The 144,179-nt window shown below is 44.7% G+C and overlaps 1 protein-coding gene across 1 annotated transcript; it reads right to left on the reverse strand.

The window, feature by feature from the left end:
• Positions 1 to 15,432: 15,432 nt before the first annotated feature.
• On the reverse strand, positions 15,433 to 96,441 carry LOC123450248 (B3 domain-containing protein Os03g0619600-like). Its single transcript, XM_045127596.1, has 10 exons — positions 96,274 to 96,441; positions 95,852 to 96,007; positions 19,562 to 19,817; positions 19,261 to 19,484; positions 18,121 to 18,124; positions 17,552 to 17,647; positions 17,262 to 17,470; positions 16,618 to 16,960; positions 16,294 to 16,562; positions 15,433 to 15,696 (listed from the first exon to the last, which is right to left on the reverse strand). The coding sequence occupies exons 1-10, from the start codon at positions 96,439 to 96,441 to the stop codon at positions 15,442 to 15,444; spliced, it is 1,980 nt and encodes a 659-aa protein (XP_044983531.1). The 3' UTR covers positions 15,433 to 15,441.
• Between the last annotated feature and the right edge of the window lie 47,738 nt (positions 96,442 to 144,179).

Raw genomic sequence — 144,179 nt, forward strand, 5'->3', positions numbered from 1 at the left:
CCAAAGAAGAAGAAGTCAGCAGGGTTTACCAATGACCCAAAAATAATCAGGCACCTAATGCCTCAGTGGTAGGGACACTCGTGAGGCCAAAGCGTCCTCGCGACCTCCCAGATACACCCCCACCGTGACACTCTCACATAATAATGAGCCGAGGCTGTATACACCTAGGGGGCCCCGAGGACACGTAGCGGTCCATCCCACGCCTAGTGGCAGCCCTATGCTCCATGCTAGGGAGAAGACTCAAAGGAATCATACACCTATGCCTCAGGGGTAGGGACACTCGTGAGGCCAAAGCGTCCTCGCGACCTCCTAGATACACCCCATTGTGACACTCTCACGTAATAACGAGTCGAGGCTGTATACGGCCAGGGCCCCCCGAGGACGCAGAGGGTTCCATCCCACGCCTAGTGGCAGCCCTACGCTCCACGCTGGGGAGAACACGGAGGCAATCAACTCAGTCCACCAATGACTACGCCCGCAACTGGCAAGGAAATCAACTCAGTCTGCCAATGACTATGCCTGCAGCTGGCAAGGAAATCAACTCAGTCTGCCAATGACTATGCCCACAGCTGGCAAGGAAATCAACACAGTCCACCAATGACTATGCCCACAACTAGCCAGGAAGTCAATGCAATCCACCTGCAACCACGCCCATGCCCAGCACGGGGGTCAGACAACTGGAGGTACGGAGCCGCTTGTACCTCAAGGGGGACCCCCGTGCATCGTGACTCGGGGGGCCTAACTACGCCGGTAGCCCCTTACCTCTTGGGCCGTCCTGGTTTCTGGTCGGTTCAATGACAGTGGAGGTACGCGCGGGGCGGGCCGTGCCGAGGCAGAGCCTAGTGCGCTCAACAAGCCACTTAAAATACCTCACGGAGAATGCTGGAGTCACGCGTACGTCAAGGGGGACTTTTGAGCATCGCTACTCAGGAGCCTGAACTGCACCCGTAGCCCCTTCTCTCTTGGGCCGCCCAGGCGGTCCAATGGCGGAGGAGGTACGCGCGGGGCTGGCCTTGTCGATCCATAGTGCCAAAGGAGTTCGGGAGTCTCAAATTGTCAGCTTCTTAGGAGGGACATCAGATTCGCTCGCAGGTCAAAGGGGACACCTGAGCATCGCGACTCAGGGGCCTAACTGTGCTTGTAGCCCCTCCCCCTTTGGACCGTCCTCGTTTCTGGTCGGTCCAATCGTGGCGGAGCTACATGCGGGGCGGGCCCTACCGACGCAGAGCGCTTAAAATGTTTTGAAGTTTCAAAATCCTCGCGCGCATTCCCCTCATGAGGGCTGCTAGCACGTCAAGGGGGACGCCTGAGCATCGTGACTCAGGGGCCTAACTGCGCTCGTAGCCCATCCCCCCTTTGGGCTGTCCTGGTTTTCGGTTGGTTCATTGGCGGCAGAGGTACCGGCGTCCCACGAGATCACCCCCGTCAATTTTGACGGCAAGTCATCCATGGGCGAGACAGATTCAATCCATCCTCTTCAAGAAGGACAACTCGAAGGGCTATCATTAGCGATGGACCCCGAGATCCTCGAGAGATTCCATCGACAAATCGCCATCTATATGGCGGGGTCGGCACAGCCTGAGCAAAACCCCGCCGGCAACAACGAAACCGGCGGGACGTCGAAACCCCCAGCACAAACCATGGCGGAGTTAGCGGCGGAGGTCGCCAGCCTTATGGCGACCGCCGTCACGTCCGAGAATCAGGAGTCTATTAACGCCGAGCTAGCAAAGCTGCGGGAGGTGATGGCCAAAGCACAGCGGGACATGGAAGCAGAAACTGCCAGGGTAGAGACGCAGCAGGCTGCAATCGCAGCAGAGACGGAGCGGTTGAACACCGAAGGTTGGCGGCTCGAGAGACAGCAGCACGCGTCCGACGCTGTTCACCAAAGGAGGCAGCACGGGCGTATCCCGGCCGACTTACATCCAACTCGCCTCTTTGACACCCCGCGCACCCCTGGGGCGGGTCCTGGTCGACCTTTACAAACTGTTCCAAGGGGAGGTCCGGCTCAACCACCTAACCCGCGCTGCCTCAACCGATGGATGCCCATGCAACTCGTTTCCAGACGCCACGAGGTCACTTCTCGAATCCCGTCGATAATGTGCTGGCGGCAACCCGCCACTTAGAGTCCCTTTCGATTTACGGAAACTCCCCGGACGAGATAGAGGCCAGAAACGCCATCGAGATGCTAAAGACGGTCGTGGTTCAGCACACGCAGTATTCTCATAGCCTCGATCAGTTGCACTCCACGCCTCAGGCGAGCCACACGAGAAGTCTCCACGAGGACTTACCCGCAGTAACCAGCGGGCCACGGCGATTCTCTTAAAATAACCCGTCGGGGATGGCCGATACACGAGCCCAAGACATCATAGACGCGGCGCGAGCTACGCATCAGATAGAAACAGCAGCCGCGGCGGGTCAGGTCTATCCGGCTTTCACCTCGACACCTCCCGCACCCCTGGATGCTGGAGGCAAGCACATCGGAATATCGTGTCTTGCACCGGTTTTGCGCAATGAGCGGACGCCAAAGGACTTCAAAGGGGCCCGGAAGGTCCCTAATTACTCGCCGGATCTCGAACCGGGGTCATGGATCGAGACTTACGAACTCGTGATGGACATGCTCGATGTAAATGAGGCGGTTTGCGCCAAGTATTTCACCATGATGCTCGAAGGGACGGCGCGTCAGTGGTTGAAAAACTTACCGCCTAACTCCATCAACACCTGGGCAGAGCTAAAAGAGCGCTTCATCAAGAATTTCAAAGGGACTTGCAAACGCCCGATGACCATCGTCGACCTGCAGCACTGCGTTCAGCGGCCGGATGAGTCGGCCCATCATTGGACTCGACGAGTCGTGGAGGTTATTCATTCAACAGAAGGCATCTCGGCGGCTCAGGCAGTGTTGATCATGGAGAAGAACTGCCATTACGAACCTCTGGTACTAAAACTAGGGCGACTTAAGCGGAAAGTACAGGACATGGGCGAATTAATGGACACCCTCACTAGGTATGCTGAGTCAGATGACACCAAGGATCCTGGGGAGGACGACAACAAAATTAGTACCGCCAAGAAGGGCGAGTTACGAAAGGGCCCCTCTCAGTTTCAGAGTCGGGGCAACCACCACCACGGTGGGCACGGCAAAAGGAGACAATAGGAAGGTCCTACGGATTTTGTCGCTAATACTAATACGAGCAATGAAAACCCGTGCCAGAAGAAGGGGGGCTTCAGCGGGAACAAACCATGAAATTATCACGAGATGCTCAAAGGCCCTTGCCCGCAGCATGCCACGGCGGAGGGACCGGCGACTCACTCTTGGGAGGGTTGCTACGTGATGCAGGAATTCCGGGATGAGGCGCTCAGAAAGGTCAGGGCAGTGACCAAGGCCAGCGACAGGAGCAACCCAGCGCGTCCGAGTCACGCCAGATCCGATTCGGCGGTTTCCCTAACCCGGTACCATAGGCCGGGTCGCAGCCCAACACTGGACAATACCAAGTTCACAACCAGCAGTACAACCCGCCAGGAGTGTTTCAGCAACCACCCCCACAAGGGGATCTCCAACGACACGAAGATCGTGGTGGCTTTCAGAATAACCCTAAGTAACTGAACAGCGGGCAATACCACGTGTTCACCACCAGCACGTGCAAGCGGGATCAGAAGGTGAAACATAGAACCTTCAGCGTGGTCGAGCCGGCGCTCCCTCGATACCTTCACTGGTCCGAACAACCCATAACCTGGAGCAGGGAGGACCACCCGCCCCGAGTAGATAACCTTGGCGACTTGGCTTTGGTCGTAGCTCCCCAAGTCGGGGGTTACACTCTTTCCAAAGTACTCATGGACGGAGGCAGTAGAATTAACATCTTATATTTTGATACCTTCCGACGGATGAATCTCTTGGAGAAAGACTTGATGCCATCATCCATGTTCTTCCATGGTATCGTACCCTATAAGTCGGCATATCTAATTGGGCGGATTAAACTTAACGTGGCCTTTGGCACGGAGTCCAACTACAGGAGCGAGTCTCTCATGTTCGAGGTGGTCAAGATCGAGAGCCCCTACCATGCGCTATTTGGAAGGCACGCGTACGCCCGATTCATGGCCCACCCATGTTATGTTTATCTCAAACTCAAGATGCCCGACCCTAAGGGACCTATCACCATCAGCGGAGACACGAAGATAGCTCAAAAATGTGAAGAAGGAGACGCAGCTTACGCCGAATCGGCTTGCGCGGCTGAAGAGCTCAAGTTTCACCAAGCTAATGTCGACCCGGCAGACATGACGCCTCTCAAAAATCCAACCGTCGACTCTGATCCGCCCCTCAAGTTTAAATCGACGGACGATACCAAGGTCCTAGACTTCGCGCCTGGCGACTCCACCAAGCAGTTCACTATTGGGGCGGGTCTGGATCCCAAATAGGAAAGAACGCTGATCGAATTCATCCGTGAGAATCGTGACATCTTCGCATGGAAACCTTCTGATATGCCAGGTGTACCGAGAGAATTCGCTCAGCACCATCTTAATACTGACCCCAAAGTTAAGCCAGTTTGGCAGTACCTTCGCAGGTTTAATGAAGAGCGTCGTAAGGCGATCGGAGAGGAAGTCGCCCGGCTTTTGGCCACCGGGTTTATCATCGAGGTTTTCCATCCTGAATGGTTGAATAACCCGGTCCTAGTGCTAAAAAAGAATGGCACTTTCCGTATGTGCATCGACTACACTGACCTCAATAGAGCATGTCCGAAGGTTCCCTTCGCCCTTCCCCGCATTGATCAAATTTTTGATTCGACGGCGGGTTGTGAGCATCTGTGTTTCCTGGATGCGTACTCAGGATACCACCAGATCAAGATGGCGGTGGCGGATCAGGAGAAGACATCCTTTATAACCCCTTTTGGAGCTTTCTGCTACGTCTCTATGCCGTTCGGACTCAAGAGTGCGGGGGCGACTTATCAGCGGTGCATCCAAAATTGTTTGCACAACCAGATCGGTCGTAATGTCCACGCTTATGTGGACGACATCGTTATCAGATATCAACAGAAGGAGTCACTCTTGGGGGATCTCAAGGAAACTTTTGAGAATCTACGCGTCTACCAGATGAGGCTTGATACGTCTCCAATGTATCTATAATTTTTTATGGTTCCGTGCTATTATCTTGTCAAACTTTAGATGTGTTGTATGCCTTTTATATCTTTTTTGGGACTAACTTATTAACTTAGTGCCAAGTGCCAGTTCCTGTTTTTTCCGTGTTTTTGACCCTTTTCAGAGGAGGATTTTAAACGGTGTCCAAACGGAATAAAACTTCCGAAAAGATTTTTTTTTCGGAACAGAAGATACGCACGAGACTTGAGAACCAAGGCATGGGCCACCAGGGGACCCCACAAGCCCCCTAGGCGCGACCAGGGGGGCCCGCGCCTAGCAGGCTTGTGGGCCCCCCGTGGCTGGTCTGCCCTACCTCTTCCGCCTATAAATTCAGAAAAATTCCAAAACTGCGAGAGAGATCCATGAAAATACTTTTCCGCGGCCGCAAGCTTCTCTCTCCACAAGATCCCATCTGGGGCACATTCTCGTGCCATGTCGGAGGGGGGATTCGGATACGGAGGGCTTCTTCATCAACACCATGACCTCTCCGTTGATGCGTGAATAGTTCACCATAGACCTTCGGGTCCATACCTAGTAGCTAGATGGCTTCTTCTCTCTCTTGGATCTTCAATACAAAGTTCTCCATGATCTTCATGGAGATCTATCTGATGTAATCTTCTTGGCGGTGTGTTTGTCGAGATCCGATGAATTGTGGATTTATGATCAGATTATCTATGGATCTTATTTGAGTTTCTTCTAGTCTCTTATATGCGTGGTTTCATATCCTTGTAATTCTCTTCGAGTTATGGGTTTTGTTTGGCCAACTTGATCTATGATTCTTGCAATGGGATAAGTGCTTGGTTTTGGGTTCATATCGTGAGGTGACCTCACCCAGTGACAGAAGGGGTAGCGAGGCACGTATCGTGTGTTGCCATCAAGGGTAAAAAGATGGGGTTTTCATCATTGGTTTGAGTTTATCCCTCTACATCATTTCATCTTTCTTAAGGCGTTACTCTGTTCGTCATGAACTCAGTACACTAGATACATGCTGGATAGCGGTCGATGTGTGGAGTAATAGTAGTAGATGCAGAAAGTATCGGTCTACATGTCTCGGACGTGATGCATATATGTATGATCATTGCGAGTGCCACCCTAGGCAAAGGGAGCCAATGGGTCCCACAGCCAATGTTGAGCGACATGTGTGCCGATATGTACCATCGACAAAGAGAACCACTATGCCGGGAGTTATGCTCGGCAACCACCTGACAGCGGAGTCTGTAGTTTACCGAGAGCCACGGTCGACAAACCTTATATCTTTTGTTGAGACACCATTGCTCTCTGTAAAGATATCACGTGCTATTGGTTGGTACGTTTTCCCGAGAGGTCTCTTGGTAAAGGTTGATTCCTGCTCCAGTTCGAGAGTATTTACCAAGGGACCTCGAGAGTGTTTACCGAGAGCCCTCTTTGTATAGGTTGTATCTTGCTCCAGTTCAAGAGTTTTTATCGAGAGCCTTCTTGGTAAAGGTTGTATCCTGCTCCAGTTCAAGAGTAACCGAGAGCCCTCTTCGGGAAGTTTTTTCCAACAGTTTTTTTTGTTTTTTTTGTTTCATCCTTGCAGAAAAATATATACAACAACAGTACATAGTGCATCCCAAGCAATAATTCTCAAGAACATCCCACATAAAAGCAATAGTGCATAAAAGGTGCAATAGTTGTCAAGCACATTCGACTACCAAAAGTTAGCAAGTCTCAAGAACACACAAGATGCAATACTTCTCAAGCACACATAAGGAAGAGTTTCAAACACAACATAACATGAAGTTCACGCGGTTTTGGAGATCGCAGTGGAAACATCAATATCAAAAGGCAACATTTTGTTTGCTTCCCTAACTCCACCAACTTGAAGTAGACCTTCTAGAACATTGTTCGACCCTTGTGATGGATTGAGTTGTAAGAATTTTGAGACAATAAGATGAATGCATATGGTAATGCCGAAACTGGTGATGGAAATAGTTCCAACAAAACTCACAATGTTCCACTCTGGCTTCACTAGCATCTCTGGCACTGGTTTGACTTGCATGGAATAAAGATTGTCCATCATATGTTGTAAAGACTTCACTAGATCATCTTGTCTGTTCACCTTAGCCCGTTCTTTATCTTGTTCTTTCTCGATGTCATTCAGTCGGGTCTACAAGATGGCAATGAGAATGTCATTCATGTTTAAATGCAAACATGCGGGACCATGAAGGATCAACGAAGAAGCACTCACCTGAATTTCCTCAGTATTGGCCACGGTATGTGGTACGTGACGCTCTATGGTAGGAGCAGAGCTAATACTCATAGCATGGAGCATGTTGACTCTCGAAAGAGAAGAGGTTATGACAGAATTGACATGAACCTCCATCCGAGGCCAAACGACACCACGAGAGGATCAGTCTCTTACCCGCATGTCTCGTTTATTTTATTTTTGGTGTAACTCTCCCCAGCTGACCAGGCTACAGAGCTAATCCATTCCATATCTGGGTGGAGAGGGTCCTTGTCCTTTTCATCTTTGGTACGTTTTTTGTTCCACGCCTCAAAATAAGAGATATCCTTGCTGTTGTCTTCTTTCTGCAAAAGAAAGTGATCCAAACAATCAAGGGAATGCTCACAAATGAAAGAGAACATGATGAAAAGAAAACGATGTTGTTTCCTACATGTTTGGAGACGACACCTGGGATGGTGAGCTTTCCTTGACGGTGTCCTAGACAACCCATAAACTTACGCTGATCCGATATTACCTTGTGTTCATGCTACCACCCTGGATCTATCCATCATTTGATGATCTTCTCCCAGCACAGACATTTGTGAGCGCACCACCAAGGATTCACCTATAATAAGTAAACAAATACATCTTTGTAAGGAATCCAATATGCGGTAATGTAGGGAATAAAAAGCATCCATCGTCAGTTGCCTTGAAAAAATTTCCCATGTAAGATGCTTCCCTCGAGCATCCTTTTTGCAAATCTTCTAGTTCAGATAGTCCGCGTAATACTTGATCACTAACTAGACACGCTCCTCATAGTGCATGCCGTGGACTAGTTTATTCACAATATTCTCAACCACCACATTGGCATGATCCTTCTCACCATCTACGCATGTAAAGAAATCCTACAAACATGCACACATGGGAGAAGGATAAAATCACGACTACAACAAATTAAAACCTCTTAATATTGACATTGTGGTGTTTCAACGGACTTACCTAGAAATCATTGTACACTCGCAAGGCCCTGTTATCATGAACCCTATGACGTGTATCAAGGAAATCTGGAGCGAATTTGTAGTGATCCCATGACCAAGCTAGCTTAATGATACCGTTCGAAAAAGTGACCAGCCGAAGATAATTTAACCTACAAAGACCCATCACACTCCTCTCACCAGCTTTTATTAAGCTCCTGCATGAGGAAGAGTGAAGTCATATTATATGTGATGAAATGAAAAACATATAATTTATATGGGATGAGTCCATATAATCACTTACTTATGTCCCACTGGTTTAATCAACACGTTAATATGCACATCTGGACATTTTTGAAGGTTCAAAGGACCACACAACCACACTTTATGTGTCGAAGTATTGCTAATAGTCGAAACGGACGGTTGTGAGCTTCTCACCTTGTGGTTATCTGTCACTTGTGAGGGTCCAACCCCACCCTCAGAAATCTAACGAACAACCAGCCTCCTCTCGGCGAAGTCATCCTCCACCGCGTCCTCCTCAACCTCCTCATCCTCCTCCTTCTCACTAGCCTCCTCCTGAGACTGGAGAACCACTGCATCAGGGGGTCGAGGAGAACAAATAGGTGACCCAATCTTGGATGCTCTACGTAAGGATGCACCTTCTCATCCAACTCCTCCAGTCGTCTCCCCTCCTACGCGTCCATCTCCTTTGTCGACCACCACTCCTCCTCCTCATACTACTCATCCTCTTCATCTCCCTCCTCATCCTACTCGTCCGCCTCCTCCTATTGCATGATTTCCTCATCCGCCTCCTACTCATGTGTCATCTACTCCTCCTCCTCCTCGCCCACTTCCTCAAGTCTCTTTCTCTCCCCCTCGGACAGTTTCCAGACCGAGCACCCACCCGTTGGCCTCGGCTGTCTAGGGCGTTAACCTGCACGGAGAGGGGGTAGGTCATGATGAATACATGCTTCTGAGTGTTATGGCAGGTCCCGTTGTCATGTTTATTACTTTAAAGTGCTTAGAAGTTGAGATTTGAAAAAATCTAGCCCAAAGCATAAGTCACCAAAAGTCATGTCATTTTGAAGCTTTAATTATAAAAAGATATGAAATATCAGACACGAACAGGGAGTGCTAAAGAAAAGCGCAAAAAGAAGGAAAAATGAAGTGGCTCAATAGTTACCGAGCGTCGATATTCGACTCTCGGTAATGTCCATGTTTACCGAGAGTTACTCTCGACCAAATACCTGAAACTAGGTCTTGTTTCTTCTCCATCTATTTCCGTGCTCGGCAATATGTGTTATTATTTTTGTTGTTCTTTTCTTACATTCTTGGCAAACCACCTTCCCACATTATAGTTACACTTTGATTTCTCCTTTGCGTGGTTCTCCCACTATGCACCCATCCGATTGCTTGGGTGGTCTGGTGCGTTGACCCACATCGAGAGGGGGTGGCCATTGTGAATACCTGGTTCTCTATATATGTTATAGCATGCCATCTTGAGATGTCAGGCCAAGTCTAAGCTCGTTCTGTCACAAGATCGCTCATTGTCGGCTTGATCTCGGGGCCGAACATAGCCGGTCCTCGACGTTCCCGCATGTGTGTGCGGTTTTGTGAGCCATCTACGATGTCAATGATGCGTGTTCGGTATTCAAACAACACACCGCCCTTTCATGCATATTAATGGGCCACGCACATGTAGGGGTCCCCCCCCCTCGGGAGATTTCTAGATCGAGCAGCCACCCATTGGCCTCGATGGTCTAGGGAGTTGACCTGCACCGAAAGGGGTAGCCACGGTGAATACCTACTTCTTCGTGTCATGACAAGTCATCATGAGATGCTAGGCCAAGTCTAAGCATGTTCTGTCACAACATAGCCCACCGTCGGATCGATCGCGTGGACGAACGCAACTGATCCTTGATGTTCTCGCTCATGTCTGCAGTTTTGTGAGGCATCTGCAGCATCAAGGATGTGTGTTGGGTAGGCAAATAGAACACCACCCTTTCATGCAAGTGCATGGTCCACACGCATTTAGGGGTGGTCCCCCCCCCCTCCTCAAGCGGTTTTTAGATCGAGCACCACCCATTGGCCTCGGTGTTCTAGGGCATTGACCGACACCTAGAGGGGGTAGGCCATGGTGAATATCTACTTCTTCGTGTTATAGCAGGTCCTCATTGTCATTTTTTACTTAGTGCTTAGAAGTTGAGATTGGAAAAAATACAGCCAAAAACATAAGTTATCAAAACTCATGCCGTTTTGAAGCTTTAGTTATAAAAATATATGAAATACCAGACACAAAAAGGGAGTGACAAATAAAATCACAAAATAAGGAAAACAAAGAAGTGGCACAATAGTTAACGAGTGTCGATATCTGGCTCTCGGTAATGTCCACCTTTACCGAAAGTTACTCTCGACCAAGAACCTAAACCTAGGTATTGTTTCTTCTCCGTCCCTGTCTGTTCTTGGTAATATGTTTTTTTTCTTACATGCCTCGCAAACCACCTTCGAGCATTAAAATTACACTTTGGTTTCTCTTTGCGTGATTCTCCCACCGTGCACCCATCTGGTGGCCCGAGTGGTCTACGACGTTGACCCACACAGAGAGGGGGTAGGCCATGGTGCATACCTACTTCTCCATGTTACGAAAGGTCATCATGAGATGCCAAGCCAAGTCTAAGCCCGTTCGGTCACAGGATTGCCCACTATCGACTCGATCTCGAGTACGAACGCAGCCAGTCCTCGACGTTCTTGCCCGTGTGTGCGATTTTGTGAGGCATATGCGACATCAAGGATGTGTGTTGGGTATTGAAACAATAAACCACCCTTTCATGCATATGCATGGGCCACACGCATGTAGGGGTGGTCCTCCCCCTCCCCTCGAGCGGTTTCCAAATCGAGAACCCACCCATTGGCCTCGACGGTCTAGAGCGTTGACCAGCACCGAGGGGGTAGGCCAGAGTGAATACGTGCTTCTCCATGTTACGGTAGGCCATCATGAGATGTCAAGCCAAGTCTAAGCCCGTTTTGCCAAAGGATCTCCCATTGTCGGCTCGATCTCGTGGACGAACGCAACTGATCCTTGATGTTCCCGCCCGTATGTGCGGTTTTGTGAGGCATATGCGGCGTCAAGGATGTGTGTTGGGTATTCAAATAGCACACCACCCTTTCATGCATGCGCATGGTCCACACGCATGTAGGGGTGGTCTCCCCCCCCCCTCTCGGGCAGTGTCCAGATCGAGCACCACCCGTTGGCCTCGGTGTTCTAGGGCGTTGACCGACATCTAGAGGGGTAGGCCATGGTGAATATTTTCTTCTTCGTGTTACGACAGGTCCCCGTTGTCATGATTTTTTTTTTACTTTAGAGTGCTTAGAAGTTGAGATTGGAAATAATCTAGCCAAAAACATAAGTCATCAAATGTCATGTCGTTTTGAAGCTTTAGTTATAAAAATATACCAACTATTGGACACAAAAAGGAAGTGACAAAGAAAAGCACAAAGAAGGAAAACAAAGAAGTGGGACGATAGTTACTGAGTGTCCATACGTGGCTCTCGGTAATGTTCACCTTTACGAAAGTTACTCTGGACCAAGTACCTAAACCTAGGTCTTAATTATTCTCCTTCTGTGTCCATGCTCGGTAATATGTGTTATTCTTTTTGTTTTTATTTTCTTACATGCCTGGCAAACCACCTTCCCGCATTATAGTTACACTTTGGTTTCTCCTTTGCGTGGTTCTCCCTCCGTGCACCCATCCGATGGCCCGAGCGGTCTACGGCGTTGACCCACACTGTGAAGGGGTAGGCCATGGTGAATACCTACTTATCCGTGTTACGGCAGGTCATCATGAGATGTCACACCAAGTCTAAGCACGTTATGTCATAGGATTGCCCACTGTTGACTCGATCTCACGGACGAATGCAACCGGTCCTCGACATTCTTGCCCGTGTGTGTGATTTTGTGAAGCATGTGTGACGTAAAGGATGTGTGTTGGGTATTCAAACAACACACCACCCTTTCATGCATATGCACGGGCCACACGCATGTAGGGGTGGTGCTCTCCCTCCAGCGGCTTCCACCCACCCGTTGGCCTCGGCGGTCTAGGGCGTTGACTAGCACTGAGAGGGGGTAGACCACGTGAATACCTACTTCTCTGTGTTATCGTAAGTAATCATGAGATGCCACATCAAGTCTAAGCCCGTTTTGCTAAAGGATTTCCCACCGTCGGCTCGATCTCAGGGACGAACATAGTCGATCCTCGATGTTCCCGCCCGTGTGTGCGTGTGCGATTTTCTGAGGCATCTGTGATGTCAAGCATGTGTGTTGGGTATTCAAATAGCACACCACCCTTTCACGCACATGCATGGGCCACACACATGTAGGGGTGGTCCCCCCTCGGCCGGTTTCTAGATGGAGCACCCACCCGCTGGCCTCGGCGGTCTAGGGCGTTGACAAGCACCAAGAGGGGGGTAGGCCACGGTGAATATGTGCTTCCGCGTGTTACGACACATCCTCGTTGTCATATTTTTACTTTAAAGTGCTTAGAAGTTGAGATTTGAAAAAATCTAGCTGAAAACACAAGTCATCAAAAGTCATGGCATTTTGAAGCTTTAGTTATAAAAATATATGAAATATCACACACGACAAGGGAGTGCCAAAGACACAAAATTCTAGACGCAAAATCTAGCCAAAAACATAAGTCATCAAAAGCCACATGCTTTCTTGTAGGAAGCATTTTCTTGCGTGGATGGTGAGAAAGAGAAGGCAACAAAATTCCTCATGAAATCGGCCCAGAAGATACTCTTTGACGTCAAGCACACGTTGCGGTACAAGGCTGTGATCTAGTGTCGGCAGCTTGATGACAAGTGTGAGAAGATGACGAGGAAAACTGTTTGCCAGACGAATTTGGAGGAAGAAGAATACATGTTAGTGGTAAGTGACACCATTGGTTGTTAGTACTTTGAGTCATCCGCCGCTTGTTGGATGCATCAGTCAACGATTCAATTTTGTGTGACTAGATGAGGGTACACTAGAGGAGGGAAGATTGTTGGGAGGCCCTGGTTGACATGTGGTGTGACCCGGCATGGCATGCGCAACAATTGGAGAAGGGTAGTGATCGTGCCAAAATGACAGGCCCAACACATGTCCAGGGGAGCCGGATACTAACCACTCTGAAGTAACACATGATATGTGGAATAAGATGTTAACTTTTTTACACTGTGCATCTTCGTTCATTATGGTTGATGGTTACTTTTGTAGGAGGCAGAGCTTGGTCGCCCAGTCCACATCCTGGAGGCCTGGAAAGAAGGTTACAAGGGGAAGCATGTCACCGAGTTCTGCAACCAATCGGCGCAGGAGAGGTATGGGACCTTCAAAGAGGTCTTACAGGAGGTGCACGGGCAGGACGTCGAACCCACATCCAAGCCACTTAATCCAGAGCTACTCAGCATTGCTGGTGAGAGGAAGGGCCATGACCACCACCTCCTTTGCAACAGGGCGATCGCCACCTCCTCGCATCGCAAGCTCTACGAGATACGCGCATCGAGCACAAGCTCAACTCTATCCATATGGAGTCATCCGACCGCCGCGTCATGTGAGATCACACGTGTCAAGATTAGCATAATAATTTTTCATTTATCCTATACCTTGAAATACCACCCTTGCAACCTATATGACCCTAATGCCATATTACAAGAATTATTGGACCAACGGACTGCTGAAGAGGAGCAAAGGTGGTAGGTTGAGGAGCAAAGCCGCCAGGCTGAGGAGGAGAAAAGAGAGAAGGAGAACGCAGAAATGATCGAAAGGTTCAAGTTGCTCGAGAAAAAACTAGAGGTAGAACATTCTCTAAATTTGGCCACATTCATTATATAGCGACGAACAATGCTCACATGACTCTACTCTTATAGGCTCTTATGCAATCTAAAGACGGTGAAAACGATGCCCCTCCTACTCCTCCTCAAGCTTAACCCGATGGAAATGATGCCCCTCCTCCTTCTCAAGATGGTAGTATGAAGATGTGAACCTCTATGTGAGGTGCATATGTTTTGCAACTAGTGAACTTCCATATATTAACCCTATATATGAATTTGTGAACTTATGCATCATGTGTACTAGTATGAAACATTGGCCTATGTCAACTAGTTTGAGTTATGATTATGTGAACTACTTTAAATTATGCTTATGTGTGTCATTTCTTATGATAACAATTTCTACATTGATGATATAGATAGAAATGCACTCTTCTTGTTTTCAGTTGCAGGGATTCGATATAAACAAATACGCAACAGAAGTAATGGAACACGTTTCCCAGAGCAACACTCGAAAACAGATGCATTCACGAGCGTCACTCTCAAAAAATGGGTCGCCTGAGTACTTTAACTCATATTACACATTCGTACCCGAGGACAACTCTCGGCAAAGGTGTCACCTGAGCACTTTAAGTACAACAAGTGTGCCATGGTTTCCAATAGCAACTCTTGGAAAAGATTCATCTGAGCAATTTATTGATAACTAGGACCAGCGGGACCACATGTCAGGTCTGAATGTTTCTGTGACATGTTTTTAACATGGGAATTGCGCCGACTCTCGGTATAGGTAAGAGAAAGTGACGGAGCCGTCGGTTGCGAACGAACATGTCACATGGCTTCTCTTTGTCGTGTGTGGCCCTCAACATCTGCTTCGTTTTCGTGCATTGTTTGTTCACCGTGAGTAAGTGTCAACGAAGTTAGCTAGTTGTTGTAAAGCCGTGTTTGTCAAGGATGGCTCTCGACATATGTGTTTGCCAAGTTCTGTATACCCTATCGAGTAACGAGTAAAAATTATAGCCGTTGACAGATATGAATAAGGATGTTGGGTAAGTTTAGGAGACGAGTGAGGGTATGGGTGGCTCCATTGTACCCAAACCATGCGGGTGCCATCCCTAGGTGTACCATAGATGTTCCCGATCGAGGCAGCCACTGCAGGCAGGTCGCTGCAGAGATCTCTACATTGCTGTGACCACGGCGAAGCAAGAAACAAGCACCTGCTCTCGTGAGGGCCACATAAACACCACCGAATTTGGGACAAACCGTATCAATAGTTTTTTTTCAGAGTAGAAAACAAACCAAAGAACCCTAAAAGTAGCAACACATAGAGCAGGTTCGACCATTCTCTCTACCAGGTTAGCACTGCTTGCTGGGAATGATATGGACCTTCATGGTAAGCTTCCTCTTGTTCTTCTTCAGTTCAAACAGACAAATATCGCCGATTTGCAGATCGTTGTCATGTACAAATTTGGACCAGCCTCCACTAAGGAAACACCTTTTTCCATTTCGATGCACCACCATTTCGGTGTTCCATATCCGACCCATGCACTGGAGCACATTTTGATTTTTAGGTGGAAGATGTGCGGCAGCAGCATACCGGGAGCCTAATTCCTGCTTTTATTACAAATGTATAAACATATTACAAGTTTATTATAAATGTAAACATATTACAGGTTTATAATAAATGTAAACATATTACAGTGGCATGTTGAATAATTTAACCATCAAAATATTTAGAACAATGTTGATTGAAATTCCTAAGACGTTACACATTACTGTATGCACTGTGCTGTGAGATCGCTGGATCGGTGCAAAAGGTTGCACCATTACTTTTTGACTGTACTTGCCAGAAAAAAAAATTGGCATGAAATTTCTTTTGCACTTACATCATAGAAATGATATATTCTAATAGAAAAAATTGTGAGTCATATCATTTTGTGGTCACAATTTCACAAGGCAAACATCCTGGTTCCCACTTTGAGTTAGTTCAGACCCTGCGAAACAAGGTCCTTACGCCGTTCAGTTTTTGCACTATTCGAAATCCACAACAACAACAAAGCTTTTAGTCCAAAACAAGTTGGGGTAGGCTAGAGATGAAACCCATAAGATCTCGCGACCAACTCATGATTTTGGCACTATTCCAAATCCGACAACAAGAAAATTATATAAACTTGATGCAAAGATTTTTTAAAAGGGTGTTATGCTTACTAGCATGTTGTGCTTAATGGCACTGATGCATCTCTTTTTCATGATTGATACGTAAATGGGAACTTCAGATTGGATGGCTTGCACTTTCGCTTCAACAATGTTCTCCTGAGATGGAGATAGATGGGTCATGGCTGGTAGAATGTAAGGAGGCACAAGACCATTAGACTTCTTTCTTTTTTGAATAAAACCATCAGAGTTATTTCTCTCCAGAGGTTCATGAGAAACCCTATGCACGTTGCTTCCGAGGAAGCATTTTCTCCTGCAAATAACTTTAGATCATAAGAACGAAATAATATAAAATGTATGAAATTGTTTGAGTCTAGCAATGTTTTGTAAGGTACTTTGTATTTGTTTTACCCTCGTCTGAGCCAGCCACTTGAACACCACCAGTTCCATCTCCCGAATGACTTGTTTCTCCACGAAGTAGATGGACTGTAAACTTGGATCTCATCCCACCCTTTTCCGGTATGAAGATGCAGATATCCCCTTCCTGCACATTGTTGTCACAGACAAAGTCTAACCAATGCCCTATAAGCATGCACTCACTTCTATCTTCTGTCATGTAGAATCTGGGATGCCACTTCTTGCTCTTCTTGTCTGGCGCTTCAAGTGTGATAGTCACACTTTCATTTGGAAAGTGTGCAATTGCATGTTCCTCGGGAATGATCTGATTACACAAGAGACAAGTCGTGATGCCATTAATAAATAAACAAGAATCGAAAGCTAAGTAATAGTACATCATAAGAACTCCAAGATACGAGACTTCTTATTTATCTACTCCCTCCGTCCCAAAATAAGTGTCTTAAGCTTAGTACAATTTTGTACTAGAGCTAGTACAAAGTTGAGACAGTTATTTTGGGATGGAGAGAGTATAATATAGTAACAGAAATGGACAGCGTTAGGTGTGACAAACAGGTCGTATTGGAAACACTAAGTTGTCCATTCAATAGACTTTTTTTGTGAGTTACCAGTAGAGGACTAGGTAGTTCAACAGCACGCTGATTCATAACATCAACGTATACAGCAGTCTCGGGTTGAATTCTCTCCTTAAGTGCAATCACTTTCGCATATTGTGCTCCAGATAGACAACTCCCAAGTGACAGCGCATAATTATGTCCTCGAGATGTTTGACGATCATCGGACTTGACAGAATTGTATTCTAAAGGACTTTCTTCTCCTGTAAAACAATTAAAGAAAAAAGACTACATAAGTAATTTAAACTTTTGGCATATATGTGCTTGCAACTTCACAATCTAACCTGATTTCTCAAAGGAAGTGGATTTTGCAGCCTTTTTTGCAGTATTTCGATGATCCCTTGAGCTACCCCTCTGACAGCTAGGATATATTTTTCTTCCTGAAGGTTGTTCGGTATGATCATCAGAGCTGCTTCGTATATCAACTGAATATGAACTTTTTTCTTGAATAGTGCCATCATTTGTGCAAATATCATTTCTTTCGACAGGGGAATGATCAACGCTTGCTTTAGAAAGGTGATGGACTGTCACTTTGAAGTTTCTTACATCACCTTTCGTCATTGGTTGAAAGATGCAGAGATCACCCTCCCCCACATTATTGTCACGGACAAACTCGTGCAAATATAGGTGGTGTCCCTTTTCATCAGGCATGACGCGAAAATTGCACATCCATTCCTTACTCTTCTGATGTAGCTTGAGTGTGATCGTTTGAGTTTTGCTAGGAAAGTGATTGACTGCATAGTCCTTAAGTATTGCCTATAATTAATAATAAAGAGAGAAGAGCAGAAGATGAATATGCGATGCCGCTATAGCATGTAGTATAAAAGAGAAGTATCAAGATGCTCCAACTTACCTCTCTAGAGGTAAGAGGAAGTCTAAATGTGAGCCTTAAATTTATCGATCGATCGGGGTTAGTTTTAGCAAGCTTATAAAGGAAACTAGCCCCTCGGTGATTAAGTGCAACAGAAATAGGAAAGTATCAGCTTCTATATGCTCATACACAACATTTGAACCCTTCATGTGATTGATGCCTTGCAACAAAAAAATACTCCACAAATTTATGATTGGATCACATAATAGAGGCAAAACAAAGTTTAAATATTTTTGGTGAAAATAATCACTAAATAAAGATAAAGAAAATTTGGAATTACATGGTTACATCTTACATGAACGTAAAATATGGAGCACATAAAGAGAAATAATGGTTCAGTATTTCTGCTAGAAATAACAGTTGATTAGAAGCAAATAATTTCGAAGTGTGTCAAAAGAGTAGTTCAGTATTTGCTAAGCTTAGTTCAAAATTTCTGCTCCTGCTAAGATGTTTGCTAAGCTTAATTAAGTTCAGTATTTCTGCTCAAAATCCCTTTTGAACAACTCAAAAGAAAAGATTTAAAAATATTTTACTTATCATGGTCTGTCCATGGGTACATTACTTGGTTTGGCTCTTTCCTTCCATACACATATTTTTTTCCACCAACTTATGCTAATTAATGGGAAGCAATGTTGTGGAAAGACATCATTAACCCTAAGAAGGTCAATTTTATCTCTCACCCTTTACAAGGTAAAATACCAGCCTAGACATTAGATCGAATAAATGGACGATCCAGATTGTCTAGGAGTGTCTTACAGTATCTCAAATTTACCAAATACACCTGATTTTAATTATCAAGACATTGTTAATTCAGCAACGCATATCAGTTTGATGCATAAGTATCTTTGTGAGCGTTGTGAAACTAACTGTTAAGACAACCTTCCCTATCTTTTGTAAGATTTTCTTAAACAATACTCTCTCTGTTCCAAGATATAAGGTTAACTTTGACCAAACTACCATTATTGCAGACATTGGTATTTTTCTCGATATTTAAACATAGAAATTTTCTAAAAAAAGATATAGATAACGATTTGGTATTGCAGACATTGATATTTTTCTCGATAAATTTGGTTAAAAGATAAAATGCAGACGCAAGCAACCCGAACAACTAACTTGACTTACCAGATCAGAGTATAGTTTCACATTGGTCTTCTTCATCCTTACCACAAGCATGGGGATTTTAGGTCGAATTTTCTCATCAATCGCATCTATTTTTGCCTTCTGTGCGGCTGTAAGATCCAACTTCCCTTGTAAGACATAATTCTTCTCTTTTTTGCGATGTAAGACATAATCCTTGGAAGGCATCTGATCATCCGGTTCCACGGGCTCATCAGATGGATTACCTTCTGATGCATGTAAAAGAGTTATAGAAGTAAGAGAAGATAATGCGGTGAAGGTAACTGAAATTTGACAGAGTATTAACCTGGCAATTCCTCAACCAGAGAAGACACTGCGGCGGTCTTTACTTGTTTCCCACAACGCCCCCAGCGATCCCTTGGCCTTGGGCATTCATCTGACCCTTCACTCTCTGACGACTGAATAGGATAATCACCGCCGGAACTGCTTGAACTATCAGCATAAGGCGTGCGTGCTTTCTTATTATTAGAAGCACTTTTTGCCTGCCTGACGAACTTCTTCCTCGAGCAGCGCTCGTGTGGATTTCTCATCTCGGAGCCGTTCTGCGAAATGGCAGGGTTCAGGAAACTTGGAAGCAGATACATGACATCGTCTATCAGTGTTACAAAAACTAACAAACCATACAGGCATCACTCGCCTAGCAACAAGAAATAAATGGATCACGGAGAATCGTCTTCCCAAGAGAATCTAAAGAAGTGTCCTTTCTCGACGGACAAAACATTTCTTTGTTTAGATCAGAATTAGAAAAGACACACAGAAACAGATGAAACAATACTCTCTCCTTCGCATTATCTGAGTTTTCCCAGATTGTAGGGCGTAGAAACAGCCGCTAACAATCCGGGACCGATCAATCGTGTGGCTTTCTGAAAAAGGGGATCGCTAACTGGAATCTGCTAATGGATGTTAGAGAAGATCGTGAAGGGAGTACAGAGGTAAATCAAAGGTAGATCGAAAAGATCTGTGTGCAGATGCGGAAACATAGTACTAGAATAGGTTTATTAGATGGGGCCTGCTACGCATCCACCGGTGGATGTTTACTAAACATCCACCACTTGGAGGGCCGTCTGATCTACACGTAGCCGTCGGATCTGCTCCGGTCAGGCACCCCATAATTCCTGAAACGATGGTTGAGTTGCAGAAACTTTCGCTTTGTTGCAAGAAATAAACTTTGGACCCGTTAATTCCTGAAACAACGGTCGAGTTTCAGAAACAATTTGCTTGTTGCAGGATTTTTTTTCTTCGTTTTTGCGGGAGAATTTTTTGCAACAAGGGTCATGTTTCAAGAAATTTTGCAACAAAGCTCAAGTTGCAGAACCACTACCTAGGCGGCGGGGCGGCCGGCGAGCTCTTGGCGGCGGGGCGGCCGGCGAGCGGCGAGCTCTAGGCGACGGGGCGGCCGGCGAGCTCTTGGCGGCGGGGCGGGGCGACCGGCGAGCTCTTGGCGGCGGGGCGGGGCGGCCGGCGAGCTCTAGCCAGCGGGGCGGCCGGCGAGCTCTTGGCGGCGGGGCGGGGCGGCCGGCGAGCTCTAGCCGACGGGGCGGCCGGCGAGCTCTTGGCGGCGGGGCGGGGCGGCCGGCGAGCTCTGGCCGGCGGGGCGGCCGGCAGGGCGGCCGGCGAGCTCTAGGCGGCGAGGCGGCCGGCGGTGGGGCGGCCGGCGAGCTCTTCCCGTGGAAGCCGTCGTCGCCATGCCTGGGTCCCTCGTTCTGCAACTACTTCCAAGTTGCAGAAACAATGGAGTTGTTTCAGGAAACGGGTCACGGCTCGTCCGCCCGGCCACGTGGCGAACAAAGGAGACGGTGGACGCGAAATCAGGATCCGTCGGTGGGACGACAACGTTTACTTGGAAGTAGTTGCAGAACGAGGGACCCAGGCATGGCGACGACGGCTTCCACGGGAAGAGCTCGCCGGCCGTCCCGCCGCCGGCCGCCCCGCCGCCGGCCGCCTCGCCGCCTAGAGCTCGCCGGCCGCCCCGCCCCGCCGCCAAGAGCTCGCCGGCCGCCCCGCCCCGCCGGCCGCCCCGCCCCGCCGGCCGCCCCGTCGCCTAGAGCTCGCCGCTCGCCGGCCGCCCCGCCGCCTAGGTAGTGGTTCTGCAACTTGAGCTTTGTTGCAATTTTTCTTGAAACATGACCCTTGTTGCAAAAAAATTCTCCCGCAAAAACGAAGAAAAAAATCCTGCAACAAGCAAATTGTTTCTGAAACTCGACCGTTGTTTCAGGAATTAACAGATCCAAAGTTTATTTTCTACAACAAAGCGATTGTTTCTGCAACTCGAACGTCGTTTCAGAAATTAAATCAGGAGCGGATCGGACGGCTATGGACGAGAACGAACGGCTGTGGAGGTGATGGATTTTTAGTAAATATCCATCGGTGGATTGGTAGCAGCTCCCTTATTAGATCACAAGAAATGGAATGAGATGGGCTTTGGAGAAGAACCTTCACTTTGGGCGTGGTGTTGCAGGGAGATGAACCGGTCACGCAGCAACCAGGAAGCAGTGGTAATTTAAGAAGGGAGCTGCTACGGCCCAAAGGTTACCTGCCTTTCTGCTTACAATTTTATTGGATGGAGGCATTTTACAAGGGGCAAGGCTGTGCGTCGGGTGCCGGCCCAATGCTCCGACCGGTTGGATGTGAGCCGCGCACCTGTTGGATCCGAGGAAAAAACGGTTCGCTCCGTGCACCTTCTTCTTCCTCGGTCTGCATCAACATCTTGTTCTCATCGATGGCCACCCTCATCGCTGGTCCCTATCCTCGTCGTCGGTCCCCTTGCCGATCGTCCTCGTCGCCGGTCCTTACCCTCGCCGGACGTACTTGTCGGCGCCTCCACACACGCAACAGCTACGCCCGTGGTTGCAACTCTCAACGGCGACGATTGAAGCAAATGACGCAGTTGGTTGAAGAAAAACGTTGCACCGTGACAATGGTTGCGGCAAACATGGTGGTCGGTTCCAGCAATTCGAAATGTCAGTTGTAGCAAATCTCGAAGTCAGTTCCAATATTATCACGGCTGTCCTGCGTCCAGCCGTCCACTACATGGGTTGACTCTCCTTCGGGGGATGTAGCAAATTTTCATCACCGTAGTAGCAAAAAACTAGCACGGTTGTAGCAAAAATGTTAGCAAACAAAATTCAAGCGGTCGATTGAAGCAAAACAAAAGGACGATTATAGCATATTCGCCTACTGGTTGTAGCATCAGTCATGAGGGGTTGTAACATCTCACTGCCGGGGGGTTGAAGGTGGTGTTGGCACATCCACGGCGACTGTTGCATCACCGTTGGTGGGGGCAGGTATCGAGAGGTGTGGTGTGGGAGACGACAGCAAGCTCGCTGGAGGAGAAACAAGTCAGGAACGGGAAGGGGATCTCCCCCGTGCTGACGGGAAGGGGGTGACTTCATGAGGGCCGAAGGACCAGGTGTGGCAGGGGAGGCTCGTCGGCTTGAAGGAATAGCATGAATCTGACCCAAAAAACGCTCAGCGAGGAGGCGGACAAAAATTGCAATCCGCCATGAATGAGAGCTGCCCTGTTTTTTTTGACAAAATAAAAAAAGAATGAAAAAGAAATATATGCGCACGTGGATGAAGGCGACCAGGCGAAACTTCAGCCGACGCGTTGTTTTCAAGCATTTACCTTTTACAAGGGCCAGCCTTTTTAATTCATGTGCTTGACCAAAATATAAGCTCAGAGAGAGTATTTGGGCAACTCCAAAAGACTATTCGTTCATGTCATCATTTTGAGTGACCTGCCTTGTCCGCGTTTGGGTGTTCATTGAGTCTAACGCGCCGATGCATTTTGTTCGTCCGAATTGTTTAAGGCATATTTTACACCTTTTCTTCATACATATCAAAAACACTGGCTAAATTTCACATAATACATAGTCAAATAAAAATATTACAGTTTTATAATCAAATAAATATCTCATAATTTATGAACCAAATGAGATATAAATTATCAATAATACATTTGAAAGAAAAGAGCTGATACATCTATTGGTTGTCAAGGTGAGCCGACATTATACCTGGCCATACCTCGGGTCGGACCGGGCTTCGGGTCGGGCCTAACAAAGCCGCTCGCAAAAATCCCAGGCCCGAGGCCGGCCCGGCCCAGCCGGCCTGAATTTGAGGCCCGAGCCCGGGCCATCAATGCAAAAGCCCATCAGGCCTCGGGTCAGGCTTCTTCCCTAAATCGCACAAATGCTAAGCCCGGGCCTGGCCCGGCCACTTGGCTCAAAATATAGACCTGGGCTCGGCCCATGGGCAATGTCGGGCCAGGCCGGGCCAACTGGGCTGGGTTTCCCATGGAGTGTTCTAGTCTACATATGCTCAACCAAATCATCTTGCAGTTGAATGCGAGTTGTCCAATCATGCATTTCATGATAAAATTGGATGAATTGTACATAAGGTGTCGCTCCTCCATGCTCAAACCCCTGGTCGAATATTCCATCTTTTCGCTCATCCTCCATGATCAAGTTGTGCATGACCACACAAGTAGTTATCACCTTCCACAATTTCTTAGTGCTCCAAGTTATAGCAGGATAGCGAACAATGTCCATCAAGATTGAAGAACACCAAAAGCACGCTCCACATGCTTCCTAGCACTCTCGTGTGCTTTGGCAAATCTTTGTCTCTTCTCTGCTATCGGGTTGGGGATTGTCTTCACAACAGTGATCCACTAAGGATAGATACCATTTGCTCGATAGTATCCTTTGTTGTAGTCGTGACCATTGATATCAACATTGACCTCTGGGTAGTTGCCTTCTGCAAGCCTTTCGAACATCGGAGAACGCTGAAGCACGTTGATATCATAGTGAGAATTGGACATACCGAAAAAGGAGTGTCAAATCCACAGATCTTGTGAAGCCATGGCCTCAAATATGATAGTGCAGATTTTCACATGGCCCCTATTCTACTCCTGCGAAGCAGACAGACAGTTCTTTCACTCCGAGTGCATACAATGTATTCTACCAAGCATCCCCATAAAGCTCCTATCTGCATTGATCGCCAACAAATGGGTTGTCTCTAAGGCAGTTGGCTCTCTCAAGTACTCCAGATCAAATACTGCTACCACAAGCTGGATTCTAGGCATGTCGACTCACTCATGCGGACATACTCATCAATAAGATCACCAGGTACTCCATATGCAAGCAATCGAATGTTGGGGAACGTTGCATGGGAAACAAAAAATTTCCTACGCACACGAAGACCTATCATGGTGATGTCCATCTACGAGTGGAGATTTGGATCTACGTACCCTTGTAGATCGCACAATAGGAAGCGTTAAGAACGCGGTTGATGTAGTGAAACGTCTTCACGTCCCTCGAACCGTCCCACGAACCGTCCCGCGATCCGTCCCACGAACTGTCCTGTGATCCGTCCCACGATCCGTTCCGATCTAGTGCCGAACAGACGACACCTCCGCGTTCAGCACATGTACAGCTCGATGACGATCTCGGCCTTCTTGATCCATCAAGAGAGACGGAGAAGTAGATGAGTTCTCCGGCAGCGTGATGGTGTGCTGGTGTTGGTGATGAACTATTCCTGCAGGGCTTCGCCCGAGCTCCGCAGAAATCTAATCTAGAGGAAGAACTACGAGATGTAGGTTTGAGTTGCACGTGGCAAAGTTGTCTCAAATCATACCTAAACCTCTAGTATATATAGGAGGAAGGGGGGGGATAGCCTTAAGGCACAAGGCCTCAAGGTGCGCCGGCCAAGGGGGAGGAGTTGGACTGCAACCCCAATTCGGTTTGGTGGGGAAGGAGTCCACTCCTTCCTTCCCACCTCCCTCTTTCCTTTTTCTTTTTCTTTTTCTTTTGGTATTTTCTTATGTGGCGCCATATCCCTCTTGGGCTGACTCCACTAGCCCAATAAGGACTTGTGGCGCCACCCTAGGGCCTTGGGCTCACTCTCGGGTGGGTGGGCCCCTCCCGTGAACTCCCGAAACCCATTCGTCACTCCCAGTACACTGTTGGAATTGCCCGAAATTTTCCGGTGACCAAATGAAACCATCCTATATATCAACCTTCGTTTCTGGACCATTCCAGAAACTCTCTTGACGTCCATGATCTCATCCGGGACTCCAAACAACCTTCGGTCACCAACACATATAACTCAACTATACTAAAACATCATCGAACCTTAAGTGTGCAGACCCTGCGGGTTCGAGAAATATGTAGACATGACCCGAGACACTCCTCGGTCAATATCCAATAGCGGGACCTGGATGCCCATATTGGATCCTACATATTCTACGAAGATCTTATCGGTTGAACCTTTGTGCCAAGGATTCATATAATCTCGTATGTCATTCCCTTTGTCCTTCGGTATGTTACTTGCCCGAGATTTGATCTTTGGCATCCGTATACCTATATCAATCTCGTACCGGCAAGTCTCTTTACTCATTCCGTAATACAAGATCCCGTGACTTACACTTACACTACTGGAATCAGAGAATTTACCATCTGCTGCTTCTTTGCCGTCTGATGCGTGATGGCAAAGACACTCTTTGCCATCAGCTACCCGAAACCTGATAGCAAAGAGCAGGCTGATGGCAAAGAGTGTCTTTGCCATCTGCTGCCTCTTTGTCGTCTGCCAGCTGACGGCAAAGCACATGCAGGCAGACGACAAAGAACCCACCCCACACCGCCCTCTAACCCATAACGGTCCACCCCTTTGCCGTCAGCCTGTTACCCCTTTGCCGTCGGGGGCAGACGGCAAAGCACCCACTAGACCTAACGTCGTCAACCCCCACCCCACCCCCTCTCTCCCCCCGTAACGGCTCACCACAACCGGTGACTCTCTCCCTACACCGCCGCCGGAGCTCGTCCTCCCTCCTCCCTCCTCCCCGTGACCCGCCGCCGGAGCTCGCCCCTCCTCCTCCCTGTGACCCCCTCCTCCACCATCGTGCCCCTGCTCCACCACCGCCCCCTCCTCTCCGTTCCCCTGCTCCACCACCGCCCCGACTCTCTCCCTGCAGCGCCGTCGGAGCTTGTCCTCCCTCCTCCCTCCTCCCCGCGACCCGCCACCGGAGCTCGCCCCTCCTCCTCCCTGCAACCCCCTCCTCCACCATCGTGCCCCTGCTCCACCACCGCCCCCTCCTCTCCGTTCCCCTACTCCACCAGCGCCCCCTCTTCCCTGCGACCCCCTGCTCCACCGCCGCCCCCTCCTCTCTGTGCCCCTGGTCCACCTTACCGCCGGCATTTCCCCCGAGCTCCACCTCGTCGCTGACGTCTCCCCTAGCCACTTGTAAGTCCTCCGGCCCTCCTTTCCTCTCTTTGCCTCTTTGCTAAGGGTAATTTAGTTAAGTTTAGTGACTTAGGTTAATTTAGTTAGGTTATTGTTATTAGGTTCTTGTTGCTATTAGGTTCTTACTTTAAGTTGTTTAGGTTAATTTAGTTAAGTTACTTAGGTTAATTTACTTAGGTTAATTTTTATTAGGTTCTTAGGTTAAGTTACTTAGGTTAATTCATATAAGGTTGCAAATTTTTCTTCAAGTTTCATATAGGCTATTTAAAGAAAAAAAACAGAATTGATTACCACTAGTTCCAAATATTGCGACGAAAAAAGACTCTTGCATTTTGCTTCAAGTTCTATATCGTTCTTCCTATTATATGAGAATTTGAAGTGGACATGTCATATGTGGACATGTGATATTTCGAATTGGGACATGTCATGCCGAAGTTTCCCGTGAAAGAAGAAGAAGAGGAGAGGAGGAGGAGAAAAGGAGAGGAGGAGGAGGAGGAGGAGAGGAGAGGAGGAGGAAGAGGATGAGAAGAAGAAGAAGAGGAGAGGAGGAGGAGGAGGAGAAAAGGAGAGGAGGAGGAGGAGGAGAAGAGGAGAGGAGGAGGAGGAGGAGGAGGAGGAGGAGAAGGAGGAGAAGGCCAAGGACCCTCTAGTCCTTCTCCTCCTCCTCCTTCTTCTTGATTTCTTCTTCTTCTCCTCCTCCTCCTCTTTCTTCTCCTATTTCATATTATCCTTGCTTTAATTACCCCAACAATGACATAGTTAGCCCATTTAGCTCCAAAATACCATAATAAGCTCAAAATGGCATAAGAACCTTGGTTAGCTCATGAATATTATATACTTAGCTTGTTTTCCTCTAAAATGGGATAATTAGCCCATTTAGCTCCAAAAAGACATAATTAGGTAATTTAGCTCCAACAAGAGGAGAAGAGGAGAAGAAATAGGCAAAATGAAAATAAAGAAGAAGAAGAAGAAGAAGAAGAGAAGAAGGAGAAGGAGGAGGAGGAGGAGGAGAAGGCCAAGGACCTTCTAGTCCTTCTCCTCCTCCTTCTCCTCCTTCTTGATTTCTTCTTCTTCTCCTCCTCCTCCTCTTTCTTCTCCTCTTTCATATTATACTTGCTTTAATTAACCCAACAATGACATAATTAGACCATTTAGCTCCAAAATACCATAATAAGCTCAAAATGGCATAAGAACCTTGGTTAGCTCATGAATATTATATACTTAGCTTGTTTTCCTCTAAAATGGGATAATTATCCCATTTAGCTCGAAAAAGACATAATTAGGTAATTTAGCTCTAACAAGAGGAGAAGAGGGGAAGAAATAGGCAAAATGAAAAGAAAGAAGAAGAAGAAGAAGAAGAGAAGAAGCAGGAGGAGGAGGAGGAGGAGGAGGAGGAGAAGGCCAAGGACCTTCTATTCTTTCTCGTCCTTCTCCTCCTTCTTCTTGATTTCTTCTTCTTCTCCTCCTCCTCCTCTTTATTCTCCTCTTTCATATTATCCTTGATTTAATTAACCCAACAATGACATAATTACCCCATTTAGATCCAAAATACCATAATAAGCTCAAAATGGCATAAGAACCTTGGTTAGCTCATGAATATTATAGACTTAGCTTGTTTTCCTATAAAATAGGATAATTAGCCCATTTAGCTCCAAAAAGACATAATTAGGTAATTTAGCTCCAACAAGAGGAGAATAGGAGAAGAAATAGGCAAAATGAAAAGAAAGAAGAAGAAGAACAAGAAGAAGAGAAGAAGGAGAAGGAGGAGGAGGAGGAGGCCAAGGACCTTGTAGTCCTTCTCCTCCTCCTCCTTATCCTCCTTCTTCTTGATTTCTTCTTCTTCTCCTCCTCCTCCTCTTTCTTCTCCTCTTTCCTATTATCCTTGCTTTAATTAACCCAACAATGACATAATTAGCCCACTTAGCTCCAAAATACCATAATAAGCTCAAAATGGCATAAGAACCATGGTTAGCTCATGAATATTATATACTTAACTTGTTTACCTCTAAAATGGGATAATTAGCCCATTTAGCTCCAAAACGACATAATTAGGTAATTTAGCTCCAACAAGAGGAGAAGAGGAGAAGAAATAGGCAAAATGAAAAGAAAGAAGAAGAAGAAGAAGAAGAAGAAGAAGAAGAAGAGAAGGAGAAGGAGGAGGAGGAGGAGGAGAAGGAGAAGGCCAAGGACCTTCTAGTCCTTCTCCTCCTCCTCCTTCTCCCCCTTCTCCTCCTTCTTCTTGATTTCTTCTTCTTCTCCGCCTCCTCCTCTTTATTCTCCTCTTTCATATTATCCTTGCTTTAATTTCCCCAACAATGACATAATTAGCCCATTTAGCTCCAAAATACGATAATAAGCTCAAAATGGCATAAGAACCTTGGTTAGTTCATGAATATTATATACTTAGCTTGTTTTCCTCTAAAATGGGATAATTAACCCATTTAGCTCCAAAAAGACATAATTAGGTAATTTAGCTCCAACAAGAGGAGAAGAGGAGAAGAAATAGGCAAAATAAAAAGATAGAACAAGAAGAAGAAGAAGAAGAGAAGAAGGAGAAGGAGTAGGAGGAGGAGGAGGAGAAGGCCAAGGACCTTCTAGTCCTTCTCCTTCTCCTCCTCCTCCTCCTTCTCCTCCTTCTTCTTGATTTCTTCTTCTTCTCCTCCTCCTATTTCTTCTCCTCTTTCATATTATCCTTGCTTTAATTAACCCAACAATGACATAATTAGCCCATTTAGCTCCAAAATGCCATAATAAGCTCAAAATGGCATAAGAACCTTGGTTAGCTCATGAATATTATATTCTTAGCTTGTTTTCCTATAAAATGGGATAATTAGCCCATATAGCTCCAAAAAGACATAATTAGATAATTTAGCTCCAACAAGAGGAGAAGAGGAGAATAAATAGGAAAAATGAAAAGAAAGAAAGAAGAAGAAGAAGAAGAAGGAGAGAAGAAGTGAAGAAAAATACCTTCTCCTCCTTCTCCTTCTTCTCCTCCTCCTCCTTCTCCTCCTTCTCCTCCTTTTTGATTTCTTCTTCTTCTCCTCCTCCTCCTCTTTGTTCTCCTCTTTCATATTATCCTTGCTTTAATTTCCCCAACAATGACATAATTAGCCCATTTAGCTCCAAAATGCCATAATAACCTCAAAATGGCATAAGAACCTTGGTTAGCTCATGAATATTATATACTTAGCTTGTTTTCCTCTAAAATGACATAATTGGAATATTTGTGTTGATCGGGTGGATTTACATGTGATAGTTGTCTCGTCGCTGTGAGGTCTGTTGTGCGAAGACCTGCCCGTGCGTTGTACGAGCTCCGCCCCTGCATTCGTGGGTTAGTACAAATTTCATCTCCTCCCCGCCCCTTCATTTACTGTGGCTCGGTTTCCGGATGAAACTTTCTAGATTTAGGTAATTCAATTAATTTATCAGTATGCGTGACCAGTATGTGTCTCCCGTTCGAAAGGGCGACATCTATAAATATGCATGTCTTTGCATATTTATAACCGCCATCCTTTCGAATTGTCCAACATTATCCATGGACAACCCGAGTATGTGTAGATTGGGTTCGTTTTCCCGTATGTTTTGCTCTGGATCCGATGCGGAATTTCGTTAGTGCCTCCCCCGTTGTTCTCCGGATGCACATCCTCTCTGTTTATTACGGAGACGTGTATCAGGAGAACAGCGGGGAGGTGCTGCCGAAATTTTGCGTTGGATCCGGAGCAGAGCATGGGAAAACGAACCCAATCTACACATACTCAGGTGGGATTAGGACCTATCTTTACCTATTAGCGTGTAGGTTGCCTGGACGTAATAAAAATGGCGAACCTGATTAACCGATGAATATAAATGCTAAATTATATATAAATATATTTCTTCTGTCTTTAGTAGCTACGCAAGATGAGTGATCATGCGTGGATGTATACCGGTCACCCTAGTCAGAAAGAGATGACGAAAGAATGGTATGTAAAAACAAAGGAATTTGTGAAAGCCACATTCGCAAATGGCCAGGAAAGAAACTATTGCCCCTGTCCTGGATGCGACAACTATAAAAAGAAGAGAGAGGCTGTAATGATTAAACACCTGCAGAGGAGGGGTTTTAAGCCTAATTATACGGTGTGGACATTTCATGGTGAGTCTATACAACGCACAAGAGCTGAGGTGGTCCGTCGTCGCACGGACGAGCATGGTACCGGGATCGAAGACATGGTGCAAGACTTTGATGATGCTCGGGATTCGGAAGATGAGATGGAGAAATCTGCAAAGGCCTTTTATGAAATGTTGGAGTCTTCAAAACGTCCTCTCCATGAGCACACTGAGCTCTGTCAGCTGGATGCAATTGCACAAGTAATGGCTCTCAAGGCTCAGTTCCACTTGGGAAGAGAATGCTACGACGCGATGATGACACTATTTGGACGTTTCCTACCCAAAGGCCATGTCATGCCTGCAAACGTGTACCAGTCGGACAAAATACTTCGTGTACTTAAGATGCCCTATGAGAAGATAGATGCGTGTGAGAAAGGATGTGTCTTATTTAGGAAGGAGTATGCACACTTGGACTATTGTCCCAATTGCGAGTCTTGCAGGTATCTTGTGGTAGACAACGGTATGGGTGAGAAGAGGCAGACCAAAATTGCAGTTACTGTTCTTCGGTATATGCCAATCGTACCAAGACTTCAACGTCTTTTCATGGTCGAAGAGACAGCCAGACAGATGATATGGCACAAATTGGGCAAAAGAACCGAACTAGATGCGGATGGGAATAAGATGATGGTACACACATCGGATGGGGAAGCGTGGAAACATTTCGATGGATTGCATCAGGATAAAGCGGCAGATCTAAGGAATTGTGACAGCCCGATGCCGACGTTCCAGAAGATTCCCCCTTCTTTCCGTTTTCATCGCGTGGGTATTTTCATTTGTCGCATCATCATCGCATCATGCGCATCATCAGCATTGCATCGGCATCTCCGTTGCCGCCAGTTTTCAAAACTTGCATTCGTTAGTAGTTGCCGGTTCTCGTCGTCGTCCGTTCTCAGTCCGACCGCACTCGCACGCGCCCGCGGCACCGTCGAAACCCTGTTTTTAAAGTGCATTTAAAACTTCCTCTGATCGGGTTGAGATTTGACGTGCGGTCTTATTTTAATGTAGCTAGGCCGCCTGTCGAATTTCGTCGCGATCGGAGTTCGTCTGGTACCCGAACGGTCGACCATAGCGGCACCGTATTCGATCTACCGTCGGACGTCTGTCGGTGTTTTAAAAATCCGTGCCGCGCCGCCCGTTCTCCCTCTCGTCTCCGGATATCACCTCTACACGGCCGCGTACCCGTTACCACGTTCGGAATCATCCGAATCCGACCCCGCGGTTGGATCCGGAGCGCGATTCCGGTTAACCGAGCCCCCGTTTGCCTATATATAGCCCCCACGTCATTAATTAGAGAGCCACTCCCTCCTCCACCTCGAAATCCATGCCAACCTAACCCTAACCCACTCTCTCTCCCCTCAGTCTCCTCTCTCCTCCCGCGGGCCCGCCAGGCCCAGATCCGGCCCGTGCGAGGCCCATCCGTCGCGCCGCCGCTCGATCCGGGCCAGCGCCGCCGCCAGCCAGCAGCTCGAGGGGAGGAGCCCCCGAGCCTGCTCGCGCCGAGAGCGAGTGGCGTGCCCACCGCCTCTGGCCAGCCTGCTCGCCGCCGGACAGCCGCCTCCTGCCGTCGCCTCGTTGGGGAACGCCCCGCGCCGGATCCCGCCGCCACAGCAGGTACCCCGGCCGCTGCGTGCGCCGCCGCCCGCCGCCGGCCCGAACTGGTACGGGCTGGGGTCCCTTCGCCCCCCCGCGCCGGCGCCTCGCCGCCGCCCTACGTCGACCGGCAACAGCCCTGCCGCCGCCGCGTACGTCTCGTGCGGATCGGGAGGACGAGGAGCTCCCGTGGTGGCTGCGCCACCAACCGCGTCGCCTGCGTGGGCCAGGTGGCGCCGGCCCACCTCGCCTCGACAGCTCGGCCCACTCCCGCGTCAGGCCGCCTCGCCTCTCCTCCGCCTGGGCCCCGAGCCCCCTGCGCCAGGCCGGCCCAAGTGGCCAGGTGAGCCAGTCCCCCGCCTGAGCCTTTCTTTTTTTATGTAGCGCCCCTGTTCGGCCCAATAGATAGTTAGGTTTATTTTTCCTTTTCTCGGAATTAGTTTTATTCCAGAGAATAGACGTACAATAAATTGCCCGTAGATCTTTATCCGTAAGTCGTATCGAGGCAAGTTATATATGTTTTTCGCATAGTTTTACGCGTAGATTACGTTTGTGCACCTCGCGTATTTGTTCGATTTAGTTTAGCGTGCCAAATGCATTGTTTACCGTGCTATCTATATAGTATAGACGCCGTATTTATTTTTTTCACGCTAGACCGTATTGCCCGGATGCCATTTTAGAAATGCCTACGTTTTAGGAACTACTTTTCCGTGCATTTTAGAGCGGGCACTCGTATTTTTGCGTGTAGGATTTGCCGTTAATTTATTTTCCCGCGTATAGATGGTTATCTCGCATTAATGTGTGGCATTATTTTGTGTTGCAAACCCCACATATTTTATATGTTTCCGGGGTAGAAAAATCCCATGGATTTTGCTGTGCAATTAGTTTTAGCTTTTGAGGAAGTTAGCTCGCGAGATATTTTGCTATGTTGCCTTTTGATTAATTCGTAGGATTTATTCCGTGCGTCGTTTGACGGAGTTGTCAACTAGAGAGTTGATCTTGGATGTTTTGTTTAGCCTCTGGTATTTTTGGTTGCAATAGAAATGCATGTTTAGGTGTTGTTTGCTTGCCCTCAAGTTGCTAGAAATAGTGCTGTTTTAGAGGAGCTGAAATATTTCTAAGTCTGGAATCTGTTATTATGTTGTTGCTGTCTTGTCTTGCTTGCATCTTGTGATCTGTAGCTCTTTTGAGGTTGGTCCAATGGAGTAAGTTGTAGCCCTTGTGTTTCTCTATCATTCTGTAAATTTTCATGCCATTTGGACTCCTGTAGCTATAGGTTTTGCTGGTGTCAATATAGCTTCAGGCTGAAAACTGCACTTTCATGAGGTGTAATTTTCACTAAGTCTGAAATAGTGTGTGAGATGCTATGTTGTGTCTTCTTTTCCTAGTGCTCCATGATGCCATGATAGTTTTTGTTAGTTGTTTGTAGTAGTGCTTCTTTCCCTCTTCCGTGCCATGCCTTGCTTGAGCATATCGGAGTTGGGTAGCCGAAGTTGTGAGGCGTAGAAGTTGCTATGTGGCTGATTTTGGCAGATTGTAGTCATCTCTTGTTTTGCTCGTAGATTTTGAACCGTAGCTCCGTTTTTATTGTGTCCTACATGTAACTTGCTTAGAAACTCATGTAGTTTCATTTTCTCTTGCTGGTTGTATATTTTGAAGTGCTCGTGATCGCCGTTGCACGCATATTGCATTCATGCCATCATATCTTGCGGTGCTTGTATCTTTTGATCCGTAGCTCCGTTGGAGATGTTCTCTATGTGTAGGTTGCTTGCCATGACGCGTAGAATCACGTGAACCTATTTGTTTTTCTGTTTAACAACCAATTAATTGCATTAGTTCAGATCTGGACAGAATTGTAAATTAACATGTGAGGTCGTTTCGGAGATGCTATATGTCATTTCCGACCTCATTTAAAATGTCTAGATAGGTAGTTTAATTTCCGCTTCACCTCTTACATGTTTAACCACATTTAATGTTGCCCTGTATTTGATCGGGATAGAACTAAATAAATGAATGTGGAGTTTCGTCAATATGCAACCCGTTGCATATTGAACTTCACTTAACGTGTAGTTTTGATTGTGTGAAATTGTCATGCCGTGACTTGCATGTATTCAGTAGCTCATGCATCATATGTGTTGTGCATCGTGTGGTGAATTTCGTGTGTTGATTTGTGTTTCCGGTTTGCTTCGTCTCGATAGAGTTCCGCAGCGTGCCGGATTGTGAGGACCCGTTCGACTACGTCAGTTCGTCTGCTTCACGGAGGCATTCTTCTTCCAAGCGGGATCTCATGCAAGATGATCATTTCCCTAGATACCATTTCTATCATTGCCATGCTAGTTTTATCGCTTCTATCGATTATGTCGCGTTGCCTACCACCTCTTAAATATCAGCCTCTCATCAATGCCATGTTAACCTGCAACCTGTTCGACCTAGCAAACCACTGATTGGCTATGTTACCGCTTTCTTAACCCTGTGTTAGCGTTGCTAGTTGCAGGTGCAGTTGCTTCCATGTGAAAACATGGGTTCCTTGTTATATCACCATATTAAATGCTATTTAATTTAATGCACCTATATACTTGGTAAAAGGTGGAAGGCTCGGCCTTTCTAGCCTGGTGTTTTGTTCCACCTTTGCCCCCTTAGTTTTCGGCTACCTGTGTTATGTTCCATAAATGAGCGCTCCTAACACGATCGGGGTTGTTTATGGGGACCCCCTTGATAATTCGTTTTAGATTAAGACTGGCTGGCAAGGCCCAACTTTGGTACTACATTTGCCTAATCACCTAATAAAATTGCATAGGGACTTCCCGGGCCCCGAGGATAATTAATCAACCCCCGGGCCAGTGCTCCTCATGAGTGTTGGTTCAAATTGGCAGACTACGGGGCCACCGCGGGGCAACCCGAGGTTTGGTTCTCCTAGTGTGACCCATCCGTCGTGTCCTGAGAACGAGGTACGCGACTCCTATCGGGATCGTCGACACGTCGGGCGGCCTTGCTGGATTAGTTTTACCTTTGACGAAATATCTTGTGCATCGGGATTCCGGTGATGCTTTGGGTAATCTCAGAGTTGAGGTTTTCCACTAGGGAATTCGACGAGATCGCGAGCTTCGTGATTGAGGATTTCTATGCGGCTTGTGGTAATTTGTGATGGACTAGTTGGAGCACCCCTGCAGGGTTAAATCTTTCGGAAAGCCGTGCCCGCGGTTATGTGGCAACGTGGAAGCTTTGTTTAACACTGGTTCTAGATAACTTGAAGTTAACTTAATTAAAATTGGCCAACTGTGTGCGTAACCGTGACTGTCTCTTTCGTGAGTTCCTTCTCCGATCGAGGACATGGTGGGGTTATGTCTGACGTAGGTAGGTGTTCAGGATCATTCATTTGATCATCAGTAGTTCACGTCCGCTACGCGTAGATCTTCCCCCTCTTATTTCTGGTACTCGTAAGTTAGCCACCATATACATGCTTAGCCGCTGCTGCAACCTCACCACTTAACCATACCTCACCCATTAAGCTTTGCTAGTCTTGATACCTTTGGAAATGAGATTGCTGAGTCCCCTGTGGCTCACAGATTACTACAACACCAGTTGCAGGTTCAGTTAAAGGTTACATGACGCAAGCGCGTTGATTGTTCATTTGGAGTTGCCTCTTCTTCTTCTTCTTCTTCATCGATCTAGGATGGGTTCCAGGCCGGCAGCCTGGGATGGCAAGGATGGACGTCGTTCTTCTTTTGTCGTTTGTTTTCGTCCGTAGTCGGACCCTGCTCTTACTCTTGATGATTATGTAATGTATTGGTGTGACTCTGATGTAGCTTGTGGCGAGTGTAAGCCAACTCTTTATATATCTCTTCTTTTCAATACACATACTTGTAATGATATCCATTCTTGCGACACGACGAGATGCGCTTCTATCCCTGACGAGGCCCTCGAGCCAAATCGAGGATAGGGTCGCATCTTGGGCGTGACAGGAATCCTCGAGTCTGCGCTGCCATGGATGGTTTTAATCCCTTCGGCATGACGGCAAACCAATACAGTTGTTGGCCTGTATTTTTCATTCCACTCAATCTCCCCCCCGGGCAGATTATGCAAAGAAAGAACATATTTCTGACGTTGATAATTCCAGGGCCCAATTATCCGGGGAAGAATATGAATGTGTACCTGCAACCGCTTAAGGATGAATTGGAAGAAGCTTGGGAAAATGGGGTCAAGACATACGATGCCGCTAGAAAAGAAAACTTCAAAATGCATGTGTGGTACATGTACTCTATGCATGACTTGCGAGCGTATGCGCTATTCTCTGGATGGTGTGTGCATGGAAGGTTCCCGTGCCCCCAATGCAAGGCAGCTCTTCAGTTTCATTGGTTGCAGGAGGGTCGGAAGTATTCTTGCTTTGACTTGCATAGACAGTTCCTGGATCCTGACCATCAGTTCAGAAAAGACAAGAAGAACTTTACCAAAGGTAAAGTTGTCAAAAACTTGGCACCACCTGCGTTCATAGGCCAACAGATCCTGGATCAGTTAAACGCCCTCGAGCCTGATCCAGAGCGTCCAGGGTATTTCGAGGGGTATAATTCAAAACACGCCTGGACTCACAAGCCATGCTTCTGGGATCTGCCTTACTTCGAAGACCTCCTTCTTCCACACAATATCGACATGATGCACACTGAAAAGAATATCGGAGAGGCTATTTTTGGTACATTGTTCAACATAGATGGGAAGACAAAGGATAATATTAAGGCTAGAGTCGATCAAGAGACACTATGTCATAGACCGTTACAAAACATGCGAGAAGGCAAAGGAAAGCAGAAGTGGTCGAAGCCAAAGGCCTGGTTCAATCATGGAAGGCCAGCTATGAGGGAAATTATCTTGTGGGTCAAAATGCACTTGATGTTCCCTGATGGGTATGCAGCGAATCTAAAGAGGGGAGCGAGTCTTGAAAAATTAAAAATCTTTGGTCTCAAGAGTCATGATTGGCACATATGGCTAGAGCGGGTAATGTCGGTGATGTTACTTGGCTTTATTCCTGAGGATGAATGGCTAGTAGTGGCGGAGCTGAGCTATTTCTTCCGTGTTCTTTGTGCGACAGAATTGTCGCCTGACGTGGTAGAAGACATGGAGGAGTTTGCACCGGAGTTGTTGTGCAAGTTAGAGAAGATCTTTCCACCGGGCTTCTTTAATCCAATGCAACATTTGATTTTACATCTACCGACCGAGGCAAGATTGGGTGGGCCCGTGCAAGATCGTTGGTGCTATGCAACTGAGAGGATGCAGAAGACCCTTCGAGCTAAATGTAAAAATAACCGTAGAATTGAAGCATCGATGGCTGAGGCATTCATTACTGAGGAGGTGGCAAACTTTGTGACAGCACACTACGAAGCCAAAAATCATCATTTGCATAATCTGAAGCCTCGGCACAATGATGCAGACCCTAAAAAAGGTGGGTCCAACCTCAGCCTATTCAAAGGGAAGCTCGCACCAGCCGGTGCTTCAAAACCAATAACGTTGGATGTCGAAGAATGGCGGAACATTTCGTTGTATATCTTCAACAACCTAACAGAAGTGCGGTTGTACATCGACTGAGTTCTCGGCACATTTTCCCGTAACTTCTAATTCATTTGAACTGCTCTTATTCCCGGATATTTCAAACAGTTGTTACATCGTCAAATTCTCGGATGGAGCGGTGATCGAAAATGATTCCGTCGAAGAGTATGAGCTTCTGTCAAAGACAAGAGGCGGCTATCCCGGTTTCATCTCTTGGTTCAAACAAACGGTAATTATCAATAATGGACCATTTCATTCTTGGTCTAACTTGCGGCTAATGCAACAACCGTTTTGTATTAAACTTGTAGGCTAATTCAAAGTCTATGGACGCCGAATTGAGACAAGTCACTAATGGTTTTGACTATAAGTTCCGTTCATTTGAGAAATACAACATCAACGGGTATCTCTTTCGTACCTTTGGCAAAGAGCTATCTATGCCCGACCGGAAATCTACAAATTGTGGTGTCTCTGCTATCGGCGAAGGTGTTATCGAGTATTATGGAAGAGTTGAAGCAATTTATGAACTTCAATTCTTTGGTGAAAGCCCACTGAACGTCGTAGTCTTCAAATGTTATTGGTTCGAGCCGAAAAAGACTAGAACGACTCATGAACATATAGGACTAGTCGAAATCAATCCAAACACCCATTTAGATGTTCCCGATGTCTATATTACAACTCAACAGGCGACCCAAGTTTTCTATCTACCGTGGGCATGCCAAACGGATAAGAATCTGTAAGGTTGGTATGTTGTTTATGAAGTGCCGCCACATGTCAGACCACCTCTCCCAAATGAACAGGATTATGAACCTCACATTAAACCAGACACATATGATGGAGAATTCTTCCAAGAAACACGTCTTTCCAAGAAACGTTTCAAGAACCGCCGTGCTTCACCCAAGAACATGGAAGTAGACAGCGACAATGAATCCGACTCCAGCCCTGAGCCGGAACCAGAAGACCTGGAACTTGTAGAGGTTACTGATGCGGATGACCTGTCAATGCTTCAACGATTAAAGGAAGGCCTTTCACAACTTCACGCCGTTGAACCCGACGAGCACGTCATTCATGAAGACATGCGTGATAGTGATGATGATGATGCATTTATTGATGATGATTACTAGTTTGTAAGATTCACAACTTAAATTATATATATTTTAATCTTTATTATTCATGTCAGTTATTCATTTTTTTATGTTGTACTAATTTCTTTTAATCTTTATCATGGCAGGTCACCAAGTGTGGAAAGATGGTGGGCGCTGGTCCAGATCGCTCGACTGGTTCTTCCCAGGCGCCTCGCACGAGGGGTGGTACTTCCCTTCCACCCCTATCTCTCCGTAGAGCCTTGGCAGACAGTCTGTCGACACCACTCGTGGGTTCTTCTTCGCCGGCGGCATTGCCCACTGGGAGAGGTGCTGGTCGGGTAGGGAAGAAGGGGAAGGGTACAGGGAGAGGTGGTGGTCACGGAAGATCTAGGAGGACTGTTGAGCCGTCCTCGCCACCACCACCAGCTCATTCACCCGAGCATAGGACTAGTATGGTCGACCCGTTTGCGGAGGAGGCTACAGGGACTCCGTTCCAGGAGCCTGTTGTTGACGGGCATTCGTCCCATGAGACTCCAGTCCAGGAGCAGCCTCGGGTCGAGGTGCATTCGGCCCAGGAGCAGCCGGAGGAGACTACGGTTCCGGAGGCTTCACCCGACGTGGAGAGGCCCGGATGGGAGACCTGGCCGGATCGTACCGAGTTGCCGGATTGGACCAAGGGTCCGGGTGGCTCAGGGGGCGGGGATGGCGGGGATGAGCTTACGGATAGTGAGGGCGATGTGCAGGTGGACGGGGCCACTGTGTACAAGCATGGTAGTACACGTCTCCCGGTCGCCCCGGCTACCCGCGAGCAGAGGCCAGTGATTAAACCTGAAGGAGATAGGTAAGTACATTTACCCTTTTTTAGCTTTTTCCTTCAAGTTTGTTCAAATATCTAATGCATTGACCTTATCATACTGCAGGGGATGGGTACACCCTCTTGGAGTCCGCAGGCCGAACTCCGTCCTTGGTGTGCTTTGCCGGACAAATTTCCCGGGGTTTGTCACGTTGCCTGGTGAGGGTCAGGTTCCTACACTAGGATTTACCTGGGAGCACTACGAGGCTGCGCAGGCCCCGCCGGAGGAGATTATAGATGGTGTCTTGTGCCACACGAGGGCCGAGATGGTGATCAAGAGCTTTTGGGTAAATTATCCTTTTACAGAATCTAAAATTGACAATATAGCTAATTATTGTACTAATCGGTGTTTTCACGTTTGATTGCAGACCTTCTATAGGTGTGAGGATGGATATGAGGAGGAGGCGGCCAGGGTTCTTGAGGCCGAGTGTAGGCGGTTACTACAGAACTTGCGCCACGAGGCTCGGCCGCAGGCTATTCGAGATTACTACGCCACGCGTGGTATTAAGAAGCAGAAGAAAGATTGCCGCGGAAAGTTTGTGAAGAAGGAGCAATACATGAAGGTAATTACCTATTCTTAAGTCCTTCTACATAGTTTTCTTGATTTCATTCATAGGCGTAGCGCTGAAAATTCTTTCCAATAACTTACAAGTGCCCCCGAGATGGTGTGCGGATAAGATGGATTGTTGGGAGGCGTTAGTTGATGAGTGGTGCACAGGCAGCTGGCGAGCCGTCCACGAGAATGCGAAGGATTGGCGTAGCCAAATGGTTGGTGTGGCACACCATCAAGGCAGCGCCAACTTACTTCAGTTCGGACGAAACTGGGTATGTGATTTGCTTCATGATTCATGCAATTCATTCTTGATGCTAATATTTTGTTCCTCTCTTTTAGGCGCATCACAATAAGACTGAGATGCCACACTTGTACGACCTTTATGGCATGGCCCATACTGCCTCGTACAAGAAGGCGAAGGCATTCTTTGAGTCTGACCTGGATGATCCCAATAACTTCACCAACATATCATCCCACCAGAAGCTCGTGGCATACAGGGACACGGGGAAGGCTACCAAAGGGGATGACTTTAACCCTAGCCAGGAACCTTTGGATCCAGAGCTGGTGATGATATCTGGTGGCGGGAGGCCCCATGGCTCGATAGCCATTGGAGATGGGATAATACGTTGTCCACTCACTCTTCCGGAGATCAAGGCGCGCCAGTCGAGCAGCTGTCCTGAGATAACGCGTCGTCCACGGCCAGTCGAACTTGCCATCGAGGTTAGTTGTACGGACTAAGAACACTTTCATTCATTTCATTATGTGTGTCACCATAGATCATTACTGTGGTAACGAGGAATGGTGTTTCAGGCTGCTCTTCAGAAAGAGAGAGCGGCAAACCAGGCTGCTCTTGAGAAAGAGAGATTGGCAAGCCAGGCTGCTCTTCAGGCTGCTCTTGATGAGAGGGACCAGACCACGACACGATTGCTTGAGGAGGAGAGGGCCCGGAATGAGGCGGGTCAACGGGCCCTGTACGAGCTTTTTGCGGTATGTTTTTTTTCACATTAGCCATATCATGTGTGCAATGTCTGTTTCATTACTAACTAATACGACCCACTCTTCAGGGTCTGTGCGAGAAGAGCGGTCAAGTCCCTCCGCCGATGCCCGTCTTCTCTTCGATTGGCACGGTGAGTTTCATCATAAACTAGTATTAATAATTGAGTGTCATCATGCTAACTGAGACATTGCAAAATATCTTTTCTGCAGAATAACTCCCGAGCGGCATCGCACGACCCTTCTCCAGGGCAACCGTCTCCAAACGAAGCCGCCGCGAGCAACCGTGGTGTTTCTCCTCCTTGATGACCACTACGACAAGTTGCTCCTCCAAACTTAGCTTGTTTTCCTCTAAAATGAGATAATTAGCCCATTTAGCTCCAAGAAGACATAATTAGGTAATTTAGCTCCAACAAGAGGAGAAGAAATAGGAAAAATGAAAAGTAAGAAGAAGAAGAAGAAGAGAAGGAGGAGAAGGAGGAGGAGGAGGAGGCGAAGGAGGAGAAGGCCAAGGACCTTCTAGTCCTTCTCCTCCTCCTCCCTCTCCTCCTTCTCCTCCTTCTTCTTGATTTCTTCTTCTTCTCCTCCTCCTCCTTTTTCTTCTCCTCTTTCATATTATCCTTGCTTTAATTTCCCCAACAATGACATAATTAGCCCATTTAGCTCCAAAATACCATAATAAGCTCAAATGGCATAAGAACCTTGGTTAGCTCATGAATATTATATACTTAGCTTGTTTTCCTCTAAAATGGGATAATTAACCAATTTAGCTGCAAAAATACATAATTAGGTAATTTAGCTCCAACAAGAGGAGAAGAGGAGAAGAAATAGGAAAAATGAAAAGAAAGAAGAAGAAGAAGAAGAGAATAAGGAGAAGGAGGAGGAGGAGGAGGAGGAGGAGGAGAAGGCCAAGGACCTTCTAGTCCTTCTACTCCTCCTCCTTCTCCTCCTTCTCCTCCTTCTACTTGATTTCTTCTTCTCCTCCTCCTCCTCCTCCTCCTCTTTCTTCTCCTCTTTCATTTATCCTTGCTTTAATTAACCCAACAATGACATAATTAGCCCATTTAGCTCCAAAATACCATAATAAGCTCAAAATGGCATAAGAACCTTGGTTAGCTCATGAATATTATATACTTAGCTTGTTTTCCTCTAAAATGGGATAATTAGCCCATTTAGATCCAAAAAGACATAATTATGTAATTTAGATCCAACAAGAGGAGAAGAGGAGAAGAAATAGGCAAAATGAAAAGAAAGAAGAAGAAGAAGAAGAAGAAGAAGAGAAGAAGGAGGAGGAGGAGGAGGAGGAGGAGGAGGAGGAGGAGAAGGACCAGAAGGTCCTTGGCCTTCTCCTCCTCCTCCTCCTTCTCCTCCTTCTTCTTGATTTCTTCTTCTTCTCCTCCTCCTCCTCTTTCTTCTCCTCTTTCATTATATCCTTGCTTTAATTAACCGAACAATAACATAATTAGCCCATTTAGCTCCAAAATACCATAATAAGCTCAAAATGGCATAAGAACCTTGGTTAGCTCATGAATATTATATACTTAGCATGTTTTCCTCTAAAATGGGATAATTAGCCCGTTTAGCTCCAAAAAGACATAATTAGGTAATTTAGCTCCAAAAAGAGGAGAAGATGAGAAGAAATAGGCAAAATGAAAAGAAAGAAGAAGAAGAAGAAGAAGAAAAGAAGAAGGAGAAGGAGGAGGAGGAGGAGGAGAAGGCTAAGGACCTTCTAGTCCTTCTCCTCCTCCTCCTTCTCCTCCTTCTCCTCCTTCTTCTTGATTTCTTCTTCTCCTCCTCCTCCTCCTCTTTCTTATCCTCTTTCATATTACCCTTGCTTTAATTAACCCAAAAATGACATAATTAGCCCATTTAGCTCCAAAATACCATAATAAGCTCAAAATGGCATAAGAACCTTGGTTAGCTCATGAATATTATATACTTAGCTTGTTTTCCTCTAAAATGGGATAATTATCCCATTTAGCTCCAAAAAGACATAATTAGGTAATTTAGCTCCAACAAGAGGACAAGAGGAGAAGAAATAGGCAAAATGAAAAGAAAGAAGAAGAAGAAGAAGAAGAAGAGAAGAAGGAGAAAGAGGAGGAGGAGGAGGAGAAGGAGAAGGCCAAGGACCTTCTAGTCCTTCTCCTCCTCCTCCTTCTCCTCCTTCTTCTTGATTTCTTATTCTTCTCCTCCTCATCCTCTTTCTTCTCCTCTTTCATATTATCCTTGCTTTCATTAACCCAACAATGACATAATTAGCCCATTCAGCTCCAAAATACCATAATAAGCTAAAAATGGCATAAGAACCTTGGTTGGCTCATGAATATTATATACTTAGCTTGTTTTCCTCTAAAATGGGATAATTAGCCCATTTAGCTCCAAAAAGACATAATTAGGTAACTTAGCTCCAACAAGAGGAGAAGAGGAGAAGAAATAGGCAAAATGAAAAGAAAGAAGAAGAAGATGAAGAAGAAGAAGAAGAGAAGAAGGAGAAGGAGGAGGAGGAGGAGGAGGAGAAGGAGAAGGCCAAGGACCTTCTAGTCCTTCTCCTCCTCCTCCTTCTCCTCCTTCTTCTTGATTTCTTCTTCTCCTCCTCCTCCTCCTCTTTCTTCTCCTATTTCGTATTATCCTTGCTTTAATTAACCCAACAATGACATAATTAGACCATTTAGCTCCAAAATACCACAATAAGCTCAAAATGGCATAAGAACCTTGGTTAGCTCATGAATATTATATACTTAGCTTGTTTTCCTCTAAAATGGGATAATTAGCCCATTTAGCTCCAAAAAGACATAATTTGGTAATTGAGCTCCAACAAGAGGTGAAGGGGAGAATAAATAGGCAAAATGAAAAGAAAGAAGAAGAAGAAGAAGAAGAAGAAGACGAAGAAGAGAAGAAGGAGAAGGAGGAGGAGAAGGAGAAGGAGAAGGAGAAGGCCAAGGACCTTCTAGTCCTTCTCCTCCTCCTCCTTCTCCTCCTTCTTCTTGATTTCTTCTTCTTCTCCTCCTCCTCCTCTTTCTTCTCCTCTTTCATATTATCCTTGCTTTAATTAACCCAACAATGACATAATTAGCCCATTTAGCTCCAAAATACCATAATAAGCTCAAAATGGCATAAGAACCTTGGTTAGCTCATGAATATTATATACTTAGCTTGTTTTCCTCTAAAATGGGATAATTAACCCATTTAGCTCCAAAAAGACATAATTAGGTAATTTAGCTCCAACAAGAGGAGAAGAGGAGAAAAAATAGGAAAATGAAAAGAAAGAAGAAGAAGAAGAAGAAGAAGAAGAAGAAGAAGAGAAGAAGAAGGAGAAGGAGGAGGGGGAGGAGGAGAAGGCCAATGACCTTCTAGTACTTCTCCTCCTCCTCCTCCTTCTCCTCCTTCTTCTTGATTTCTTCTTCTTCTCCTCCTCCTCCTCCTCTTTATTCTCCTCTTTCATATTATCCTTGCTTTAATTAACCCATTTAGCTCCAAAATGCCATAATAAGCTAAAAATGGCATAAGAACCTTGGTTAGCTCATGAATATTATATTATGAGCTTGTTTTCCGCTAAAAATGACATAATTAGCTGAAAAACATCATATTTTGTTCTTCTTCTGACTTTCTTATTCACATTTTTGCAGATTGGATATACTACATGCATGGAAGCTGGCATTCATGGAGTTGAACAATGTCGATAGATGAACTTTATATGTATATCATCTAGTTTTCATTTGAGTTGATGAACAATGTCAAACTATATGTACATGTATATATGGATAAACAGTGCAATACTTTGTATGTTGGTTCTTTCGATATATGGGGATGTACATTGATTTATATGTATATCATATATGTGTGGTGAATTATATATATGTGTTGGCAAGTATATGTGTGGTGAACTATATATCATATATGTGTGGTGAATTATATAAATGTGCTGTCGAATATATATATATATATATATATATATATATATATGTGTGTGTGTGTGTGTGTGTGTGTGTGTGCTGTGAAATAATATAAAACAAAAAAAACATGTACTATATGGGCTCTTTGCCGTCTGCCAGCTGATGGCAAAGACCTGTGCCATCAGCTGGCAGATGGCAAAGGTGCCACATGGCACCCAGCTGTGCATCCTGGGGTGTCTATATAGGATCTTTGCCGTCTGCCTCCAGGGTGGGCAGACGGCAAAGAAGAGGGCACAGAGGAGAGGGGGGAGGAGGAGGCAGACGACAAAGGGTGGAGGGGGGGGAGGTAGACCACAAAGAGTGGAGGGGGGAGGGGAGGAGTAGGCAGACGGCAAAGATGGAGGGGGAGGCAGACGACAAAGAGTGGAGGGGGGGAGGAGGAGGAGGCAAACGACAAAGATAAAGGGGGAGGCAGACGACAAAGATAAAGGGAGAGGCAGACGGCAAAGCCTCCGTTAACCCCTAACAGAGGCAACGCCTGTCGGCTGCCATCTCGAGCACTTTGCCGACTGCTCCTAAGGAAAGCTGACGACAAAGAGTTTTGCCGTCCGCTTTGGGGGGCAGACGGCAAAGAAGGTCCTATGCCGTCGTAGGCTGACGCAGAAATTTTGCCGGCCGTGAGAATCTTTGTCGTGTGCTGTTTTGTCTTTGCCGTCCGGGATTTTGTCTTTGCCGTCTGTGATGGCAGACGGCAAAGAAGCTGATTCCTGTAGTGTTAGTCACATTGCTCGCAAGGCTTGTTTGTGATGTTGTATTACCGAGTGGGCCCCAAGATACCTCTCTGTCACACGGAGTGACAAATCCCAGTCTTGATCCATACTAACTCAATGGTCACCTTCGGAGATACCTGTAGAGCACCTTTATAGTCACCCAGTTACGTTGCGACGTTTGATACACACAAGGTATTCCTTCGGTGACAGTGAGTTATATGATCTCATGGTCACGGGAATAAATACTTGACACGCAGAAAACAATAGCAACAAAATAACACGATCACATGCTACGTTTATAATTTGGGTCTTGTCCATCACATGATTGTCCTAATGATGTGATCCCGTTATCAAGTGACAACACTTGCCTATGGCCAGGAAACCTTGACCATCTTTGATCAACGAACTAGTCAAGTAGACGCTTACTAGGGATAGTGTGTTGTCTATGTATCCACACAGGTATTTGAGTTTTCAATCAATACAATTCTTGCATGGATAATAAACGATTATTTTGAACAAGGAAATATAATAATAACTAATTTATTATTGCCTCTAGGGCATATTTCCAACAGTCTCCCACTTGCAATAGAGTCAATAATCTAGTTCACATCACCATGTGATTTTAACAAATCCAACACCCATATAGTTCTGGGGTTTGATCACGTCTTGCTCGTGAGAGAGGTTTTAGTCAACGGTTCTAAATCTTTCAGATCCGTGTGTGCTTTACAAATCTTTATGTCATCTTATAGATGCTACTACTACGTGCTATTCGGAAATACTCCAAATATCTACTCTACTATACGAATCCGTTTTACTACTCATAGTTATTCAGATTAGTGTCAAAGCTTGCATTAACGTAACCCTTTACGATGAACTTCTTTAATCACCTCCATAATCGAGAGAAAAATTCCTTAGTCCACTAGTTACTAAGGATAACCTTGACCGCTGTTTTAGTGATTCAATCCTGGATCACTCCTTGTACCCCTTGATAGACTCATGGCAAGGCACACATTAGGGGCGGCACATAGCATGGCATACTTCAGATTCTACGGCTAAGGCATAGGGGATGACATTCGTCCTTTCTCTTTTTTCTGCCGTGGTCGGGCTTTTGAGTCTTACTCAAATTCACACCTTACAACACAACCAAGAACTCCTTCTTTGCTGATCTATTTTGAACTCCTTCAAAAACTTGTCAAGGCATGCATTTCATTTTAAAGTTCTGTTTAGCATTTTGATCTATCTCCATAGATCTTGATGCTCAATGTTCAAGTAGCTCTATCCAGGTCTTCCTTTGGAAAAACCCCTTTCAAACAACCTTTAGCTTTACAGAAATTCTACATTACTTCTCATCAACAATATGTCAACCACATATACTTATCAGAAATTCTATAGTGCTCCCACTCACTTCTTTGGAAATACAAGTTTCTCATAAACCTTGTAAAACCCCAAAAGCTTTGATCATCTCATCAAAGTGTACCGAGATGCTTCCACCAGTCCATAGAAGGATCACTGGAGCTTGCATACTTGTTAGCATCCTTAGGATCGAAAAAACCTTCTGGTTGTATCACATACAATCTTTCGTCAAGGAAACCGTCGAGGAAACAATGTTTTGACATCCTATGTGAATATTTCATAAATAATGCAGCAACTACTAACCTAATTCCAACAGACTTTTACCATCGCTACGATTGAGAAAGTCTCATCATAGTCAACTCTTTGAACTTGTCGGAAACATCTTTGTGACAAATCGAGTTTTTCTTAATGGTGACTTTTCACCATCATTGTCTATCTTTATTTTAAAGATCCATCTTTACTTAATAGTCCTACGACCATCAAGTAGTTCTTCCAAAGTCTACACTTTGTTTTCATACATGGATCCTCTCTCGGATTTCATGGCCTCCAGCCATTTGTCGGAATCCAGGCCCACCATCGCTTCTCCGTAGCTCGTAAGTTCATTGTTGTTCAACAACATGACCTCCAAGACATGGTTACCATACCACTCTGTAGTAGTACGTGACCTTGTTGACCTACGAGGTTTGTAGTAACTTGATCCGAAGCTCAATGATCACCATCATCAGTTTCCACTTCAATTGGTGTAGGCGCCACATGAACAACTTCCCGCGCCCTGCTACATAGTGGTTGAAGTGACGGTTCAATAACCTCATCTAGTTCTACCATCCTCCCACTTAATTCATTCGAGAGAAACCTTTCCTCGAGAAAGGACCTGTTTCTAGAAACAAACACTTTGCTTCCGGATCTGAGATAGGAGATGTATCCAACTGTTTTGGATATCCTATGAAGATGCATTTATCCGCTTTGGTTCGAGCTTATCAGACTGAAACTTTTTCACATAAGCGTCGCAACCCCAAACTTTTAAGAAACGACAGCTTAGGTTTCTCCAAACCATAGTCTATACTGTGTCATCTCAACGGAAATACGCGGTGCCCTATTTAAAGTGAATGCGGTTGTCTCTAATGCATAACCCATAAACGACAGTGGTAATTCGATAAGAGACATCATAGTATGCACCATATCAAATAGGGCGCGGCTATGACGTTCGGACACAACATCACACTATGGTGTTCTTAGGTGGCATGAATTGCGAAACAATTTCCACATTGTCTTAACCATGTACCAAAACTCGCAACTCAGATATTCATCTCTATGATCATATCGTAGACAGTTTATCCTCTTGTCACGATGATCTTCACTCTGAAATAGCTTTGAACTTTTCAATATTTCAGTCTCGTGATTCATCAAGTAAATACTCACGTATCTACTCAAATCATCAGTGAAGTAAGAACATAACGATATCCACTGCGTGCCTGAGCACTCATTAGACTGTACACATCAAAAATGTTTTGCATCCAACAAGTTAGTTACTTGTTCCATGTGGTATGATTTTGCATGTCTCAAGTGATTCAAAATCAAGTGAGTCCAAACGATCCATCTGCATGGAGTTTCTTCATGCGTTTATACCAACAGGTATGGTTTGCATGTCTCAAACATTTCAAAAATGAGTGAGTAGAAAGATCCATCAGCATGGAGCTTCTTCATGCATTTTACACCAGCACAAGCGGCAGTGCCACAAGTAAGTGGTACTATCATTATTACTTTGTATATTTTGGCACCAATATTATGAATATGTGTAACACTACGATCGAGATTCAATAAACCATTGAAGGTAATCATTCAAGCAAATAGAATAACCATTATTCTCTTTAAATGAATAATCATATTGCAATAAACACGATCCAATCATGTTCATGCTCAACGCAAACATCAAATAACAATTATTTAGGTTTAACACCAATCCCGATGGTAGAGGGAGCGTGCGATGTTTAATCACATCAACCTTGGAAACACTTCCAACACTTATCTTCACCTCACCTTTAGCTAGTCTCCGTTTATTCTATAGCTTTTATTTCGAGTTACTAATCACTTAGCAATCGAACCGGTATCCAATACCCTCATGCTACTAGGAGTACTAGTAAAGTACACATCAATATCATGTATATCAAATATACTTCTTTTGACTTCGCCAGCCTTCTCATCTACCAAGTATCTAGGGTAGCTCCGCCTCAGTGACCGTTCCCCTCATAACAGAAGCACTTAGTCTCGGGTTTGGGTTCAATTTTGGGTTTCTTCATTAGAGCAGCAACTGGTTTGCCGTTTCATGAAGTATCCCTTCTAGCCCTTGCCTTCTTGATTTCTACTTTTGCAGTGTCAAAACATTGTGAATCGCTCAAGGATCATCATATCTATCCTTGATATGTTATATTTCATCACGTAGCTCTAGCAGCTTAGTGGCAGTAACATTGGAGAATCATCACTATTTCATCTGGAAGATTAACCCCCACTTGATTCAAGTGATTATTGTACTCAGACAATCTAAGAACATGCTCAACAATTGAGCTTTTCACCTTTACTTTGTAGACAAAGAATCTTGTCGGAGGTCTCATACTTCTCAACAAGGGCACGAGCACGAAATCTCAATTTCAACTCTAAGAACATCTCTTATGTTCCATGACGTTTCAAAACGTCTTCGGCGCCTTGCTTCTAAAACATTAAGTATTACGCACTGAACTATCACGTAGTCATCAATAACGTCTATGTCAGATGTTCGCAACATCCACAGACGACGCTCGAGGTGCAGCACACCGATTGGTGCATGCTACTACAACAAAAGACCTTCCAATGGCGCCAGAAACGTGCTGACGGGAGACTGTTCTTGTCTTGTTACTCCTCAGCAACGACACCAGGAATCCTTCTGCTAGGGCTACGCCTTAAGGTACTTCCTAGGCAAATATGCAAAGGATTTCCCCCGTGGCCTTGGAGCCTTGCGTTGGTGTTCCCTCGAAGCGGAAAGGGTGATGTAGCGCAGCGGTGGTAAGTATTTCCCTCAGTTTGAGAACCAAGGTATCGATCCAGTGAAGGAGTATCTCAAGTGCCTGCACAAACACAAAAAGCTTGCTCCCAACACTATGAAGGGGTTGTCAATCCCTTATAGATTGTTCGCCAAGTGAGAACTGAAAGAAACAAAGTAACAAAGCAAAGTAAAAGCGAAAATGGAAACGATAGGTGTGAATAGACCCGGGGGCCGTAGTGTCTACTAGTGGCTTCTCTCATGAAAGCAAGTAGACGGTGGGTGAACAAATTACTATCGAGCAATTGATAGAACCGCGCAAAGTCGTGACGTTATCTATGGCAATGATTATATCTATAGGCATCACGTCCAAAACAAGTAGACCGATACTTTCTGCATCTACTACTATTACTCCACACGTCGACCGCTATCCAGCATGCATCTAGTGTATTAAGTCCAAAAGAACAGAGTAACGCCTTAAGCAAGATCACATGATGTAGATGGACAATCTCATATCTACGACAAAGCCCACCTTGTTACCCTTGATGGCAACTACACGATGTGTGCCTTGCTACCCCTACTGTCACTGGGAAAGGTCACCACACGGTAAGATCCCAAACCAAGCACTTCTCCCATTGCAAGAATCATAGACCTAGTTGGCCAATCAAAACCCAAGACTCGGAGAGACATACAAGGATATCAAATCATGCATATAAGAAATCAGCAAAGACACAAATATATTGTTGGGGAACGTCGGACGGGAAACAAAAAATTTCCTACGCGCACGAAGACCTATCATGGTGATGTCCATCTACGAGAGGGGATGAGTGATCTACGTACCCTTGTAGATCATACATCAGAAGCGTTAGTGAACCCGGTTGATGTAGTGGAACGTCCTCACGTCCCTCGATCCGCCCTGCGAACAATCCCGCGATCAGTCCCACGATCTTGTACCGAACGGACGACACCTCCGCGTTCAGCACACGTACAGCTCGACGATGATCTCGGCCTTCTTGATCCAGCAAGAGAGACGGAGAGGTAGAAGAGTTCTCCGGCAGCGTGACGACGCTCCGGAGGTTGGTGATGACCTTGTCTCAGCAAGGCTCCGCCCGAGCTCCGCAGAAACGCGATCTAGAGGAAAAACCGTGGAGGTATGTGGTCGGGCTGCCGTGGAAAAGTTGTCTCAAATCAGCCCCAATACCTCCGTATATATAGGTGGGAGGGAGGGGACCTTGCCTTGGGGCTCAAGGAGCCCCAAGGGGGTCGGCCGAGTCCAAGGGGGGAAGGCTCCCCCCCCCCAAACCGAGTTGGACTTGGTTTGGTGGGTGGGAGTCCTTCCCTTCCTTCCCACCTCCCTTTTTTTTCTCTTTGATTTTCCTTTGTATGGCGCATAGGGCCCTTTTGGGCTGTCCCACCAGCCCACTACGGGCTGGTGCGCCACCCTCATGGCCTATGGGCTTCCCCGGGGTGGGTTGCCCCCCCCCCCCCCGGTGAACTCCCGGAACCCATTCGTCATTCCCGGTACTTTCCCGGTAACTCCGAAAACCTTTCGGTAATCAAATGAGGTCATCCTATATATCAATCTTTGTTTCCGGACCATTCCGGAAACCCTCGTGACGTCCGTGATCTCATCCGGGACTCCGAACAACATTCGGTAACCAACCATATAACTCAAATACGCATAAAACAACGTCGAACCTTAAGTGTGCAGACCCTGCGGGTTCGAGAACTATGTAGACATGACCCGAGAGACTCCTCGGTCAATATCCAATAGCAGGACCTGGATGCCCATATTGGATCCTACATATTCTACGAAGATCGTATCGTTTGAACCTCAGTGCTAAGGATTCATATAATCCCGTATTTCATTCCCTTTGTCCTTCGGTATGTTACTTGCCCGAGATTCGATCGTCAGTATCTGCATACCTATTTCAATCTCGTTTACCGGCAAGTCTCTTTACTCGTTCCGTAATACAAGATCCCGCAACTTACACTAAGTCACATTGCTTGCAAGGCTTGTGTGTGATGTTGTATTACCGAGTGGGCCCCGAGATACCTCTCCGTCACACGGAGTGACAAATCCCAGTCTTGATCCATACTAACTCAACTAACACCTTCGGAGATACCTGTAGAGCATCTTTATAGTCACCCAGTTACGTTGCGACGTTTGATACACATAAAGCATTCCTCCGGTGTCAGTGAGTTATATGATCTCATGGTCATAGGAATAAATACTTGACACGCAGAAAACAGTAGCAACAAAATGACACGATCAACATGCTACGTCTATTAGTTTGGGTCTAATCCATCACGTGATTCTCCTAATGACGTGATCCAGTTATCAAGCAACAACACCTTGTTCATAATCAGAAGACACTGACTATCTTTGATCAACTGGCTAGCCAACTAGAGGCTTGCTAGGGACGGTGTTTTGTCTATGTATCCACACATGTAAATGAGTCTTCATTCAATACAATTATAGCATGGATAATAAACGATTATCTTGATACAGGAATTATAATAATAACTATATTTATTATTGCCTCTAAGGCATAATTCCAACAGTCTCCCACTTGCACTAGAGTCAATAATCTAGCCCTCACATCATCATGTGAATTACATTGTAATAAATCTAACACCCATACAGTTCTGGTGTTGATCATGCTTTGGCCGTGGAAGAGGTTTAGTCAGCGGGTCTGCTACATTCAGATCCGTGTGCACTTTGCATATATTTACGTCCTCTCCCTCGACGTAGTCGCGGATGAGGTTGAAGCGTCGTTTGATGTGTCTGGTCTTCTTGTGAAACTGTGGTTCCTTTGCTAAGGCAATGGCACCCGTGTTGTCACAGAACAAGGTTATTGGATTCAGTGCGCTTGGCACCACTCCAAGATCCGTCATGAACTGCTTCATCCAGACACCCTCCTTAGCCGCCTCTGAGGCAGCCATGTACTCCGCTTCACATGTAGAATCTGCTACGACGCTTTGCTTGGAACTGCACCAGCTTACCGCACCCCATTAAGAATAAATACGTATCCGGTTTGCGACTTAGAGTCGTCCGGATCTGTGTCAAAGCTTGCGTCGACGTAACCTTTTACGGCGAGCTCTTCGTCATCTCCATACACGAGAAACATCTCCTTAGTCCTTTTCAGGTACTTCAGGATGTTCTTGACCGCTGTCCAGTGATCCACTCCTGGATTACTCAGGAACCTACCTGCCATACTTGTGGCCAGGCTAACATCCGGTCTAGTGCACAACATTGCATACATGATAGAACCTACGGCTGAAGCATAGGGGACGGAGCGCATATGCTCTCTATCTTCATCAGTTGCTGGGCACTGAGTCTTACTCAATCTCGTACCTTGTAAAACTGGCAAGAACCCTTTCTTGGACTATTCCATTTTGAACCTCTTCAAAACTTTATCAAGGTATGTGCTTTGTGAAAGTCCTATCAGGCGTTTTGATCTATCCCTATAGATCTTAATGCCTAGAATGTAAGCAACTTCTCCTAGGTCCTTCATAGAGAAACTTTTATTCAAGTAATCCTTTACGCTCTCCAAAAACTCCAGGTTGTTTCCAATCAGCAATATGTCATCCACATATAATATTAGAAACGCCACAGAGCTCCCACTCACTTTCTTGTAAATACAAGATTCTCCAACCACTTGTATAAACCCAAATGCTTTGATCACCTCATCAAAGCGTTTGTTCCAACTCCGAGATGCTTGCACCAGTCCATAAATGGATCGCTGGAGCTTGCACACCTTGTTAGCATTCTTAGGATCGACAAAACCTTCGGGTTGTATCATATACAATTCTTCCTTAAGGAAACCGTTAAGGAACGCCGTTTTGACATCCATCTGCTAGATTTCATAATCGAAAAACGCAGCTATTGCTAACATGATTCTGACGGACTTAAGCATCGCTACTGGTGAGAATGTCTCATCGTAGTCAACTCCTTGAACTTGTGAAAAACCCTTTGCCACAAGTTGAGCTTTATAAACGGTCACATTGCCGTCAGCGTCCGTCTTCCTCTTAAAAATCCATTTGTTCTGAATAGCCTTGCGGCCCTCAGGTAGTACCTCTAAAGTCCACACTTTGTTCTCATACATGGATCCTATCTCGGACTTCATGGCTTCTAGCCATTTGTTGGAATCTGGGCCCACCATTGCTTCTTCATAATTTGCAGGTTCATTGTTGTCTAACAACATGATTGATAAGACGGGATTACCGTACCACTCTGGAGCAGCACGTGGTCTCGTCGACCTGCGTGGTTCGACAGAAACTTGAACTGGAGTTTCATGATCATCATCATTAACTTCCTCCTCAACCGGCGTCGCAATGACAGAGGTTTCCCCTTGCCCTGCGCCACCATCCAGAGGGATGAGAGGTTCGACAACCTCGTCAAGTTCTATCTTCCTCCCACTCAATTCTCTCGAGAGAAACTCCTTCTCGAGAAAAGCTCCGTTTTTAGCAACAAACACTTTGCCCTCGGATTTGAGATAGAAGGTGTACCCAACTGTCTCTTTTGGGTAACCTATGAAGACGCACTTTTCCGCTTTGGGTTCTAGCTTTTCAGGCTGAAGCTTTTTGACATAAGCATCACATCCCCAAACTTTAAGAAACGACAACTTTGGCCTTTTGCCATACCACAGTTCGTATGGTGTCGTCTCAATGGATTTTGATGGTGCCCTATTTAAAGTGAATGCAGCTGTTTCTAATGCATAACCCCAAAACGATAACGGCAAATCAGTAAGAGACATCATAGATCGCACCATCTCTAATCGAGTACGATTACGACGTTTGGACAGACCATTACGCTGTGGTGTTCCAGGCGGTGTTAACTGTGAAACAATTCCACATTGTCTTAAGTGAGTACCAAACTCGAAACTCAGATATTCACCCCCACGATCAGACCGTAGGAACTTGATCTTCTTGTTATGATGATTTTCCACTTCACTCTGAAATTGCTTGAACTTTTCAAATGTTTCAGACTTGTGTTTCATCAAGTAGACATAACCATATCTACTCAAATCATCAGTGAAGGTGAGAAAATAACGATATCCGCCGCGTGCCTCCACACTCATCGGACCACACACATCGGTATGTGTGATTTCCATCAAGTCACTTGCACGCTCCATTGTTCCGGAGAACGGAGTTTTAGTCATCTTGCCCATGAGGCATGGTTCGCACGTGTCAAGAGAATCAAAGTCAAGTGACTCCAAAAGTCCATCAACATGGAGTTTCTTCATGCGCTTTACACCAATATGACCTAAGCAGCAGTGCCACAAAAATATGGCGCTATCATTGTTAACTCTAACTCTTTTGGTCTCAATGTTATGTATATGCGTATCGCTATCAAGATTCAATATGAACAATCCTCTCACATTCGGTGCATGACCATAAAAGATGTTACTCATAGAAATAGAACAACCATTATTCTCTGACTTAAAAGAGTAACCGTCTCGCAATAAATAACAATGATTTAAGTTCATCACTAATCCTGATGGTAACTGAAGTGACACTGTGCCGACGGCGATTGCATCAACCTTGGAACCATTTCCTACGCGCATCGTCACTTCATCTTTCGCCAGCCTTCGTCTATTCCGCAGTTCCTGTTTCGAGTTGCAAATATGAGCAACAGAACCGGTATCGAATACCCAGGCACTACTACGAGAGCCGGTTAAGTACACATCAATAACATGTATATCAAATATACCTGATTTTTCTTTGGCCGCCTTCTTATCTGCCAGATACTTGGGGCAATTGCGCTTCCAGTGACACATACCCTTGCAATAGTAACACTCCGTTTCAGGCTTAGGACCAGCTTTGGGTTTCTTCGGCGGATTGGCAACAGGCTTGCCGCTCTTCTTTGAATTACCCTTCTTTCCTTTGCCGTTTCTCTAGAAACTAGTGGTCTTATTCACCATCAACACTTGATGCTCTTTACGGAGTTCAGACTCTGCGACTTTCAACATCGCAAACAACTCGCCGGGAGACTTGTTCATCCCTTGCATGTTGTAGTTCAACACAAAGCCTTTATAGCTTGGCGGCAGTGATTGAAGGATTCTGTCAGTGATAGCCTCTTGCGGGAGTTCAATCCCCAGCTCAGCTAGATGGTTTGAGTACCTAGACATTTTGAGCACATGTTCACTGGCAGACGAGTTTTCCTCCATCTTGCAAGCATAGAATTTATCGGAGGTCTCATACCTCTCGATCCGGGCGTTCTTCTAAAAGATAAACTTCAACTCCTGGAACATCTCAAATGCTCCATGACGCTCAAAGCGACGTTGAAGTCCCGGTTCTAAGCCATACAAGACTGCACATTGAACTATTGAGTAGTCCTCCTTACGTGCTAACCAGGCGTTCTTAACATCCTGACCAGCCGTAGCGGGTGGTTCATCTCCTAGCGCAGCATTAAGGACATAATCCTTCTTCCCAGCTTGTAAGATTAGCTTAAGATTACGAGCCCAGTCTACAAAGTTGCTTCCATCATCTTTCAACTTAGCTTTCTCTAGGAACGTATTAAAATTCGAGATGACTGTCGCGTGAGCCATGATCTACAACACAAATATATTCAAAGTGGACTTTAGACTATGTTCAAGATAATTAGAGTTTAACTTAATCAAATTATTTGCTAAACTCCCACTCAAAAAGTACATCTCTCTAGTCATTTGAGTGGTTCATGATCCACTTACGCTAGCTCAAGTCCGATCATCACGTGAGTTGAGTATAGTTTCAGTGGTAAGCATCCCTATGCTAATCATATCATCTATATGATTCATGATCGACCTTTCGGTCTCATGTGTTCCGAGGCCATGTCTGCACATGCTAGGCTCGTCAAGCTTAACCCGAGTGTTCCGCGTGTGCAACTGTTTTGCACCCGTTGTATGTGAACGTTGAGTCTATCACACCCGATCATCACGTGGTGTCTCGAAACGACGAACTGCAGCAACGGTGCACAGTCGGGGAGAACACAATTTCGTCTTGAAATTTTAGTGAGAGATCACCTCATAATGCTACCGTCGTTCTAAGCAAAATAAGGTGCATAAAAGGATTAACATCACATGCAATTCATAAGTGACATGATATGGCCATCATCACGTGCTTCTTGATCTCCATCACCAAAGCACCGGCACGATCTTCTTGTCACCGGCGCCACGCCATGATCTCCATCAACGTGTTGCCATCGGGGTTGTCGTGCTACTCATGCTATTACTACTAAAGCTACATCCTAGCAAAATAGTAAACGCATCTGCAAGCACAAACGTTAGTATAAAGACAACCCTATGGCTCCTGCCGGTTGCCGTACCATCGACGTGCAAGTCGATATTTTCTATTACAACATGATCATCTCATACATCCAATATATCACATCACATCGTTGGCCATATCACATCACAAGTATACCCTGCAAAAACAAGTTAGACGTCCTCTAATTTTGTTGTTGCATGTTTTACGTGGTGACCATGGGTATCTAGTAGGATCGCATCTTACTTACGCAAACACCACAACGGAGATATATGAGTTGCCATTTAACCTCATCCAAGGACCTCCTCGGTCAAATCCGATTCAACTAAAGTTGGAGAAACCGACACTTGCCAGTCATCTTTGAGCAACGGGGTTACTCGTGGCGATGAAACCAGTCTCTCGTAAGCGTACGAGTAATGTCGGTCCAAGCCGCTTCAATCCAACAATACCGTGGAATCAAGAAAAGACTAAGGAGGGCAGCAAAAAGCACATCACCGCCCACAAAAAATTGTGTGTTCTACTCGAGAAGACATCTACGCATGAACCTAGCTCATGATGCCACTGTTGGGGAACGTCGCATGGGAAACAAAAAATTTCCTACGCGCACGAAGACCTATCATGGTGATGTCCATCTACGAGAGGGGATGAGTGATCTACGTACCCTTGTAGATCGTACAGCAGAAGCGTTAGTGAACGCGGTTGATGTAGTGGAACGTCCTCACGTCCCTCGATCCGCCCCACGAACAATCCCGCGATCAGTCCCACGATCTAGTACCGAACGGACGGCACCTCCGCGTTCAGCACACGTACAACTCGACGATGATCTCGACCTTCTTGATCCAGCAAGAGAGACGGAGAGGTAGAAGAGTTCTCCGGCAGTGTGACGACGCTCCGGAGGTTGGTGATGACCTTGTCTCAGCAGGGCTCCGCCCGAGCTCCGCAGAAACGCGATCTAGAGGAAAAACCGTGGAGGTATGTGGTCGGGCTGCCGTGGAAAAGTCTTCTTAAATCAGCCCTAAAACCATCAGTGAAGTAAGAACATAACGATATCCACTGCGTGCCTGAGCACTCAATAGACTGTACACATCAAAAATGTTTTGCATCCAACAAGTTAGTTACTTGTTCCATGTGGTATGATTTTGCATGTCTCAAGTGATTCAAAATCAAGTGAGTCCAAACGATCCATCTGCATGGAGTTTCTTCATGCGTTTGTACCAACAGGTATGGTTTGCATGTCTCAAACGTTTCAAAAATGAGTGAGTAGAAAGATCCATCAGCATGGAGCTTCTTCATGCATTTTACACCAGCACAAGCGGCAGTGCCACAAGTAAGTGGTACTATCATTATTACTTTGTATATTTTGGCACCAATATTATGAATATGTGTAACACTACGATCGAGATTCAATAAACCATTGAAGGTAATCATTCAAGCAAATAGAATAACCATTATTCTCTTTAAATGAATAATCATATTGCAATAAACACGATCCAATCATGTTCATGCTCAACGCAAACATCAAATAACAATTATTTAGGTTTAACACCAATCCCGATGGTAGAGGGAGCGTGCGATGTTTAATCACATCAACCTTGGAAACACTTCCAACAGTTATCTTCACCTCACCTTTAGCTAGTCTCCGTTTATTCTATAGCTTTTATTTCGAGTTACTAATCACTTAGCAATCGAACCGGTATCCAATACCCTCATGCTACTAGGAGTACTAGTAAAGTACACATCAATATCATGTATATCAAATATACTTCTTTTGACTTCGCCAGCCTTCTCATCTACCAAGTATCTAGGGTAGCTCCGCCTCAGTGACCGTTCCCCTCATAACAGAAGCACTTAGTCTCGGGTTTGGGTTCAATTTTGGGTTTCTTCATTAGAGCAGCAACTGGTTTGCCGTTTCATGAAGTATCCCTTCTAGCCCTTGCCTTCTTGAAACTAGTGGTTTTACTAACCATCAACAATTGACGCTCCTTCTTGATTTCTACTTTTGCAGTGTCAAAACATTGTGAATCGCTCAAGGATCATCATATCTATCCTTGATATGTTATATTTCATCACGTAGCTCTAGCAGCTTAGTGGCAGTAACATTGGAGAATCATCACTATTTCATCTGGAAGATTAACCCCCACTTGATTCAAGTGATTATTGTACTCAGACAATCTAAGAACATGCTCAACAATTGAGCTTTTCACCTTTACTTTGTAGACAAAGAATCTTGTCGGAGGTCTCATACTTCTCAACAAGGGCACGAGCACGAAATCTCAATTTCAATTCTAAGAACATCTCTTATGTTCCGTGACGTTTCAAAACGTCTTCGGCGCCTTGCTTCTAAAACATTAAGTATTACGCACTGAACTATCACGTAGTCATCAATAACGTCTATGTCAGATAGTCGCAACATCCACAGACGACGCTCGAGGTGCAGCACACCGATTGGTGCATGCTACTGCAACAAAAGACCTTCCAACGGCGCCAGAAACGTGCTGACGGGAGACTGTTCTTGTCTTGTTACTCCTCAGCAACGGCACCAGGAATCCTTCTGCTACGGCTACGCCTTAAGGGACTTCCTAGGAAAATATGCAAAGGATTTCCCCCGTGGCCTTGGAGCCTTGCGTTGGTGTTCCCTCGAAGCGGAAAGGGTGATGTAGCGCAGCGGTGGTAAGTATTTCCCTCAGTTTGAGAACCAAGGTATCGATCCAGTGAAGGAGTATCTCAAGTGCCTGCACAAACACAAAAAGCTTGCTCCCAACGCTATGAAGGGGTTGTCAATCCCTTATAGATTGTTCGCCAAGTGAGAACTGAAAGCAACAAAGTAACAAAGCAAAGTAAAAGCGAAAATGGAAACGATAGGTGTGAATAGACCCCGGGGCCATAGTGTTTACTAGTGGCTTCTCTCATGAAAGCAAGTAGACGGTGGGTGAACAAATTACTATCGAGCAATTGATAGAACCGCGCAAAGTCGTGACGTCATCTATGGCAATGATTATATCTATAGGCATCACGTCCAAAACAAGTAGACCGATACTTTCTGCATCTACTACTATTACTCCACACGTCGACGGCTATCCAGCATGCATCTAGTGTATTAAGTCCAAAAGAACAGAGTAACGCCTTAAGCAACATCACATGATGTAGATGGACAATCTCATATCTATGACAAAGCCCACCTTGTTACCCTTGATGGCAACTACACGATGTGTGCCTTGCTACCCCTACTGTCACTGGGAAAGGTCACCACAAGGTAAGATCCCAAACCAAGCACTTCTCCCATTGCAAGAATCATAGATCTAGTTGGACAAACAAAACCCAAGACTCGGAGAGACTTACAAGGATATCAAATCATGCATATAAGAAATCAGCAAAGACACAAATATATTGTTGGGGAACGTCGCATGGGAAACAAAAAATTTCCTACGCGCACGAAGACCTATCATGGTGATGTCCATCTACGAGAGGGGATGAGTGATCTATGTACCCTTGTAGATCGTACAGTAGAAGCGTTAGTGAACGCGGTTGATGTAGTGGAACGTCCTCACGTCCCTCGATCCGCCCCGCGAACAATCCCGCGATCAGTCCCACGATCTAGTACCGAACGGACGGCACCTCCGCGTTTAGCACACGTACAGCTCGACGATGATCTCGGCCTTCTTGATCCAGCAAGAGAGATGGAGAGGTAGAAGAGTTATCCGGCAGCGTGACGGCGCTCCGGAGGTTGGTGATGACCTTGTCTCAGCAGGGCTTCGCCCGAGCTCCGCAGAAACGCGATCTAGAGGAAAAACCGTGGAGGTATGTGGTCGGGCTGCCGTGGAAAAGTCGTCTCAAATCAGCCCCAATACCTCCGTATATATAGGTGGGAGGGAGGGGACCTTGCCTTGGGGCTCAAGGAGCCCCAAGGGAGTCGGCCGAGTCCAAGGGGGGAAGGCTCCCCCCCCAAACCGAGTTGGACTTGGTTTGGTGGGTGGGAGTCCTTCCCTTCCTTCCGACCTCCCTTTTTTTTTCTTTCTCTTTGATTTTTCTTTGTATGGCGTATAGGGCCCTTTTGGGCCGTCCCACCAGCCCACTAAGGGCTGGTGCGCCACCCTCATGGCCTATGGGCTTCGCCGGGGTGGGTTTCCCTCCCCCCCCCCCCCCCCGCCGGTGAACTCCCGGAACCCATTCGTCATTCCCGGTACATTCCCGGTAACTCCGAAAACCTTCCGGTAATCAAATGAGGTCATCCTATATATCAATCTTCGTTTCCGGACCATTCCGGAAACCCTCGTGACGTCCGTGATCTCATCCGGGACTCGGAACAACATTCGGTAACCAACCATATAACTCAAATACGCATAAAACAACGTCGAACCTTAAGTGTGCAGACCCTGCGGGTTCGAGAACTATGTAGACATGACCCGAGAGACTCCTCGGTCAATATCCAATAGCGGGACCTGGATGCCCATATTGGATCCTACATATTCTATGAAGATCTTATCATTTGAACCTCAGTGCCAAGGATACATATAATCCCGTATGTCATTCCCTTTGTCCTTCGGTATGTTACTTGCCCGAGATTCGATCGTCAGTATCCGCATACCTATTTCAATCTCGTTTACCGGAAAGTCTCTTTACTCGTTCCGTAATTAAAGATCCCGCAACTTACACTAAGTCACATTGCTTGCAAGGCTTGTGTGTGATGTTGTATTACCGAGTGGGCCCCGAGATACCTCTCCGTCACACGGAGTGACAAATCCCAGTCTTGATCCATACTAACTCAACTAACACCTTCGGAGATACCTGTAGAGCATCTTTATAGTCACCCAGTTACGTTGCAACGTTTGATACACACAAAGCATTCCTCCGGTGTCAGTGAGTTATATGATCTCATGGTCATAGGAATAAATACTTGACACGCAGAAAACAGTAGCAACAAAATGACACGATCAACATGCTACGTCTATTAGTTTGGGTCTAGTCCATCACGTGATTCTCCTAATGACGTGATCCAGTTATCAAGAAACAACACCTTGTTCATAATCAGAAGACACTGACTATCTTTGATCAACTGGCTAGCCAACTAGAGGCTTGCTAGGGACGGTGTTTTGTCTATGTATCCACACATGTAAATGAGTCTTCATTCAATACAATTATAGCACGGATAATAAACGATTATCTTGATATAGGAATTATAATAATAACTATATTTATTATTGCCTCTAGGGCATAGTTCCAACATATATATCGTAGATAACCTGATCACAAATCCTCAATTCATCGGATCTCGAGAAACACACCGCCAAAGAGGATTACATCGCATAGATCTCCATGAAGATCATGGAGAACTTTGTATTGAAGATCCAAGAGAGAGAAGAAGCCATCTAGCTACTAACTACGGACCCGTAGGTCTGAAGTGAACTACTCACGAGTCATTGGAGGGGCGATGATGTTGATGTAGAAGCCCTCCAACTCCAAAGTCCCCTCCAGCAGGGCACTGAGAAGGGTCTCCAGATGAGATCTCGCGGAAACGGAAGCTTGCGGCGGCGGAAAAGTGTTTTCGAGGATTCCCTGATTTTTTCTGTATTTTAGGGAATATATAGGCGAAGGAGCTAGGTCAGGGGGGTGCGAGGGAGGCCACAGGCCTGCTGGCCGCCGCCCCCCTCGTGGCGGCTACAGGGCTTGTGGGCTCCCTGTAGCTCTCTTGGCTTGGCCCACAAGCCCCCTGATCTTCTTCCGTTCGGGAAAAATTTATTTCTGGGATTTTATTTCGTTTGGACTCCGTTCCAAAATCAGATCTGAAAAGAGCCAAAAACACAGAAAAAACAGGAAGTGGCACTTGGCACTGAATTAATAAGTTAGTCCCAAAACAGATACAAAAGGTACATAAAACATCCAAAGATGACAAGATAACAGCATGAAACCATCAAAAATTATAGATCGTTTGAGACGTATCAAGCATCCCCAAGCTTAACTCCTGCTTGTCCTCGAGTAGGGAAGTGATAAATAACAAAATTTTGATGCTTTCATGCTACCTAAGAAAGATGTCCTTTGTAACTCCTCTTATGTGACGTGAATGTTCAGATCCATTAGATTCAAAAAAATAGTTTGCTATTGACGTGGAAACAATAATAATTCAAGCAAACTAGCAAGGTAATCATGAACTTTCAAAATAACAAGGCCAAAAGAAAGTTATCCCTACAAAAGCATATAGTCTGGCTATGCTATATCATCATTGCACAACGAATTTAAATCATGCACAACCCCGGTATTGGCCAAGTAATTGTTTCACACCTTTACTTTCTCAAACCTTTTCAACTCTCACGCAATACATGAGCGTGATCCATGGTTTTAGCACTATAAGTGGTGTGGAGTGTGGTGGAGGTTGCAAGACAAAATAAGGAGAAGATGATCACATTAACTAGGCATATCAATGAGCTGTGGAGATGCTCATCAATAGATATCAATGCGAATGAGTAGGGGTTGCCACACAAATGATGCACTAGAGCTAAGAGTATGTGAAAGCTCTTAAAGAAAACTAGTGGTTGTGCATCCAACTTGCTTGCTCACGAAGACCTAAGGCAATTTTGAGGAAGCCTATCATTGGAATATACAAGCCAAGTTATATAATGGAAATTTCCCACTAGCTATATGGTGGTGACAAAACGAGATACTCTCAATCATGAAGATCATGGTGCTTAATATGCACAAGTGTGGAAAGGTGGTAGCATTGTCCCTTCTCTCTTTTTCTCTCATCATTTTTTGTGTGTGCTCTTTGGCCTCTTTTATTTATTTACTTTTTTATTTTGGTGGGCATCTTTGGCCTCTTTTATTTCCTCACATGGGACAATGCTCCATCAATGATGATCATCACACTTTCAACTCAAAACTTAGAGCAACGATGACTCTATATGGAATGCCTTCGGTAGTGTACCGTGACAATGATCTAGCATGGCATAGACATTAATGGAAACATCATGCTAGCTATCTTACGATCATGCAATGGCAAAGTAGAAGTGGTGGCACATGTCATGGTGGTAGTTGCATGCCAATATATCTTGGAATGACTTTGAAAAAGCCATAGTAGGTAGGTATGGTGGCTGTTTTGAGGGAGGCTAATGGTGGGTTTTGTGCATCGGCGAAAGTTGCACGGCACTAAGAAGATAGTGATGGTGGAAGGTGAAAGTGCATCTAAACCATGGACTCAACATTAGTCATGAAGAACTCATATACTTGTTGCAAAAGTTTTTTTAGTAATCGAAGCAAAGCATTCAACGCATACTCCTAGGGGAAGGGTTGGTAGGTATAAACCATCGCGCGATCCCGACCGCCACACAAAGGATGACAATAAAAAGACTAATCATGCTCAGACTTCATCACATAGTGGTTCACCATACGTGCATGCAACGGGAATCACTAACTTCAACACAAGTATTTGTAGATCCACAACACCTTACTAGCATCACTTCAATATTACCAAAACCGCAACTCAAAACTAATTGAGATGAATCAAACTTCTCTAACTATTCAATGCACATGAAGGTGGAAGTTTTGCATCCCTTTGGATAACTATCCCTTTTGAGACAACTTTCAAAGCATAGATCAACTACCAAGCCACGCACCGCTGTGCTCTAAAAGATATAAGTGAAGCACATGTGAGCTGAATTGTCTACCAAAGGATATAAGTGAAGCTCGAAAAAATCACGGTGAGTGCATGTCTATCTCTCTAGGTGTGCAGCCAGGATGATTGTGACACAAAAACAATAAAAGACTCCTACGATACAAGACGCTCCAAGCAAAAACACATAACATGTGGTGAATAAAAATATAGCCCCAAGTAACGTTACCGATGGATTGAAGACGAGAGAGGGGATGCCTTCCCGGGGCATCCCCAAGCTTAGGCTTTTACGGCATCCTTGAATCTCTTGGGGTGCCTTGGGCATCCCCAAGCTTGATCTCTTGCCACTCTTTATCTCTTTGTCCATAAGAACTTCACCCAAAACTTGAAAACTTCACAACACGAAACTTAAACAGAAACTCGTGATAACATTAGTATGAGAAAGCAAACCACCACTTCCTTAGGTACTGTAGCAAACTTAAATTCTACTTATGCTGATGTTGGGTTACTGTATTTTCAATATTCCATGGCTAATACCCCCCGATACTATCCATAGTATCATCAAAATAAGCAACCAACACAACAAAAACAGAATCTGTTAACAGTAGACCAGTCTGTAGCAATCTGTATATTTCGTATACTTATGTACTTCAAAATTTCGGAAAAATTACGACAGTCTGAAGAATTTTCGTAGCAATCAGCATCAAAAATAATCAACTCAAAATCTCTTACAGAAAAAAAATGAAAATTCTTTTCGTGAGCTGAAAGTTTCTGTCTTTTCCAGCATGACCAAACGATCATCCCCAAGACTAATCATAACGGTTTTGCTTGGCACAAACGCAAAAAGAAACACAAAAAACACGATCATAATAGAATTATGAAACCATGGAAAACACAAAATAGAAAGAAAAAGGATAGATTCATTGGGTTGCCTCCCAACAAGCGCTTTTGTTTAACGCCCTTAGCTAGGCAAAAGGTGATGGAATCACGCATAGTCATCTTTGGTGCTCAAACCATAAGTAGCCCTCACCATAGATTCATAAGGCAATCTTATTTTCTTTCTAGAAAAGTGCTCCATGCACTTCTTTAAAGGAAATTGAAATCTAATATTCCCTTCCTTCATATCGATGATAGCACCAATAGTCCTTAGGAAAGGTCTACCAAGAATAATGGGACATGAAGGATTGCAATCTATGTCAAGTACAATGAAATCCACGGGTACATAGTTCTTATTTGCAACAATAAGAACATCATCGATCCTTCCCATGGGTTTATTGACACTAGAATCCGCAAGATGCAAATTAAGAGAACACTCTTCAATCTCATGAAAACCAAGAATATCACATAAAGACTTTGGAATCACGGAAACAGTAGCACCCAAATCACACAAAGCATTGCGCTCATAGTTTTTGATCTTGATTTTTGTAGTAGGTTCCCACTCATCATGAAGTTTTCTAGGTATAGAGACTTCTAATTCGAGCTTCTCTTCAAGAGATTTCATCATATATAGCATCTACGATATGCGCGGTAAAGGCTTTGATTTGGCTATAAGCATGTGGAGAGTTTGCAATGGATTGCATCAAAGAAATGCATTCAAACAAGGAGCAATTATCATAATTGAATTCCTAAAAATATAAAGTGGGTTTTTCATTACTACCCAAAATTTTGATTTCTTCTACTCCACTCTCCACACCTTTAACATCAAGATGGGTGGACTCTGAATCATTGGGGCATTTTTCAACCAAAGTGGATTCATACCCAGCCCCTTCATCAATAGGTTTGACATGCGAAAACAAAGATTCACGAGGAGTCACACCATGCACTTTAAGATCTTCGTGATTTGCATCACTAGAACACACCCTTTTAAACCATTCATGTCTGGCGCGAATTTGGGCGGTTCTTTCTTTGCTCTCATTCATGGAGACACGCATAGCTTTAAAAGTTTCATCCAAGTTGACCTTGGGAGGAGCACATCTAACTTTCAAAGCATCAATATCACAAGACATCCTATCAACGCTCTTAGCCAAATCGTCTATTTTGAGTAGTTTTTCCTCTATGGACGCATTGAAAATCTTTTGAGAGTTGATGAACTCTTTGATATTACTCTCTAAATCAGAGGGTAATTTGTTTTGATTTCCGTAAATATTGTTGTAGGAATTGCCATAGTTGTTAGAGGAGTTACTAGGAAAAGGCCTAGGAACATAGTTTCCTCTAAAAGCATTGTTGTTGCCAAAATTGTTCCTACCAACAAAATTCACGTCGAAACTAGCGTTGCTACTCTCAATCAAGGAAGATAGTGGCATGTCATTAGGATCTACAGTAGCGTTTCTACTAGCAACCAAATTCATCAACTCGTCCATCTTAGCACTAAGCGAGTTAATTTCTTCTACATCGTGTACCTTTTTGCTAGCAGGCGACCTTTCAGTGTGCCACTCAGAGTAGTTCGTCATGATATTGTCTAGGAGTTTTGTAGCGTCTCCTAACGTGATTTCCATGAATGTTCCACCTGAGGCGGAGTCCAAGATATTGCGAGAAGTGAAATTCAAGCCAGCGTAAAAGATCTGTATAATCATCCACAAACTCAAGCCATGAGCGGGACAATTTCTAATCATAAGCTTCATCCTCTCCCAAGATTGTGCGACGTGTTCATGATCAAGTTGCCTGAAATTCATGATATCGTTACGTAAGGAAATGATCTTAGCCGGCGGAAAATACTTGGATATGTAAGCTTATTTGCACTTATCCCAAGAATCGATACTATTTTTAGGCAAAGAAGAAAACCAAGTTTTTGCGCGATCTCGCAACGAGAAAGGAAAAAAGTTTCAACTTAATCACATCATTATCCACATCTCTTTTCTTTTGAATATCACAAAGCTCAATGAAGGGATGCGGCATCTTCACTAGGAAGGCCAGAGAATTGCTCTTTCATAACAAGATTCAGCAAAGCTGCGTTGATTTCATACGATTCCGCACTAGTGGCGGGAGCAATCGGAGTACTAATAAAATCATTATTATTGGTACTCGAGAAGTCGCAAAGTTTGGTGTTTTCAGCCATGATGACTTCAACAAACAAACAAGCACACAAGCAAGCAAGAAAATCGGTGAAGGAAAACGGCAAAAAGGCAAAAGGCAAAGGAGAAAGGCAAATGAAAACGGCAAATGTGAAGTGGGGGAGAGGAAAACGAGAGGCAACTGGCAAAAAAGTAAATGCAAGAGATGAGTTTATGAGACCTACTTGGATAGATATCTCCTTCCCCGGCAACGGCGCCAGAAATACTTCTGCTACTGCAACAAAAGACCTTCCAACGGCGCGAGAAATGTGCTGACGGGAGACTGTTCTTGTCTTGATACTCCTCAGCAACGACACCAGGAATCCTTATGCTATGGCTACGCCTTAAGGGACTTCCTAGGCAAATATGCAAAGGATTTCCCCCATGGCCTTGGAGCCTTGCGTTGGTGTTCCCTCAAAGAGGAAAGGGTGATGTAGCGCAGTGGTGGTAAGTATTTCCCTCAGTTTGAGAACCAAGGTATCGATCCAGTGAAGGAGTATCTCAAGTGCCTGCACAAACACAAAAAGCTTGCTCCCAACGCTATGAAGGGGTTGTCAATCCCTTATAGATTGTTCGCCAAGTGAGAACTGAAAGCAACAAAGTAACAAAGCAAAGTAAAAGCGAAAGTGGAAACGTTAGGTGTGAATAGACCCAGGGGCCGTAGTGTTTACTAGTGGCTTCTCTCATGAAAGCAAGTAGACGGTGGGTGAACAAATTACTGTCGAGCAATTGATAGAACCGCGCAAAGTCTTGACGTCATCTATGATAATGATTATATCTATAGGCATCACGTCCAAAACAAGTAGACCGATACTTTCTGCATCTACTATTATTACACCACACGTCGACCGCTATCCAGCATACATCTAGTGTATTAACTCCAAAAGAACAGAGTAACGCCTTAAGCAAGATGACATGATGTAGATGGACAATATCATATCTATGACAAAGCCCACCTTGTTACTCTTGATGGCAACTACACGATGTGTGCCTTGCTGCCCCTACTATCACTGGGAAAGGTCACCACATGGTAAGAACCCAAAACCAAGCACTTCTCCCATTGCAAGAATCATAGATCTAGTTGGCCAACAAAACCCAAGACTCGGAGAGACTTACAAGGATATAAAATCATGCATATAAGAAATCAGCAAAGACTCAAATATATATCATAGATAATCTGATCAGAAATCCACAATTCATCGGATCTCGACAAACACACCGCCAAAGAGGATTAGATCGGATAGATCTCCATGAAGATCATGGAGAACTTTGTATTGAAGATCCAAGAGAGAGAAGAAGCCATCTAGCTACTAACTACGGACCCGTAGGTCTGAAGTGAACTACTCACGAGTCATTGGAGGGGCGATGATGTTGATGTAGAAGCCCTCCAACTCCAAAGTCCCCTCCGGCAGGGCACCGGGAAGGGTCCACAGATGAGATCTCGCGGAAACGGAAGCTTGCGGCGACGGAAAAGTGTTTTCGAGGATTCCCTCATTTTTTTCTGTATTTTAGGGAATATATAGGCGAAGGAGCTAGGTCAGGGGGGCGCCAGGGAGGCCACAAGCCTGCTGGCCGCCGCCCCCTGGTGGCGGCTATAGGGCGTGTGGGCTCCCTGTAGCTCTCCTGGCTTGGCCCACAAGCCCCCTGATCTTCTTCCATTGGGGGAAAATTTATTTCGGGGATTTTATTCCATTTGGTCTCCGTTCCAAAATCAGATCTGAAAAGAGCCAAAAACACAGAAAAAACAGGAACTGGCACTTGGCACTAAATTAATAAGTTAGTCCCCAAAAAGATATAAAAGGTACATAACACATCCAAAGATGACAAGATAACAACATGAAACCATCAAAAATTATAGATACGTTTGAGACGTATCAGTGCATTAAGGACATAAGCCTTCTGCGCAGAAATGAGGACAATCCTCAGTTTTACGGACTCAGTCCGCAAAGTTGCTACTATCATCTTTCAACTAAACTTTCTCTAGGAACATATAAAAACAGTAGAGCTATAGCGCAAGCTACATCATAATTCGCGAAGCCCTTTTGACTATGTTCATGATAATTAGTTCAATTAATCATATTACTTAAGAACTCCCACTCAAAAAGTATATCTCTCTAGTCATTTGAGTGGTACATGATCCAAATTCACTAACTCAAGTCGATCATCACGTGAGTTGAGAATAGTTTCAGTGGTAAGCATCCCTATGCTAATCATATCAACTATACGACTCATGCTCGACCTTTCGGTCTCATGTGTTCCGAGGCCATGTCTGCACATGCTAGGCTCGTCAAGTTTAACCCGAGTGTTCCGCACGTGCAGCTGTTTTGCACCCGTTGTATGTGAACATTGAGTCTATCACACCCGATCATCACGTGGTGTCTCAAAACGACGAACTGTCGCAACGGTGCACAGTCGGGGAGAACACAATTTCATCTTGAAATTTTAGTGAGAGATCACCTTATAATACTACCGTAGTTCTAAGCAAAATAAGGTGCATAAAAGGATTAACATCACATGCAATTCATAAGTGACATGATATGGCCATCATCTTGTGCTTCTTGATCTCCATCACCAAAGCACCGACATGATCTTCTTGTCACCGGTGCCACACCATGATCTCCATCATCATGATCTCCATCAATGTGTCGCCATTGAGGTTGTCGTGTTATCTATGTTATTACTACTAAAGCTATGACCTAGCAATATAGTAAACGCATCTGCAAACACAAAGGTTAGTTTAAAGACAACCCTATGGCTCCTGCCGGTTGTCGTAGCATCGACATGCAATTCGATATTAACTATTACAACATGATCATCTCATACATCCAATATATCACATCATGTCATTGGCCATATCATATCACAAGCATATCCTGCAAAAACAAGGTAGACGTCCTCTAGTTTGTTGTTGCATGTTTTATGTGGCTGCTATGGGTATCTAGTATGGTCGCATCTTACTTACACAAAAGCCACAACGCAGATGTGCAAATTGCTATTTAACCTCTCTCCAAGGACCGCCTCGATCAAAACCAATTCAACTAAAGTTGGAGAAACCGACACCCGCCAGTCATCTTTATGCAACGAGGTTGCATGTTAGTCGATGAAACCAGTCTCTCGTAAGCGTACGAGTAATGCCGGTCCGGGCCGCTTCAATCCAACAATACCGCCGAATCGAGAGAAGACTAAGGAGGGCAGCAAATCGAACATCAACGTCCACAAAACCTTCTGTGTTCTACTCGAGATAACATCTACGCATGAACCTAGCTCATGATACCACTATTGGGAAATGTTGCATGGGAAACGAAAAAATTCCTACGCACACGAAGACCGATCATGGTGATGTCCATCTACGAGTGGAGATTTGGATCTACGTACCCTTGTAGATCACATAGCAGGAAGCATTAAGAAATGCGGTTGATGTAGTGGAACGTCTTCACGTCCCTCAAACCGTCCCACGAACCGTCCCGCGATCCGTCCCACGAACCGTCCCACGATCCGTCCCATGAACCGTCCCGCGATCCGTCCCACGATCCTTTCCGATCTAGTGCCGAACGGACGACACCTCCGCGTTCAGCACACGTATAGCTCGATGAAGATCTCGGCCTTCTTGATCCATCAAGAGAGACGGAGAAGTAGATGAGTTCTCCGGCAGCGTGACGGCACGCCGGTGTTGGTGATGAACTATTCCTGCAGGGCTCCGCCCGAGCTCCGCAAAAATCTAATCTAGAGGAAGAACTACGAGATGTAGGTTTGAGTTGCACGTGGCAAAGTTGTCTCAAATCAGCCCTAAACCTCTAGTATATATAGGAGGAAGGGGGAGGAGCTAGCCTTGAGGCACAAGGCCTCAAGGTGCATCGGCCAAGGGGGAGGAGTTGGACTCCAACCCCAATTCGGTTTGGTGGGGAAGGAGTCCACTCCTTCCTTCCCACCTCCCTCTTTCCTTTTTCTTTTTCTTTTTCTTCTGGTATTTTCTTATGTGGAGCCATATCCCTCTTGGGCTGACTCCACTAGACCAATAAGGACTTGTGGCGCCACCCTAGGGCCTTGGGCTCACTCTCGGGTGGGTGGGCCCCTCCTGGTGAACTTCCTGAACCCATTCGTCACTCCCGGCACACTCCTAGAATTGCCAGAATTTTTCCGGTGACCAAATGAAACCATCCTATATATCAATCTTTGTTTATGGACCATTTTGGAAATCCTCATGACGTCCGTGATCTCATCCGGGACTCCGAACAACCTTCGGTCACCAACACATATAACTCAACTATACTAAAACATCATCGAACCTTAAGTGTGCAGACCCTGCGGGTTCGAGAACTATGTAGACATGACCCGAGACACTCCTCGGTCAATATTCAATAGTGGGACCTGGATGCCCATATTGGATCCTACATATTCTACGAATATCTTATAGGTCGAACCTCTGTGCCAAGGATTCATATAATCCCGTATGTCATTCCCTTTGTCCTTCGGAATGTTACTTGCCCGAGATTTGATCGTCGGCATCCGTATACCTATTTCAATCTCATTACCGTCAAGTCTCTTTACTCGTTCCGTAATACAAGATCCCATGACTTACACTTAGTCACATTGCTTGCAAGTCTTGTTTGTGGTGTTGTATTACCGAGTGGGCCCCGACATACCTCTCCGTCACACGGAGTGATAAATCCCAGTCTTGATCCATACTAACTGAACGGACACCTTAGGTGATACCTGTAGAGCACCTTTATAGTCACCCAGTTACGTTGCAACGTTTGATACAGACAAGGTATTCCTCCGGTGATAGTGAATTATATGATCTCATGGTTATAGGAATAAATACTTGACATGCAAAAAACAATAGGAACAAAATAAAACGATCACATGCTATGTTTATAATTTGGGTCTTGTCCATCACATGATTCTCCTAATGACGTGATCCCGTTATCAAGTGACAACACTTGCCTATGGCCAGGAAACCTTGACCATGTTTGATCAACGAACTAGTCAACTAGAGGCTTACTAGGGACAGTGTGTTGTCTATGTATCCACACATGTATTTGAGTTTCCAATCAATACAATTCTAGCATGGATAATAAACGATTATTATGAACAAGGAAATATAATAATAACTAATTTATTATTGCCTCTAGGGCATATTTCCAACATTGAATAGCTACAATGTATTTCTGATAAGAGAAGAAGCAACCTTTCCCAAGGCATCATCCTTGCATATAAAATAACTATCGTACGTCATCACCCCCTCCTGAATACAATGAAACGCATGTCTAGCCATCCGGAAGCAGTGTCAGAATTGCTTGTGTTTGAAGAGTTGGAAAGAGGATCAGAAGTAGTCTTCCCAGAGAAGGCAATGACCGCTCCATTTGTTGTGATTCAATTTCAGAGCTTGGCCCGGGATCGAGCCCCTAAACATCGATCACTGCCTAGGAATGTGGTCATGGACGACCAAATTTGCAACCACAAACTCCTCATCATCCGGCGACGAATTGTCTGAATTGCAAACAAACTTGTTGTAAAATTACTTGTGTCCACTATAAATTTGTACCTTCCACGGGAAAATGTCGAACACCTTGCACACGAGGTGGAGGATTATGATTGGTGAAGAGCCCCACACCTATCTCACACCAGGCAGCAGGATTGACGGCATGGCGGCAACCGCGACGGCGATCGTCAAGAGAGGATGCCAGGCTTGCAGTGTTGCTGGCAGTGATGGCGACAAGGGGGTGGTGTGGTCATGGGGGGTGCTACGACGATGTTGAAAACATGTCACCAACGCCGACAAGAGTGGCCGTCGGATGTGGTGTGTTGCTGGGGGTTTGTGGGTGCAGGTGACGGCCTGGGCAGAATCCAACCGGTCGGAACTGGGTAAGGGCGATGAGGGAGGGGTGTGATACGTCTCCAACGTATCTATAATTTTTGATGGTTTCATGCTATTATCTTGTCAAACTTTGGATGTTTTGTATGCCTTTTATATCTTTTTTGGGACTAACTTATTAACTCAGTGCCAAGTGCCAGTTCCTATTTTTTCCGTGTTTTTGACCCCTTTCAGAGGAAGATTTTAAACGGAGTCCAAACGGAACGAAACTTCCAAAAATATTTTTTCCGAAATAGAAGAAGATCGGGGAACCTGAGAATCAGGGCAGGGGGCCACCAGGGACCCCACAAGCCCCCTAGCCGCGGCCAGGGGGGCTGCCTCCCAGGCTTGTGGGCTCCCTGGGACACATCTTCCCTAGGTCTTCCGCCTATATATTCCCTAAAATCCCAGAAAAAATCAGGAGATCATCGAAAGTACTTTTTCGCCGCTGCAAGCTTCTGTCTCCGCAAGATCCCATCTGGGCATGTTCTGGTGCCTGCCAGAGGGGGGATTCGAATACGGAGGGCTTCTTCATCAACACCATGACCTCTCCGATGATGCGTGAGTAGTTCACCATAGACCTACGGGTCCATAACTAGTAGCTAGATGGCTTCTTCTCTCTCTTAGATCTTCAATACAAAGTTCTCCATGATCTTCATGAAGATCTATGCGATGTAATCTTCTTTTGCGGTGTGTTTGTCGAGATCCGATGAATTGTGGATTTATGATCAGATTATCTATGAACCTTATTTGAGTTTCTTCTGATCTCTCTTATGCATGATTTCATATCCTTGTAATTCTCTTCGAGTTGTGGGTTTTGTTTGGCCAACTAGATCTATGATTCTTGCAATGGGAGAAGTGCTTGGTTTTGGGTTCATACCGTGCGGTGACCTTACCCAGTGACAGAAGGGGTAGAGAGGCACACATCATGTTGTTGCCATCAAGGGTAAAAAGATGTGGTTTTCATCATTGGTTTGAGATTATCCCTCTACATCATGTCATCTTGCTTAAGGCGTTACTCTGTTTGTCATGAGCTCAATACACTAGATGCATGCTGGATAGCGGTCGATGTGTGGAGTAATAGTAGTAGATGCAGAAAGTATCGGTCTACTTGTCTCGGACGTGATGCCTATATGTATGATCATTGCCTTAGATATCATCATGACTTTGCGCGGTTCTATCAATTGCTCGACAGTAATTTGTTCACCCACCGTAATATTTGCTATTTTGAGCGAAGCCTCTAGTGAACACTATGGCCCCCGGGTCTACTCCACACAATATTTTCAGCCTTACTCTTTTACTTCGTTGCACTTTCCGCCTTCAGATCTCACTTTGCAACCAATCTTGAAGGAATTGACAACCCCTTTATAGCGTTGGGTGCAAGCTCGTTTGTGTTTGCGCAGGTACTCTGGACTTGACGAGATTCTCCTACTGGATTGATACCTTGATTCTCAAACTGAGGGAAATACTTACTGCTCCTTTTCTGCACCTCCCTTTCCTCTTCAAGGCAAAAACCAATGCAAGCCCAGCCTCTGTCAACGTGTCAACCTCCGGCGCTGTTGTGTGTTGCCGTAGCAGAAGAATTTCTGGTGCCGTTGCCAGGGAGGATCAATTCAAGAACTCATCCAAGTAAGTGTCGCAAACTCATCTCTTGCATTTACCTTTTTTGCCTCTCGTTTCCCTCTCCCCCACTTCTGAAAAACAAAAATTTACAAAAAAATATTTGCCTTTTTCGTTTGCCTTTTCGTTCGCCCTTTTCTCTCGCTTGCTCTTTGTTCGCTTGTGTGCTTGCTTGCTTGCTGAAGTCACCATGACTGAAAACACCAAACTTTGTGACTTCTCGAGTACTAATAATAATGATTTTATTAGTACTCGGATTGCTCCCGCCACTAGTGTAGAGTCATACGAAATCAATGCCGCTTTGCTAAATCTTGTTATGAAAGAGGAATTTTCCGGCCTTCCTAGTGAAGATGCCGCATCCCATCTTAATACCTTTAGTGAACTTTGCGATATGCAAAATAAGAAAGATGTGGATAATGATGTGATTAAATTGAAGCTTTTTCCTTTCTCATTGCGAGATCGAGCAAAAATTTGGTTTTCGTCTTTGCCCAAAAATAGTATTGATTCTTGGGATAAGTGCAAAGATGCTTATATATCTAAGTATTTTCCGCCGGCTAAGATTATCTCTCTCCGTAATGATATCATGAATTTTAAGCAACTTGATCATGAACATGTTGCATAATCTTGGGAGAGAATGAAATTGATGATTAGAAATTGTCCCGCTCATGGCTTGAGTCTTTGGAAGATTATACAAATCTTCTATGTTGGCTTGAATTTCGCTTCTAGAAATATCTTGGACTCCGCCTCAGGTGGAAAGTTCATGGAAATCACGTTAGGAGAAGCCACAAAACTCTTAGACAATTTCATGACGAACTACTCTCAGTGGCACACTGAAAGGTCACCTACTAGTAAGAAGTTACACGCTACAGAAGAAATTAACTCGTTGAGTGCTAAGATGGACGAGTTAATGAATTTGGTTGCTAGTAGAAGTGCTCCTTTAGATCCTATTGATATTCCCTTGTCTGCCTTGATTGAGAGTAGCAACGCTAGCTTGGACGTTAATTTTGTTGATAGGAATAATTTTGGCAACAACAATGGTTTTAGAGGAAACTATGTTCCTAGGCCTTTTCCTGGTAACTCCTCTTATAACTTTGGCAACTCCTACAACAATACTCATGGAAATTACAATAGATTACCCTCTGATCTAGAGAGTAATATCAAAGAGTTTATCAACTCGCAAAAGATTTTCAATGCGTCCATAGAGGAAAAACTACTCAAAATTGACGATTTGGCTAAGAGCGTTGATAGAATGTCTAGTGATATTGATGCTTTGAAAGTTAGATGTGCTCCTCCCAAGATCAACATGGATGAAACTTTAAAAGCTATGCGTGTTTCCATGAGTGAGAGCAAAGAAAGAACCGCCCAAATTCGTGCTAGACATGAATGGATTAAAAAGGCGTGTTCTCGTGATAAGAATCACGAAGATCTTAAAGTGCTTGGTGTGACTCCCATTGAATATTTGTTTTCTTGTGTCAAACCTAATGATGATGGGGATGGATATGAATCCACCTTGGTTGAAAAACGCCCCAATGATTCGGAGTCCATCTATCTTGATGCTAAAAGCATTGAAAGTGGAGTAGAAGATATTAAAACTTTGAGTAGTAATGAAATTACTACATTGGATTTCAAGGAATTCAATTATGATAGTTGCTCCTTGATTGAATTCATTTCCTTTATGCAATCCATGCTAAACTCTCCACACGCTTATAGCCAAAACAAGGCCTTTACCGATCATATCGTCGAAGCTATGATAAAATCTCTTGAAGAGAAACTTGAATTGTAAGTCTCTATACCTAGAAAGCTTCATGATGAGTGGGAACCTACTATCAAAATCAAAATCAAAAACTATGAATGCAATCTTTGTGTGATTTTGGTGCTAGTGTTTTCGTGATTCCAAAGTCTTTATGTGATGTTCTGGGTTTTAATGAGATTGAGGAGTGTTCTCTTAATTTGCATCTTGCGGATTCTACTGTCAAGAAACCCATGGGAAGGATCAATGATGTTCTTATTATTGCAAATAGGAACTATGTACCCGTGGATTTCATTGTGCTTGACATTGATTGCAATCCTACATGCCCTTTTATTCTTGGTAGACCTTTCCTAAGGACTATCGGTGCTATCATCGATATGAAGGAAGGGAATATTAGATTTCAAATTCCTTTAAATAAGGGCATGGAGCACTTTACTAGAAAGAAAATAAGATTGCCTTATGAATCCATGATGTGGGCTACTTATGGTTTGAGCACCAAAGACGACGATACGTGATTCTATCGCCTTATGCCTAGCTAAGGGCGTTAAACAATAGCACTTGTTGGGAGGCAGCCCAATGAATTTATTTCTTTTTATTTTTGTTTTGTTGCATCCACACCATCATAATTCTGCTATGATTGTGTATTTTGTGTTTTTTTTTGTGTTTGAGCCAAGCAAAAACCTTTATGACTAGTCTTGGTAATGGTTGTTTGATCCTGCTGGAAAAAGACAGAAACTTTTCGCTCACGAGATGATTTTTCATTTTTATTCAGAAAGATATTTTGATTTCATTCTATTTGCTTCTGGTGGATATGTCTTTTTCCCACGCAGTCATAAATATTCAGAATTTTTGAGGTACCAGAAGTATATGAAGTATAAAGATTGCTACAAACTGGTCTGTTTTTGACAGATTCTGTTTTTGTTGAGTTGGTTGCTTGTTTTGATGAAACTATGGATAGTATCGGGGGGTACAAGCCATGGAAAAGTGATAATACAGTAATCTAACACCAATATAAATAGAAATCAAGATTGCTACAGTACCTAAAAAGGTGGTCATTTGTTTTCTTGTGCTAATGTTATCACGAGTTTTTGTTTAAGTTTTGTGTTGTGAAGTTTTCAAGTTTTGGGTGATGTTCTCATGGACAAAGAGATAAGGAGTGGAAAGAGCTCAAGCTTGGGGATATTCAAGGCATCCCAAGCCAAATTCAAGGACACCAAAAAGCCTAAGCTTGGGGATGCCCCGGGAAGACATCCCCTCTTTCGTCTTCAATCCATCAGTAACATTACTTGGGGCTATATTTTTATTCACCACATGATATGTGTTTTTCTTGGAGCGTCTTGTATCGTAGAAGTCTTTTCTTTTTGTTGTGTCACAATCATCCTTGCTTCACACCCTTTGAGAGAGACATGCACTCATCGTGATTTTGCTAGAATGCTCATAGTGCTTCACTTATATCTTTTGAGCTAGATAATTTTGCTCTATATGCTTCACTTAGATCTTTTAGAGCACGGCGGTGCGTAACTTGGTAGTTGTCTTGTGCTATGAAAGTAGTCCAAAAGATGATAGGTACCCAAAGAGGATACAAAAACCTCCATCTTCATGAGCATTGAGTAGAAAGAGAAGTCTTGATTCCTCTCAATTAGTTTTGAGACGTGGATTTGGTAATATTAAGAGTTATGTTAGTAAGGTGTTGTCACCAAAGGATTGAATATGAAGACTATGAAAAGTCAGTTGCCAAAACCTAGAGGATCGTTAGACATTTTGAGGGACCACTAATCTTCATTTTAAGTGTGGTAGCATCCCACTTTGCAAGAGATTGGATTGCTAGAAGACCCCCAAACCCTAACCTTTTCTTTCTAGCCCCTCCGAATCTCGAGGACGAGATTCATTTTAAGTGTGGTAGGTTTGTAACATCCCAAATTTTGGAATGTTAAAATAATTATTAGATTGTTTGTTTGTTCGCTTGAGTGATTGAAAGCTTGAGTGAAATTTGAAAACTTTTCAAAACTTTTGAATGAGAGGGAATAAAATGACTTTCCCCTTTTTCCTGTGAATTCAAATTCATCTTTTTTTTTAAAACCAGCGAGAGGAGATAGCATGACTTCTTCAACTACAAAGAATTTGAACCAAGGTGGCACTTGAATTTCCTTTCAATTTTTCATTTGCATTTTGTTTTCTTCTTCACTCACGGAATGTCGGGAACAATACTTTGTCAAACAAGAGAAAAAGAGAGGAGAAACATGACCCTCCAAACCCGGGGATATTCTTTGAAATATTTGAGCCATGACACCCAAGATTTATTTGAGTAATTATTTGCAAAAAAAATAAAGCATTTAGGGGATTTTCTGAAAAAACATTTTTTTGAAGTATTTTGGCCGTGGAAAAATGTCCTTCTTTTTGAATTTATTTTTCTGAAAATTTTAATATATTATACCCCTATATTCCAAGGATATTCTATTTCCTTTTAATCGTATTAATTCCTGTTTTAATAAAAAGGGAAAGAGATCTCTTATTTTAGGAATGTACTTGGGCCACGTTAGGAAACCAATCTGGCCCAATCCCACCTTCTTCTTCCTCCTCACGAGCTTCCTTATGTGGCCATGGCAGAAACTTCCCACGAAGCTTCTCTTCCCCGATTCGCGGGCTACACTTCCTTCCCGAGCCTCCCACCACCCCTATAAGAACGCCCCTCCTCTCCTCGTTCCATTTTCCCCATCACCTCGCCTTCTCCCTGCTCGTAGCCACGGCGCCACCATCCTCATCTTCCTGTCAAAAACGGAGTACAGTATGTCTCGTGGCGCTTCCCCATCACCCCTGCCGAGCCTCTACAGCGCCCCACCCCCTGCCATGCTACTCCTCCGCCGATTCCCCACCCCGCCGGCGACCTCCCCACCTCGCCGGAGCAGCTACCTCGCCAGAGTTCTTCCTCTCTCTCGCCCATGGTGAGATTCACGAAATCCCGTATTGCAGTTTTTTCAGAAAATTGCAATCTTAGAAAATTCATATCTATTAGTCTATAACTCCGAATTAGGTGATTCTTTTTGCGTTGGATCACAAATTTTATTTAGTTTCTGTAGATATATAATTTGTCTATGTTTGGATTTATAAAAATTGAGTTAGATCAGATTTGAATTAAAGCTTGTTTTGCTTATTCCGGGAGTTGAAAAATAGCTTTTAATTTGATTCTTTTTGCTGCTGCTTCGTATTGATCATATCATTCAGTAGTTTAAGTGTCAAGTTTTTTTAAATATTTTTACTTAGGGTTTTAAGCAAAACAGATTCTGTTTTAGCCTTTTTTTTGTTTTCTTGCTATTTCTTTTGTATTAATTGTTCTTAATTTGTTTTTTTTGTAATTGTGACAAGTTATATTTTGTTTTTTGATATTTACCAGTAACTTTTCAACAACAACAAAATTTTATTTTATTTATTCTTATTTGTTTGCATGGAATCAATTCTAGTTCTATACTAACTTGCGAATTGATTGCATTGCTAGTTTGATTTCCTATTTTGAAAATACTTATAAAAAATATTGTTTTGTAAATTTTACTTCTGTTATCTTAGTTATTTTATATTTTGTTTTCTGTTATTTTTTCTATTTTAGTGTTTTATTTTCAGTTAGAACAAAAACTATATAGTGTTTGATGTACTAGAAGGCTTCCTAGCTTCTTTGAAGTTTCCTTTGGATTTTTATCCGCTCTCTCTTATTGATTTTTGATTGCATCAACTTTTATTGCTGTTTGTTAATTGATTGCTAGAATGATTGCTAGTGTGAGTGCTTATGTGAATACTATGTTTGATTATATAGATTTCATCGGAGAGTGACGAATTGTTCTATCACGTATTTCCCGAGAACGAAAATTCTTCTTAGTCAACATCGCCAGGCAAGTCACTTTGATCATACTATCACCTATGTTTTATGCATCGTAGTTCTACCATCCTATGCCCAATTGCATGCTGCTTAGGTACTTGGAGATTTTAGTAAAGGTTGTAGTATCATGTGGTAGGCACACAACAACCCCGATACTTGGCCCGGGACGACAAATTTCATACTGCTATGCTAGAGTAGACGGGATTTCGGTTGAGTGCATAACACGAGTGATGCGAGGTTGATTAAATAATCAAGAACGGTTAAGACAAGATTTTCAAGACCTCGGACGAAATGCAACTCTGGGTGAAGGACGGTTGATCGGCTCCCTGGAGAACCCAGTGGATGACCCGGGATGCTGGAGAGGCCATGACATCCTGCGGAAAGCTTCACCCAGGCTCAAAGAGACGGACGGATATTTTCAAGACCCAAGGCTTACCTGCACAGCCACAAGTCATTATGGGCTCTGGCTTGGTTGGACAACGCGGCGACTCTGGACAGGCGGTGCTAGCAGATGTAGAAGAACAGTGGGAATGGATGGGCACCGACAGGGATTCAGAGGGACCCGTTGAAAGACCATGTTTTGATCATCCGGTCTTCAAACACCCTGAAGTGGGAGGACATACTCGGAGGCGATCAAATCTTGTGGGGAACGTGTGCAAAACTCTACAGAGTACTCAAACCTAATCGATTAGCCGTGTCCACGGTCATGGACAACTTGAGCCAAAGGAACTGAAGTTATCTGGATTTCTCAGCACCATTAAATATATTTGATGAGGGTAATTATTGACAACTCGGGTACGAGAACTGGTTGGCGGAACCATCTCGTTAACAACCAACAAAGTAGTAACATTTTGCTTTTAGCCCACTCTTGTTGTAGGAGAAAAACTTGCTTTTCGCTAAAAACTTATAGCCCCACCTGCCATATATGCATATAGTATAAATGATTACTTTTCTCCCCTCTCTTATGTGACTTGACGGCATATTCAATATGCTGACCTACACGGCTGCAACGTCTTATGTTGCAGATATTTTTCTTCGACGAGTAAGAGTACGATTCAGGGTTACGGTCTACACTCAACTTGCCGTTGGTGTTTATTGGGACTCCACTCCCTTGACTGCTTCCGCTGAAATAATTAAGGTATATATCAGTTTTATGCTATTTACATGTGATTGCACTTTGATATATACAATGATGTACTGTGTGTGCCAGCATACTGATCCAGGGATGGCACAGAAACACAGAGGCTTGACTCGTCTTGAGTCGGGTCGCTACAGAAATGGTATCAGAGCACATGTTGACTGTAGGACGTGACCCTAGAAACTGGAAACTTCTTGTGATAGGACCTCTCAAAAATCTTATTTTCAAACAACACCTTTTACTTCTCATCTCTTCTGATTTCATCAAACGTTCTCTCTCACCTCACATAATTAGACAATGCCATTTCCCCTTTGACCACGTGAAGGATCAACCGACTCCCACTTCAAAGTAAAGAGGATTTCATCATGAAGTTGAAGCTGCACCAATTGAAGACTCTCAAGACCCGAAGAATTCGAAGACCCTGAAGCGTTCGAATATTTATATGACCATTAGAAGTCCAAACCCCTGTTATATACCCACGTTAGATACGATGATTTGTGAGCCGTCATTGGTGTGTGTTTTCCAACGGCCACAAATAAAACCTATTCTCAAAAATATTGTTTGTATTGTGTGCATCTCCCTCCCTCTCTTACTCGTCTCATCCCCAAAACCTCAACCCTACCAGATGGAGGATGAAGCTGGACTTGTAGTCTCTGGACCAATGACCCAACTGGAAGCTGAAATATGGATTCAGAACATGGAGAACCACTTCGGGAGTAACTTGATCTCAAGGAAGTATTAAGTGGAACATGCTCTCCAGTACTTTACCCAAAGTGCTGCTATGTGGTGGAAAATGCACCATGCCATACAAGGATTTAGTGGAGCAGAAACTTGGGACGAATTCAAGAAGACTTTGTTAAGATCTCGTCTTATTCAGAAGTGCTAGGATAATCCGAAGGAGAAGACTTGTGCATGCAAGATGTGTGGAGAAATAGGACACAACCAGGAAGAACACAAGGATGGATGCACTCATTGTGAAGAAAATCACCCAGCTGAGGAGTGCCCAAGTAGTCAGGTGACTTGTTTCTTGTGTGAAGGGACCACCCACTACCCAGCTCAGTGTCACATTTACCCCAAGGTGCAACAAGTTGTCAAGCAGCAGAAAGATGCAGTGACGGAAACCCTCAAGAAGAAGATTCTAGAAGGACCGGTGATGAACGAAAATATTGAAGACCCTCATGGACAAGGTCTGACCAGATTTTTCTCAAATGCATGCTACTCATGTGGAGACGAAGGACATTATTCACAGGATTGCATGAAGAGAAGCCAAGAGTATCTAGGAAACTTCCCGACAGAAAGAGTGGAGTTTTATCCACTTGAAATATAAGAACTGGCAAAAGTAAAGGAGTCTGGAAAGAAGAAAAAGTACCCTCGAAAGAGCCAAATCTCTGCAGATATAGACCTAAGTCATGTCAGATGTTACAAGTGTATGGAATTTGGCCACCACAAATACATGTGTTCAGGAAGGAAGCCGGAAATCCAAGGAGCAAAAGCAAAAGCTAAGAAGCCTCGAGACTTGTCAGAACTCATTTGCTTTCATTGCAAGGAAGCAGGACATTTTGCTAGCGATTGTCCGCAAAGGAAGAAAGCTAGAATGGAGTAGTTAAGTTTTGACCAGAGCAATAAGTGTGATCCGAAGCACTCTTGTTTTTCATTGAGATCATGGAGTGAAATTTTTGTAACAGAAGTCCCTTAGATTGTAATAACATCATGAATAAATGGAATTTATTGTCTCATGATTGCCTATGTTGAAAATGTATGCGTTGTTTCTCTACGAGCAAAGATCTGTGAACATTTAGGAGGATAAGAGAAAATATGGTCTATGCAGGCATGAGTATAATTCATTTAAGTGTGGTAGTATTCGGTAAACCCATAGGATCCACTGAGTAGGAATGTACCATGATTACCAAGGAGACACATACATTCCTCTGAGTACCTATTTACTGACACCTGCAGATGACAACTCTCTACGAGTCATTCCTCAAGGGCCCAGAAACGATCATGACCCTGACCAGTGAGCATGATTACCCGAAAATCCTGAAGGACATGATGAAGCACATTCATCTTGAAGGAGATGCATTCTACAAAGGCTACCCATTCATGGAAAGTGGTGTAGAACTTTGGTACGTGGAAGTACACCTCCACCATGTGAAAGGAGTTTGTCCAAAGACTATGGGGGAATACTTTTTCATTTCCCATATACCGCGAGCAACCTTCTTTGATGCTGTTCGTGGAGCTGCCATGGAAGACATACGTCAGATTGGAGAAATACTTGAAGCAAGACTCCGTCATACCCAGGAATACCTGAGTGAAGTGCATGCGGAGATGATGGAGATGAAGCTAATGACCACCATGATGAAGCGAAAGATGGATGATTTCAAGGAGCACCTCGGAAAGTTCGAGTGGAACTAAAGTACCTCCAAGAGAGGCAGATGAATAAAGTTGGCAAAAATGCTCGACCATACCGAACAATGTGGATGGCAGCATTTGTAATAAATTACTTTTGAGTTGGATTTTTGAAGAAAGCAAGGATGTAATAAAGGATTGATTATGAAATGAATATGATTTATGGAAGAAGCTATGATGGATCAGCAAACGTTTTCTTAGGAGCATACGACAACCTGAGAGTGGTGAAGAAACGATAGATGTTTTGTTCAGCTTGCAGAACCAATGGTTTATCCGAACTTCGTTCGTGGACAAGAGAAATTCTGCAACGCTTGTGAGGATGCCCAAGTGTTAGAATGCGAGATTCGCTAAACCTTATACAGAGAAATTATTTGGGTGCGGAATGGATTGATCACCATGACGACTTACTCTTATCATTTATCTTGCTATTCGGAATGGTAAATCTGAGAGACTTACCCATAGAGAGAGACGACGTTCTTTGAAGCTTTTGGTTAAGCCTTAGAATGGTATGATGAACGCCCCATGTACATGGCACCTGTTGTCACGCGTAGGAAATTTTACGGTGAGAATGAAACCAGGACCCCTCTCTCTGCAGGATAACCACAAATGGTAGACCACCATGAGAACCATCGATATGTTATTTAGAATTGACCACGAGACTGTCAGTTAAGAAGACCAGTAACGGAAGAAGCTTATATCAACGGAAGAGCACTCGATTTTGATGGAAAACGTTATGAATATAACGGGAGAGCATCACCAAAGGATTGAATATGAAGACTATGAAAAGTCAGTTGCCAAAACCTAGAGGATCGTTAGACATTTTGAGGGACCAGTAATCTTCATTTTAAGTGTGGTAGCATCCCACTTTGCAAGAGATTGGATTGCTAGAAGACCCCCAAACCCTAACCTTTTCTTTCTAGCCCCTCCGAATCTCGAGGACGAGATTCATTTTAAGTGTGGTAGGTTTGTAACATCCCAAATTTTGGAATGTTAAAATAATTATTAGATTGTTTGTTTGTTCGCTTGAGTGATTGAAAGCTTGAGTGAAATTTGAAAACTTTTCAAAACTTTTGAATGAGAGGGAATAAAATGACTTTCCCCTTTTTCCTGTGAATTCAAATTCATCTTTTTTTTAAAAACCAGCGAGAGGAGATAGCATGACTTCTTCAACTACAAAGAATTTGAACCAAGGTGGCACTTGAATTTCCTATCGATTTTTCATTTGCATTTTGTTTTCTTCTTCACTCACGGAATGTCGGGAACAATACTTTGTCAAACAAGAGAAAAAGAGAGGAGAAACATGACCCTCCAAACCCGGGGATATTCTTTGAAATATTTGAGCCATGACACCCAAGATTTATTTGAGTAATTATTTGCAAAAAAAATAAAGCATTTAGGGGATTTTCTGAAAAAACATTTTTTCGAAGTATTTTGGCCGTGGAAAAATGTCCTTCTTTTTGAATTTATTTTTCTGAAAATTTTAATATATTATACCCCTATATTCCAAGGATATTCTATTTACTTTTAATCGTATTAATTCCTGTTTTAATAAAAAGGGAAAGAGATCTCTTATTTTAGGAATGTACTTGGGCCACGTTAGGAAACCAATCTGGCCCAATCCCACCTTCTTCTTCCTCCTCACGAGCTTCCTTATGTGGCCATGGCAGAAACTTCCCACGAAGCTTCTCTTCCCCGATTCGCGGGCTACACTTCCTTCCCGAGCCTCCCACCACCCCTATAAGAACGCCCCTCCTCTCCTCGTTCCATTTTCCCCATCACCTCGCCTTCTCCCTGCTCGTAGCCACGGCGCCACCATCCTCATCTTCCTGTCAAAAACGGAGTACAGTATGTCTCGTGGCGCTTCCCCATCACCCCTGCCGAGCCTCTACAGCGCCCCACCCCCTGCCATGCTACTCCTCCGCCGATTCCCCACCCCGCCGGCGACCTCCCCACCTCGCCGGAGCAGCTACCTCGCCAGAGTTCTTCCTCTCTCTCGCCCATGGTGAGATTCACGAAATCCCGTATTGCAGTTTTTTCAGAAAATTGCAATCTTAGAAAATTCATATCTATTAGTCTATAACTCCGAATTAGGTGATTCTTTTTGCGTTGGATCACAAATTTTATTTAGTTTCTGTAGATATATAATTTGTCTATGTTTGGATTTATAAAAATTGAGTTAGATCAGATTTGAATTAAAGCTTGTTTTGCTTATTCCGGGAGTTGAAAAATAGCTTTTAATTTGATTCTTTTTGCTGCTGCTTCGTATTGATCATATCATTCAGTAGTTTAAGTGTCAAGTTTTTTTAAATATTTTTACTTAGGGTTTTAAGCAAAACAGATTCTGTTTTAGCCTTTTTTGTTTTCTTGCTATTTCTTTTGTATTAATTGTTCTTAATTTGTTTTTTTTTTGTAATTGTGACAAGTTATTTTTTTTTTTTGATATTTACCAGTAACTTTTCAACAACAACAAAATTTTATTTTATTTATTCTTATTTGTTTGCATGGAATCAATTCTAGTTCTATACTAACTTGCGAATTGATTGCATTGCTAGTTTGATTTCCTATTTTGAAAATACTTATAAAAAATATTGTTTTGTAAATTTTACTTCTGTTATCTTAGTTATTTTATATTTTGTTTTCTGTTATTTTTTCTATTTTAGTGTTTTATTTTCAGTTAGAACAAAAACTATATAGTGTTTGATGTACTAGAAGGCTTCCTAGCTTCTTTGAAGTTTCCTTTGGATTTTTATCCGCTCTCTCTTATTGATTTTTGATTGCATCAACTTTTATTGCTGTTTGTTAATTGATTGCTAGAATGATTGCTAGTGTGAGTGCTTATGTGAATACTATGTTTGATTATATAGATTTCATCGGAGAGTGACGAATTGTTCTATCACGTATTTCCCGAGAACGAAAATTCTTCTTAGTCAACATCGCCAGGCAAGTCACTTTGATCATACTATCACCTATGTTTTATGCATCGTAGTTCTACCATACTATGCCCAATTGCATGCTGCTTAGGTACTTGGAGATTTTAGTAAAGGTTGTAGTATCATGTGGTAGGCACACAACAACCCCGATACTTGGCCCGGGACGACAAATTTCATACTGCTATGCTAGAGTAGACGGGATTTCGGTTGAGTGCATAACACGAGTGATGCGAGGTTGATTAAATAATCAAGAACGGTTAAGACAAGATTTTCAAGACCTCGGACGAAATGCAACTCTGGGTGAAGGACGGTTGATCGGCTCCCTGGAGAACCCAGTGGATGACCCGGGATGCTGGAGAGGCCATGACATCCTGCGGAAAGCTTCACCCAGGCTCAAAGAGACGGACGGATATTTTCAAGACCCAAGGCTTACCTGCACAGCCACAAGTCATTATGGGCTCTGGCTTGGTTGGACAACGCGGCGACTCTGGACAGGCGGTGCTAGCAGATGTAGAAGAACAGTGGGAATGGATGGGCACCGACAGGGATTCAGAGGGACCCGTTGAAAGACCATGTTTTGATCATCCGGTCTTCAAACACCCTGAAGTGGGAGGACATACTCCGAGGTGATCAAATCTTGTGGGGAACGTGTGCAAAACTCTACAGAGTACTCAAACCTAATCGATTAGCCGTGTCCACGGTCATGGACAACTTGAGCCAAAGGAACTGAAGTTATCTGGATTTCTCAGCACCATTAAATATATTTGATGAGGGTAATTATTGACAACTCGGGTACGAGAACTGGTTGGCGGAACCATCTCGTTAACAACCAACAAAGTAGTAACATTTTGCTTTTAGCCCACTCTTGTTGTAGGAGAAAAACTTGCTTTTCGCTAAAAACTTATAGCCCCACCTGCCATATATGCATATAGTATAAATGATTACTTTTCTCCCCTCTCTTATGTGACTTGCCGGCATATTCAATATGCTGACCTACACGGCTGCAACGTCTTATGTTGCAGATATTTTTCTTCGACGAGTAAGAGTACGATTCAGGGTTACGGTCTACACTCAACTTGCCGTTGGTGTTTATTGGGACTCCACTCCCTTGACTGCTTCCGCTCAAATAATTAAGGTATATATCAGTTTTACGCTATTTACATGTGATTGCACTTTGATATATACAATGATGTACTGTGTGTGCCAGCATACTGATCCAGGGATGGCACAGAAACTTAGAGGCTTGACTCGTCTTGAGTCGGGTCGCTACAATACCTCATATGGTGTCATCTAAACGGCTTTTGATGGTGCCCTATTTAAAGTGAATGCAGCTGTCTCCAATGCATAGCCCCAAAATGATAATGGCAAATTGGTAAGAGACATCATAGAACGCACCATATCTAATAAACTACGATTACAACGTTTGGACACACCATTACGCTGTGGTGTTCCACGCAGTGCCAACTGTGAAACAATTCCACATTGTCATAAGTGAGCACCAAACTCGTAACTCAGATATTCACCTCCTCGATCAGATTGTAGGAACTTGATCTTCTTGCTACGATGATTTTCAACTTCAATCTGAAATTGTTTGAACTTTTCAAACGTTTCAGACTTGTGCTTCATCAAGTAGATATAGCCATACCTACTCAAATCGTTAGTGAAGGTCACAAAATAACAATATCCGTTGCACGCCTCTATGCTCATTGGTCCGCACACATCAGTATATATGATCTCCAACAAGTCACTTGCACACTCCATTGTTCCAGAGAACGGAGTCTTAGTCATCTTGCCATTGAGACATGGTTCACATGTGTCAAGTGATTCAAACTCAAGTGAATCCAAAAGTCCATCAGCATGGAGTTTCTTCATGCGCTTAACACCAATATGACCTAAGCGGCAGTGCCATAAGAAGTGGTGCTATCATTGTTAACTCTACATCTTTTGGTCTCAATGTTTTGGATATGAGTGTCATCACAATCGAGATTTAATATGAACAAACCCCTCACATTGGGTGATAGAACAAAAACTAATTGGACCAATGGAGGAGTCACTTACCAAGGAGTAATTTCCCCAAAACAGTTCGGAGAATGGTGATTTGAGCAAAGAGATCGAATATCCCAGCAAGAGGAGCAAGAACACGGGTTTGAGCTGCGAAACGATTTTTTCTGGAGGTAGGACAACCAGATGAGAGCAAGAATGAGTGGAGGGGGTGCCTGTGGGACCCACAAGCCTGTGTGGCATGGCCAGGGGGTGCCCGCGCTGTCAGGGCTTGTGGCCCACTGGTGCAGCCCCCAGACAAACTCTTCGTCTCAGAATTTTTCAAAAATTCCAGGAAAAATCATACTTGATTTTCAGGACGTTCACAGAACTTTTATTTTCGGGGTATTTTTCTACCGGACGCTAAAACAGAAAACAGGGAAAACTAAACTAAATCTATGATTTTTCTTCTAAGCAACCGAAGGTGAAAGCTTAAAACAGAGGTTTGCGACTCCTTGATTCATCCATCTCATGGTCATCGAAAGAAATCCATCAATGGGGTTGATCAAATCCCCTCGACAAAACTTTTCGAATCGCAAAAGAGAACGGAGAATTTTCGAATAGTCACTAAGTCACCTCAATGGGGATGTGTATCTCCCCAACAAGCAAATCATACTACATCTTGACACGAGGAATAGGGCATTCAAAGCTCCCAATAAGAATCGATGAAGTTTTTTTGATAGCATTGATGCAATGTACTCGATATCGTTTCTTCGGAAAGTGCACCGTATGCTCATTACCGTTGACATGGAAAGTGACATTGCCTTTGTTGCAATCTATAACAGCCCATGCAGTGTTTAGAAAGGGTCTTCCGAGGATGACAGCCATGGCATCGTCCTCGGGAATATCCAAGATAACAAAGTCTGTTAAGATAGTGACGTTAGCAACCACAACAGGCACATCCTCGCAAATGCCGATAGGGAAAGCAGTTGATTTATCGGCCATTTGCAGAGAGATTTCAGTGGGTGTCAACTTATCCAGTTCAAGTCTACGATAAAGAGAGAGAGAGGCATAACACTAACACCGGCTCCAAGGTCGCATAACGCAGTTCTAACGTAGTAGCCTTTAATGGAGCAAGGTATAGTGGGCACACCGGGATCACCTAGTTTCTTAGGAGTTCCACCCTTGAAGGTATAATTGGCAAGCATGGCGGAGATCTCAAGATCAGGTATCCTCCTCTTATTAGTCACAATATCTTTCATGTACTTAGCATATGGAGACATCTTGAGCATATCTGTCAAATGCATTTGCAGAAAGATAGGTCTGATCATCTCAATGAATCGCTCAAAATCCTCATCATCCTTTTTCTTGGATGGTTTGGGAGGAAAGGGCATGGGTTTCTGAACCCATGGTTCCCTTTCTTTATCATGCTTCCTAGAAGTGAAGTCATTCTTATCGTATCTCTTAGTCTTAGGCTGTGGTTATCAAGATCAGGTTCAATCTCCACATCCTTTTCATTGCTAGGTTGAGCATCTTCATGAACATTACTATTGATATCATCATTAGGCTCATGTTCATCACCAGATTGTGTTTCAGCATCAGAGACAGAGGCATCGTTTGGACTCTCAGGTGTAGCAGCAACAGGGTTGCTAGCGTGCAGGTTCCTATCATCTTTCTTCTTCTTTCTAGGATGACTAGGTGCATCAGTGCTAACTCCTTGAGAATCTTGTTCAATTCTCTTTGGATGACCCTCAGGATACAAAGGTTCCTGGGTCATTCTACAGCCTCTAGTGACGACTTTGATAGAATTGTCGTTCAACTCATTGAGCAAGTCATTCTGAGTTTTAAGTACTTGTTCTACCTAAGTAGTAACCATAGAGGCATGTTTACTCAAAAGTGTAAGATCATTGACGTTTCTGTCCACACAAGCACTTAAATGACTAAGCATACGAGCATTCTTTTCCAATTGTCTGCTAACATAATCATTGAAACTCTGTTGTTGGGCAACAAAGTTATCAAATTCATCCAGGCATAGGCTAGCAGGTTTATCAAAAGGAATATCACTCTCATCAAACCTACGCAGAAAATTTACTTCTACTACCTGTACCAGGTTATCAAGATCATGGACCTCTTCGATAGGTGGTAGATTTTTGACATCTTCATATTTAATGCCTTTCTCTTGCATAGATTTCTTGGCTTCTTGCATATCTTCAGGACTGAGGAATAGAATACCTCTTTTCTTCAGAGTTGGCTTAGGAGGTGGTTCGGGAATAGTCCAAGCATTCTCATTGCACAAGATGTTATTCAATAGAATCTCAGCTTGTTCTACAGTTCGTTCCCTAAAAACACTACCAGCACAACTATCTAGGTGGTCTTTGGAAGCATCGGTAAGTCCATTATAGAAGATATCAAGTATTTCATTCTTCTCAAGAGGGTGATCAGGCAAAGCATTTAGTAGCTGGATAAGCCTACTCCAAGCTTGTGGGAGACTCTCTTCTTCAGCTTGAGCAAAGTTGTATATTTTCCGCAAGGCAGCTTGCTTCTTATGGGCAGGGAAATATTTTTCAGAGAAGTGGTAGACCATATCCTGGGGGCTACGCACACAACCAGGAGCAAGAGAAGTGAACCAGGTCTTAGCATCATCCTTTAGCGAGAAAGGAAACAGCTTGAGCATATAGTAGTGGCGGATCTTTTCCTCACTAGTGAATAGGGTGGCTATATCGTGCAGTTTGGTAAGATGGGCTACAACCGTTTTAGACTCGTAACCGTGAAAAGGATCAGATTCGACTAGAGTGATTAACTCAGGGTCGACTAAGAATTCATAATCCTTATCGGTCACAAAGATTGGCGAAGTAGCAAACTTCGGGTCGTATTTCATCCTAGCGTTCAGAGATTTTTCTTTCCACTTGCGAAGTAAATTCTCAACATCATAGCTATCCTTACAAGCAAGAAAATCCTCAGCTATGTCTCCCTCCATAACATAACACGTATCAGGCATATCAGGCAATTCAGGCATAGTATCAAGCATAGCATCATCAGGCATAGTATCAAGCATAGCATCATCATAAGCATCATGGGCACTAGAAGTAGCATCAATAAGCACAAGCGACATATCAAGATTTCTAGCAGGAGGTGATGTCGCAAACTTACTCAAAACTGAAGGTGAATCAAGTGCAGAGCTAGATGGCAGTTCCTTACCTCTCCTCGTAGTGGAAGGCAAGACTTTAGTTCTTGGATCTTTCATATTCCTCATAGTGATCAGCAGACGTAAATCCCAAGTGACTCAGATAATATAGATGTGCCTCCCCGGCAATGGCGCCAGAAAAAGGTCTTGATTACCCACAAGTGTAGGGGATCGCAACAATTTTCGAGGGTAGAGTATTCGACCTAAATTTGTTGATTCGCCAAAAGGGGAAGCTAAAGAATATTCTCAAGTATTAGCAGCTGAGTTTGTCAGATTCAACCACACCTGAAAGATTAGTGTCTGCAAGCAAAGTATCAGTAGCAAAGTAGTATGATAGCAACGGTGCCAGAAACAGATCTGTTGACGGCAGACTATTCCTAACTGTTGTATCAATGGCGCCAGTAAGTTGCACGTGGATGGAGAACAATTCTTCCCCGACAACGGTGTCGGAAAAGGGTCTTGCAACAAGTAACAGCGAAGTAGCAAGGAACAGCAGTAGCAGCAGCAGAGTAACAGCAGTAGCAACAACAGTAGCAAAGTGGCCCAATCCCTTTTGTAGCAAGGGACAAGCCTGGACAAAGTAACATAGCAAGGACCAGTAGTAAAAGACTCATAGGCAGTGGATCGGTGATGGATGAGTATGACGGATGTGATTCATCATGTAACAGCTATAACATGGAGAGATAAGTAACTAGCTCCCGTTCGTCAATCTAATGTAGGCATGTATTCCGTATGTAGTCATACGTGCTTAGGGAAAAGAACTTGCATGACATCTATTGTCCATCCCTCCCGTGGCAGCGGGCTCCTAATGGAAACTACGGGATATTAAGGTTCTCCTTTTAACAAAGAACCGGACCAACGCATTAACACTTGGTGAATACACGAACTCCTCATACTATGGTCATCCTCGGGAGTGGTTCCGGCTATTGTCAATCCGGGGTTGCCGGGTCATAACACATAGTAGGTGACTACAACTTGCAAGATAGGATCTAAAACACACATATATTGGCGACAACATAATAGGTTCAGATCTGAAATCATGGCACTCGAGCCCTAGTGACAAGCATTAAGCATAGCCAAGTAGTAGAAACATCAATCTAGAACATAGTGGATACTAGGGATCAATCCCCGTCAAAACTAACTCGATTACATGATAGATCTCATCCAACTCATCACCGTCCAGCAAGCCTACGATGAGATTACTCACGAACGATGAAGAGCATCATGGAATTGTCGATGGAGGAAGGTTGATGATGACGATGGCGACGATTTTCCCTCTCTGGAGCCCAGAACGAACTCCAGATCTGCCCTCCAGATGAAGAACAGGAGGTGGCGGCGCCTCCGTATCGTAAAACACGATGAATCCTTCTCTCTATTTTTTTCGGGCGAGACGGAAGATATAGAGCTGAGTTTGGGGTGGTGGTGCCACGTGGGCCCAACAAGCCCTCACGGCGTGGCCTAGGGGGGTGTCCGCGGCCTGTGGGCTTGTGGCCCACTAGCACGCCCCCTCCGGTGGATCTTTGCGCGGGTATTTTTCTTTTATTCCAGAAAAAATCTTCATAAATTTTCAGGACATTCCAAGAACTTTTATTTGTGCACAAAAACAACACCATGGCAATTCTGCTGAAAACAACGTCAGTCCGTGTTAGTTCCATTCAAATCATGCAAATTAGAGTCCAAAACATGGGCAAAAGAGTTCGGAAAAGTAGATACGACGAAGACGTATCAGTGGAACTGTTGGACTGACAAGAAAATTGCAGACAACAAAAACAGGACACCGCCTACGGGGCTGCGGCCTCATCGGTCGCCCCGGCTACTGCTCGTGAAGTGGTGGCTTCACCATCCCCGACTGCTCGCGAGGCGGTTGCGTCGTCTCCTTCGCGAGGGCTCCCGGCTCCATCCGCACAGGAGTCGGCGTACGCCGCACTGCTGGAGGCGGCTGCAGTATCCACACTGTGGGCCGTCTCGTCGGAGCTGCCATCGGGGTCATAGGGCTGAAGGTCGTGTAGATCTTCAGGGATCACACCGCCGCCTTCACCCCGCTCCAAAACAAGCTCGTCCCAAGCGGCGTACTCGGCGATGTCGCTGGCCCTCACGCGCAGCGCCTCCTCCACAGCCTGCAGCTCCGCCTCCGAGCCGTCGCGCTGAGCGACGAGCTTGTCCAAGTCCAGGTTCCGATACCAGGACTTGGCCAAGCGCAGGGCCATGTAGGCTTCGGCGTGCGCGGCCGAGGCGCGCCAGGCGTCAAGACGATCTTCGCCTGCCGCAAGCCAGCGGGCGAGCCGGCTCATCGACGCTGGCTCCACGCCTTTCGACCACAGAGCCGCCACCATCGACAAGCCTGCGACCTGGAGCCGAGCCACAGACTCGCCCAGGGCGCGCAGGCGGGCCCTAAGGCCCTCTCCGATCTCCTCCACGCTCCAGCCGAAGGTAGCATCTACCTCCTGCCCAGACGCGCGGCGTTCCTCACGGCTCACCTCGACGGCCGTGTCGGCTGCCCCCTGTGTCTTAGGGAAGAGGCCTAAGACGGCGAGAGAGGTGCAAAAACGAGTAAGAGGAGGAGTCGGCCAAGAAAGTTCAAGACAAAATAAAGAAAAAAGAAGACTCACGATGGAAGGCGCTATCGGTCTCATGAACGCTCTCCAAGACCACGAGCTCCCACACCTTGCTCGCGTGAGTAAGGCGGGCAACTTCCTCCTGGAGGGTCGCCGCAGATTCCAGGGCCTTGGCCAACTGCGACTGCTTCTGGACAAGGTCCTCCTCCTTCTCCCTCAAGGCGACGTCCTTGAGCTTCATCTCCTCGAGATGAGCTGACCCGAGGCATTCCACGTCGACAGAATGGGAGGCTTCCTTCTCGTGCAGCGTGCCACGCAGCTGCTCCAGCTCGACCCGGCTGGCCGCCTCGAGCTCCTTCTTCTCCGTCTGGAGAAGAGCCAGTTGCTCCTGGAGCCGGTCGCCTGCGTCACGCAGGGCGTCCCGCTCCACAGCGACTCCTCCCAGCCGGGCTTGGAGCCCGGGAACTTGGCCATCGGCCGCCTGGTGCTGAGCCCGCAGCTCATTGTAAGCCTGCACGTGGGCATCATAAATATCCTGCAAAAGCAAAGAAGAAGCAGAAGTAAGATTCGGCCTGGTTAAGCCATAACCAGGCCGATTCTCGGGGGCTACACCCAGTGGGTGCGCTAGCGCGCCCCCACTAAAGAAGTTGAACAAGAAGAGAGGCTCATAAGAGATTCGGCCCGACCGATGCTCGGCCGGCCCGATTCTCGGGGGCTACACCCAGTGGGTGCGCTGTTGTGCCCCCACTGACGCAAGAAGAAGAAAGAGAAAAAATTCAAGACCAAGATAAAAGCACTTACCCTAGTGCGGGCCTCCAGGCGCTCCAAGTCGCTGGCCACCACGCGGGCCGACTGCTCCACCTTGGACCGACTGCTGGAAAACAGCGACACCATCTCCGAGACACCGGTGAGCGCAGTGTCGGCGGGCAGCCGCGCGCACGCTGAATTGGCCGCCCACCACGACTTCATGGGTCGGCTCCCGACCCGGCCACCAGCTCCCGACGCAGTTGGACCGTGGTGGGGGACGACGATGGCGCCGGCTCTAGGTGCCGGCGTTGCCTCCTCAGCGGGAGGTGGATGGGCCGCGTCCGGTGCATCCATGGTCACCCCTGGCGCATCAGGCGCCGCCTCGGCCCTGGGGGAGTCAAGCATCATCTCCAGGTCCACCGGTGCGGAAGCGTCCGGCTCGGAGGGCGGGGCCCCCTCAGCCCTTGGGGCGTGCCTCGAAGCCGCCTCGCTAGCTGGCTCCTCCATGCGAGCATGCGCGGAGGGGTCATGTCTAGCCTTCGTACGCTTCTCCGCTGGCTTCTCGGCCCGACTGGGGCGATACTGGCCCTCGGCCGTCTTCCCCGCGGTCGCGTCCCACCGGCGCTTGGACTGCTCCTCAAGCTCCCTCTCGGCAGCATCAGCTGCTGCCCAGTCGGCCCGCTCGGCTACAGAGGCGGTGTCATCCTCCACATCCTCTGCCTCCCTGTCGAGCAACATTCTTAAGGAACAAAGCTTCCTACAAGACAAGCGAGCAAAAGGGGGAGGAAATCTTACCCTGCGACCATGGGCACCTACCTTCTGCCGGCACCATGGCGCTTCTTGGCACCGCCTGCCCGTGCTCCGGCTGGAGGACCCGGCGTCGGGCGCTTAGGAGCCGGCCTAGAAGCTGTGGCACCCTTGCCCTTCTTCCCGGCCGCCTCATTAGCGACGGTTGCCCCGGCCCTTTGACGCCGACCGCGCGTCAGCAACGGGCTGGTAACCTCCTCCACCCCGTCGGAGTCTTCCTCGAAGGCTGCATCAGATAGGAATGAGGGAGTCTCGTCGTCATCCGTCCAGTCTGCGACGGAGGACCGCGGGTACTCACCAGACGGCTCTGTCCCTTCCGACTCCAGCGCGTTCTCCGAGCCTGTGGAGGAGTCCGAGCGGGACTCGATCACGCCCTCGTCCTCGATCTCCGAGGCGTCGGACGTGGCCACATCGGGAGCGGGCGGACGGAGGGATGCATGCAGCCTCTCGAACATCTACGAAAAAGGATTCGACAGCCGGCTCAGCAAGACGGCCAGTCGCAAGACAAACAACAAAGAACAAAGAGAACACTTACCACTGGAGGCGGACGGGACCTGTTGAAGGGGGTCATCCCCCACGACCAGCTCCCGCTGTCATCCATGCGGGCCGTGGAAATCAGGTTCACCCTTCGGGCCACCATGCTCGGGGTGAACCTCTTGGTGGACGTCTTGCAGGGGTCATGCTGGCCGCTCATCTGACAGACCATATGTGGCCGCCTCTGCAGCGGCAGGATCCTGAGGGTCACCATGGTGGTGAGCAGGTCGCGGCCAAGGAGGCCGCCCTTCTCCAGAATCTCGAGGTAGGCGCCGATCTGCGCCACCTCGGGAATCGGCTTGGGGGTCTTCGCCGACTAGTTCAACTTCGTCGGCGGATCGATGTTGAACGGGGGCATATTGAGGGCGTCCTGGGCAGGGTAGGTGTTCTTCACGTAGAAGAAGCCCCTCTTCCACTGCTTGATGCACTCCTGCAACGGCAGCTGGGGGAAGCCGGACTTCGAGCGATGATGCACCAGTGCGACTCCGCACGGTGTCATCAGGCGCGGTCCGGCGAGCTTCTCTACCTCGGACTTCTCCATCACGATGGACTTCTGCTTGAAGAAGAATAAGCTGCGCCAGAGATCAACTCGGGGCTCGATCCCCAGGAAGCCCTCGCACAAGACCACGAAGGCCGACAGATGCAATATGGCGTTCAGCGCCAGGTGGTGCGGCTGCAAGCCGAAGAAGTGGAGCCACTCGGAGAAGAAGGCGCTCGCCGGGAGCCCGAAGCCCCGGTAGAAGTGCTCGTTGAAGAAAACGACCTCTCCCACGGCAGGTGTGGGAGCGGTCTCGGCGCCTGGGATTCGCACCAGCACCTGGGAGGCCGGGGGCAGCAGCCGGTGATGGCGGAGCGCCTCGATATGGCCTTCGCAGATATCGCTGCCCAGCCAGGCCCCCTGCGACGAGGACTTCTGTGACGAGGACTTTTTCGAGGTGGAGCTGCCGGCCATGGCTGCGGGCGGCTAGAGCTCGAAAGGGCTGGTGGCTCGGCGGCGACGAAGGCGATGAAGATGAAGAGGACGGGCTCTTTCTCTCTGGGCTCAAGGAGGAAGAGAGCGTTGATGCGGGCGAGCATGGGGGCGAATGGCCTCCTCGGAACCCCCGCATCCCATTTAAACCCCACGAAGCATCGTGGGGAGGGGATCCGGTGCGCGTGGAACCCCCACTAACCCCGTGTATTACGGACGGTAGCGCTTCCCTAAGCCCAACCGTCGCGGAGTAAATCCGCAGAGGATCTCTCGCCAGGAGGCCGAGGGGGCGTCATGGCGGGACCGAGGGCCCAGGCCCGGTCCCGTCACCAGTAATCACCATCATTACGTCAGGTGGGGCCTGGCACGTGATGCCTTCTGAGCGACCTATGACGAAGCCGAGGCGTCGCTTCGAAGCCAGCAGGTTTCGGAGTCGGCGTCCCCTGTCGCAGATGGCGGCAGAAATACCAAGACAAAATATTAAGCCGGTGAGGCCGCCCGTCCGTAGACGGCAGGCCTCTCTAGCTTCAGGGACTACTATCGAGGGGATAACCCCGGGGTAGGCTCATCAAGCCTGTTCCTTCATTTCTTTCCCAAAGGACATGAACAAATACAGTTTCCCAAGGCCCAAGTCTTCTAGCCGGCTAGGCTGCGCCTGCCGGCTAGAGAACGAGGCGGCGAACTCTCTGGCCGGCCAGGCAACCCCTGCCGGCTAGAGGCGAGAAGGCTACCTCTTCCTGACCGTCTTGGCCAAGCCAGCCGGCTACGAACGAGGCGGTCGTGCCCAAGCCGGCTAGCCAAGCAGGCTAGCCGGCCGGGGCTCTCAAGTCACATCAGATCGTAGGTCAGGACGAGACCTTACGATTAAAGGTGGCTATGTGTCAGCAAAGGTACTGGATCGGAGTGTCCGGCAGGTACGAGCGTCGGCGGCCACGCCGCTAACCTACCCCGGCTCTAATCCATCACCTAGCATAGTGTCGGACCGTCACACTCCCACTCCATTACTGCACTCGGCGTGGGGAACAGTGGAGGCAGTCGTACTACCTGCCCATGATGAATCTCGCTAGACGACGCTCGACGTACAACGCGGGCTCGGCATCAACCTTACGCGAGAGCTTCATTGGCCAGCCGGCGGGTCCCACGGCCAAACGAGACCATGCAGTCGGCAGGCCCCTCAAACGACAAGACAAGACCCTCGTGGGCCCCTGGTCAGCCGGTGAGGCTGCCAGCCGGGTCCCACTCTTGTAACCTTTATCCATATTGTAGGCCGGCGGGTTCGTCTATAAAACCCCCCGGTCACCGTCCATGCAGAGGGTCGGTCGAACAACACTTCACATCCACCAACCACATAGAGAGAGGCAGAGACGAGCCGACTGCTCCCCTCTTCCTCCTCCCAACACAGCTCCAGGAGCAACCTTGTAATCCATCCATACACATCAAACACTCCGGCATGACTTGGGGTCTTATCTCTACGGAGAGTCCTGAACCTGGGTACATCGTGCGTTCCATGCTTGTACCAACCTCGTTCCCAGCGCCCTCCTTTGTCCCTTCTGTTCTCACCGACTTGAGCCTACCCATGGCATATGTTGTGATTATTCACCGACAATGAGAGTAAAGAAAGAACCGCCCAAATTCGTGCTAGACATGAATGGCTTAAAAAGGCGTATTCTCGTGATGAGAATCATGAAGATCTTAAAGTGCTTGGTGTGACTCCCATTGAATCCTTGTTTTCTAGTGTCAAACCAAATGATGATGGGGCTGGATATGAATCCACCTTGGTTGAAAAACGCCCCAATGATTCAGAGTCTATCTATCTTGATGCTAAAAGCATTGAAAGTGGAGTAGAGGATATCAAAACTTTGACTAGTAATGAAACTACTACTTTGGATTTCAAGGAATTCAATTATGATAGTTGCTCCTTGATTGAATCTATTTCCTTGATGCAATCCATGCTAAACTCTCCACGCGCTTATAGCCAAAACAAGGCCTTTACCGATCATATCGTCGAAGCTATGATGAAATCTCTTGAAGAGAAACTTGCATTGGAAGTTTCTATTCCTAGAAAACTTCATGATGAGTGGGAACCCACTATCAAAATCAAGATCAAAAACTATGAATGCAATGCTTTGTGTGATTTGGGTGCTAGTGTTTCCGCGATTCCAAAGTCTTTATGTGATTGTCTAGGCTTTAATGAGATTAATGAGTGCTCTCTAAATTTGCATCTTGCGGATTCTACTGTTAAGAAACCCATGGGAAGGATCAATGATGTTCTTATTATTGCCAATAGGAACTATGTACCCGTGGATTTCATTGTGCTTAATATTGATTGCAATCCTACATGTCCTATCATTCTTGGTAGACCTTTCCTAAGGACTATTGGTGTTGTCATCGATATGAAGGAAGGGAATATTAGATTTCAATTTCCTTTAAAGAAGGACATGGAACATTTTCCTAGAAAGAAAATAAGATTGCCTTATGAATCCATGATGAGGGCTACTTATGGTTTGAGTAGCAAAGACGACGATACATGATTCTATCGCCTTATGCCTAGCTAGGGGCGTTAAACAATAGCGCTTGTTGGGAGGCAACCCATAAAATTTATCTTTGCTTTTTGCTTTCTGTTTTATAGCGTCCGCACCATCATAATTCTGTTATGATTGTGTCTTTTGTGTTTCTTTTTGTGTTTGAGCCAAGTAAAACCTTTATGACTAGTTTGGTGATGGTTGTTTGATCCTGGTGGAAAAACACAGAAACTTTTCGCTCACGAAATTATTTTTCATTTTTATCCACAAATGAAAAATCCACAAAACCTTTATGACGAGCAAGAGTTAAGCTTGGGTGCTCTTGCTCGTCCTCGAGTAGGGAAGTGATAAAGATTGAATTTTTGATGTGGAATGCTACCTAGCATATTTGTCCTTTGTAACTTCTTTCATGTGACATGAATGTTCAGATCCGTAAAATTCAAAACAAAAGTTTGCTATTGACATGAAAACTATAATACTTCAAGCAAACTAGCAAGGTAATCATGAACTTTTGAAATAACAAGGCCAAAGAAAGTTATCCCTACAAAAGCATATAGTCTGGCTATGCACCATCATCCCCACATAACTAATTTAAATCATGCACAACCCCGATATTAGCCAAGCAATTGTTTTCACACTCTTACTTTCTCAAACCTTTTTCAACTCTCACGCAATACATGAGCATGAGCCATGGATATAGCACTATAGGTGGAATAGAGTGTGGTGGAGGTTGTGAGACAAAAAGGAGGAGATGGTCACATCGACTAATTTTTTATGGTTTCATGCTGTTATCTTGTCATCTTTAGATGTTTAATGTACCTTTTATATCTTTTTTGGGACTAACTTATTAATTCAGTGCCAAGTGCCAGTTCCTGTTTTTTCTGTGTTTTTGGCTCTTTTCAGATCTGATTTTGGAACGGAGTCCAAATGGAATAAAATCCCTGAAATATTTTTTTCCCGAGCGTAAAAAGATCAGGGGGCTTGAGGGCCAAGCCAGGAGGGCTGCAGGGGGCCCACAAGCCCCCTATCCGCCACCAGGGGCGGCGGCCAGCAGGCTTGTGGCCTCCCTGGCGCCCCCTTGACCTAGCTCCTTCGCCTATATATTCCCTAAAATACAGAAAAAAAATCAAGGGATCCACAAAAATACTTTTTCGCCACCGCAAGCTTCCGTTTCCGCAAAATCTCATCTGGATACCCTTCCCGGTGCCCTGCCGGAGGGGACTTTGGAGTTGGAGGGCTTCTACATCAACATCATTGCCCCTCCAATGACTCGTGAGTACTTCACTTCAGACCTACGGGTCCGTAGTTAGTAGCTAGATGGCTTCTTCTCTCTCTTGGATCTTCAATACAAAGTTCTCCATGATCTTCATGGAGATCTATCCGATGTAATCCTCTTTGGCGGTGTGTTTGTCGAGATCCGATGAATTGTGGATTTGTGATCAGATTATCTATGATATATATTTGAGTCTTTGCTGATTTCTTATATGCATGATTTGATATCCTTGTAAGTTTCTCCGAGTCTTGGGTCTTGTTTGGCCAACTAGATCTATGATTCTTGTAATGGGAGAAGTGCTTGGTTTTGGGTTCTTACCGTGTGGTGACCTTTCCGAGTGACAGTAGGGGCAGCAAGGCACACATCATGTACTTGCCATCAAGGGTAACAAGGTGGGCTTTGTCGTAGATATGAGATTGTCCATCTACATCATGTCATCTTGCTTAAGGCGTTACTCTATTCTTTTGGACTTAATACACTAGATGCATGCTGCATAGCGGTCGACGTGTGGAGTAATAGTAGTAGATGCTGAAAGTATCGGTCTACTTGTTTTGGACGTGATGCCTATAGATATAATCATTGCCATAGATGACGTCACGACTTTGCGCGGTTCTATCAATTGCTCGACAGTAATTTGTTCACCCACTATCTACTTGCTTTCATGAGAGAAGCCACTAGTAAACACTACGGCCCCCGGGTCTATTCACATCTATCGTTTCCACTTTCGCTTTTACTTTGCTTTGTTACTTTGTTGCTTTCAGTTCTCACTTGGCGAACAATCTATAAGGGATTGACAACCCCTTCATAGCGTTGGGAGCAAGCTTTTTGTGTTTGTGCAGGCACTTGTGATAATCCTTCACTGGATCGATACCTTGGTTCTCAAACTGAGGGAAATACTTACCACCGCTGCGCTACATCACCCTTTCCGCTTCGAGGGAACACCAACGCAAGGCTCCAAGGCCACGGGGGAAATCCTTTGCATGTTTGCCTAGGAAGTTCCTTAAGGCGTAGCCGTAGCAGAAGGATTCCTGGCGCCGTAGCACGTTTCTGGCGCCGTTAGAAGGTCTTTTATTGCAGTAGCAGAAGTATTTCTGGCGCCGTTGCCGGGGAAGGAGAGATCTATCCAAGTAGGTCTCACAAACTCATCTCTTGCATTTACTTTTTTGCCAGTTGCCTCTCGTTTTCCTCTCCCCCACTTCACATTTGCCATTTTCATTTGCCTTTCTCCTTTGCATTTTACTTTTGCCTTTTGCCTTTTTGCCGTTTTCCTTTGCCGGTTTTCTTGCTTGCTTGTGTGCTTGTTTATTTGTTGAAGTCATCATGGCTGAAAACACCAAACTTTGCGACTTCTCGAGCACTAATAATAATGATTTTATTAGTACTCCGATTGCTCCCGCCACTAGTGCGGAATCGTATGAAATCAACGCAGCTTTGCTGAATCTTGTTATGAAAGAGCAATTCTCTGGCCTTCCTAGTGAAGATGTCGCATCCCATCCCAATACGTTCATTGATCTTTGTGATATGCGAAAGAAAAGAGATGTGGATAATGACGTGATTAAGTTGAAACTTTTTTCCTTTCTCGTTGCGAGATCGCGCAAAAACTTGGTTTTCTTCTTTGCCTAAAAATAGTATCGATTCTTGGGATAAGTGCAAAGATGCTTACATATCCAAGTATTTTCCGCCGGCTAAGATCATCTCCTTATGTAACGATATCATGAATTTCAAGCAACTTGATCATGAACACGTTGCACAATCTTGGGAGAGGATGAAGCTTATGATTAGAAATTGTCCCGCTCATGGCTTGAGTTTGTGGATGATTATACAAATCTTTTACGCTGGCTTGAATTTCTCTTCCCGCAATATCTTGGACTCCGCCTCAGGTGGAACATTCATGGAAATCACGTTAGGAGACGCTACGAAACTCCTAGACAATATCATGACCAACTACTCTCGGTGGCACACTGAAAGGTCACCTGCTAGCAAAAAGGTACACGCTATAGAAGAAATTAACTCGCATAGTGCTAAGATGGACGAGTTGATGAATTTGGTTGCTAGTAGAAACGCTACTGTAGATCCTAATGGCATAACACTATCTTCTTTGATTGAGAGTAGCAACGCTAGTTTGGACGTGAATTTTGTTGGTAGGAACAATTTTGGCAACAACAATGCTTTTAGAGGAAACTATGTTCCTAGGCCTTTTCCTAGTAACTCCTCTAACAACTATGGCAATTCCTACAACAACACTTATGGAAATCACAACAAATTACCCTCTGATTTTGAGAGTAATATCAAAGAGTTCATCAACTCTCAAAAGATTTTCAATGCGTCCATAGAGGAAAAACTACTCAAAATAGACGATTTGGCTAAGAGCGTTGATAGGATGTCTTGTGATATTGATGCTTTGAAAGTTAGATGTGCTCCTCCCAAGGTCAACTTGGATGAAACTTTGAAAGCTATGCGTGTCTCCATGAATGAGAGCAATGAAAGAACCGCCCAAATTCGCGCTAGGCATGAATGGTTTAAAAGGGTGCGTTCTAGTGATGCAAATCACGAAGATCTTAAAGTGCTTGGTGTGTCTCCTCTAGAATCTTTGTTTTCGCATGTCAAACCTATTGATGGAGGGGCTGGATATGAATACACTTTGGTTGAAAAACGCCCCAATGATTCGGAGTCCACCCATCTTGATGATAAAGGTGTGGAGAGTGGAGTAGAAGAAATCAAAATTTTGGGTAGTAGTGAAACTCCCACTTTGGATTTCAAGGAATTCAATTATGATAATTGCTCCTTGTTTGAATGCATTTCTTTGATGCAATCCATTGCAAACTCTCCACATGCTTATAGCCAAAGCAAAGCCTTTATCGCACATATCGTAGATGCTATGATGAAATCTCTTCAAGAGAAGCTTGAATTAGAAGTCTCTATACCTAGAAAACTTCATGGTGAGTGGGAACCTACTATCAAAATCAAGATCAAAAACTATGTGCAATGCTTTGTGTGATTTGGGTGCTAGTGTTTCCGCGATTCCAAAGTCTTTATGTGATATTCTTGGTTTTCATGAGATTGAAGAGTGTTCTCTTAATTTGCATCTTGCGGATTCTACTGTCAAGAAATCCATGCGAAGGATCAGTGATGTTCTTATTGTTGCAAATAAGAACTATGTACCCGTGGATTTCATTGTACTTGACATAGATTGCAATCCTTCATGTCCCATTATTCTTGGTAGACCTTTCCTAAGGACTATTGGTGCTATCATCGATATGAAGGAAGGGAATATTAGATTTCAATTTCCTTTAAAGAAGGGCATGGAGCACTTTCCTAGAAATAAAATAAGATTGCCTTATGAATCTATGATGAGGGCTACTTATGGTTTGAGCACCAAAGATGACTATACGTGATTCCATCACCTTTTGCCTAGCTAAGGGCGTTAAACAAAAGCGCTTGTTGGGAGGCAACCCAACGAATCTATCCTTTTTCTTTCTGTTTTGTGTTTTCCACACTTTCATAATTCTGTTATGATTGTGTTTTTTGTGTTTCTTTTTGCGTTTGTGCCAAGCAAAACCGTTATGATTAGTCTTGGGGATGATCGTTTGGTCATGCTGGAAAAGACAGAAACTTTCTGCTCACGAAAAGAATTTTCAATTTTTTTATGTAAGAGCTTTTGAGTTGATTATTTTTTCTGCTGATTGCTACGCAAATTCTTCATACTGTAGTAATTGTTCAGAATTTTTGAAGTACCAGAAGTATACGAAATATACATATTGCTACAGACTGGTCTCCTGTTAACAGATTCTGTTTTTGTTGTGTTGGTTGCTTATTTTGATGAAACTATGGATAGTATCGGGGGGTATTAGCCATGGAAGATTGAAAATACTGTAACCCAACATCAGCATAAGTAGAATTTAAGTTTGCTACAGTACCTAAGGAAGTAGTGGTTTGCTTTCTCATACTGATGTTATCACGAGTTTCTGTTTAAGTTTCGTGTTGTGAAGTTTTCAAGTTTTGGGTGAAGTTCTTATGGACAAAAAGATAAAGAGTGGCAAGATCTCAAGCTTGGGGATGCCCAAGGCACCCCAAGAGATTCAAGGATGTCGTAAAAGACTAAGCTTGGGGATGCCCCGGGAAGGCATCCCCTCTCTCGTCTTCAATCCATCGGTAACGTTACTTGGGGCTATATTTTTATTCACCACATGTTATGTGTTTTTGCTTGGAGCGTCTTGTATCGTAGGATTCTTCTATTTTTGTTGTGTCACAATCATCCTTTCTGCACACCTAGAGAGAGAGAGACATGCACTCACCGTGATTTTGTCGAGCTTCACTTATATCCTTTGGTAGACAATTCAGCTCACATGTGCTTCACTTATATCTTTTGAGCTAGATACTTTTGCTCTATGTGCTTCACTTGTATCTTTTAGAGCACAGCGGTGCGTGGCTTGGTAGTTGATCTATGATTTGAAAGTAGTCTCAAAAGGGGTAGTTATCCAAAGGGATACGAAAACTTCCACCTTCATGTGCATTGAATAGTTAGAGAAGTTTGATTCATCACAATTAGTTTTGATTTGTGGTTTTGGTAATATTGAAGTCATGCTAGTAAGGTGTTGTGGATCTAGAAATACTTGTGTTGAAGTTAGTGATTCCCGTAGCATGCACGTAAGGTGAAGCGCTATGTGATGAAATCTGAGCATGATTAGTCTATTGATTGTCATCTTTTGCGTGACGGTCGGGATCGCGCGATGGTTTATACCTACCAACCCTTCCCCTAGGAGTATGCGTTGAATGCTTTGTTTCGATTACTAATAAAAAATTTGCAACAAGTATATGAGTTCTTCATGACTAATGTTGAGTCCATGGTTTAGATGCACTTTCACCTTCCACCATCACTATCTTCTTAGTGTCGTGCAACTTTCGCCGGTGCACAAAACCCACCATTAGCCTCCCTCAAAACAACCACCATACCTACCTACTATGGCTTTTTCAAAGTCATTCCGAGATATATAGCCATGCAAATACCACCATGACATGTGCCACCATGTCTGCATTGCCATTGCATGATCGTAAGATAGCTAGCATGATGTTTCCATTAATGTCTATGCCATGCTAGATCATTGTCACGGTACACTACCGAAGGCATTCCATATAGAGTCATCGTTGCTCTAAGTTTTGAGTTGAAAGTGTGATGATCATCATTGATGGATCATTGTCCCATGTGAGGAAATTAAAGAGGCCAAAGATGCCCACCAAAAAAAAGGCCAAAGAGCCCACCAAAAATTAAAAAAAATAAGAGAAAAAGAGAGAAGGGACAATGCTACCACCTTTCCACACTTGTGCATATTAAGCACCATGATCTTCATGATTGAGAGTCTCTCGTTTTGTCACCACCATATAGCTAGTGGGAAATTTTCATTATATAACTTGGCTTGTATATTCCAATGATAGGCTTCCTCAAAATTGCCTTAGGTCTTCGTGAGAAAGCAAGTTGGATGCACACCCACAAGTTTTCTTTAAGAGCTTTCACATACTCTTAGCTCTAGTGCATCATTTGTATGGCAATCCCTACTCATTCACATTGATATCTATTGATGAGCATCTCCACAGCTCATTGATATGCCTAGTTAATGTGATCATCTTCTCCTTGTTTATCTTGCAACCTGCACCACACTCTACACCGCTTATAGTGCTAAAACCATGGCTCATGCCCATGTATTGCGTGAGAGTTGAAAAGGTTTGAGAAAGTAAAGGTGTGAAACAACTACTTGGCCAATACCGGGGTTGTGCATGATTTAAATTCGTTGTGCAATGATGATAGAGCATAGCCAGACTATATGCTTTTGTAGGGATAACTTTCTTTTGGCCTTGTTATTTTGAAAGTTCATGATTACCTTCCTAGTTTGCTTGAATTATTATTGTTTCCACGTCAATAGCAAACTATTGTTTTGAATCTAATGGATCTGAACATTCACGTCACATAAGAGGAGTTACAAAGGACATCTATACAAGGTAGCATGAAAGCATCAAAAGTTCATTATTTATCACTTCCCTACTCAAGGACGAGCAGGAGTTAAGCTTGGGGATGCTTGATACGTCTCAAACGTATCTATAATTTTTGACGGTTTCATGTTGTTATCTTGTCATCTTTGGATGTTTTATGTAACTTTTATATCTTTTTTGCGACTAACTTATTAATTCAGTGCCAAGTGCCAGTTCCTGTTTTTCTGTGTTTTTAGCTCTTTTTAGATCTGATTTTGGAACGGAGGCCAAACGGAATAAAATCCCCAAAATAAATTTTTCCTGAACGGAAGAAGATCAGGGGGCTTGAGGGCCAAGCCAGGAGGGCTACACGGGGCCCACAAGCCCCCTATATGCCATCTGGGGGGCGGCGGCCAGCGCGCTTGTGGCCTCCCTAGCGCCCCCCTGACCTAGCTCCTTCGCCTATATATTCCCTAAAATACAGAAAAAAATCAAGGGATCCACGAAAATACTTTTCCACCGCCGCAAGCTTCCGTTTCTGTGAGATCTCATCTGGAGACCCTTCCCGGTGCCCTGTCGGAGGGGACTTTGGAGTTGGAGGGCTTCTACATCAACATCATCGCCCCTCCAATGACTCGTGAGTAGTTCACTTCATACCTACGGGTTCGTAGTTAGTAGCTAGATGGCTTCTTCTCTCTCTTGGATCTTCAATACAAAGTTCTCCATGATCTTCATGGAGATCTATCCGATGTAATCCTATTTGGCAGTGTGTTTGGCGAGATCCGATGAATTGTGGATTTGTGATCAGATTATCTATGATATATATTTGAGTCTTTGCTGATTTCTTATATGCATGATTTGATATCCTTGTAAGTCTCTCCGAGTCTTGGGTTTTGTTTGGCCAACTAGATCTATGATTCTTGCAATGGGAGAAGTGCTTGGTTTTGGGTTCTTACCGTGTGATGACCTTTCTCAGTGACAGTAGGGGCAGCAAGGCACACATTGTGTAGTTGCCATCAAGGGTAACAAGGTGGGCTTTGTCGTAGATATGAGATTGTATATCTACATCATGTCATCTTGCTTAAGGCGTTACTCTGTTCTTTTGGACTTAATACACAAGATGCATGTTGGATAGCGGTCGACGTGTGGAGTAATAGTAGTAGATGCAGAAAGTATCGGTCTACTTGTTTTGGACGTGATGCCTATAGATATAATCATTGCCATAGATGACGTCACGACTTTGCGCGGTTCTATCAATTGCTCGACAGTAATTTGTTCACCCACCGTCTACTTGCTTTCATGAGAGAAGCCACTAGTAAACACTACGGCCCCCGGGTCTATTCACATCTATCGTTTCCACTTTCACTTTTACTTTGCTTTGTTACTTTGTTGCTTTCAGTTCTCACTTGGCGAACAATCTATAAGGGATTGACAACCCCTTCATAGCGTTGGGAGCAAGATTTTTGTGTTTCTGCAGGCACTTGTGATACTCCTTCACTGGATCGATACCTTGGTTCTCAAACTAAGGGAAATACTTACCACCGCTGCGCTACATCACCCTTTCCGCTTTGAGGGAACACCAACGCAAGGCTCCAAGGCCACGGGGGAAATCCTTTGCATATTTGCCTAGGAAGTCCCTTAAGGCTTAGCCGTAGCAGAAGGATTCCTGGCGACGTAGCACATTTCTGGCGCCGTTGGAAGGTCTTTTGTTGCAGTAGCAGTGGTCCCTAGAATCATCGGTTAGTCCATAATAAAATATATCAAGTATTTCATTTTTCTTGAGAGGGTGATTAGGAAAGCAGTAAGTAACTAGAGAAGCCTCCCCCAAGCTTGTGGGAGACTCTCTTCTTCAATTTGCACAAACTTAAATATTTCCTGCAAGGCAGCTTGTTTCTTATGGGCATGAAAATATTTTTCACAGAAGTAGTAAATCATATCCTTGGGACTACACACACAACCAGGAGCAAGAGAATTTAACCATATCTTAGCATCACCCTTTAATGAGAACGGAAACAACTTAAGAATATAGTAATAACAATTTTTTTCCTCATGAGTAAATAGGGTGGCTATATCATTCAATTTAGTAAGGTGTGACACAACAGTTTCAGATTCATAACCATAAAAGGATTAGATTCTACCAAAGTAATTAACTCAGGATCGATAGAAAATTCATAATCCTTATTAGTAACACAGATAGGTGAAGTAGCAAATTTGGGATCATATTGCATTCTAGCATTCAAAGATTTTCCCTTCCACTTGCATAACAATTTCTTAAGATCATCTCTATCCTTACTAGCAAGAAAGTCCCTAGCTACTTCTCCTTCCAAAACATAACCCTAAGGTATATTAGGCAATTCATACCTAGGAGAGCTAGGTCTAGTAGGTGAATCATAGTGTTCAGTTTCATCAGATTCAGCAATATTATCAATTTCAGTATTCACTCTTGCAATTTGTTCATCAAGAAATTCACCAAGTGACATAGTAGTACCAAGCAAAGTATCATCATAGGTATCATGCATAGCAGAAGTAGCATTATCAATTACTTGCGACATATCAGATTCAGTAGCAGGTGGTGGTGTTGCAAATTTACTCATAACATACAGTGAATCAATTGCAGAGCTAGATGGAAGTTCCTTACCCGCCCTCGTAGTTGAGGGGTACATCGTGGTTTTAGCGTCTTTCAAATTCTTCATAGTGATCAACAGATATAAATTCCAAGTGACTCGGAGAATAAAGCTATGCTCCCCGGCAACGGTGCCAGAAATTGGTCTTGATAACCCACAAGTATAGGGGATCACAACAATTTTCGAGGGTAGAGTATTCAACCCAAATTTATTGATTCGACAAAAGGGGAGCCAAAAAATATTCTCGAGTATTAGCAGTTGACTTGTCAATTCAACCAAACTTGAAAGATTTAATATCTGCAGCAAAGTTTTTAGTAGCAAAGTAGTATGGAAGTAACGGTAACGGTGGCAAATGTGACAACAACAGTTTTGTAGTGATCGTAATACTAGCAACGGAAAAGTAACTTAGCAAAGATCAATATGTGGAAAGCTCGTAGGCAATGGATCAGTGATGGATAATTATGTCGGATGGCATTCATCATGCAACATTCATAAAATAGGGTGATATAGAAGTAGCTCCAATTCATGAATGTAATGTAGGCATGTATTCCATATATAGTCATACATGCTTATGGAAAAGAACTTGCATCACATCTTTTGTCCTACCCTCCCATGGCAGCGGGGTCCTAATGGAAACTAAGGGATATTAAGGCCTCCTTTTAATAGAGAACCAGACCAAAGAATTAGCACTTAGTGAATACATGAACTCCTCGAATTACGGTAATCACCGGAAAGAATCCCAGTTATTGTCACCCTGTGGGATGCGGATCATAAATCGTAATAGGTGTCTATAAATTGCAAGATAGGATCAAGAACACATATATATTCATGAAAACATAATACGTTCAGATCTGAAATCATGGCACTCGGGCCCTAGTGACAAGCATTAAGCATAGAAAAGTCATAACAACATCAATCTCAAAACATAATGGATATTAGGGATCAAACCCTAACAAAACTAACTCGATTACATGATATATATCATCCAACCCATCACCGTCCAGCAAGCCTATGATGGAATTAGTCATGGATGATGGAGAGCATCATGAAATTGGTGATGAAGGATGGTTGGTGATGACAATGACGTCGATTTCCCCTCTGTAGAGCCCAAATCAGACTCGAGATCTGCCCTCCCGAGGAAGAACGGGAGGTGGCGGCGGCTCCGTATCATAAAACCTAATAAACTCTTCTCTCTGATTTTTTCTCCGCGGATGGGAATATATAGAAGTGGAACGAGGTTGGTGGAGCCTCAAGGACCCCACAAGCCACGGGGCGCGACCTAGGGGGGCGCCCTACAGGCTTGTAGCGTGGGGGTGGCCCCTCTCCGGTAGATTCTTTCGCCAGTATTTTTTATTAAATCAAAAAAGGTTCTCCATGAATTTTCAGGTCAATCCGAGAACTTTTATTTATGCACAAAAATAACACCAAGGCAATTCTGCTGAAAAGTGGGCCAGTCCGGGTTAGTTCCATTCAAATCATGCAAATTAGAGTCCAAAACAAGGGGGGAAGAGTTTGGAAAAGTAGATACATTGGAGACGTATCACCGGCCAACAGGGAGCTAGCCGGACTGGGGAGCTAGCCGGAGCGGGTAGCCAGTCGGGCCGAGGAGCTAGCCGGACCACGGGTCAACCGGAGTAGAAGGACTAAGGGGCATTAGCCACCCCGATGTTTTGAAATGTTGAGTCGTCTCCTCGAGCCTACCAGGGGTTATCCTCCCGACAGTAGCCTCCTAGCCTCCAGGTGACTTGAAGAGTCGGGGGGAGGGTTTTTGTTATTATCATAACAGAGTTTGTTGGTGCGGTCGGGAGCGGGACGCGCCCAAAGTGGCTTGCTTCCAGCACGACTCGAGGAATCGGGCGATGGGTCTTCATAGTTGCTAAAGCAGTCAACAACATCGAGGATGTCGGGTGCGGACACGGAGTCCGTCGTCTTGTGGGTACGGAGACCTGCTAGGTGTGGACGCGGAGTTTGCCGGCTTGCTTTTTCCACTAGGGGGGCAAGCGCACCCGTTGGGTGTAGCTTCCGAGCCTCTGGGTGATTCGAAGAGTCGGGCGGAAGGTCCTTCCTGTTGCTGAAGCATAAGGTGGTGTCGAAGATGTCGGGCACGGACGCGGAGTCTGTCGTCTAATGGGCACGGGGCCCTGCCATGCACGGACGCGGGGTCCGCCAACTGATGGACGCGAGGTGCTGCCGTGCATGTACGCGGAGTCCGCGGTTGGTGGGCGCGGGGGTGTGTCGGGCATGGATGAGGAGTATGTCGGCTAGCTGTTTCCAGCACGGGGGTGCAAGCTAACCCTAACCCGCTGGGTGTAGCCTCCGAGCCTCCGGGCAACTCGAAGTGTCGAGCGGAGGGTCTTTGTTGTTGCTGAAGCACATTGTGGCATCGAAGATGTCGGGCGCGTACGCGGAGTCCGTCGACTGATGGGCATGGGGTCCGTCGGCTAATGGGCGTGGGACCCTGTCAGATGCGGACGCGAAGTCCATGGCTGATGGGCGCATGGCGCTGCATGACGCGGAGTCTGTCGGGGACTCTGCGTAGTTGGCCAATTGGAGGGGCCAGACGGGGAGGCAACTGGAGCATCCTGACCGGGGAGCCGACCAACATTGGAGCCGGCCAACTGGGAGCCAGCCAGAGCAGGAAGCTAGCTGGACTGGGGAGTTGGCCAATCTTGGAGCCAGCCAACCTTGGAGCGAGCCGACCTTGGAGCCGACCAACATTGGAGATGACTAACTTGAAGCGGGCCAACTGGGAGGCGACCAACCTTGGAGTCGGCTAACTAGGAGCCAGCCAACCTTGGAGCTTGCCAACTGGGAGCCAACTGGACCGGGGAGCCAGCCGGGCCAGGGATCTAGCCAGACCGAGGAGTCGGCCAATCTTGGAGTCGGCCAACCTTGGAGTCGGCCAACTCGGAGCTAGCCGGACTAGGAGCCAGTCGGAGCGCGGAGCTAACCGGGCCGAGGAGTGAGCCGGACTGAGGAGCGAGCCGTACTGAGGCCTCCGAGTGAGGGGGTTCCCCGTGGAAATGGTCGTGCAAAAGACATAGTTAGTTGGCACAGATATAACAGATATTTGGTCCTCGTAGTGCGAGCCTTATGCAGAGAGCGCTGAATTGGTTTTGTCAGAGCCCCCTTCAGTCTTTTTCATGTTCTCTTCGCTCTTTGGCTTTTGCTCTTGCCGACCAGAGAGCCGGGAGCCGGTCTGTAGCCGAGGCGAAGAGTGGGCCACGGAATGGAGCGTAAAATAATCGAACTTTGGGAGCAGACTCGACCGAGCAGATACTCACAAATGAAACGACCGGGTCGCCCAAGCTATTTTCTCCCCGGGCATTTATCGCATGTGGTGACCTCTAGCTTTTAATCTCGTTAGCTAGACATCCGCGATGCGGTCTGTAGCTGAGACAAAGAGTGGGCCTTTGATACCGTACATGCTACTAAGACATCCCATGGGAACAAACGTATCGGGCCAAGCAGCCAACTCCCGGGCCGAGGCTAACTCGTGCCAGGGTGAACAACAAAGTAGCTGAAACAAATGCGGGAATGCCCCCCGAGGGTGGCTCAGGGTATCTGTTTTTTGTGTGCGGCACGAGGATATATGGGTGAAGAGCTCACATTGCTTTTTTCGCACCGGCGAGGCAATTGTTGTTGATGACGGTTGCTGCTGCAACAAAAGACCTTTCCCGGCAACGGCGCCGGAAATCCTTCTACTGCTGGCTATGCCTATAGGGATTTCCTTGGCAAATATGCTAAGGATTCCCCCGCGGCCCTGGAGCCTTGCGTTGGTGTTCCCTTGAAGAGGAAATGGTGATCTAGCACAGCGGTGGTAAGTATTTCCCTCAGTTTGAGAACCAAGGTATCAATCCAGTAGGAGGATCGCGTCAAGTCACAAGTACCTGCACAAACACAAAGAGCTTGCACCCAACGCTATGAAGGGGTTGTCAATCCCTTATAGATTGTTTGCAAAGTGAGAACTAAAAGCAAAACGTAAACAAGGCAAAGTAAAAGTAAAAGCTGAGATGATAGTTGTGAATAGACCCCGGGGTCGTAGTGTTCACTAGTGGCTTCTCTCGTGAAAGCAAGTAGACGGTGGGTGAACGAATTACTGTCGAGCAATTGATAGAATCGCGCAAAGTCATGGCGTTATCTATGGCAATGATCATATGTGTAGGCATCACGTCCAAAACAAGTAGACCGATACTTTCTGCATCTACTACTATTACTCCACACGTCGACCGCTATCCAGCATGCATCTAGTGTATTGAGTTCATAAGAACAGAGTAACGCCTTAAGCAAGATGACATGATGTAAATGGACAATCTCAAATCTATGATGAAAGCCCATCTTGTTACCCTTGATGGCAACAACATGATGCGTGCCTTGTTGCCCCTTTTGTCACTGGGAAAGGCCACCGCACGGTCTGAACCCAAAACCAAGCACTTCTCCCATTGCAAGAATCATAGATCTAGTTGGCCAAACAAAACCCAAGACTCAGAGAGACTTACAAGGATATCAAATCATGCAAATAAGAAATCAGCAAAGACTCAAATATAATTCATAGATAATCTGATCACAAATCCACAATTCATCGGATCTCGACAAACACACCGCCAAAGAGGATTACATCGGATAGATCTCCATGAAGATCATGGAGAACATTGTATTGAATATCCAAAAGAGACAAGAAGCCATCTAGCTACTAACTACGGACCCGTAGGTCTGAAGTGGACTACTCACGAGTCATTGGAGAGGCAATGATGTTGATGTAGAAGCCCTCCAGCTCCAAAGTCCCCTCTGACAGGGCATCGGGAAGGGTCTCCAGATGAGATCTCGCGGAAACGAAAGCTTGCTGCGGCGGAAAAGTGGTTTCATGGACGCCCTTATTTTTTGGGGATTTTAGGGAATATATAGGCCAAAGAGCTAGGGCAGGGGAGAGCCAGGGAGGCGACAAGCCTGGTGGCCACGGCCCCCCTGGCCGCGGTAACAGGGCTTGTGGGATCCCCGTGGGCCTCCAGCCTTGGCCCTCAAGTCCCCCGATCTTCTTCTGTTTTGGAAAAATTTATTTCGGGGATTTTATTCCGTTTGGACTCTGTTCCAAAATCAGATCTGAAAAGAGTCAAAGACACAGAAAAAACAGGAACTGGCACTTCGCATTGAATTAATAAGTTAGTCCCAAAAAAGATATAAAGGTATATAAAACATCCAAAGTTGACAAGATAACAACATGAAACCATCAAAAATTATAGATACGTTTGAGACGTATCAAGCATCCCCAAGCTTAACTCCTGCACGTCCTCGAGTAGGGAAGTGATAAAGAATGAATTTTTGATGATTTCATGCTACCTAGCATAGATGTCCTTTGTAACTCCTCTTATGTGACATGAATGTTCAGATCTGTTAGATTCAAAACAATAGTTTGCTATTGACGTGGAGACAATAATACTTCAAGCAAACTAGCAAGGTAATCATGAACTTTCAAAATAACAAGGCCAAAAGAAAGTTATCCCTACAAAATCATATAGTCTGGCTATGCTCTATCATCCTTGCACAACGAATTTAAATCATGCACAACCTCGGTATTGGCCAAGTAATTGTTTTCACACCTTTACTTTCTCAAACTTTTTCAACTCTCACGCAATACATGAGCGCGAGCCATGGTTTTAGCACTATAAGTGGAATGGAGTGTGGTGGAGGTTGCAAGGCAAACAAGGAGAAGATGGTCACATTAACTAGGCATATCAATGAGCTATGGATATTCTCATCAATAGATATCAATGTGAATGAGTAGGGATTTCCATACAAATGATGCACTAGAGCTAAGAGTATGTGAAAGCTCTTAAAGAAAACTAGTGGGTGTGCATCCAACTTGCTTGCTCACGAAAACCTAAGGCAATTTTGAGGAAGCCCATCATTGGAATATACAAGCCAAGTTATATAATGAAAATTTCCCACTAGCTATATGGTGGTGACAAAACGAGAGACTCTCAATCATGAAGATCATGGTGCTTAATATGAAGCACAAGTGTGGAAAGATAGTAGCATTGTCCCTTCTCTCTTTTTCTCTCTTTTTTGGGCTCTTTGGCCTCTCTTTTTTTATTTTATTTTTTGTGGGCATCTTTGGGCTCTTTTTTTCTCACATGGGACAATGCTCCATCAATGATGCTCATCACACTTACAACTCAAAACTTAGAGCAAATGATGACTCTATATGGAATGCCTTCGGTAGTGTACCGTGACAATGATCTAGCATGGCATAGACATCAATGGAAACATCATGCTAGCTATCTTACGATCATGCAATGGCAATGTAGAAGTTGTGGCACATGTCATGGTGGTAGTTGCATGGCAATATATCTCGGAATGGCTTTGAAAAATCCATAGTAGGTAGGTATGGTGGCTGTTTTGAGGGAGGCTAATGGTGGGTTTTATGCACCGGCGAAAGTTGCACGGCACTAAAGAAGATAGTGATGGTGGAAGGTGAAAGTGCATCTAAACCATGGACTCAACATTAGTCATGAAGAACTCATATACTTGTTGCAAAAGTTTTAGTAGTAATCGAAACAAAGCATTCAACGCATACTCCTAGGGGAAGGGTTGGTAGGTATAAACCATCGCGCGATCCCGACCGCTACATAAAGGATGAAAATCAATAAACTAATCATGCTCAGACTTCATGACATAGCGGTTCACCATACGTGCATGCTACAGGAATCACTAACTTCAACACAAGTATTTCTAGATCCACAACACCTTACTAGTATAACTTCAATATTACCACAACCACAACTCAAAACTAATGGAGATGAATCAAACTTCTCTAACTACTCAATGCACATGAAGGTGGAAGTTTTCATATCCCTTTGGATAACTACCCCTTTTGAGACTACTTTCATAGCATAGATCAACTACCACGCCACGCACTGCCGTGCTCCAAAAGATAGAAGTGAAGCACATAGAGCAAAATCAACTAGCTCAAAAGATATAAGTGAAACACATGTGAGATGAATTGCCTAATCAAAGGATATAAGTGAAGCTCGACAAAATCATGGTGAGTGCATGTCTCTCTCTAGGTGTGCAGCAAGGAAGATTGTGACACAACAAAAATAAAAGACGCCTACAATACAAGACGCTCCAAGCAAAACACATAACATGTGGTGAATAAAAATATAGCCCCAAGTAACGTTACCGATGGATTGAAGACGAAAGAGGGGATGCCTTCCCGGGGCATCCCCAAGCTTAGGCTTTTTAGGCATCCTTGAATCAACTTGGGGTGCCTTGGGCATTCCAAATCTTGAGATCTTGCCACTCTTTATCTCTTTGTCCATAAGAACTTCACCCAAAACTTGAAAACTTCACAACACAAAACTTAAACAGAAACTCGTGATATCATTAGTACAAGAAAGCAAACCACCACTTCCTTAGGTACTGTAGCAAACTTAAATTCTACTTATGTTGATGTTGGGTTACTGTATTTTCAATCTTCCATGGCTAATACACCCCGATACTATCCATAGTTTCATCAAAATAAGCAACCAATTCAACAAAAACAGAATCTGTTAACAGCAGACCAGTCTGTAGCAATCTGTATATTTCGTATACTTCTGGTACTTCAAAAATTCTGAAAATTTACGACAGTCTGAAGTATTTGCGTAGCAATCATCAGCAAAAAGAATTAACTCAAAATCTCTCACAGAAAAAAAAAAGAAAATTCTTTTCGTGAGCAGAAAGTTTATGTCTTTTCCAGCATGATCAAACGATCATCCCAAGACTAATCATAACGGTTTCACTTGGCACAAACGCAAAAAGAAACACACACAAAAAACACAATCATAACAGAATTATGAAAGTGTGGAAAACACAAAACAGAAAGAAAAAGGATAGATTCGTTGGGTTGCATCCCAACAAGCACTATTGTTTAACGCCCTTAGCTAGGCATTGATAATTCAATGATGCTCACACAAAAGACAAGAATTGAAGCACAACGAGAGCATCATAGAGCATGTGAAAATCACATCTAGTCTAACATACTTCCTATGCATAGGCATTTTATAGGAAAACAAATTGGCAAGACAACCAATAGTTACCAAATGCAAGGAAGAAGAAAGAGACAATAGCAATCTCAACATAACGAGAGGTAATTTGGTAACATGAAAGTTTCTACCACAATATTTTCCTCTCTCATAGCAATTACATGTGGGATCATATTCAAATTCAACAATATAGGTATCCCAAAGGATATTCTTTTCATGATCCACATGCATGCAAAGTTGACGCTCTTCAAAAGTAGTGGGATTATCATCTAAAGTCATGACTTCACCAAACCCACTTTCAATCTTATTGCAAACATCATATTCATCATGAGGCTTAAAAAAAATTCAAGATCATAAGAAAAATCATCGCCCCACTCATGATCATTTCAACAAGTAGTGGACATAGCAAAACTAGCATCCCCAAGCTTAGGGTTTTGCATATTCTTAGCATGATTGTCACTAATAGAATTTATAGTGAAACCATTGCAATCATGCTTTTCATTCAAGGAGCTCTCGTGAATCACTTCATAAATTTCTTCATCACGATTTTCAGATTCAGGCATCTCAAGCAAAACTCCATAGAGAAAGTCAAGTGCACTCAACTCACTAGCAATTGGTTCCACATAAGTGGATCTCTTAAAGAGATTAGCAAGTGGATGAGGATCCATATCAATAGATTTTCAGCAAGCGAAGATGCAAGCATATTGAAGGCACATGGCAACACAAGCAAACGGAAAGAAAGCGAACGAAAAAGCGAACAAAAAAGGCAAATTGGTGAAGTGGGGGAGAGGAAAACGAGAGGCAACTGGCAAAAAGGGTAAATGCAAGAGATGATTTTGTGACACTTACTTGGATAGATCTTGACTTGATCTCTCCCCGGAAACGGCGCCAGAAATCCTTCTGCTGCTGCAACAAAAGACCTTTCCCGGCAACGGCGCCAGAAATCCTTCTGCTGCTGGCTATGCCTATAGGGATTTCCTTGGCAAATATGCTAAGGATTCCCCCGCGGCCCTGGAGCCTTGCGTTGGTGTTCCCTTGAAGAGGAAAGGGTGATGTAGCACAGCGGCGGTAAGTATTTCCCTCAGTTTGAGAACCAAGGTATCAATCCAGTAGGAGGATCGCATCAAGTCACAAGTACCTGCACAAACACAAAGAGCTTGCACCCAACGCTATGAAGGGGTTGTCAATCCCTTATAGATTGTTTGCAAAGTTAGAACTGAAAGCAAAACGTAAACAAAGCAAAGTAAAAGCTGAGTTGATAGTTGTGAATAGACCCGGGGGCCGTAGTGTTCACTAGTGGCTTCTCTCGTGAAAGCAAGTAGATGGTTGGTGAACGAATTACTGTCGAGCAATTGATAGAACCGCACAAAGTCATGACGTTATCTATGGCAATGATCATATCTATAGGCATCACGTCCAAAACAAGTAGACCGATACTTTCTGCATCTACTACTATTACTCCACACGTCGACCGCTATCCAGCATGCATCTAGTGTATTGAGTTCATAAGAACAGAGTAACGCCTTAAGCAAGATGACATGATGTAGATGGACAATCTCAAATCTATGATGAAAGCCCATCTTGTTACCCTTTATGGCAACAACATGATGTGTGCCTTGCTGCCCCTTTTGTCACTGGGAAAGGTCACCGCATAGTATGAACCCAAAACCAAGCACTTCTCCCATTGCAAGAATCATAGATCTAGTTGGCCAAACAAAACCCAAGACTCAGAGAGACTTACAAGGATATCAAATCATGCAAATAAGAAATCAGCAAAGACTCAAATATAATTCATAGATAACCTGATAAAAATCCACAATTCATCGGATCTCGACAAACACACCGCCAAAGAGGATTACATCGGATAGATCTCCATGAAGATCATGGAGAACTTTGTATTGAAGATCCAAAAGAGAGAAGAAGCCATCTAGCTACTAACTACGGACCCGTAGGTCTGAAGTGGACTACTCACGAGTCATTGGAGAGGCAATGATGTTGATGTAGAAGCCCTCCAGCTCCAAAGTCCCCTCCGGCAGGGCACCGGGAAGGGTCTCCAGATGAGATCTCGCGGAAACATAAACTTGTGGCGGCGGAAAAGTGGTTTCGTGGACGCCCTTATTTTTTCTGGGATTTTAGGGAATATATAGGCCAAAGAGCTAGGGCAAGGGAGCGCCAGGGAGGCCACAAGCCTGGTGGCCACGGGCTCCCCTGGCCGCGGCAACAGGGCTTGTGGGCTCCCTGTGGGCCTCCTGCCTTGGCCCTCAAGTCCCCCGATCTTCTTCTGTTCTGAAAAAATTTATTTCGGGGATTTTATTCCGTTTGGACTCTGTTCCAAAATCATATCTGAAAAGAGTCAAAAACACAGAAAAAACAGGAACTGGCACTTGGCATTGAATTAATAAGTTAGTCCCAAAAAAGATATAAAAGGTATATAAAACATCCAAAGTTGACAAGATAACAGCATGAAACCATCAAAAGTTATATATACGTTTGAGACGTATCAACGGCCGGCGCACCTTGCAGCCGTCGTGGATTTTTGCCAGCGGAGTGTGCACGCGCACCCGCTGGGTGTAGCCGCCGAGCCCGTGGCGGTCGGCGGGTGTGCCAGCCGGTCGGATCGAAACGACCAGACGTCGAAGTGGATGGGAAGCTGGAGCCGGCCCGGTGTCAAAGTAGGCGGGTAGGCCAGCAGGCCAGGCGGTGACGCAAGTTAGGCGAAGACTGGTGGTGCACATAGGTGGGCATAGTTTGCCTCTTCTTCTTCTTCTTCTTTGCTAGCGGCAATTTTTCCAGTCGGGCCCCTTTTCCTTTCTCATTGCACGCGCATCTGGTAGTAGAGCAAGGGATGCAGCATGCGGATGACACGCGCGGCGCAGCCGGCCACGGGGCGAGGAACACGAGCCGACGAGGCTCGGGCGGCGTCGGCGGGCCGGTGCAGCGAGGCGATGCGAGCGTGTAGCAAGCGGGAAGCAGAGCGCGGGCGACCATAGCGGATGGTGGCCGGCTGTGGGGTGGAGGACGCACGCGCAACAGAGCGGAGGCGAGGAGCGGCGGTCGGGCGGGCGCGCGCACTGTGTGGGCTGCCGGGCACGGCCAGAGGAATACACGGCAGGGCCACGCGGCTACAGGGGCGCGATGGCATGAGCGCGGGTGCCGGGGCGGTGCGGAGCGCAGTGGCCGACTAGTGCGAGTGGTGCGAGGTTGAAAAGGTCGGGGACGACATGCGACGAGCCGGCGGCAAGGGATAGGCGCGGTGAGAGCCGGCCGGCAACACACGTCGGCGGGCGCCCGGAGGGGGTGGAGCTGGTGCATGGCGAGGCACACGGGGACACGCAGACGTGGCAAGGCAGAGTTAGGCCGGGTGGCGCGGCGGGTGGCCGAGCCGGGCGACGGTGCAAACTGGCCACGGGCAAGCGATGCGGGGCATGGGGGCGACGCGGACCGGCCCGCAAGGGAATCGACGGGCGTGCGAAGGCTGGCTAGGTGCGGCGAGGCAGAGGCGGCTCAGAGACAGGGTCGCGGATGGAGGCACGACCGAGCGCGAGGAAGGCCAGAGCGGCGAGCCGATGCGTGATAAGTCTCCGTCGTATCTACTTTTCCGAACTCTTTTGCCTTTGTTTTGGACTCTAATTTGCATGATTTGAATGGAACTAACCCGGACTAACACTGTTTTCAGCAGAATTGCCATGGTGTTGTTTTTGCGCAGAAATAAAAGTTCTCAGAATGACCTGAAAATTTACAGAGAATTTTTGTGGAATATATAAAAAATACTGGCGCAAGAATCAGCGGAGGAAGTGGAGCGTGGAGCCCACAAGCCCACCAGGCGCCCCCCCTGGACGCGCCTGGCAGGCTTATGGGGCCCAAAACGCTCCACCGCCTCCAATCTCAGCTCTATTTAGTCCGTCTCGCCCGGAAAAAAAATCAAGAAGATGAGTTCATCGCATTTTATGATACGGAGGCGCCGCCACCTCCTGTTCTTCATCTGGAGGGCAGATCTGGAGTCCGTTTTGGGCTCCGGAGAGGGGAAATCGTCGCCATCGTCATCATCAACCTTCCTTCATCGCCAATTCCATGATGTTCTTCACCGTTCGTGAGTAATCTCATCGTAGGCTTGCTGGACGGTGATGGATTGGATGAGATCTATCATGTAATCGAGTTAGTTTTGACGGGGATTGATCCCTAGTATCCACTATGTTCTGAGATTGATGTTGCTACTACTTTGTCATGCTTAATGCTTGTCACTAGGGCCCGAGTGCCATGATTTCAGATCTGAACCTATTATGTTGTCGCCAATATATGTGTGTTCTTGATCCTATCTTGCAAGTTGTAGTCACCTACTATGTGTTATGACCCGGCAACCCTGGAGTGACAATAGCCGGAACCACTCCCGGAGATGACCATAGTATGAGGAGTTCATGTATTCACCAAGTGTTAATGCGTTGATCCGGTTCTTTATTAAAAGGAGAACCTTAATATCCCGTAGTTTCCATTAGGACCCCGCTGCCACGGGAGGGATGGACAATAGATGTCATGCAAGTTCTTTTCCCTAAGCACGTATGACTACATACGGAATACATGCCTACATTAGATTGACGAATTGGAGCTAGTTACATATCTCTCTGTGTTATAACTGTTGCATGATGAATAGCATCCGGTATAATCATCCATCACCAATCCAATGCCTACAAGTCTCTTACTACTGGTCCTTGCAACGTTACTTTGCCGCTACTGCTATCACTGTTGCTACTGTTACTCTATTGCTACTGCTATCACTGCTGCTACTGGTTACTGTTGCTACCGCTGCTATCACCCTACTTTGCTACTGATACTTTGCTGCAGATACTAAATCTTTCAGGTGTGGTTGAATTGACAACTCAGCTGCTAATACTTGAGAATATTCTTTGGCTTCCCCTAGAGTTGAATCAATAAATTTGGGTTGAATACTCTACCTTCAAAAACTGTTGCGATCCCCTATACTTGTGGGTTATCAAGACCTTTTTCTGGCGCCGTTGCCGGGGAAGCACAGCTCTATTCTCTGAGTCACTTGGGATTTACGTCTGCTGGTCACTATGAGGAATCCGAAAGATCCAAGAACTAAAGTTTTGCCCTCAACTACGAGGACAGGTAAGGAACTGCCATCTAGCTGTGCACTTGATTCACCTTTAGTTATGAGTAAGTTTGCGACACCACCTCCTGCTAGAAATCTTGATATGTCGCCTGTGCTTGATGATGCCACTTCTGCTGCCCATGATGCTTATGATGATGCTATGCTTGATACTACTTTGCATGAGGATGCTATGCTTGATACTGCTTTGCCTGATTATGCTATGCTTGATACTGCTTTGCCACTAGGTGCATTCCTTGATGCACAAATTGCTAGAGTTGCTGCTAGATGTGATGATACTTCTGAAACTGCTGATACTATTGAAGTAGAACCTCCTATTTTGCCTGCTAGAACTAGCTCTCCTAAACATGAATTGCCTTATATGCCTGAGTGTTATGTTATGGAGGGAGAGATAGCTGAGGATTTTCTTGCGTGTAAGGATAGCTATGATGTTGAGAATTTTCTATAATGGACTTATCGATGCTTCTAAGGACCACCTAGATAGTTGTGTCGGTTGTGTTTTTAGGGAACGGACTATAGAACAAGCTGAGATTCTATTGAATAATATCTTGTGCAATGAGAATGCTTGGACTATTCCTGAACCACCTCCTAAGCCAATTCCGAAGAAAAGAGGTATTATATTCCTCAGTCCTGAAGATATGCAAGAAGCTAAGAAATCTATGAAAGATAAAGGCATTAAATCTGAAGACGTCAAAAATCTACCACCTATCGAAGAGATCCATGGTCTTGATAACCCAATACAGGTAGTAGAAGTAAATTCTCTGTGTAGATTCGATGAGAGTGATATTCCTTTTGATAAACCTGCTAGCTTATGCCTCGATGAATTTGATAACTTTGTTGCCAAACAACAGAGTTTCAATGATTATGTTAGCAGACAATTGGAACAGAATGCTCGTATGCTTAGTCATTTGAGTGCTTGTGTGGACAGAAACGTCAATGATCTTAAGCTCTTGAGTAAACATGCCTCTATGGTTACTACTCAAGTAGAACAAGTACTTAAAGCTCAGAATGACTTGCTCAATGAGTTGAATGATAATTCTGTCAGAGTCATCACTAGAGGCGGTAGAATGACCAAGGAACCTTTGTAGCCTGAGGGTCATCCGAAGAGAATTGAACAATATTCTCAAGGAGTTAGCACTGATGCACCTAGTCATCCTAGAGAGAAGAAGAAAGATGATAGGAACCTGCACGCTAGCAACCTTGTTGTTGCTACACCTGAGAGTCCAAACGACGTCTCTGTCTCTGATGCTGAAACACAATCTGGTGATGAACATGAGCCTAATGATAATATGAATAGTGATGTTCATGATGATGCTCAACCTAGCAATGATAAGGATGTGGAGATTGAACCTATTGATCTTCATAACCCACAGCCTAAGAATAAGAGATACGATAAGAACGACTTTGTTGCTAGGAAGCATGGTAAAGAAAGGGAACCATGGTTTCAGAAACCCATGCCCTTTCCTCCCAAACCATCCAAGAAAAAGGATGATGAGGATTTTGAGAGATTTGTTGAAATGATCAGACCTGTCTTTCTGCAAATGCATTAGACAGATATGCTCAAAATGTCTTTGTATGCTAAGTACATGAAAGATATTGTGACTAATAAGAGGAGGATACCTGAGGTTGATATTTCCACCATGCTTGCTAACTATACCTTCAAGGGTGTAACTCCTAAGAAACTAGGTGATCCTGGAGTGCCACTATACCTTGCTCCATTAAAGGCAACTATGTCAGAACTCCTTTATGCGACCTTGGAGCCGGTGTTAGTGTTATGCCTCTCTCTCTTTATCATAGACTTGAACTGGATAAGTTGACACCCACTGAAATCTCTCTCAAATGGCCGACAAATCAACTACTTTCCCTATCAGCATTTGCGAGGATGTGCATGTTGTGGTTGCTAACGTTACTATCTTAACAGACTTTGTTATTCTGGATATTCCCGAGGACGATGCCATGGCTATCATCCTTGGAAGACCCTTTTTAAACACCGCAGGGGCTGTTATAGATTGCAACAAAGGCAATGTCACTTTCCATGTCAACGCTAATGAGCATACAGTGCACTTTCCGAAGAAACAATATCGAGTACATTGCATCAATGCTATCGAAAAAACTTCATCGATTCTTATTGGGAGCTTTGAATGCCCTATTCCTCCTGTTAAGATGAAGTATGATTTTCTTGTTGGGGCGATACACATCCCCATTGAGGTAACCTAGTGACTATTCGGAAATTCTCCGTCTTCTTTTGCGATTCGAAAAGGTTTGTCAAGGAGACTTGATCAACCTCATTGACGGATTTCTTTTGATGACCATGAGATGGATGAATCGAGGAGTCACAAACCTCTGTTCCAAGCTTTCACCTTCGGTTGCTTAGAAGAAAAATGATAGATTTAGTTTAGTTTTCCGTGCTTTCTATTTTAGCGTCCCGTAGAAAAGTACCCCGAAAATAAAAGTTCTCCGAACGTCCTGAAAATCAAGTATGATTTATTCTGGAATTTTTGAAAAATACTGAGACGAAGAGCTAGTCTGGGGGCTGCACCAGTGGGCCACAAGCCCTGGAGGCGCGGGCAACCCCCTGGCCGCGCCTACCAGGCTTGTGGGGCCCACGTGCACCCCCTCCACTTATTTTAGCTCCCATCTGCTTCTCCTACCTCCAGAAAAAATCATTTCGCAGCTCAAACCCATGTTCTTGCTCTTCTTGCTGGGATTTTCGATCTCCTTGTGCAAAGCACCATTCACCAAGCTGTTTTGGGGAAATTGCTCCTTGGTAAGTGACTCCTCCATTGGTCCAATTAGTTTTTGCTCTAGTGCCTTATTCGTTACGTATTTGTGTTGCCTTGGTGGCCCTGTTCTTGAGCTTTGCATGCTAATTTTAGCTGGTCCCAAGTAGTTTTGATGCGTGGTATGGACTCTAGGCACTTGTGCGAGTAGTTGCTATGAGTTTTGTTGAGCCTTGTTCACTTTTCCTTAGAATCACTAAAAATTTCAGAAATTTTCAGAGATAGAAAAGGGAAAAGATGAGGAGGTTCTTAAGAGGCTCTTCAAGCCGTGACCCCAAGGATGATGGGAATGAGAAGAAGAAACCCAAGTATCCGGTCCCCCGAGTTGTAGAAGTTCGAGCGTGCGAGTGGCCAAGCGATGTGTTCTTACGCGCCGCCGGACTTTATGAGGACTTTTATCACTTGGTGGAGAACGCAGGCCTTACCGCCTTCATTGAAGATAAGTGTCCGCAATACCTCCTCCTCACTAATATCTTCGTACAAAGCTTTAACTTCTACCCTAGGAAGAATCCTCCTATGGTTGAGTTCAAATTATATGATATCCCCCAGCGCATGTCACTCTAGGATTTTTGCAATGCTTGCAAATTGCCTTTTGTTGGGCATGAACCTCGCCCACGGGACTTGGAAGCTTTCATCGATACTATTGTTGTAGGAGAGGAGAGAGGAGTGTCTTGCGCTAGAGCTGCTAGCATACATTTTCCCGTGCTTCGGAACTTCTCACTATTTGTGGGAAAATTTTGATTGGCCGTGGGAAAGTTGGGTCCCTTAGCTCCCTAGATCTTGCGGTCTTGCACAAAGCCCTTTATATCGACAAAACTTATAGCTTGGGCGCTATAGTAGCTCAACGGTTGAACACGAACCGTTCTAAAGGCGTTGTCTATGGAGGTATCTATGCTACCCGTCTTGCTAGACATTTTGAGATACCTATTAGACTAGACGAGGAAGAAGAGATTCTTCTTCCCGAGAGATATCTAGATTATGATAGCATGGTTCTCCATGACTTTCTTGATAGAGATATAAATAGAAGGATGATTTATAACCTGGTATTTAGAAGGATGATTTATAACCTGGTATTTAGTCAGGGTACTCGTGAGACTATTACTTTGCCTGCTCCTTCTTTGTTCAATCTTTATGCAGGCAGGTACATTATTATGCCATGAGACATCTACGCATATTGGGACATAGCCCAACCACAGGTGCCCGTGCCAGAGCCACCATTCGAGTACCAGACGCTAGTTTATCAGTGGGAGCCACAGGAGCTCACACAGCAGTGGCATCCTCAGTCCACTCCGGAGTACCCCGGAGCTGGTTATTTCCCTCCTTGGGAGTAGACCAACTTAGGCCAAAAGCCTAAGCTTGGGGGAGTACGTGTTTCTCACCGACTTTACATTCTTGCTTATGATTTCACTTTGTTTGTCGGTGTTCACACTTTGCCACTGTATCATCCATGCTAGTTTATTTTCTTTTTCTCGTTTTCTTTTCGTGTATCTGTCTAGTTTGAGAAAACCCAAAAAGATTTTCTTTTTCTTCTTTTACTTGTTGGGAGCTCTCCCATGTAAATATTTTTCTTTTTCTTTGGGTCAAGGTAGAAGATCATGGTTACAATGTTTAGTGGCTCTCGCATGCATACATGTTTATCTGTCAAAGAGCCATATTACTTTGTCTTCTCCTTTGTGTTTGCCTGCAGATTCCAGCTTAGTCCAATGCACGAGCACTCTTATTATTGTTCACATCATTCGGTCGTGCAAGTGAAAGGCAATAATGACGATATATGATGAAGTGACTGAGCCTGGAAAAGCTGGTATGAACTCGATCTATTTTGTTTTTGTAAATATGACTAGCTCATCGTTCCTGATTCAGCTTTGTTGTGAGAGAAACATGTTTGCAATGACAACTTAGAGATCATAGTTTTTGATGCCATGCTTAATTAGCTAGGAGCTTATAATGGTTTGTCTTGGTTGCCAACATTAATTTTGAGATGACTATGATGTAGTATGATAGGATGGTATCCTCCTTTGAATGTTTCAAGTGGCTTGACTTGGCACATGTGCACGCATGTAGTTGAAACAAAATCAACATAGCCTCTATGATATTCATGTTCATGGTGATTTATGTCCTACTCATGCTTGCACTCAATGTTCGTTAATCTCAATGCATTTTGATGACTGTTGTCTCTCTCTAGTTGGTCACTTCCCAGTCTTTTGCTAGCCTTCACTTGTACTAAGCGGGAATACTGCTTGTGCATCCACTTCCATAAACCCGAAGTTGTTCCATATGAGTCCACCATACCTACCTATATGCGGTATCTATGTGTCGTTCCAAGTAAATTTGCATGTGCCACTCTCTAAACCTTCAAGAAATAATCTGTTTTGCATGCTCGAACCGCTCATGTGGTGACAGGGGGCTATCAGTATCTTCCATGCTAGGCGTGTTATCCTCGATATGTGTCTATTCACTATCATTCACGAGAAAGGGGCCGGTAATTGGAATTCCCAGTTCCATGCTCAAATCGAAAAGATAATTGCAAACAAAACTCCCCCTAGATTGATGTTGGTATGTACGGCACCCGAGTATTCGGCTAGTCGTGGAGTGTGATTGATCGGTGGTGGGGGAGTCAAAACTTTACTTTTCTGTTTGGGAACCGCCGATAGCATGTGTAGTGTGGAAGATGGTGAGAACTCTTGGTCATTGTGTTGACAATGAAAGCACGCCACCCAAAATTATTATCTCTGTTTTCTAAGCTTGAGCTCTGGCACCTCTACAAATCAATGCTTCCCTCTGCGAAGGGCATGTCTATTTATGTTCCTGTTGAGTCATCCTCTTCTTATAAAAGCACCAATTAGAGAGCACCTCTGTCATTTTTATGCTTTGCTTTTAACTGTGATGAGTATGACTGTGACTGGATCATCTTTGCCATGAATTACAATGTTTAGTCAGCCCTTGGTCTTTGAAGGTGCTCTGCATTTATGTTTTGCGGTCTCAGAAAGAGCTAGCGAGATACCATCTGTTCGTACTGCTTCATGATTGTTTTGATTGAAGTGTTGACGTTTGAGACTTATTATTATTTGCTCGCTAGTTGATTATGCCATTGATATGAGTTTACCGTGAGACCTAGATGTCATTTGCATATGTGGTTAGCTTGTGATCTTGCTGAAATTCTGGTTATGAGTTAGACATAGTTGCAACAACAAGATCAAACAGAGTTTGTAAAAGTTTTTCTTTTGTCTCTTTCAGTTTGTCAGCTGAATTGCTTGAGGACAAGCAAGGCTTTAAGCTTGGGGGAGTTGATACGTCTTCGTCGTATCTACTTTTCCGAACTCTTTTGCCCTTGTTTTGGACTCTAATTTGCATGATTTGAATGGAACTAACCCGGACTAACGATGTTTTCAGCAGAATTGCCATGGTGTTGTTTTTGCGCAGAAATAAAAGTTCTCGGAATGACCTGAAAATTTACGGAGAATTTTTTTGGAATATATAAAAAATACTGGTGCAAGAATCAGCGGAGGAAGTGGAGCGTTGATACGTCCATTTTGCATCATGTCTTCATGTTGATATTTATCGCTTCTTTGGCTGTTATTTCACTTCACGGTACTATTCTTATGCCTTTTCTCTCTTATTTTGCAAGGTTTACATGAAGAGGGAGAATACCGGCAACTGGAATTCTGGTCTGAAAGTGGAGAAAAGTTGAGATACCTATTCTGCGCAACTCCAAACACCGTGAAAATCAAAGGGATTTTTCCCAATTTATAAAAAATACTGGGCCGAAGAAGTGTCAGAGGGGCGCCAGGGGGTGGCCACAAGCCTGCACGGCGCGGCCACCCCCCAGGCCGCACCATGGGGGCTTGTGGGAAACCTGTTGGCCCACTTGCCCCCCTCTTTTACTATATGGAGGGTTTTGTCCAGAAAAAAAATCAGGGAGGAGCTTTTTCGTTTTTTCGCCGCCGCCACGAGGCGGAACTTGAGCAGAACCAATCTAGAGCTCCGGCAGGACGATCCTGCCGGGGAAACTTTCCTCACGGAGGGGGAAATCGTCGCCATCGTCATCACCAACACTCCTCTCATCGGAGGGGACTCGTCACCATCAACATCTTCATCAGCACCATCTCATCTCCAAACCCTAGTTCATCACTTGTAACCAATCTCCGTCTCGCGACTCCGATTGGTACTTGTAAGGTTGCTAGTAGTGTTGATTACTCTTTGTAGTTGATGCTAGTTGGATTATTTGGTGGAAGAGTTTATGTTCAGATCCTTGATGCTACTCATTACCTCTCTGATCATGAGTATGATTATGCTTTGTGAGTAGTTACTTTTGTTCCTAAGGACATGGGATAAGTCATGCTAATAATAGTCATGTGAATTTGGTATTCGTTCGGTATTTTGATATGTTGTATGTTGTTTTTCCTCTAGTGGTGTTATGTGAACGTCGACTACATAACACTTCACCATTATTTGGGCCTAGAGGAAGGCATTGGGAAGTAGTAAGTAGATGATGGGTTGCTAGAGTGACAGAAGCTTAAACCCTAGTTTATGCGTTGCTTCGTAAGGGGCTGATTTGGATCCACTAGTTTAATGCTATGGTTAGACTTTGTCTTAATTCTTCTTTCGTAGTTGTGGATGCTTGCGAGAGGGGTTAATCATAAGTGGGATGCTTGTCCAAGTAAGGTTAGTACCCAAGCGCCGGTCCACCCACATATTAAACTATCAAAGTAACGAACGCGAATCATATGAACATGATGAAACTAGCATGGCAAAAATTCTCGTGTGTCCTCGGGAGCATTTTTCCTCCTATAAGACTTTGTCGAGGCTTGTCCCTTGCTACAAAAGGGATTGGGCCACTTTTCTGCACCGTTTCTACTTTTGTTACTTGTTGCTTGCTACGAATCATCTCACCACACAATCACTTGTTACCAATAATTTCAGTGCTTGCAGATATTTCCTTGCTGAAAACCACTTGTCAGATCCTTCTGCTCCTCGTTGGGTTCGACAATCTTACTTATCGAAAGGACTACGATTGATCCCCTATACTTGTGGGTCATCAAGACTCTTTTCTGGCGCCGTTGCCAGGGAGTGAAGCGCCTCTGGTAAGTGGAACTTGGTAAGGAAACATTCATATAGTGTGCTGAAATTTATTGTCACTTGTCACTATGGATACTAATCCTTTGAGGGGCTTGTTCGGGTATCTTCACCTCGAACGAAAGCACAAAGAGTTGCTCCTCAACTTGCTTCACCTACTGAAAATATTTTCTTTGAATTTCCTTCGGGTATGCTTGTGAAACTGCTGGCTAATCCTTTTACAGGAGATGGAACATCACATCCAGACTTGGATCTAATCTATGTAGATGAAGTTTGTGGTTTATTTAAGCTTGCAGGTGTGCCCGAGGATGAGGTCAAGAAGAAGGTCTTTCCTTTATCTTTGAAGGATAAGGCGTTGACATGGTATAGGCTATGTGATGATACTAGATCATGGGACTACAATCGGTTGAGATTGGAATTTCATCAAAAGTTTTATCCTACGCATTTAGTACATCGTGATCGGAATTATATTTATAATTTTTGGCCTCGTGACATAGAAAGCATCGATCAAGCTTGGGGGAGGCTTAAATCAATGTTATATTCATGCCCCAATCATGAGCTCTCGAGAGAAATTATCATTCAGAACTTCTATGCTCGGCTTTCTCATGATGATCGCACCATGCTTGACACTTCTTGTACCGGTTCTTTTATGAAGAGAGATATTGACTTCAAATGGAATTTGTTGGAGAGAATTAAACGCAACTCCGAAGATTGGGAGCTTGAAGAAGGTAAGGAGTCAGGTATGAATTTCACGTTTGATTGCGTTAAATCCTTTGTTGACACAAATACTTTTTGTGACTTTAGCACTAAGTATGGACTTGACTCTGAGATAGTAGCTTCATTGTGTGAATCCTTTGCTCCTCATATTGATCTCCCCAAAGAGAAGTGGTTTAAATATCATCATCCTTTAGAAGTCAATGTAGTTAAACCCACTCCAGTTGAAGAGAAAGTCATTGCCTATAATGATCCTGTTGTTCCCAGTGCTTAAATTGAGAAACCACCTTTCCCTGTTAGGATAAAGGATCATTTTAAAGCTTCAATTGTGATACGTAGACGCTATATTAGAACACCTACACCGCCTGAGCAAATTAGAGTTGAAACTAGCATTGCTATTATCAAAGATCTTCTATCTGAAGTTGAGGGACATAATATTTACTTCTGTGAAGATGCTGCTAGAATTGCTAAACCTCACGTTAGAGACAAACATAGGCCTGTTGTTGGCATGCGTGTGGTTTATGTTAAGATAGGAGATCATTGTTATCATGGCTTATGTGACGTGGGTGCTAGTGTTAGCGCAATACCTCAATCCTAATACGATGAAATCAAAGATGAGATTGCACGTGTTGAGATAAAGCCTATTGATGTCACTATTCAGCTTGCCAATAGAGATACTATCTGACATGTGGGAATTGTTAGGGATGTTGAAGTCTTGTGTGGTAAAACGAAGTATCCTGCTGATTTCCTCGTTCTTTCTACCGCACAAGATAGCTTTTGTACCATCATATTTGGCAGACCCTTTCTCAATACAGTCAATGCTCATATTGATTGTGAGAAGCAAACTGTCACTGTTGGCTTTGAAGGTGTGTCACATGAGTTCAATTTCTCTAAGTTTGGTAGACAACCTCGTGAAAAGGAGTTGCCTAGTAGGGATGAAACTATTGCCTTAGCCTCTATTGTCGTGCCCCCTACTGATCCCTTAGAGCAATACTTGCTTGAGCATGAAAATGATATGCATATGGATGAAAGGGATGAGATAGATAGAGTTGTCTTAGAACAATATCATATCCTTAAGAATAATCTGCCTGTTGAACTGCTTGGGGATCCACCCCCACCTAAGGGTGATCCTGTGTTCGAGCTTAAACAGTTGCCTCATACTCTTAAGTATGCCTATCTTGATGAAAAGGAGATATATCATGTTATTATTAGTGCTAGCCTCTCGGAGCATGAAGAAAGGAAGTTACTAAAAACTCTAAGGAAGCACCGTGCTGCTATTGGATATACTCTTGATGATCTTAAGGGCATTAGTCCTACTCTATGCCAGCACAAGATTAAAACTGATCCTGATTTCAAACCAGTTGTTGATCATCAAAGGAGATTGAATCCTAAGATGAAAGAGGTAGTAAGAAAAGAAATACTAAAGCTCCTGGAAGCAGGTGTCATCTATCCTGTTGCTCATAGCGATTGGGTGAGTCCGGTGCATTGCGTCCCTAAGAAGGGAGGCATTACCATTGTCCCTAATGATAAGGATGAATTGATCCCACAGAGGATTATTACTGGCTATAGGATGATGATTGATTTTAGGAAATTGAATAAAGCCACTAGGAAAGATCATTACCCTTTGCCTTTTATCGACCAAATGCTAGAAAGGTTCTGGTTTCCCCCAAATACCAGTTGCACAATCTGATCAGGAGAAAACCACTTTAACATCCCTTTCGGTACCTTTTCTTATAGATGTATGCCTTTTGGCTTATGTAATGCACCTGCCACCTTTCAAAGATGTATGATGGCTATATTCTCTGACTTTTGTGAAAAGATTATTGAGGTTTTCATGGATGACTTCTCCATTAACGGGTCTTCCTTTGATGATTGCCTCAGCAACCTTGATCGAGTCTTACAGAGATGTAAAGACACCAATCTTGTCTTGAATTGGGAGAAGTGCCACTTTATGGTTAACGAAGGCATCGTCTTAGGACATAAAATTTCTGAAAGAGGTATTGAATTCGATAAGGCTAAGGTTGATGCAATCGAGAAAATGCCATACCCCACAGATATCAAAGGTATAAGAAGTTTCCTTGGTCATGCTGGTTTCTATAGAAGGTTCATCAAGGAATTCTCTAAGATTTCTAGGCCTCTTAACAATCTCTTACAAAAGGATATTCCTTTTGTCTTTGATGATGATTGTGAGGAAGCCTTCGAAATACTTAAGAGGGCTTTGATAACTACACCTATTGTTCAACCACCTGATTAGAACTTGCCTTTTGAGATCATGTGTGATGCTAGCGATTATGCTGTTGGTGCTATTCTAGGGCAAAGAGTTGATAAGAAGTTGAATGTTATTCACTACGCTAGTAAAACTCTAGACAGTGCCCAAAGAAACTATGCCACTACGGAAAATGAGTTTTTAGCACTCGTATTTGCATGTGAAAAGTTCAGGTCTTACATAGTTGATTCCAAAGTCACTATTCACATTGATCATGCTGCTATTAAGTACCTCATGGAGAAGAAGGACACTAAACCTAGACTTACCAGATGGATTCTCTTGCTACAAGACTTTGATTTGCACATTGTTGACAGAAAGGGTGCTGATAACCCAGTAGCAGATAACTTGTCTAGGTTGGAGAACGTTCTTGATGACCCACAACCTATTGATGATAGCTTTCCCGGTGAGCAATTGAATGTCATCAATGCTTCACGTAGTACGTCGTGGTATGCTGACTATGCAAACTATATCGTTGCCAAATACATGCCACCTAGTTTCACGTACCAGCAAAAGAAGAAATTCTTCTTTGACTTGAGACACTACTTTTGGGATGATCCTCACCTTTATAAGGAAGGAGTAGATGGTGTCATTAGAAGTTGTGTACCTGAACATGAACAGGGACAGATCCTACAGAAGTGTCACTCCGAGGCCTACGGAGGACACCATGCGGGAGATAGAACTGCACATAAGGTATTGCAATCAGGTTTCTATTGGCCCACTCTCTTCAACGATGCCCGTAAATTTGTCTTGTCTTGTGATGAATGTCAAAGAATAGGTAATATTAGCAAACGTCAGGAAATGCCTATGAACTATTCACTTGTCATTGAACCATTTGATGTCTGGGGCTTTGATTATATGGGACCTTTTCCAAAATCCAACGGGTATACGCATATCTTAGTTGATGTTGATTATGTCACTAAGTGGGTAGAAGCTATCCCCACTAGTAGTGTTGATCACAACACCTCTATCAAGATGCTGAAAGAAGTTATCTTCCCTAGATTTGGAGTCCCTAGATATCTAATGACCGACGGTGGTTCACACTTCATTCATGGTGCTTTCCGTAAAACGCTTGCTAAGTACAATGTCAACCATAGAATTGCGTCTCCCTACCACCCTCAGTCCATTGGTCAAGTAGAGCTAAGCAACAAAGAGATTAAACTAATTCTGCAAAAGACTGTCAACAGGTCTAGAAAGAATTGGTCTAAGAAGCTTGATGGTGCACTGTGGGCTTATAGAACTACCTATAAGAATCCCATGGGCATGTCTCCGTACAAAATGGTGTATGGGAAAGCATGTCACTTACCTCTTGAGCTAGAGCATAAAGCTTATTGGGCAATCAAAGAGCTCAAATTTGATTTCAAACATGCCGGTGAGAAGAGGTTATTTGATATTAGCTCGCTTGATGCGTGGAGAACTCAGGCTTATGAGAATGCCAAGCTTTTCAAAGAGAAGGTTAAGAGGTGGCATGATAAGAGGATACAAAAGCGTGAGTTCAATGTAGGTGATTATGTCTTGCTATATAACTCTCGTTTAAGATTCTTTGCAGGCAAGCTTCTCTCTAAATGGGAAGGTCCTTATGTTGTTGAGGAAGTATATCGTTCCGGTGCTATCAAGATCAACAACACGGAAAGTAATTGTCCGAGAGTGGTAAATGGGCAGAGAATCAAGCATTATATCTCACGTACTCCCATAAATATTGAAAGCAATATCATCAATACCATAACTCCAGAAGAATAAATAAGGGACATTTATCAGCCTGTTTCAGACTCCGAAAACGAAGAGGTATGTGATTCGGTAAGAAAACAGAGTCCAAAACTTTCCCAATAGGAAATTTTCTCCGTTTTGGATTATTTGAAAAAATACAAAAATTGGAAGTAGTCCGGAAAGTGCGTGATGACCCACAAGTATAGGGGATCAATCGTAGTCCTTTTGATAAGTAAGAGTGTCGAACCCAACAAGGAGGAGAAGGCTCAGATAAACGGTTTTCAGCAAGGTAATAACTGCAAGCATTGAAAGTAGCGGTAACAAGTGATGGTGTAGTGAGGTGAAACGTAGCAAGAGAAAAGTAGCAAGTGACAAGTAGTAGCAACGGTGCAGCAAAGTGGCCCAATCCCTTTTGTAGCAAGGGACAAGCCTGAGCAAAGTCTTATAAGAGGAAAAACGCTCCCGGGACACACGGGAATTTCTGTCATGCTAGTTTCATCATGTTCATATCATTCGCGTTCATTACTTTGATAGTTTGATATGTGGGTGGACCGGCGCTTGGGTACTGCCCTTACTTGGACAAGCATCGCACTTATGATTAACCCCTCTTGCAAGCATACGCAACTACGAAATAAGAATTAAGACAACGTCTAACCATAGCATTAAACTAGCGGATCCAAATCAGCCCCTTACGAAGCAACGCATAGACTGTGGTTTAAGCTTCTGTCAATCTAGCAACCCATCATCTACTTACTACTCCCCAATGCTTTCCTCTAGGCCCAAATATGGTGAAGTGGTATGTAGTCGACGTTCACATAACACCACTAGAGGAAAAACAACATACAACATATCAAAATACCGAACGAATACCAAATTCACATGACTATTATTAGCATGACTTATCCCATGTCCTCAGGGACAAAAGTAACTACTCACAAAGCATAATAATAATCATGATCAGAGGTGTAATGAATAGCATCAAGGATCTGAACATAAACTCTTCCACCAAGTAATCCAACTAGCATCAACTACAAAGAGTAATCAACACTACTAGCAACCTTACAAGTACCAATCGGAGTTGCGAGACGGAGATTGGTTACAAGAGATGAACTAGGGTTTGGAGAGGAGATGGTGCTGATGAAGATGTTGATGGAGATGACTCCCGTCCGATGAGAGGGGTGTTGGTGATGACGAAGGCGACGATTTCCCCCTCCGGGAGGGAAGTTTCCCCGGCAGGATCGTCCTGCCGGAGCCCTAGATTGGTTCCGCTCAAGTTCCGCCTCGTGGCGGCGGCGAATCCACGAAAAAACTCCACCCTGATTTTTTCTCGGACGAAACCCTTCATATAGCAAAAGAGGGGGGCCAGTGGGCCACCAGGGTGCCCTCAAGCCCTGTTGCCGCGGCCAGGGGGTAGGCCGCGGCAACCAGGCTTGTGGGCCCCTGGTTGCTCCCCTCTGACACTTCTTTCGCCCAGTATTTTTTATATATTCCCAAAAAAATCCATGTTGATTTTCTGGGCATTTGGAGTTGCGCAGAATAGAGGACTCGGACTTGCTCCTTTTCCAGTCCAGAATTCCAGTTGCCGGTATTCTCCCTCTTCAAATAAACCTTTCAAAATAAGAGAGAAAATGCATAAGTATGGTTCCACAAAGTATAATAACAGCCCATAAAGCGATAAATATCAACATGAAAGCATTATGCAAAATGGGCGTATCAACTCCCCCAAGCTTAGACCTCGCTTGTACTCAAGCAGAAACCAAGACCCAAAACATGTCCACATGTTTAGGGGTGAAGGTGTCGATAAAACATAATACGGACATGAGGGCATCATGATCACACATAGAACAACAATACATCATAGAGATTCTTATGGGAAAGTAACAATTCCTTCACAAAGCAAAGTATGAAACAAAAAACCTTACCGAGAAGTAGCCAACAATAGTCCATAGTCATTGAAGCAATTGCAATTTATCATATTATTAGAAAGAGTCAAATAAGAGCTTGCAAAGCAAATCCACATACTCAATCATCTCTTTTGTTTTCCACAATTGTTACAACTCACGTGGTACTCATGGTATCAAAGTTTCAGTTGGACAGAGAGAAAGATAGGGGCTTATAGTTTTGCCTCCCAACCTTTTACCTCAAGGGTAAAGTCAACAATAATAAAGCATAAGTACTCAGCTCCAAATTGATATATGAATATAGATCTTTCCCAAGCATATGACGTTCACCAAGAAGAAGGCTAAATAAGGAATTGGTGAGGATCACCATGACTCTTACAAAGGTAAAAAGTAAAGGTACAAGATATGCCCTTCGCAGAGGGAAGAATAGGTTGTCATGCACTTTTGAGGTTTGGATGCGTGTCCTCTTAGTGCGGAGGAACGTCACTTTATATTGCCGCCTGTGATAAAGAACTTTATTATGCAGTCTGTCGCTTTTATGTCTTCCTCATCACAGGTTCGTACAAAGCTTATTTTCCACACACTAATAGATCATACATATTAGAGAGAAATTTTTATTGCTTGCACCGATGACAACTTACTTGAGGGATCTTATTCAATCCATAGGTAAGTATGGTGGACACTCATGGAAAAACTGGGTTGAAGGTTTATGGATGCACAAGTAGTATCTCTACTTGGTGCGGGAGTTTTGGCTAGTAAGAGTGGAACCAATCGTCACATGCTAAGGGATTTCTAATCATATAACATTGTTCAGAGCAAAGCAAACACAATTCATTATGTTGTCTTCCTTGTCCAACATCTACTTCTAAGCGTGTAATAGTTTGGTGAGTACTCACAATTATAGAAAGTGTCTAAGATGATATATTTATATGTGAACCTCTCTTTCCTTATTACTTCTTATTAATTGCAACAATGACTGGGGTCTATGTTGATCTATTCTCAACAAATTTCAATCATCATACTTGTTATATGTGAAGCTATCACTTTCCATAAGATCATCTCATGATCTTTCATGCTATCATTATTTTCATACTTTTGATCACGGCACAAAAGAAAGCCCTTGACTAAGATACTCTTTATTATATAGCTCGCAAGCTCGAATACATCGTGGGAGACACAAGGCAAAAGACTCAAACTAAAACACTAAAGACTTATTCCACTAAGAGAAGAAATAAAACTGAAAAGGAAAGAACTAAAACAAAGGTAAAAGCAAAAGATATAAAGGTGATATGATACCAGGGCAACTCCCCCAAGCTTTGGCAAAAGCCAAGGGGATTGCCCATATCAATGCTTAGTTGTCTTCCTTTGGTGCTGATGGTGGTGGAGTTGTTGAAGCAGTCTTGAGCTTGTCTAATTTCCACCTGAGCATAAAGTTCTGCTCCCTCAGATCGTCATTTTGCTCCTCAAGCTTCAACACTCTATGGCAAAGTTCCTGCTTACTCTCCTGCAAGAAACGAGAAGGGATAAATAGGGTCTTAGGCTTCTTCCTTTGGTCAGGAAGGCTTGACTTCTTAAACTCCACATGAGCGGGTCCAGGTTGAGGTAGAGGAGCCTCCTCTTCATCGAAACTTGTTTGTTCCTTCCCCTTGGGATCATAGTCCTCTTCCTCGTCAGTGGTCCAGCCATATGGTTCCAAGTCCCCATAGACCTTTGGGTTAGCAAGGTAATCAGCCACATAGCTTTCCCCCTCTGAATCCTGAGAAGACATCTTGACCTAGATCTGCGGCAGAAAACAGGCTCGAAACGAAAACAGAGGAAAACTGCGTGATACGGAGATCAAAACCCTCGGGCGTATATATAGTGATTTTTTCTGGACCAGAAGGAGTGCTCTGCAAGAAAACGGAGTCCGGGAGGCACACGAGGTGCCCACAAGCCCTGTTGCCGCGGCCAGGGGGGAGGCCACGGCAACCAAGCTTGTGGGCGCCTCGTGCGCTCTACGGAGTGCTTATTATTTTTCTAATTTTCCTTAAATTCCAAAACGGAGAAAATTTCCTATTGGAAAAGTTTCGGAGTCCAATTACTTGCCAAAACATATACCTCTTCGTTTTCAGGGTCTGAAACAGGCTGATAAACATCCCTTATGTACTCCTCTGGAGTTATGATATTGATGATATTGGTCTCAACATTTATGGGAGTACTAGAGATGTAATGCTTGATTCTTTGCCCATTTACCACTCTAGGAAAATTACCTTCCGTGTTATTGATTTTGATGGCACCGGAACGATATACTTCCTCGACAACGTAGGGACCTTCCCATTTAGAGAGAAGCTTGCCTAGAAGAATCTTAAACAAGAATTGTATAGCAGGGCATAATCACCTACATTGAACTCTCGCTTTTGTATTCTTTTATCGTGCCATCTCTTAACCTTTTCCTTGAACAACTTGGCATTCTCATATGCCTGGGCCCTCCATTCATCTAATGAGCTGATATCAAACAACCGCTTCTCACCGGCAAGTTTGAAATCGAAGTTGAGCTCTTTGATTGCCCAATAAGCTTTGTGTTCCAACTCAAGAGGTAAATGAAAGTCCTTACCATAAACCATTTTATATGGTGACATGCCCATGGGATTCTTATAAGCAGTCCTATAAGCCCATAGTGCATCGTCCAGTTTGCTAGACCAATTCTTTCGAGATCTATTGACGGTCTTTTGTAAGATCAATTTGATCTCCCTATTACTCAACTCCACTTGACCACTAGACTGAGGATGATAAGGAGATGCAACTCTATGGTTGACATCATACTTAGCGAGCATCTTGCGGAAAACACCATGTATGAAGTGTGAACCGCCATCAGTCATCAGATATCTAGGGACTCCAAATCTTGGGAAAATGACTTCTTTAAGCATCTTAATAGAGGTGTGGTGGTCAGCATTTCTAGTGGGGATAGCTTCTACCCACTTAGTGACGTAATCCACAGCAACTAAGATGTGAGTATACCCATTGGAACTCGGGAAAGGTCCCATATAATCAAAGCCCCAAACATCAAATGGTTCAATGACAAGTGAATAGTTCATAGGCATTTCCTGACACTTACTGATGTTCCCTATTCTTTTACATTCGTCACAAGACAAGACAAACTTACGGGCATCCTTGAAGAGAGTGGGCCAATAGAAACCTGATTGCAATACCTTATGAGCAGTTCTATGTCCAGCATGGTGTCCTCAGTAGGCTTCGGAATGACACTTCTGCAGGATCTGTCCCTGTTCATGTTCAGGCACACAACGTCTAATAACACCATCTACTCCTTCCTTATAAAGGTGAGGATCATCCCAAAAGTATTGTCTCAAATGAAAGAAGATTTTCTTCTTTTGCTGGTAGGTGAAACTGGGTGGTATGTATTTGGCTACGATATAGTTTGTGTAATCAGCATACCACGGTGCACTATGTGAAGTGTGGATGACATTCAATTGCTCATCAGGAAAGCTGTCATCTATAGGTCGTGGGTCATCAAGGACATTCTCTACCTAGACAAGTTATCTGCTACAGGGTTATCAGCACCCTTTCGGTCAACAACGTGCAAATCAAATTCCTGTAGCAGGAGAACCCATCTGATTAGCCTAGGCTTAGCGTCCTTCTTCTCCATAAGGTACCTAATAGCAGCATGATCAGAGTGAATAGTGACTTTGGAGTCAACTATATAAGATCTGAACTTTTCACATGCAAACACGACCGCTAAAAACTCCTTCTCCGTAGTGGCATAGTTTCTTTGGGCACTGTCTAGAGTTCTACTAGCGTAGTGAATGACATTCAACTTCTTGTCAACTCTTTGTCCTAGAACAACACCAACAGCATAATCACTAACATCGCACATGATTTCAAAGGGCAAGTTCCAATCGGGTGGTTGAACAATAGGTGCGGTTATCAAGGCCTTCTTAAGTATTTTGAAAGCTTCGTCACAATCCTCATCGAAAACAAAAGGAACATCCTTCTGCAAGAGGTTGGTAAGAGGCCTAGAAATCTTAGAGAAGTCTTTAATGAACCTTCTATAGAAACCAGCATGACCTAGGAAACTTCGTATACCTCTGATATCTATGGGGCAAGGCATTTTATCAATTGCATCTACCTTAGCCTTATCAACTTCAATACCTCTCTCAGAGATTTTGTGTCCTAAGACGATGTCTTCATTAACCATGAAGTGGCAATTCTCACAGTTCAAGACGAGGTCGGTATCTTTGCATCTCTATAAGACTCGATCAAGGCTATTGAGGCAATTGTCAAAGGAAGAACCGTCAACGGAGAAATCATCCATGAAAACCTCAACAATCTTTTCACAAAAGTCAGAGAATATAGCCATCATACATCTTTGAAAGGCGGCACTGCATTGCACAAGCCAAAAGGCATACGTCTATAAGCAAAGGTACCGAAGGGGCAGGCGAAAGTGGTTTTCTCCTGATCAGATTGTGCAACAGGTATTTGCGAGAAACCTGAATAACCGTCTAGAAAGCAGAAGTGTGTGTGTTTAGATAGCCTTTCTAGCATTTGGTCGATAAATGACAAAGGATAATGGTCTTTCCTGGTTGCCTTGTTCAGTTTACGGAAGTCTATCACCATCCTATAGCCAGTAATAATTCTCTATGGGATTAGTTCATTCTTATCATTAGGAACGACGGTGATGCCTCCCTTCTTAGGTACGCAATGTACATGACTTACCCAATCACTATGAGCAATGGGATAAATGATTCCTGCTTCCAGAAGCTTTAATATCTCTTTTCTCACGACCTCTTTCATCCTCAGATTTAATCTCCATTGATGATCAGCAACTGGCTTAGAATCAGGATCAGTTTTAATCTTGTGCTGACATAGAGTGGGACTAATACCCTTAAGATCATCAAGAGTATATCCAATAGCAGCACGGTGCTTCCTCAAAGTTTTTAATAACTTCTTCTCGTCGTGATTCGAGAGGTGAGCACTAATAATAACAGGATATATCTCCTTCTCATCAAGATAGGCATACTTAAGAGTATCTGGTAACTGTTTTAGCTCGAACACAGGATCACCCTTTGGTGGGGGAGGATCCCCAAGCAGTTCAACAGGCAGATTATTCTTGAGAATAGGATATTGATCTACAACAATTTTATCTATCTCATCTCTTTCATCCATATGCATATCATTTTCATGCTCAAGCAGATATTGCTCTAAAGGATCCGTAGGAGGTACGGCAATAGAGGCAAGAGCAATGATTTCATCCCTACCAGACGACTCTTTTTCATGGGGTTGTCTTCCAAACTTGGAGAAGTTAAATTCATGAGACACACCCTCGAAACTAACAGTGACAGCCTATTTAATGCAATCAATGTGAGCATTGACAGTGTTGAGAAAGGGTCTACCAAATATGATGGGACAAAAGCTATCTTGTGCAGTAGCAAGGACGAGGAAGTCAGTAGGATACTTCGTCTTACCACACAGTACTTCTAAGTCTCTCACAATTCCCACAGGGCAGATAGTGTCTCTATTAGCAAGCGTAATAGTGACATCAATGGGTTCTAACTCAGCAGGTGCAATCTCATCTTTGATTTCATCATATAGGGACCGGGGTATTGCACTAACACTAGCACCCATATCACATAAACCATGATAACAATGATCTCCTATCTTGACAGAAACAACGGGCAGGCCAAC

The sequence above is a fragment of the Hordeum vulgare genome, chromosome 4H, assembly GCF_904849725.1.
Source record: "Hordeum vulgare subsp. vulgare chromosome 4H, MorexV3_pseudomolecules_assembly, whole genome shotgun sequence".
Taxonomy (NCBI): domain Eukaryota; kingdom Viridiplantae; phylum Streptophyta; class Magnoliopsida; order Poales; family Poaceae; genus Hordeum; species Hordeum vulgare.

What these genes read in the sequence shown, in the direction of transcription:
- LOC123450248 (XM_045127596.1), bottom strand. Translation starts at nt 96,441, where the DNA reads ATGAAGTCGTGGTGGGCGGCCAATTCAGCGTGCGCGCGGCTGCCCGCC. An exon ending in GCCTGGAGGCCCGCACTAGG is followed by an intron (nt 96,008 to 96,273) that starts GTAAGTGCTTTT and finishes TTGCTTTTGCAG; the next exon opens with GATATTTATGATGCCCACGT. An exon ending in ACCGGCTCCAGGAGCAACTG is followed by an intron (nt 19,818 to 95,851) that starts GCTCTTCTCCAG and finishes GCCATTTCGCAG; the next exon opens with AACGGCTCCGAGATGAGAAA.